Source organism: Salvelinus alpinus, chromosome 15 (genome assembly GCF_045679555.1).
Source record: "Salvelinus alpinus chromosome 15, SLU_Salpinus.1, whole genome shotgun sequence".
In the NCBI taxonomy this organism is placed as follows: domain Eukaryota; kingdom Metazoa; phylum Chordata; class Actinopteri; order Salmoniformes; family Salmonidae; genus Salvelinus; species Salvelinus alpinus.
Window position 1 is genome coordinate 20,532,571 of NC_092100.1, and position 144,179 is coordinate 20,676,749.

The 144,179-nt window shown below is 41.6% G+C and overlaps 7 protein-coding genes across 13 annotated transcripts; 5 read left to right on the forward strand and 2 right to left on the reverse strand.

The window, feature by feature from the left end:
• Positions 1–18,379: 18,379 nt before the first annotated feature.
• LOC139539677 (tax1-binding protein 3-like) lies at positions 18,380–23,979 on the forward strand. The gene is made up of 4 exons (XM_071342845.1): positions 18,380–18,622; positions 20,407–20,526; positions 20,856–20,933; positions 22,551–23,979. The coding sequence occupies exons 1-4, from the start codon at positions 18,584–18,586 to the stop codon at positions 22,683–22,685; spliced, it is 372 nt and encodes a 123-aa protein (XP_071198946.1). The 5' UTR covers positions 18,380–18,583; the 3' UTR covers positions 22,686–23,979.
• An 11,412-nt stretch (positions 23,980–35,391) lies between these two features.
• LOC139539678 (excitatory amino acid transporter 1-like) lies at positions 35,392–46,634 on the forward strand. 3 transcript variants are annotated; one of them, XM_071342847.1, is made up of 13 exons: positions 35,392–35,822; positions 36,035–36,114; positions 36,803–36,847; positions 40,266–40,529; positions 40,799–40,936; positions 41,186–41,393; positions 41,501–41,543; positions 41,692–41,820; positions 41,947–42,128; positions 42,290–42,523; positions 42,843–43,037; positions 43,943–44,077; positions 44,560–46,634. In XM_071342847.1, the coding sequence occupies exons 3-13, from the start codon at positions 36,841–36,843 to the stop codon at positions 44,756–44,758; spliced, it is 1,734 nt and encodes a 577-aa protein (XP_071198948.1). In that variant the 5' UTR covers positions 35,392–35,822; positions 36,035–36,114; positions 36,803–36,840; the 3' UTR covers positions 44,759–46,634. The 3 variants fall into 3 exon arrangements, with proteins under 3 accessions (XP_071198948.1, XP_071198947.1, XP_071198949.1); XM_071342846.1 differs by having other exon boundaries at positions 35,395–35,822; positions 41,944–42,128; XM_071342848.1 differs by lacking the exon at positions 36,803–36,847 and having other exon boundaries at positions 35,398–35,822; positions 41,944–42,128.
• Positions 46,635–54,824: 8,190 nt separating this feature from the next.
• LOC139539679 (DNA polymerase epsilon subunit 4-like) lies at positions 54,825–68,591 on the reverse strand. The gene is made up of 4 exons (XM_071342849.1): positions 68,065–68,591; positions 61,521–61,605; positions 60,773–60,814; positions 54,825–55,208 (listed from the first exon to the last, which is right to left on the reverse strand). Exons 1-4 carry the CDS (start codon positions 68,314–68,316, stop codon positions 55,192–55,194), a joined length of 396 nt encoding a protein of 131 aa, XP_071198950.1. The 5' UTR covers positions 68,317–68,591; the 3' UTR covers positions 54,825–55,191.
• A 2,318-nt stretch (positions 68,592–70,909) lies between these two features.
• Positions 70,910–78,959, forward strand: LOC139539680 (serine/threonine-protein kinase NIM1). Its single transcript, XM_071342851.1, has 3 exons — positions 70,910–73,039; positions 73,787–74,055; positions 74,316–78,959. The coding sequence occupies exons 1-3, from the start codon at positions 72,574–72,576 to the stop codon at positions 75,069–75,071; spliced, it is 1,491 nt and encodes a 496-aa protein (XP_071198952.1). The 5' UTR covers positions 70,910–72,573; the 3' UTR covers positions 75,072–78,959.
• A 2,192-nt stretch (positions 78,960–81,151) lies between these two features.
• Positions 81,152–83,842, reverse strand: LOC139539681 (C-C motif chemokine 25-like). Of its 3 annotated transcripts, none has more exons than XM_071342853.1 (5): positions 83,728–83,842; positions 83,188–83,274; positions 82,170–82,287; positions 81,780–81,876; positions 81,152–81,688 (listed from the first exon to the last, which is right to left on the reverse strand). In XM_071342853.1, exons 2-4 carry the CDS (start codon positions 83,249–83,251, stop codon positions 81,780–81,782), a joined length of 279 nt encoding a protein of 92 aa, XP_071198954.1. In that variant the 5' UTR covers positions 83,252–83,274; positions 83,728–83,842; the 3' UTR covers positions 81,152–81,688. The 3 variants fall into 3 exon arrangements, with proteins under 3 accessions (XP_071198954.1, XP_071198953.1, XP_071198955.1); XM_071342852.1 differs by having other exon boundaries at positions 83,665–83,826; XM_071342854.1 differs by having other exon boundaries at positions 83,413–83,735.
• Positions 83,843–87,642: 3,800 nt separating this feature from the next.
• On the forward strand, positions 87,643–92,639 carry LOC139539683 (cystinosin-like). 2 transcript variants are annotated; one of them, XM_071342857.1, is made up of 11 exons: positions 87,643–87,772; positions 87,983–88,069; positions 89,495–89,573; positions 89,687–89,774; positions 89,972–90,075; positions 90,197–90,334; positions 90,445–90,544; positions 90,742–90,861; positions 91,081–91,251; positions 91,395–91,512; positions 92,081–92,639. In XM_071342857.1, exons 2-11 carry the CDS (start codon positions 88,009–88,011, stop codon positions 92,221–92,223), a joined length of 1,122 nt encoding a protein of 373 aa, XP_071198958.1. In that variant the 5' UTR covers positions 87,643–87,772; positions 87,983–88,008; the 3' UTR covers positions 92,224–92,639. The 2 variants fall into 2 exon arrangements, with proteins under 2 accessions (XP_071198958.1, XP_071198959.1); XM_071342858.1 differs by having other exon boundaries at positions 87,744–87,887.
• A 182-nt stretch (positions 92,640–92,821) lies between these two features.
• LOC139539682 (ran-binding protein 3-like) lies at positions 92,822–110,320 on the forward strand. 2 transcript variants are annotated; one of them, XM_071342856.1, is made up of 16 exons: positions 92,822–92,873; positions 99,883–99,938; positions 100,119–100,155; positions 103,293–103,379; positions 103,469–103,546; positions 103,721–103,786; positions 104,178–104,273; positions 104,458–104,555; positions 106,167–106,252; positions 106,366–106,441; positions 106,578–106,674; positions 106,819–106,943; positions 107,139–107,259; positions 107,475–107,617; positions 107,952–108,138; positions 108,624–110,320. In XM_071342856.1, exons 1-16 carry the CDS (start codon positions 92,852–92,854, stop codon positions 108,674–108,676), a joined length of 1,428 nt encoding a protein of 475 aa, XP_071198957.1. In that variant the 5' UTR covers positions 92,822–92,851; the 3' UTR covers positions 108,677–110,320. The 2 variants fall into 2 exon arrangements, with proteins under 2 accessions (XP_071198957.1, XP_071198956.1); XM_071342855.1 differs by lacking the exon at positions 92,822–92,873 and adding an exon at positions 93,297–93,562.
• The last annotated feature ends 33,859 nt before the right edge of the window (positions 110,321–144,179 follow it).

Here is a 144,179-nt window from a genome sequence, read left to right on the forward strand (position 1 = left end):
AGTTTACTAAGTGACTGTTTCTCACACCGGAGACCCGAGTTCGTTACCGGGTCCTGACATGTTCTGCCATGGCCAGCGAAGAGCCTGGATCTCAATCCCATTGAGCACGTCTGGGACCTGTTGGATCGGAGGGTGAGGGCTAGGGCCATTCCCCCAGACATGTCCGGGAACTTACAGGTGCCTTGGTGGAAGAGTGGGGTACCATCTCACAGCAAGAACTGGCAAATCTGGTGCAGTCCATGAGGATGAGATGCACTGCAGTACTTAATGCAGCTGGTGGCCACACAAGATACTGACTGTTACTTTTGATTTTGACCCCCCCCCCTTTGTTCAGGGACACATTACTCCATTTCTGTTTGACACATGTCTGTGGAACTTGTTCAGTTTATGTCTCCGTTGTTGAATCTTGTTATGTTCATACAAATATTTACACATGTTAAGTTTGTTGAAAATAAATGCAGTTGACAGTGAAAGGACGTTTTTGCTGAGTTTAGTTATTTCCACCATGCTGTCCAATGGGAGTATGCTCAGTGTCAACGTGATTGTGTTTCATCCCGATTCAAAAATGTACCAATAATTTGTTAAGATTGAACACAATGAACCAACAGATGGTCATTTACAATGGTAATATAATAGTGCAAGGAAGTTTTTTAAATATATTTAAGTTAGAAGTTGTTTCATGTCTGATGTGTTTTTCTATTCATGTCTTTTTAAAACACATTTTCTTTGAAGTTGAGACAAGTCTTAAAATGGGGGATTATGGTAAAAAATTACAAGATTGTTTTAAAACTGTTTATACATTGAATAAGTTTTCTCAGTACAGTCTCATCTGTGTCTGTGGGACTGAGTTGGGTCTCTGGGGCTTGGGGTTGGCAATTTGATTTATGATGGCTAGGTGATAGAACCTACAGCCTGCATTCCATTGATTGAATAGTGTCTACGAAATAGTGGCCTTTCTGCCAGGGCCAGGTGAACCCTCCCTCCAGTTTCTCTCTCACATACAGATGAACACTGGACTTGTTGCATTAGTATATGTGTGTTAAGGAGGGTGAAACTGAAAAGATACCCCTGTATAAACAAGCAGTAAATGACCTAGAGACAGAAACCTGGCGTAATGTAAATCTTGCTGTTGCTTGATAGCACAATGTACTTTTGTATAATTCTACACATGTTTGTCATGAACATTCAGGAGGATGTACTATAAAGAGCTGTAACCCAAATCTGCTCATTGGGTTCTCAACGATTACCGATGGGTGGTTGTTGACCCGCTCCATTATTGCAATTCTTAAATCGGTAATAAAGATTGATTGTTTGAAAAAATAACAAAGTCTCTCTCACTTGGTTAGAATTTCCACTACAAGCCTTAGTTATTTTGTTGCTTTGGCAAAGTCATTTATGAAGATATTTGTGATTTGGTGCTTAATTTCGACTGTCCTTAGGGTAAACCCTATTATGTGAAGTGAACGCTAACTTTAATATGGTTAAACTATTCCTTTAAAAAAACAATTCAAAAGAAACATTGAACATCTCGTACTCAAACCAGAGTAATATCAGGTGAGGTGATTCTACTCTTACATTTTTCTGGTGTTTTGTGCTGGAAAACTGAACGGGTCAAGCATAACACAACCCTGCTAACCATAGATAGACAGGCTAGAAATGTTTTAACAATTGTATTTTATTTTTTGTGAAGCTTGCATTCAATTGCCACTCCCTGTTGCACACAACAAGCTTCCATTCCCCGTCTCAATTTATATCTGATTTAAGATTGTCAACCCGGTTACAGTCAACCTTCCCACTGGGTAAAAACTGTTGGAATCAATGTTTCCACATCATTTCAACCAAAATAAATAAATGTGATGTTGAATCAACCTGGATTGGATTTGCAAAAAGTCACCAACATAAGGGAATGGACGTTTTTTCACCCAACTTTTAACCTAAATCCAATGTCATGGTGAAATTGTTGTTGATTTCTTGTTGACAACTCAATCAAATGTACATCAGAAATAAGCATTAAACTGACATCTGTGCCCAGTGGGTTTTACTTTATTTGGCACAATTTTTATTTTATTTATTTTTTATTTAACTAGGAAAGTCAGTTAAGAACAAAATCTTATTTACAATGATGGCCTGGCAAAAGGCCTCCTGCAGGGACGGGGGCCTGGGATTAAAATAAATAAATAAATACAATATAAATATACGAGTCACCAACCCTGATCCGGGAGCACCCCCCACTCCCCCCCCACTGAGTAGCATAGCTAGCATAGCGTCACAAGTAAATTGTAGCATCTAAATATCATTAAATCACAAGTCCAAGACACCAGATGAAAGATACAGATCTTGTGAATAAAGCCACCATTTCAGATTTTTAAAATGTTTTACAGGGAAGACACAATATGTAAATCTATTAGCTAACCACGTTAGCAAAGGACACCATTTTTTTACTCCCAACAGTTTTTTCCTGCGTCAGTAGCTATCACTAATTCGACGAAATAAAAATATATATAGCCACTAACCAAGAAACAACTTCATAAGATGACAGTCTGATAAAATGTGCATTTTTCAGGTATAAATCACAGTTCTACATTGCAGCTGCAATCTGAAATAGTGCTGACCCAGCCAGAACAATTACAGAGACCAACGTCATATAACGAATTACTCATCTTAAAACATTTCAGAAAAATACACAGCGTACAGATATTGAAAGCCCAACATCTGGTGAATCCAAACAATATTTCAGATTTATTAAATGTTTTATAACGAAAACAAAATGTAGCGCTAAATTAGCATAGCTATACCAGGCAGATTCGGCTAGGCGCCCACGGCCAGTTCACATGCACAACAGATATGATATAACATCGTAAATTGGGTCTTACTATGGCTGATCTTTCATCAGAATGTTGATCAAAGTGTCCTTTGTCAAGATGAGTCGTTGGTTCCGTTCAGAATTGTTCCTTTCCCACTCCATTTAGCACAGGTACTGGTCGAGTGGCACGGATCTCTCAAACGTAAATAAAATCAGACAACGGAACACCACAAAACTCCCGAAAAAAATTCAAATAATCTGATTAAACTATATTGAAAAAACATACATTACGATGATATGGTCACATGTATCAAACAAAATTCGACACGGAGATAGTTTTCATCCATAACGCCAGCAAAACAGTACACAATCGCAGCTCCAACTCGTGCGAATCAGAAAACCGGAAGTTGTCGGTCACGCCAAAGAAATAGGTCTTATTTCACGTCAGTACCAGATAAACAAAGAATTTCTCCTCTGACGTCCTCTTGACACCCAGAGGAAGGCGAATGAAGTGTGTTTCTGGTCATAGGGGTCATGACCATATATAGGCAGAGCGTTGAAGCGAGCATAGACTTCTTGCATTCTACTTCTTGGTCAGGGAAAGTGCTGTCAAATGACTTGTGTATCACTCAGAGACAAAATTGAAACGGTTTTAGAAACTAGAGATTGTTTTCTTTCCAATGGTATTATTTATATGCATATAGTAAGAGCAATAATTGAATAAGAGGCAGTTTAATCTGTAGAGCAAATTATGCTAATGGGAAAATAGCACCCCCTGTATTCTCAAGAAGTTAAGAACAAAATCTTATTTACAATGATGGCCTGGCAAAAGGCCTCCTGCAGGGACGGGGGCCTGGGATTAAAATAAATAAATAAATACAATATAAATATAGGACAAAACACACATCACAAGGAGACAGCACAACACTACATAAAGAGAGACCTAAGACAACAACATAGCAAGGCAGCAACACATGACAACACAGCATGGTAGCAACACAACATGGTAGCAGCACAAAACATGGTACAAACATTATTGGGCACAGACAACAGCATAAAGAGCAAGAAGGTAAAGACAACAATACATCACACAAAGCAGCCACAACTGTCAGTAAGAGTCCATGATTGAGTCTTTGAATGAAGAGATTGAGATAAACCTGTCCAGTTTGAGTATTTGTTGCAGCTCGTTCCAGTCGCTAGCTGCAGCAAACTGAAAAGAGGAGTGACCAAGGGATGTGTGTGCTTTGGGGACCTTTAACAGAATGTGACTGGCAGAACGGGTCAAGTATGTGGAGGATGAGGGCTGCAGTAGATATCTCAGATAGGGGGAGTGAGGCCTAAGAGGGTTTTATAAACAAGCATCAACCAGTGGGTCTTGCGACGGGTATACAGAGATGACCAGTTTACAGAGGAGTATAGAGTGCAGTGATGTATCCTATAAGGAGCATTGGTGGCAAATCTGATGGCCGAATGGTAAAGAACATCTAGCCGCTCGAGAGCACCCTTACCTGCCGATCTATAAATTAGGTCTCCGTAATCTCGCATGGGTAGGATGGTCATCTGAATCAGGGTTAGTTTGGCGGCTGGGGTGAAAGAGGAGCGATTACGATAGAGGAAACCAAGTCTAGATTTAACTTTAGCCTGCAGCTTTGATATGTGTTGAGAGAAGGACAGTGCACCGTCTAGCCAAGGTTAAGGTTAGAGAAAGCTTGTTGGACACTAAGAAAGCTTTGTTGTAGAGAATTTAACACAGAATCCAGGGAGGGGCCAGCTGAGTACAAGACTGTATCATCTGCATATAAATGGATTAGAGAGCTTCCTACTGCCTGAGCTATGTTGTTGATGTAAATTGAGAAGAGCGTGGGGCCTAGAATTGAACCTTGGGGTACTCCCTTGGTGACAGGTAGTGATTGAGACAGCAGATTTTCTGACTTTATACACTGCACTCTTTGAGAGAGGTAGTTAGCAAACCAGGCCAAAGACCCCTCAGAGGCACCAATACTCCTTAGCCGGCCCACAAGAATGGAATGGTCTACTGTATCAAAAGCTTTGGCAAATTCAATAAAAATAGCAACACAATATTGCTTAGAATCAAGGGCAATGGTGACATCATTGAGGACCTTTAAGGTTGCAGTGACACATCCATAACATGAGCAGAAACCAGATTGCATACCAGAGAGAATATTATAGACATCAAGAAAGCCAGTCAGTTGATTATTGACAAGTTTTTCCAACACTTTTGATAAACAGGGCAAAATAGAAATAGGCCTATAACAATTAGGATCAGTTTGATCTCCCCCTTTAAATAAAGGACAAACTGTGACTGCCTTCCAAGCAATGGGAACCTCCCCAGAAAGGAAAGAGAGGTTAAAACGGTTGGAGATAGGCTTGGCGATGATAGGGGCAGCAACCTTAAAGAAGAAATGGTCTAAAATATCTGACTCAGATGTTTTTTGGGGGTAAAGTTTAAGGAGCTCATTTAGCACCTCGGACTCAGTGACTGCCTGCAGGGAGAAACTTTGTAGCTGGGGAAAAAGAGGGAGACGCATCGGGGATAGTCGCATTAGAAGGGGTGCGAGATGAGGAAATGTTGGACAGGCAGAGTCAAATAGGAATCCTGAATTAATGAAGTGGTGATTAAAGAGCTCAGCCATGTACCGCTTGTCAGTAACAACCACATCATCAACATTAAGGGACATGGGCAACTGTGAGGAGGAGGGTTTATTCTCTTGGTCTTTAACCGTTTTCCAGAACTTCTTGGGGTTAGACACACAGAGAGAGAACTGCTCCATAAAGTAACAAACTTTGGCCTTCCCGGATAGCCTGAGTGCACTTTTTACTCATTTGCCTGAACAATAACCAGTCAGCCTGAGTATGCGTGTGCTGAGCCTTTCGACAAATGCAGTAACTCTGCAAGATCACGGTTGAACCAGGGGCTGAACCTGTTTTTAATTCTCATTTTCTTTATGGGGGCATGTTTGTTAACAATCCCATTGAAAATATCAAAAAAGAAGGTCCAAGCGTCGTCGACAGAGGGGATCAAGCTGATTCTATACCATTTTACAGAGGCCAGTTCATGAAGGAAGGCTTGCTCAAGCGTCTATGACAAATCAGAACAGGTCGTTTCACTGAGCAGCCATTACGAACACAGGCTGTAAAACAGTGATCACTAAGGTCATTACAGAAAACACCAGACTGATACCTATCAGGATTATTTGTGAGGATAACATCGAGGAGAGTAGCCTTTTCTGGGTGTTTGGAGTCATACCGTGTGGGATTGGTGATAATCTGAGAAAGATTTAGGGAGTCCCATTGCTTTAGGACCTGGTCAGGTCGTTTAAGCATGTCCCAGTTTAGGTCACCTAGCAGGACAAATTCAGACTTAGTGTAAGGGGCCAGGAGAGAGCTTTGGGCAGGTAGGGTACAGGCCGGTGCTGATGGGGGACGATAGCAGCCAGCAACAGTCAACAAAGAGCTATATGAAAGTTTAATGCTTAAAACTAGCAAATCAAATTGTTTGCGGACAGACTTAGTGGAGACAACCGAGTACTGAAGGTGTTCCTTGGTAAAGATTGCCACTCCCCCACCTTTGGAATATCTGTCTTGCCGAAAAAGGTTATAACCAGAAAGGTTAACATCAGTATTCAAAACACTCTTCCTTCACCACGTCTCAGTAATGACCAACATCTGGATTGGACCTGTGAACCCACACTTTCAATTTATCCATTTTAGGTAATAAGCTTCTAGTGTTAACGTGCAGAAAACGCAGGCTTTTACGAGAACAGAAAACAGTGAAGCAGATATCAGAGCACAAGTCAGAATTGGGGCTAGCAACAATAGGTGGGCCAGGGTGTACATGCACATTTCCAGATATCATCAACAGTAATACAATCAAGGCACGGCATAGTACGGGGAGAACTCTTGTTATGATTTTTACGAATAATGACTAAATGATGTATACATTTAACGTGGAACTATAACTAACAGAATTCTACCCTGTCACTGTATGATTGTATGAAATTTATTAGAATCATAAATCTAAATCTGATGTGTGTAGTTTTAGTCAGAATTAGAATTAGAATCAGCTTGATCCCCTCTGTCGACGACGCTTGGACTTTTTGTTCCTTTTTAGTATGTAAGCAGGGTGCAAGTGTGAAACAAATGATAAGAGGAGCTATCGACAGACAAGCTGTACTACTGTGTTCCTTTCAGGACATTCTGTCCCCACCCAGGGAGGGGAGAGACCTTGGGCTTGTAGTAGATTGTATAACAGGTGGCAGACAATGTATGAGTAGGAGAAGACTTGTGAACTATATTGTTATTGTCTTAGAGGAGGAGGGACAGTTATGACGAAATGAGAGGTATATAAACCAATGTACATGTAAGGATGGGCAGAGCTCTCGTAAATAAACATGCTGACTATGGTAGACTGGCCTCTGTCTGTTTCATTTTAATAAGAACCTTACAAATTCTTAGTAACAGACAGAGTATTTTAATTGAAGTTCAGTTTATGAACATTGAGAACAAAATTCTCATGACAACTCTGCAGTGCTGAATTATGACATGTGAATGTGCATCAGATGGCAACAAGATCATATTGTACAGCAATATCATCAGGTAACATGAATACAAAGCCAACGAATGGTGGTTAGAAGAGGATGGGAGGCCAAAAGTCTGTGTAACCAATAGAGAGTCAGAGTCCCGAGTGTGGGAACAAACATAGTCTGTCCCACGGTTGGGTAAAGAAAGTTTGTAGTCAACAAAGTATGCAGGAGTCATGAGGCAAATAGCAAAATAGCAAAATGCACAAAAAATAAAATATACAACGACTTGGGGCTTGCCATTGTAAGATCAGAGTCACTCGCCCCAACAGTGCGTGAGTGCTTGAGGCGAGCGAAAGCTCGGGAGAGAGGGGTGGATGTACCTGAACCAGACAGGGGAGACAGGCCAGGGCAGACGGTGAACAGATCACCAGGTGTTATCCAAGCAGCAGTGCAGCAGGCAATGAGAGTAGGTGTCACACCCACTTAGGAGAAGCGTTTATTTATGGAGGCAGATTTCTTGTAGAAAATGCCCGTGAATGGTCTTTGAACAGCAGGAGGGGGCTTCAGAGGATGCTTCAAAGTCTCCTGACACTTGTTGGGCCCAAAGGCCTTGACACCGTTTACCTCACACCTTAGTGCTAATTGAATTTGTATCTGGTCTGTCCTTGCAAGCCTGGGAGCCTTAACTCAACATTCAGTCCCCATAAAATAAAATATATAATCGTAATTGTCACGTTCTGACCATAGTTCTTGTGTGTTTTACTTGTTTTAGTGTTGGTCAGGACGTGAGCTGGGTGGGCATTCTATGTTGTGTGTCTAGTTTGTCTGTTTCTATGTTTGGCCTAATATGGTTCTCAATCAGAGGCAGGTGTTTTGTGTTGTCTCTGATTGGGAATCATATTTAGGTGGCTTGTTTTGTGTTGGGGTTTGTGGGTGGTTGTTTCCTGTCTTTGTGTTCGTTTCACCAGAGAGGACTGTTTCGGTTTGCCACGTTTGTTATTTTTGTATTGTTGTAAGTGTTCACAGTTTTGTTTATTAAACATGTTGAGCACTGGCTACGCTGCGTGTTGGTCCGATCCCTGCTACACCTCCTCTTCTCGTGAAGAGGAGGAAGGCTGCCGTTACAGTAATGTACTTTATTTTTCCTTATTTCATTTTTCCTTTTCTATTTGGCTTACAAAATAGAATCGGACCAAACACTACTCCCTCAGTTCCAGGTTGGAATGGTGTCCTCAGGTCTCTGCTGTTAGAGCACCCTCCGTATAGCTTGGAAAAAGAACCTTGAAAGTAGTAATCTCTCCGGTTAACTTTGGTCAAAATTAGGTTGTAGGTTTGGAGTTCTGATCTGGAGCGAATGCCATGCTGTGGAGGGTAGCATTCTGCATATGCACCTGCCGAAAAAGTTGAGTTAACTTCAAATCTATCCTTTTGTAAAAAAACATGTTCTCTGAGGGGGGCGTGTTAATAGGCACTTAATCTATAGTACATTTTTTTGCATGTATTTACATTGTGTGCTCATGGTTCAGGTAATCGAAATCTGAATGCTTTTCCAGCATTTTGAAGTCTGTTTAAAAATGATTTCCTTTAGATATTTTGTAAAAAATGCCCAGCTGCATAAGTACCAACCACTGACAACCAGTAGAGTAAATTCCAATGTCATTTTATTCAGTATCTTGGCAGGTACATAACTGTTTAAAACAGTTATATTGCTATATTTCAGACGGTATGTGTTAGCCCAAGCTATCACCGGATGATGGATCAGGCTACCTGGATGCCTGCTTCTCTACAGCTTATGATGTGATGAAATGGTCCCCAACATAGACTGAGTGTACATAACATTAGGAACACCATCCTAATAGTTGCACCCCCTTTTGCCCTCAGAACAGCCTCAATTCGTCAGGGCATGGACTCTACAAGGTGTCAAAAGCGTTCCACAGGAATGCTGGCCCATGTTGACTCAAATGCTTCCCGCAGTGCAGTCAAGTTGGCCAGATGTCCTTTGGGTGGTGAACCATTCTTGATACACACTGTTGAGCATGAATCACCCTATGAATGGCACACACAAAATCCACGTCTCAAGGCTTAAAAATCCTTATTTAACCTGTCTCCTCCCCTTCATCTACACTAATTGAGGTGGATTTAACAGGTGACATCAATAAGGGATCATAGTGGCAGGTAGCCTAGTGGTTAGAGCGTTGGACTAGTAACCGAACGGTTGCAAGATCAAATCCCCGAGCTGACAAGGTAAAAGAAATCTGTCGTTCTGCCCCTGAACAAGGCAGTTAACCCGATGTTCCTAGGCCGCCATTGAAAATAAGAATTTGTTCTTAACTGACTTGCCTAGGTAAATCCAAGATGGCGTAGCAGTCAGATGTCCTTTGTCCTCGTCCTGTCCCGTGTATATATTTTTTTATATATTTTTCTTCGCATTTCTTTTTATATACAGTGGGGAGAACAAGTATTTGATACACTGCCGATTTTGCAGGTTTTCCTACTTACAAAGCATGTAGAGGTCTGTAATTTTTATCATAGGTACACTTCAACTATGAGAGACGGAATCTAAAACAAAAATCCAGAAAATCACATTGTATGATTTTTAAGTAATTAATTTGCATTTTATTGCATGACATAAGTATTTGATACATCAGAAAAGCAGAACTTAATATTTGGTACAGAAACCTTTGTTTGCAATTACAGAGATCATACGTTTCCTGTAGTTCTTGACTAGGTTTGCACACACTGCAGCAGGGATTTTGGCCCACTCCTCCCTACAGATCTTCTCCAGATCCTTCAGGTTTCGGGGCTGTCGCTGGGCAATACGGACTTTCAGCTCCCTCCAAAGATTTTCTATTGGGTTCAGGTCTGGAGACTGGCTAGGCCACTCCAGGACCTTGAGATGCTTCTTACGGAGCCACTCCTTAGTTGCCATGGCTGTGTGCTTCGTGTCGTTGTCATGCTGGAAGACCCAGCCACGACCCATCTTCAATGCTCTTACTGAGGGAAGGAGGTTGTTGGCCAAGATCTCGCGATACATGGCCAAATCCATCCTCCCCTCAATACGGTGCAGTCGTCCTGTCCCCTTTGCAGAAAAGCATCCCCAAAGAATGGTGTTTCCACCTCCATGCTTCACGGTTGGGATGGTGTTCTTGGGGTTGTACTCATACTTCTTCTTCCTCCAAACACGGCGAGTGGAGTTAGACCAAAAAGCTCTATTTTTGTCTCATCAGACCACATGACCTTCTCCCATTCCTCCTCTGGATCATCCAGATGGTCATTGGCAAACTTCAGACAGGCCTGGACATGCACTGGCTTAAGCAGGGGGACCTTGCGTGCGCTGCAGGATTTTAATCCATGACGGCGTAGTGTGTTACTAATGGTTTTCTTTGAGACTGTGGTCCCAGCTCTCTTCAGGTCATTGACCAGGTCCTGCCGTGTAGTTCTGGGCTGATCCCTCACCTTCCTCATGATCATTGATGCCCCACGAGGTGAAATCTTGCATGGAGCCCCAGACCGAGGGTGATTGACCGTCATCTTGAACTTCTTCCATTTTCTAATAATTGCGCCAACAGTTGTTTCCTTCTCACCAAGCTGCTTGCCTATTGTCCTGTAGCCCATCCCAGCCTTGTGCAGGTCTACAATTTTATCCCTGATGTCCTTACACAGCTCTCTGGTCTTGGCCATTGTGGAGAGGTTGGAATCTGTTTGATTGAGTGTGTGGACAGGTGTCTTTTATACAGGTAACGAGTTCAAACAGGTGCAGTTAATACAGGTAATGAGTGGAGAACAGGAGGGCTTCTTAAAGAAAAACTAACAGGTCTGTGAGAGCCGGAATTCTTACTGGTTGGTAGGTGATCAAATACTTATGTCATGCAATAAAATGCAAATTAATTATTTAAAAATCATACAATGTGATTTTCTGGATTTTTGTTTTAGATTCCGTCTCTCACAGTTGAAGTGTACCTATGATAAAAATTACAGACCTCTACATGCTTTGTAAGTAGGAAAACCTGCAAAATCGGCAGTGTATCAAATACTTGTTCTCCCCACTGTATATATTTTTTCTTCTTAAAAACTCAACTTCAAAACACTCTCCTGCAACCTACCTCACCAAATGTGGTGCGGATGTGTTTTTTTTCTCCTCAAAGGTATTATTCACCTCGTATCCGAAATCTACAACAGAAGCTAGCCAGAAGTTAGCCAGCTCACAAGCTAACGTGAGTAGTTCAGCTAACCACAGCTAGCGCTTATCAGCTATCCTTTAGCTCGGAAAACTATTGCCAGTTTTGTACAACGCGACTCAGACCAGAGCATACCAGACCTATTTTCTCTCCATATCCCCGGATTTTTACCGCAAGCTCTGGACATTTACACCTGGATCTTGCAGCTAACTAGCTGCTATCCGAGTGACTATTGGCTAACATCAATTCCGGAGCAAACACCAATTATCCCGGAGCTAGCCAGCTGAAGAGTTCCATCAGCCACTCCTGGGCTACAATCACCTATCCGGACCCGTTTTACTGCCGATGCGGAGCCCCACCGGGCCTTCACGACTGGGATACCGACGTTATCTGCCCGAGGGAGTTATTCAACTGGCCCCCCCATCGCGACGTAACCTGAACGCCCATATGCTAACTGCGGCCCGCTAATCGTTAGCTGTCTTGAGCATATCGGCTGCTATCTGAACAGGTCTATCGAACAATCTTACGCCGCGGGCTAGCTTAGTGGAGGCCTCACTGCTCCATCTACGGCTGCCCCCTGGACACTATGATCACTTGGCTACATAGCTGATGCTTTCTTGACTGTCCATTAATTCACGGTACTCCATTCCGTTTATTTGTGTTTTATCTGTCGGCTCTGTGCTTTAACTCAGGATCTGTGTGTAGTTAATCCGACCCTCTCTGCCTAGCCGTCGCCATTTTTACCTGCTGCTGCTGTGTTAACTGACTAGCTGCTGTTATCTCACCTGTTGTTTTAGCTAGCTCTCCCAATCAAGACCTGCAATCACTTTATGCCTTATTGTAAGTCTCCCTCAAATATCAATATGCCTTGCATACTGTTGTTCAGGCTAGTTATCATTGTTTTGGTTTGCAATGGACCCCGTAGTTCCACTCTCCGTACCTCCGATACCTCCTTTGTCCCACCCCCCACACATGCGGTGACCTCACCCATTGAGACCAGCATGTCCAGAGATACAACCTCTCTTATCATCACCCAGTGCCTGGGCTTGCCTCCGCTGTACCCACGCCCCACCATACCCCTGTCTGCACATTATGCCCAGAATCTATTCTACCACGCCCATAAATCTGCTCCTTTTATTCTTTGTCCCCAACGCTCTAGGCGACCAGTTTTGATAGCCTTTAGCCGCACCCTCATCCTACTACTCCTCTGTTCCTCGGGTAATGTGGAGGTAAACCCAGGCCCTGCATGTCCCCAGTCACCCTCATTTGTTGACTTCTGTGATCGAAAAAGCCTTGGCCTCATGCATGTCAACATCAGAAGCCTCCTCCCTAAGTTTGCCTTACTCACCGCTTTAGCACACTCTGCCAACCCTGATGTCCTTGCCGTGTCCGAATCCTGGCTTAGGAAGGCCACCAAAAATTCTGAGATTTGCATACCCAACTATAACACTTTCCGTCAAGATAGAACTGCCAAAGGGGGAGGAGTTGCAATCTACTGCAGAGATAGCCTGCAAAGTTCTGTCATACTTTCCAGGTCTATGCCCAAACAGTTCGAACTTCTAATTTTAAAAATTAATCTCTCCAGAAATAAGTCTCTCACTGTTGCCGCCTGCTACCGACCCCCCTCAGCTCCCAGCTGTGCCCTGGACACCATCTGTGAATTGATCGCTCCCCATCTAGCTTCAGAGTTTGTTCTGTTAGGTGACCTAAACTGGGATATGCTTAACACCCCGGCAGTCCTACAATCCAAGCTTGATGCCCTCAATCTCACACAAATCATCAAGGAACCCACCAGGTACAACCCTAAATCCGTAAACATGGGCACCCTAATAGACATTATCCTGACCAACCTGCCCTCCAAATACACCTCTGCTGTCTTCAATCAAGATCTCAGTGATCACTGCCTCATTGCCTGTATCCGCCACGGGTCCGCGGTCAAACGACCACCCCTCATCACTGTCAAACGCTCCCTAAAACACTTCTGCGAGCAGGCCTTTCTAATCGACCTGGCCCGGGTACCCTGGAAGGATATTGACCTCATCCCGTCAGTTGAGGATGCCTGGTCATTCTTTAAATGTTACTTCCTCACCATATTAGACAAGCATGCTCCGTTCAAAAAATGCAGAACCAAGAACAGATATAGCCCTTGGTTCACTCCAGACCTGACTGCCCTCGACCAGCACAAAAACATCCTGTGGCGAACTGCAATAGCATCGAAGAGCCCCCGCGATATGCAACTGTTCAGGGAAGTCAGGAACCAATACACGCAGTCAGTCAGGAAAGCAAAGGCCAGCTTTTTCAAGCAGAAATTTGCATCCTGTAGCTCTAACTCCAAAAAGTTCTGGGATACTGTAAAGTCCATGGAGAACAAGAGCACCTCCTCCCAGCTGCCCACTGCACTGAGGCTAGGTAACACGGTCACCACCGATAAATCCGTGATAATCGAAGACTTCAACAAGCATTTCTCAATGGCTGGCCATGCCTTCCTCCTGGCGACTCCAACCTTGGCCAACAGCCCCGCCCCCTCCGCTGCTACTCGCCCAAGCCTCCCCAGCTTCTCCTTTACCCAAATCCAGATAGCAGATGTTCTGAAAGAGCTGGAAAACCTGGACCCATACAAATCAGCTGGGCTTGACAATCTGGACCCCCTATTTCTGAAACTGTCCGCCGCCATTGTCGCACCCCCTATCACCAGCCTGTTCAACCTCTCCTTCGTATCATCTGAGATCCCCAAGGATTGGAAAGCTGCCGCGGTCATCCCCCTCTTCAAAGGGGGAGACACCCTGGACCCAAACTGTTACAGACCTATATCCATCCTGCCCTGCCTATCTAAGGTCTTCGAAAGCCAAGTCAACAAACAGATCACTGACCATCTCGAATCCCACCGTACCTTCTCCGCTGTGCAATCCGGTTTCCGAGCCGGTCATGGGTGCACCTCAGCCACGCTCAAGGTACTAAACGATATCATAACCGCCATCGATAAAAGACATTACTGTGCAGCCGTCTTCATCGACCTGGCCAAGGCTTTCGACTCTGTCAATCACCATATTCTTATCGGCAGACTCAGTAGCCTCGGTTTTTCTAATGACTGACTTGCCTGGTTCACCAACTACTTTGCAGACAGAGTTCAGTGTGTCAAATCGGAGGGCATGTTGTCCGGTCCTCTGGCAGTCTCTATGGGGGTACCACAGGGTTCAATTCTCGGGCCGACTCTTTTCTCTGTATACATCAATGATGTTGCTCTTGCTGCGGGCGATTCCCTGATCCACCTCTACGCAGACGACACCATTCTATATACTTCCGGCCCTTCCTTGGACACTGTGCTATCTAACCTCCAAACGAGCTTCAATGCCATACAACACTCCTTCCGTGGCCTCCAACTGCTCTTAAACGCTAGTAAAACCAAATGCATGCTTTTCAACCGTTCGCTGCCTGCACCCGCACGCCCGACTAGCATCACCACCCTGGACGGTTCCGACCTAGAATATGTGGACATCTATAAGTACCTAGGTGTCTGGCTAGACTGCAAACTCTCCTTCCAGACTCATATCAAACATCTCCAATCCAAAATCAAAGCAAGAATCGGCTTTCTATTCTGCAACAAAGCCTCCTTCACTCACGCCGCCAAACTTACCCTAGTAAAACTGACTATCCTACCGATCCTCGACTTCGGCGATGTCATCTACAAAATAGCTTCCAATACTCTACTCAGCAAACTGGATGCAGTTTATCACAGTGCCATTCGTTTTGTTACTAAAGCACCTTATACGACCCACCACTGCGACCTGTATGCCCTAGTCGGCTGGCCCTCGCTACATGTTCGTCGTCAGACCCACTGGCTCCAGGTCATCTACAAGGCTATGCTAGGTAAAGTGCCGCCTTATCTCAGTTCACTGGTCACGATGGCTACACCCACCCGCAACACGCGCTCCAGCAGGTGTATCTCACTGATCATCCCTAAAGCCAAAACCTCATTTGGACGCCTTTCCTTCCAGTTCTCTGCTGCCTGCGACTGGAACGAATTGCAAAAATCTCTGAAGTTGGAGACTTTTATCTCCCTCAACAACTTTAAAAATCTGCTATCCGAGCAGCTAACCGATCGCTGCAGCTGTACATAGTCCATCTGTAAACTACCCACCCAATTTACCTACCTCACCCCCCATACTGCTTTTATTTATTTACTTTTCTGCTCTTTTGCACACCAGTATCTCTTCTTGCACATGATCATCTGATGATTTATCACTCCAGTGTTAATCTGCTAAATTGTAATTATTCGATTTATTGCCTACCTCATGCCTTTTGCACACATTGTATATAGATTCTCTTTTTTTTCTTTTCTACCATGTTATTGACTTGTTTATTGTTTACTCCATGTGTAACTCTGTGTTGTCTGTTCACACTGCTATGCTTTATCTTGGCCAGGTCGCAGTTGCAAATGAGAACTTGTTCTCAACTAGCCTACCTGGTTAAATAAAGGTGAAATAAAATAAAAAATAAATAAAATTTAAAAATTTAAAAAAATAGGCAGTGATTGTGACTATCTGTATGGGTCCCTACTCTATAGAACAATAGGCCCATTGTTTTTATGTCTGCCACTGACAAACACTCCAACAGTCTGACCTTTTCCATTAGCCCTACTCCTCCTGATGTACTTACTTGCACTGCTGCGTCTCAACATCATCATGGTCTCCTTTTCTGATTTTCTCAGGTAATTTTACTTCCACCTGTGAAGGTTTTTCAGAGATCAGGAGAAAAGGCCAAGAGGCCAAGAGGCCATTGATTTTAGGCAGTTAACTTGAGATGCATCCCCAGTCAAACTCAAACACAAAGTATCATGTCCCTAAAAAGTAGTGGGCATTCAGTAAAGCTCTTGACAGAATTATTTTCTTCATTGGCAGGTACAGTAGTAGGCCTATCCTACAAACAAAGAGAAATACTGTAATGGCCTTAACCCTTTTCTGGGATACACCCAATGATTTATATAAACACTAGATTGAAAAGGGTGCTGTTTTGAAGCCACCACACCTCCATCTTGGCACTCCCCCACCATCGTAAAAAATATATTTTGGAAGGTATAGAAAAGCATTTATTAATGTCTACATTAGTTTTTTCCACGTTTATTATATTACAGATACCTTAATACATACTTTTAAATTATATTATGTGAGCTCAACATAAACATTTAAAATTAAAACGGTAGCTTCAAAGACTCTCACTTGCCAATACATAGCATCAGCAATCCTGAGGTGCATTCAGGTCACTTGAACGTTTGCTACGTTGCGGAACGGTTTGCACTGAACGACACGTTTCCCCTAAACGTTCTTGTACATTCTTGAACATTCTTGAACAGACTTTGAGGTATGTTGTTCCCGTTTGGTGGGTGTGGCTTGAAGCAATGAGTTAAGTATTTAAAGGACAGTGGCCATGCTGACAGCATTACCCAACTCACAACCTCCCTGTTTTTCAACTGGTCTTTCATTACAGCCCGGCTTCTGTTCAATTTAACGTAACATAAAAACGTACTGTACACATCCCAGGGTTTACGCCTCGATCACACAGACAGCGTTTGTGCGCAAAATGGTATGCAGCATCATCTGGATATTTGTGCAGCAAAAGTTAAACCTTCACCTTCTATTACCATTTCTGTCAAGCCGTCAACGCATATAATTTGTTGCATATGTTCTATAAATCCAATGTATGTACCACACAGAACGCGCTGCAACTGCCTCTGCAACACAATGCTGCAAGGCAAACACAGAGTTCCATTGGAAATGAATGTACTTCTGTACCAGAAGTGCAAATGCACTGTCGGTGTGATGAAGGCATTATACATCATTGATACGCCACAACTGAGGTGCATTCAGTTTGCTTGAACATTTGCTACATTGTGGAACAGTTTGTACTGAACAACATGTTTCCTCAAAACGTTATTGAACAACTTTGTGGTATGTTTGGTGGGTGTTGCTTGAATCAATGAGTGATGTATTTAAAGGGCAATTGGTGCTTTCAAGACAACTGGTGCTGCGTTCAAAATAACTGGGAACTTTGAAAAAAACAAGCTCCGACTGGGAAAAATCGATTTTAACTCAAGCCTCTTTCTAGAGCTCCGACTTTCCAGCCTGAAGATCACTGACGTCATGATTTGATCTCATATTTTTCAGAGTTCCCAGTTTTTTAAAACATGGCATTAGAACTCTCCAGGTCAGAAAGTCAGAGCTCTAGAAAGATGGCAGAGTTTCCGACTTGGAATTCCGAGTTGGATGACCGTTTTCCCAGTCGAAGCTTGTTTTTTTCCCGACTTGCCACTTGTTTTGAACACACTGAATTCGGAACTCAGAGATTTCCCGAGGTCCGAGTTCCCACTTATTTTGAACGTAGCAAGTGGCCAATCAATGCTGATGGCATTGCCCAACCCACAAATATTTTACAATTTATGCCACAACCAAACCCCGTATTTCAACTGATCGTTCAGTACAGCACCATTTCCGTTCAATTGAACGTTCCAGAACGTAAAAACGTACTGAACGCAGCCCTGGATACTACAGGGGTGTATTCACTATGAACCAAACGGAACAAAACGGGGAGGGACCTACCTGCATTTGTCCAACAGAAACTCTTGTTTTCCTTGCAAAACGCAACTGTTTGGATTTTGGACTAATGATTACACGTATTTACTCCAAACGGAAACGTTTTGAAACGAAAACGAGAGTTTCTATTGGACAAATGCATGTAGCCTACGCAAGTCCTTCTCTGTTTCGTTTGCTTCCGTTTGGTTCCTGGAGTAAACGGTTTCGGTTACGAAACGTTTTACAACGGAATCCGACTAATAAATACACCCCAGGATCCATGATGACGACTAACCACGGAAAGGCAGTATGACATCACCAACCCTGCCTTTACATGCTAGGAATCATTTGCTAGTTGTTACTCACACAAAGGGAAGCTGCTTCGAATACTGTACAATTTCTTCAAAGGAACAACAACTACTATAGATCGTTCAGTTATTTGCAACCGCGGAGAAACACAAAACAATTGTGTCCGAGTTACAGTCTGAAACAATGTCTTTCATCCCAGGACAACCAGTTACTGCTGTTGTGGTAAGTTTTGGAACAGGCTACTCTTCATTCAATAGCTACGGCATCCATTGTCCAGGTCTAAAATCCTGCAATTAGTGCCTAGATGCGAACTATAAATAGGTAAAGTATTTATTCCAAAAATGTAGACTAACATTACTGGTTACAAAAGTTAATTTAACATTGTGGTCATGCGTGTTGCTTACTCTTGGCTATGTAACTGTTCGAACTTACCCATGTCAAAATGGTTACATTGTAGTTAGCGGCAAAGTTCCTATGAAACATTGCTGTTCGATAGGTTCTGATCAAACCTACAGTATCTACGTTTTACTCCTTTCTGTTGTAACGTTAGCTGCTGTATCCAGCTGGATAACAGTTTAGGAGCACTTCATGTAATGGGTTATGAAGTTAGTTGTATTTAATTTTCACATGATGAGAAATCTTTTCCCCTAAAATACATGTATCTAGTTAGTTAATATTACACGGTGTGGACTTGCCAACATGTTTTTATCTTTATGAGTTGACTGTTATCTGTACATTATGGATAGCAGCTAGCATTATTAGTCAACTTGTTTGCTATGCTGCATGCATGAAAGTGAAGTGTTTCAGAGAAGGGTGTCACCTACCTACCTGAGACTGCTTGCATAACGTTAGCTTACTCTATTGACACAGCCATTGAAGTAACATGGTCAATACTCTGTAATTCATGAAATGCTATGCCTCCCAACACACTGTTCATTCCTAACATCCAGCTAGAAATATGAGTCATGAAGTAATTGCCTAGTGACAATGGGTTGATATTTCCATTAATACGGAGATCCTGGTGGTCAGCCTGCATTATACAATTCCATGAGTGTTTCCATGTTCTCATCACCAAGAACTTCAGATCCACTGAATGATGGTTAACCATATTGACCACTGAGTGCAGGGGTTTTAAGAACTTCTGACCACTGACACTGAGGCTCCTCTTATTCACCATCACACAGACTTGCTTTGTGCTGTAAAGAGCAGTGAGCTGGATGTGCCAGACTCCTCCATCTGTTTTATTGAGAGGGCAGCTGTCTGAGGACCATGAGGATAGCTAGACTGAGAAAAGATCTGTCTCCAGTCAGTTGGTGGCAGAGAGTTTCCCTTTAAGTCAGTCACTCAACATAACACACGACAGGGAGATTATCTTTGTCCCTTCAGGGAACTAGTCTATTCATAACCCTAGTGTTCTGGACAATTCCACAGTAACATAATGATGTTGAGACAATTCCACAGTAACATAATGATGTTGAGACAATTCCACAGTAACATAATGATGTTGAGACAATTCCACAGTAACATAATGATGTTGAGACAATTCCACAGTAACATAATGATGTTGAGACTCAGATTTTTCACATTAAAATGATTGGCAAACAAAAAACAATTCTCAATGACTACTTTTAACAATTTCCACAAACATTTAGAAAAACACATTTACTTGAAGAACAGTGCAGATGCAACGTTTGGTAACAGAATCATGGTTTGTGCTGTCATTCTGTTACCAAACTTTGGTTACCAAACCATGGAGATGCCCTTCTGCATTCTTGAAGGAAACACAGTGCATGATGTGGGGGACTCGGCACTAAATTTGACGTTCTATGTAAGTCATCACCTCATTCTAAATATTGTGGCTAGTTATGCTATTGGAACTATTGGTAGTCATTTACCACATTTTTATAACCTGGTGGAATGGGAATGCGAACAGATACTTGGTGGTTGTTGAAGTTATGAGTTCTTTCCTCTCCCAGCTCCACTTTCAACTTTCATGTGCTTTACAGCAACGAATTGAAATCTGCAAACTTCGCCAGGGTGAACATTTGATCCTGGGTTTCAGCATTGGAGGGGGAATAGACCAAGACCCTGGTCAGAACCCCTTCTCTGAAGATAAGTCCGACAAGGTACGAGTAAAACACATGGAAATACTCTCCCTGTCAGTTCTTAGTGAGCTCTGCTCTGGCAAAACTCTAACATCAACAGTAAACTAAGGTATTAGAGAGGCGGTCCTGAACACATCAACTCTAGACTCAGGTAGTAACACTACAGACCCAGATAGCTGATTGCATGGATGGATTACTCAAACAGTGACATTTTGTAGTTCGGATTTATCATCAAACTAGACTATAATGAATTGACGTTAGTTAATACGTTTTATATGTAGATGCACAGATGTTGGACTTTCATATGTATTTCTCTTTTGCTGTATTGATGTTTTTCTGCATGATCACAGGGCATCTATGTGACACGGGTGACACCAGGGGGACCAGCAGAAGTTGCGGGCTTGATGATGGGAGACAAAGTAATGCAGGTATGCCATTTGTTTACATTAATTGCTTCAGAAATGCATGTTTCAAACTTTTGACCCCGATAAACATTTAATTTTACCTTATTGATGCATTTCCACAAGGTGGCACCATTTACTCAATTTCACTAGGGTTGATATACACTACAAAAGTATGGACACTTGCTAGTCGAACATCTCATTCCAAAATCATAGGCATTAATATGGAGTTGGTCCTCCCTTTGCTGCTATAACAGCCTCCACTCTTCTGGTAAGGCTTTCCACTAGATGTTGGAACATTGCTGCGGGGACTTCTATTCAGCCACGAGCATTAGTTAAGTCAGGCGTTGATGTTGGGTGATTATGCCTGGCTTGCAGTCTGCGTTCCAATTCATCCCAAAGGCGTTCGATGGGGTTGAGTTCAGGGCTCTGTGCAGGCCAGTCAAATTCTTCCACACTGATCTCGACAAACCATTTCTGTATGGGCCTCGCTTTGTTCACGGGACCAATGTCATGCTGAAACAGGAAAGGGCCTTCCCCAAACTGTTGGCACAATGTTGGAAGCACAGAATAGTCTAGAATGTTGCTGTAGCATTAAGATTTCCCTTCGCCAAATTCAGATTCGTCCGTCGGCCTGCCAGATGTTGAAGCGTGATTATCACTCCAGAGAAGGCGTTTCACTGCTCCAGAGTCCAATGGCGGCGAGCTTTACACCACTCCAGCCGACGCTTGGCATTGCACATAATCTTAGGCTTGTGTGTGGCTGCTTGGCCGCGGAAACTCATTTCATGAAGCACCTAAAGGGAAAGCTTAAAGATCATGTATGTTTTCTGAGTGTGAGATGTTATTGGTCCCAGATTTCAGTCTGTTTCAAGAGGAGATTCAGTTTGATACTCTGTAGTGAGTGTTGCAACCGAGGACAGACTATTTTAATGGGCTACAGCACTAGGGGGTCCCGTTCTGTGAGTTTGTGTGGCCTGCCACTTCGCGGCTGAGCCATTGTTACTCCTAGACGTTTTCACTTCACAATAACAGCACTTACAGTTGACCGGGGCAGCTTTAGCAGGGCAGAAATTTGACAAACTGACTTATTGGAAAGGTGGCATCCTATGACGGTGCCACGTTGAAAGTTACTGAGCTCGCCAGTAAGGCCATTCTACTGCCAATGTTTGTTAATGGAGATGTGCTTGATTTTATACACTTGTCAGCAACGGGTATGGCTGAAATAGCCGAATCCACTAATTTGAAGGGGTGTCCACGTACTTTTCTATATATAGTGTATATGCCAATTAGCAGACGCTGTTATCCAAAGCAACTTTAGACATGCGTGCATACATTTCATGTATGGGTGGCCCTGGGATTCGAACCCACAATCATGGCGTTGCAAGCGCCATGTTCTACCAAAGCGAGTCTGCATGATGGTGAATAAGAGGAGTGTCAGTGGTCAGAAGTTCTTAAAAACACTGCACTCAGTGGTCAGTATTGGTAACCATAATAAAGTTCTTGGTGATGAGAACATGGAAACACTCATGAAACTATTCACTGTATACCAATATTCCACTTACATCGCAACAAGAATATATAATACTGTAATGACAAACTATTGTAGGAAGACTTAACAGTGTTGATATCTGTCTCCACCAGGTAAATGGATGGGATATGACCATGGTGACACACGACCAGGCACGCAAACGGCTGACGAAGAAGAATGAAGACATTGTGCGGCTACTGGTGACCAGGAAATCGCTGGAGCAGGTTGTCAGACATTCTATGATGTAATGACTCCAGCGCTAGTCCTTTAGTGCAGACAGAGTTTGCTATCGGACGTGAGACAATGCCAGTGACCGAGAGCATAGTATTTCAAATCCTTTATCACATACTGTAAGTTTGGAGTGAATTCCACATCAATTCTGTCAATTCAGGAGATGGAATGAAATTGAAAAGTGCAATTTATTTTCATGAACAATTCCTGAGTTTGAGTTGAAAAGAAATTGATTATGGCTGTACTCACATATTCCCAAACAGAGTACACTCCATTTATACCATGTCTCTACAATTCATCAGTATGGTTCTAGTTATTGGGATCATTAACGCCTTTAACAAGCTGACTTGTGTATTACTTTTTCAGTTATTAGTACATTTCATGATCTCAGTCATGATTTGATTTACTCTACATTTTATATCTATGTTTTCGAGTCAATGTCTGTACAAGCCAAAAGAAAACAATTCAAAGAAACTATGTCATGTGGTGTAACTTCCACATATTTTGCATGAGCAGTTTTATAGTGGGGATAGAGGTTGTTATGCAAACATATGCATACAAAGCACATATGGTACTTTCCAGCATTAATCTGCAACACTAATTTGTATGTCTTCCATAGAGGTGTCCTCTTTATATGACTTGTGTTTTTGAGTTTAATATATGGCTTTAATAACAATTTAACACTTAAGTACTTAACACCGCCATGTCGCCTGGAAAATTAATGAATATTCATCTTCGGGCTTGGATGATATATTTTGGAATCTTTATTTTGGTATCATCCATGTTGTGCATCCACCAAAGTAACAAGCACAGCTGAACTGCATACTTTATATTCCATTTTACAATATTGTACTTCATGTCTACCAAATACTGTAATATTCATTTGAGGATTTTAGTTTTGTATGTTGTGCAGGAAAACAGTTACTTCTCAACCATATAGTTAATCTGGTGTTGCATCCTTGACGTGAAATCAAGGCTAGGGCATAGTCAACCTTTTTATAAGTGCCTTCTTTCTCATGTTCATATAGAGAAAGTGGCATGTTGAATTCTTCATTAGGTCACTTGCTGGTTGATCTTAGACTGCTAGTTGCACCCTGAAATGGTTTTGTCCAAGGTTGAAGGATCTAATGAATTGAGAGAGATGTTTGAAACACAACAGCCTTAAATGAAAATCTAGTGGTTGTACCACTAAATCGTGATCGTGTGAAATAGTGTTTCTTTCTATTCAAGCCCTTTTCCATTCCTATTGTTCAATGATATGTAAACTTTATCACTGCCTTAGCCGTACAATAAACAGGAATGCCTCACTGATTTAATCTAATCTTCTCAGTTCCTATTAAAATGGATCAAAGATAAAGTAATGTTGTAATGCATATTCCAATGGTACCTAATATACATACACCCTAGTATGTTCTACTAATTTAGTATTTGATATGGCTTTGTTTTTGTTAGAATTTATTTTATTTGGAGATTATAATTATATATAAACTAGGTGGTTTGAGCCCTGAATGCTGATTGGCTGACCGCCGTGGTATATCAGACCATATTCCACAGGTATGACAAAACATGTATTTTTCATATTCTAATTATGTTGGTAGCCAGTTTATAATAGCAATAAGGCACCTTGGGGGTTTGTGGTATATCGGCAATATACCACGGCTAAGGGCTGTGTCCAGGCACTCCGTGTTGCGCATATTGTAAGTCGCTCTGGATAAGAGCGTCTGCTAAATGACTTAAATGTAAATGTAAATAAGATCTTTGGCCTTTATCACCACCATTGGCTTTAGATATCTTCATGTTACCAACTTGAAAGTAATCATATGACATTTCAAAGCAGTGAATCTATTACCTGACCTTTCCCTGTGTACTCAGGCATTTTATATGAGCAGTTTCTCCACTTTCATCTCTTAATATTGCCACTCGTCTAAAAACAAACACTCCTCTTTTAACTGCAGGTGTGGAGACAACACCCGATGCACCACCCAGAGAGCAACCTGGTCCATCCTCTCCCCTTTAAGAATAGCAGCACATTCCTGAATCAATTTATCACATCAGCTTTTATCCAATTCAGCATCTTTTTATTCATGGCTGTCATTATCAAAGAAATACATGGCACAGTTTTTAACTTACTAATAATATTGCTAATGACATACCCAAATGGGTTATGCTGTTCCCAGAATCAGGGGAAAGGGGGCTGATCGATTCAGTGTGAGGCTTAGCTAAATTCCCCTTTGAGAAATAATTGATGAAGTGTGTGTGTGTATCTGTGTGTGCTTTCTCAGTATGAGAGAGTGAGTCTGTTGACATGAAGACATCAGTAAGAGTTTTGTTTGTCTCATAGGGACTTAGCTACATACATTATTTTGGTTCCATTCCACTTGCCTAAACACTACCCAGGGAGATATGACGTGGGGCTACAGTGAATGTGGTTGAGCACACAAGAAATCACACCAGTAATCCATTAAAACTCTGTGTTCTCACTAATACGATCCAATCTTGCCATATTGTCCACAACATTATCACATTGCTTGTTGCTAGGTAACTGGATTTATAATGAGAGAACCACATCCATCTCAATAAATAACAATACTACAATACAGTACTACCCATCCTAATAATATGTAGAGTAGTTGTTGTTCATGTTGAGGTAATCAGTTCATTGAATTAGAAACTCAAACCAAAACGATGCCAAAACAATAACTTCCAAATATTACTATTACTATACACTTCAGTGTTGTGATGCCCAAATCCTAGCAAAATGCATAGTGCATAATATTGAAACGGTATTGTTGGATATTATTAATCCTAATCAGACAGGTTTTGAACATGGACAATACATTGGAGATAATATAAGACAAGTACTGTAAACAATAGAACACTATGAAAAATATGGGAAACCAGGCCTGGTATTCATAGCCGACTTTTGATAAAGTACAACTGGAATTTACAGTGAGGGAAAAAAGTATTTGATCCCCTGCTGATTTTGTACGTTTGCCCACTGACAAAGAAATGATCAGTCTATAATTTTAATGGTAGGTTTATTTGAACAGTGAGAGACAGAATAACAACAAACAAATCTGGAAAAACGCATGTCAAAAATGTTAGAAATTGATTTGCATTTTAATGAGGGAAATAAGCAAAACATGACTTAGTACTTGGTGGCAAAACCCTTGTTGGCAATCACAGAGGTCAGATGTTTCTTGTAGTTGGACACCAGGTTTGCACACATCTCAGGAGGGATTTTGTCCCACTCCTCTTTGCAGATCTTCTCCAAGTCATTAATAAGGTTTCGAGGCTGACGTTTGGCAACTCGAACCTTCAGCCCCCTCCACAGATTTTCTATGGGATTAAGGTCTGGAGACTGGCTAGGCCACTCCAGGACTTGGCCGTGTGTTTTGGGTCATTGTCATGCTGGAATACCCATCCACGACCCATTTTCAATGCCCTGGCTGAGGGAAGGAGGTTCTCACCCAAGATTTGACGGTACATGGCCCCGTCCATCGTCCCTTTGATGCGGTGAAGTTGTCCTGTCCCCTTAGCAGAAAAACACCCCCAAAGAATAATGTTTCCACCTCCATGTTTGACGGTGGGGATGGTGTTCTTGGGGTCATAGGCAGCATTCCTCCAAACACGGCGAGTTGAGTTGATGCCAAAGAGCTCCATTTTGGTCTCATCTGACCACAACACTTTCACCCAGTTGTCCTCTGGCAAACTTCAGACGGGCATGTATATGTGCTTTCTTGAGCAGGGGGACCTTGCGGGCGCTGCAGGATTTCAGTCCTTCACGGCGTAGTGTGTTACAAATAGTTTTCTTGGTGACTATGGTCCCAGCTGCCTTGAGATCATGGACAAGATCCTCCCGTGTAGTTCTGGGCTGATTCCTCACCGTTCTCATGATCATTGCAACTCCACGAGGTGAGATCTTGCATGGAGCCCCAGGCCGAGGGAGATTGACAGTTCTTTTGTGTTTCTTCCATTTGCGAATAATCACACCAACTGTTGTCACCTTCTCACCAAGCTGCTTGGCGATGGTCTTGTAGCCCATTCCAGCCTTGTGTAGGTCTACAATCTTGTCCCTGACATCCTTGGGGAGCTCTTTGGTCTTGGCCATGGTGGAGAGTTTGTAATCTGATTGATTGATTTCCTTCTGTGGACAGGTGTCTTTTATACAGGTAACAAACTGAGATTAGGAGCACTCCCTTTAAGAGTGTGCTCCCAATCTCAGCTCGTTACCTGTATAAAAGACACCTGGGAGCCAGAAATCTTTCTGATTGAGAGGGGGTCAAATACTTATTTCCCTCATTAAAATGCAAATCAATTTATTACATTTTTGACATGCGCTTTTCTGGATTTTTTTGTTGTTATTCTGTCTCTCACTGTTTAAATAAACCTACCATTAAAATTATATACTGATCATTTCTTTGTCAGTGGGCAAACGTACAAAATCATCAGGGTATCAAATACTTTTTTCCCTCACTGTATATATGCATGTCTGGATTATTACAATTTTGGAGAATCTCTTATACAATGGGTTAAAGTTATGTATATTAACCCCAGGTGTAAAATAATAAATAATGGCTACTTCTCAGAAAGTATTAAATTGTCAAGAGGAGTAAAACAAGGTTGTCCACTATCGGCATATCTATTTATTGTGGCCATCGAAATGTTAGCTATTAAAATCAAATCCAGCAATGATATCAAGGGGCTAGAAATCCAGCGCTTAAACACAAAGGTGTCATTATACGCTGACAATTTATGTTCTCTTTTAAAACCGCAATTTGGATCCCTGCACAGCCTCAGAGGATCTAGATACTTTTTCTAACCTCTCTGGATTAAAACCGAATTATGATAAGTGCACCATATTGGATAATTTAAAAAAACAACAACTTTACATTACTGTGTAGTTTACCAATAAAATGATCCGACTGTGAAGTGGACATACTCGGTATTACTATCCCGAAATAAATAAATAATCTCACTACAATACATTTAAATGGAAAATTAGGCAATTTAGATTAGACCTCGCTACATATGGAAAGGACAACACCTATCTATTTGTGGAAAAATCACACTGATTCATTCTTTAGTCATATCCCAGTTGACACATTTGTTTATGGCCCTGCCTATGCCTAACAACTTTTTTTAAATACAGTTAATTCGGAATGTACGCCTTGACTTTTTCCACAATTTGTTACGTTACAGGCTTATTCTAAAATGGATTTAAAAAATAACAAATCCTCATCTATCTACACACAATACCTCATAATGACAAAACAAAAAGTATTTTTTGCAAGTGTGTGTGTGTGTGTGTGTGTGTGTGTGTGTGTGTGTGTGTGTGTGTGTGTGTGTGTGTGTGTGTGTGTGTGTGTGTGTGTGTGTGTGTGTGTGTGTGTGTGTGTGTGTATATATATATAAACTTATTTACTTAAGTATTCAGACTCTTTGCTATGAGACTCTAAATTGAGCTCAGGTGCATCCGGTTTCCATTGATCATCCTTGATGTTTCTACCACTTGATTAGTTTCCACCTGTGGTAAATTCGATTGATTGGACATGATTTGGAAAGGCACACACTGTGTGTGTAAGGTCCCACAGTTGACAGTGCATGTCAGAGCAAAAACCAAGCCATGAGGTTGAAGGAATTGTCCATAGAGCTCAGAGACAGGATTGTGTCGAGGCACGGATCTGGGGAAGGACACCAAAACATCTCTGCAGCATTGAAGGTCCCCAGGAACACAGTGGCCTCCATAATTCTTAAATGTAAAAAGTTTGGTACCACCAAGACTCTTCTTAGAGCTTGCCGCTTGGCCAAACTGAGCAATCGGGGGAGAAGGGCCTTGGTCAGGCAGGTGACCAAGAACCCGATGGTCACTCTGACAGAGTTCCTCTGTGGAGATGGGAGAACCATCTCCCAGCACACCAATCAGGCCTTTGTGGTAGAGTGGCCAGATGGAAGCCACTCCTCGGCGGCAGGGACTGGGAGACTAGTCAGGATCAAGGGAAAGATGAACAGAGCAAAGTACAGAGAAATCCTTGATGAAAACCTGCTCCAGAGCACTCAGGACCTCAGAATGGAGCGAATATTCACCTTCCAACAGGACAATGACCCCAAGCACAAAGCCAAGACAACGCAGGAGTGGCTTTGGGAGAAGTATCTGAATGTCCTTGAGTGGCCCACTCCGAGCCCGGACTTGAACCCGATCGAACATCTCTGAAGAGCCCTGAAAATATCTGTGCAGCGACGCTCCCCATCCATTTTGACAAGAGTGTTGTAGGATCTGCAGAGAAGAATGGGAGAAACTCCCCAAATACAGGTGTGCCAAGCTTGTAGCATCATACCCAAAAAGACTCAAGGTTGTAATCACTGCCAAAGATGCTTCAACAAAGTACTGAGTAAAGGGTCTGAATACTTATGTAAATGTATTATTTCCCCCAAAATGTATTTTTATTTTTTACATTTCTAAAAAAACTTTATGTTTTGTCATTATGGGGCATTGTGTGTGTATTTATGAGGATGAAAAAAACAATTTCATCAATTTTTGAATAATGCTGTAACATAACAACGTGGGAAATAATCAAGGGGTCTGAACACATTCAGAATGTATGAGCAAAATATATTTTACACTTTATTTGGAACAGTAAGCCAGACAAAATTAAACGGGCCTATTTATATAATGAATATTAATTTCGAGGGCATAAATGATTAAATATTATAGCATTGGACCTCTAACTAAAGGCTTCAGTCATGCAGAAACTATACTTAAATCCGAACTGGTTGTCTAGCAGATTAGTAAGAATGGCTCACCCATGTTCAAGAATGGCCTTTTTCCTTTTATTCAGATTACAGCCTCTCACTTTCAGTTATTTGAAAATGAAATCTCCAAAATATCACTATTTTTAAGACAAGCCATAGAAAACTGGTTGCAATTTCAGTTTAATCCACCAGAAAAGACAAAACAAATATTACAACAAATATTACAGTTAAACAAAAACTTATTTTTGGAAGAAATGTTTAAAAACAGTATAATCTTTGTAAATTATATCATAAATAGGACTGGTGGAGTTATGTCAAACATGCAGCAAACATGCAGGAAACGTCTGCTCTATCCAAAATTACAACCAACTGATTGCAGCATTCCCGCAAAAATGGATGAGGCATGTGGAAAGGGGAGAAGGTAAGAAACTTGTCTGTCGACCCTGCAATAAAGACTAAAATTGGCTAAAGAAAATGTTGATAAATAAAAAAGTATACCAGTTTCATTTCAGGACAAAAACAATTACAGTTGCGCCATACAAGTTGCAAAATAGTTGGGAGGAGATTTTCAATGTACCGATTCCATGGCACATGGTTTATGAACTGATACACAAAACAACGCCGGATTCAAAACTTTATTTTTCAATAACAGTTCTTACAACCTTACAACCAATATAATGTTAAGTACAGTGCGTTCGGAAAGTATTCAGACCCTTTGACTTTTCCCAAATTTTGTTACATTACAGCCTTATTCTAAAATTGATTAAATTGTTTTCCGCCTCATCAATCTACACACAATTCCCCATAATGACAATACAAAAACAGCTAAAACCCTATCTATTAAAAATTAAAAATGGAAATACTACATTTACATAAGTATTCAGACCTTTTACTCAGTACTTTGTTGAAAAACCTTTGGCAGCGATAACAGCCTTGAGTGTTCTTGGGTATGCCGCTACAAGCTTGGCACAGTTTCCGTGCCAGTTCTTCCCATTCTTCTCTGCAGATCCTCTCAAGCTCTGCCAGGTTGGATGGGGAGCATCGCTACGTAGCTATTTTCAGGTCTCTCCAGAGTTGTTCGATAGGGTTCAAGTCTGGGCTCTGGCTGGGCCACTCAAGGACATTGAGACTTGTCCTGAAACCACTCCTGTGTTGTATTGGCTGCATGCTTAGGGTCATTGTCCTTTTGAATGGTGAACCTTCGCCCCAGTCTGAGGTCCTGGGCTCTCTGGAGCAAGTTTTCATTAAGGATCTCTCTGTACTTTGCTCTGTTCATCTTTCCCTTGATCCTGACTAGTATTCCAGTTCCTGCCACGGAAAAACATCCCCACAGCATGATGCTGCAACCATCATGCTTCACCGTAGGGATGGTGCCAGGTTTCCTCCAGATGTGACACTTGGCTTATAGGCTAAAGAGTCCAATCTGGGTTTCATCAGACCAGAGAATCTTGTTTCTCATGGTCTGAGAGTCTTTAGGTGACTTTGGCAAACTCCAAACGGGCTGTCATGTGCCTTTTACTGAGGAGTAGCTTCCGTCTGTCCACTCTACCATTGGTGGAGTGTTGCAGAGATGGTTCTCTAGATCTCTGTCAGAGTGACCATCGGGTTCTTGGTCTCCTCCCTGACCAAGGCCATTCTCCCCCGATTGCTCGGTTTGGCTGGGCGGCCAGCTCTAGGAACAGTTTTGGTCGTTCCAAACTTCTTCCATTTAGGAATGATGGGAGCCACTGTGTTCTTGGATGCTGCGGAAATGTTTTGGTACCCTTCTCCAGATCTGTGCTTTGACACAATATTGTCTCGGAGCTCTATGGACAATTCCTTCGACCTCATGGCTTGGTTTTTCTCAGACATGCACTGTCAACTGTGGGACCTTTTTATAGACAGGTGTGTGCCTTTCCAGATTATGTCCAATCAATTGAATTTACCACAGGTGGACTCCAATCAAGTTGTAGAAATTGTCCCAGCGTCATCTGGGTTTGGCCAGGGTAGGCCATCATTGTAAATAAGAATTTGTTCTTAACTGACTTGCCTAGTAAATAAAACATTTAATAAAATCATCAGTGGAAACAGGATGCATTGGTTATTGTGTGTAGATTGATGAGAAAAAATATTTAATCAATTTTAGAATAAGGTTGTAATGTAACAAAATGTGGAAAAAGTCAAGTGGTCTGTATACTTTCTGAAGGCACTGTATATGGGGGATACAACCATCCCAGCTCTGCAGATTTTGCCTCGAAGAGACAGAATCATTAGATCACTTGTTTTGGTACTGCCCATATGTTGCTTGTTTTTGGTTGCAGGTTCAGGAATGGCTGAAAATTTTAGACATTTACTTGGAGCTAACTCCACAAATAACACTGCTGGGTGATTTGAAAATTCATAGTCAATCGATCAATATTCTAATAATATTCTTAGAATTTTTTTAAATCTTTCATTTACAATCTGTAGAAACAATCAGAATAGAAAGAATCAGAACTTTTGTGAAACATCAGTGGAAAAATATATGGCAGCTAGAAATCAAAACAGGATGGTCTTCAGAGATAGATTGGAGGGGTTGAGGGTAGCTGAAGGCTGGGACTAAAAACAAACAAAAGATAACGAATGTTACATCTCATTCAAAATCACGGATATTAATATGGAGTTGGTTCCCCTTTGCTGCTATAACAGCCGCCACTCTTCTGGGAAGGCTTTTCACAAGATATTGGAACATTGCTGCGGGGACTTGCCCTCACCTTGCCACGAGCAGTAGTGAGGTTGGGCACTGATGTTGAGCGATTAGGCCTGGCTCGCAGTCGGCATTGCAATTCATCCCAAAGGTGTTCAATGTGGTTGAGGTCAGGGCTCTGTGCAGTCCAGTCAATTTCTTCTACACCGATCTCGACAAACCATTTCTGTATGAACCTTGCTTTGTGCACAGGGGCATTATCATGCGTAAACAGGAAAGGGCCTTCCCCCAAACTGTTGCCAAAAAGTTGGAAGCACAGAATCGTCTAGAATGCCATTGTATGCTGTAGTGTTAAGATTTCCCTTCACTGGAACTAAGGGCCTAGCCCAAACCATTAAAAACAGCACCAGTCCATTATTCCTCCTCCACCAAACTTTACAGTTGGCACTATGCATTGGGGCAGGTAGCATTCTCCTAGCATCAGCAAACCCAGATTCGTCTGTCCGACTGCCAGATGGTGAAGCGTAATTCATTACTCCAGAGAACACATTTCCACTGCTCCAGAGTCCAATGGCAGCGAGCTTTACACCACTCCAGCCAGCCGACGCTTGGCATTGCGCATGGTGATCTTAGGCTTGTGTGCGTTTGTTCGGCCATGGAAACCCATTTCATGAAGCTCCTGAAGCTCCTGACATCCTGTGCTGATGTTGCTTCCAGAGGCAGTTTGGAACTCGGTAGAGAGTGTTGCAACTGAGTACAGATGGTTTTTACTCGCTACGCGCTTCAGCACTTGGCGGTCCCGTTCTGTGAGCTTGTGTGGCCTACCACTTCGCGGCTGAGCCGTTGTTGCTCCTAGACGTTTCCACTTCACAATAACAGCACTTACAGTTGACTGAGGGAGCTCTAGCAGGGCAGAAACTGACTTGTTGGAAAGATGGCATCCTGTGACGGTGACACATTGAAAGTCACTGAGCTCTTCAGTATGGGCCATTCTACTGCCAATTGTTGTTTATGGAGCTTGCATGGCTGTGTGCTCAATTTTATACACTTGTCAGCAATCCACTAATTTAAAAGGGTGTCCACATACTTTTGTATATAGGGTATACTGTGTTTGTAAAATGTGTATACAGTAGTATGTATAAGCTGGAAGAGAGAGTCTAAGTATTGTTGTCAATTAGTTTACTCCAGTTAGGGGAGTTGTGGGGTTAGGGGAAAAAGAGAACAAAAATATATTTAAAAAAACATATATATATATATATATATAAAATTATATATTTAGAAAAATATATATATATGGGAAATTGGAAATGATGCAGACAATTACATTGATAGAAGCCACATCTATCTGCAATATTAAAGCTGATCTACCCCCTAAAGAATATATATTACTATTGTGAAAGTATTCATACAGATATTCTACTAATAATTCTACTACAATGCTAACTAATCAACTGGACTTTTGTCAATATCAATTTCCGTTGGCTTTTAGAAGGCAAAATACAGTTTTGAAGACCTTAAAGGGAAATTTCACAATGTGAATTTAACCAATTAGTAGGCAATGCCTACTCGTAATTGGTTGAAATCACATGAAGCACACCAGATGATGCGGTGGAAAAACATATCTTCCTCTATCTTTTTGACTACAAAACATAGAAACGTGCCATTTTCACATATGTTGATGTTGGGGTAGTACTGGAGATGAAGAATATGAAGTAGAACATATTTGACATTTCCCTTTAATTACTTTTTTGTTATCTGCATTCATTTTAATCAGATCAATCAACCATTTCACACTTGAGGAAAACACGTCAATTTAATTAAGAAATCAGATTTCATGCAAGACAATGAAGCCATCATCCATTACACATACTATCCTGCAAATGATGTGCTACTTTCTACAGGGACGTGCATAATTATCTGGCTAAATGTGGATCATACACGGGCCACACCTCCCACGCTGAGGCAGGGTAATTGTGTTTCCATAGTGATGCAATTTGCTTCCAACACTTTGGAGATACCAGATTGGAATCATGTGATCATGGAACCATAGCTTCCAATCTCTGCTTCTTCTGAGGGAAAAGGATTTTCAAGCCATTCCTTATGATGATGGTTTACCACTTAGTTAAGACAGTGAAATAATGCAGCGCACAATGTATTCATAGCTGTTGGTCAATTCCAGTCTTCACCATTTGAGTGGGAAAACCCCCCAGATTAAGAGCATTGCTCATACTCACTCAGTACTAGGGATTAGGAAATACATTACATTGTGACTAAACAGAAGCACACATTTGGAGGGTTTAAGTGGAAAATGTCCAAATATTGCCTTTAATAACTCTCTTGGCTTGAACTTTGTCTCTCATTAGGAAAAACATTGCATACTATTGGAGATCAGAAGGTATTCACGTGTCTACGCCTGATTTATTTCTGAGGCCACCTGGGACAGTTTAAAAACAATGTCAAATGCTCATGGTAGAATGCTTGAAGATGTTCAAGACACTTCCTCTTTACTCTTAAATCACCCTTTATCACAGTGGTCTAAATGTCGTCATGAATATAAGAAGGCATTTTTCACATAAATATGAGCGGAGTATATCGGAGTTATCAGAAATAACAATGGCAATGCTCACATGATTGAAGGATATTCACCTGTTTTCTACCTGGGGCGGCAGGTAGCCTAGTGGTTAGAGCGTTGGACTAGTAACCGCAAGATCGAATCCCCGAGCTGACAAGGTAAAAATCTGTCGTTCTGCCCCTGAACAAGGCAGTTAACCCACTGTTCCTAGGCCGTCATTGAAAATAAGAATTTGTTCATAACTGACTTGCCTAGTTAAATAAAGGTAAAAAATGTAATAAACAGGACTGAGTATTGCATGACCTCACCCACATTAGAGCTCCAATACTAAGCATTATTTTACTACTTTGGAGAATTTAATGGTGTTATATCAGTGAAAATACTTATGTCAATGGCATGGTGATGAGGAGCCAATGCATTCTGAACATGGAGTTCTTTGTAGCCCCCTGTAAAGTTCTAGAATATCCACATTGAAGTAATGATTGTATACAAAAACAATATGTGTGGGCAGGAGTGTGGGTAGTCAGGAGTTAAAGGTTATACATATACAATATGGTTCCCTTTAGCTGCTAAGGCCAGACCCTGAGCAAGTGTGGGAAGGCCGGTTGTCATGGAAATAAGAGCAGCGTTTATGTATGTATCTTCACCTCTCTCTCTCAAAGTTCACAATATCCAAGGAGAAAACAAAACGATTAAAACATTTGAGAACAAATGTCTCAATACAAAATCAAATTCTCAATCATGTCAACCTCACAATCATCCATATAATGACAGCAAATTGATTAAGCTTTTAACTGGTAGAGCATTTAGGATATTTTTAGGCAGCAAATGATCTCTCATCATTATTGCCATAACCACTCTACCACTCACAAATGTTGGGACTACGCGAGCTCCGCCGATTCGGATGGACAGCAGGTGGCTTTTCTTCACGCCAGAAGAATCCTTAAAACCTCTCTTAAAACCTCTTCCCTCCCACGCAGACCTCTGCTCGATATCGAAGCGTTTTTCTATCGTGCAGGAGGGCTAGAGAAAAGCTCAAGCTCATGTAATTGAGGGAAATTAACTGTAGATGTGAATGTGTGCTACTTTGGGCTACTTCAGTTATGTGAGTGGAAGGCAAGCAAAGGAATTAACCATACCGTGTAAGGACCGTCTTGAGAGAAGGTATGAAAATACAACTTTTTTGGATTGTATTCATTTTTAATTAACGGTTGATTATAACATGCAACACATGTACTTCTCCGATTTAGGTGAATTCACTCTCACTTAACAGCTAGATACATTATTTCATGTCTATCAAAGATACCAACTTTGATAACTTGTACACAAGTTATAATATTGTAATTTGTAAGCATATTCTATGATTATACCACCAGTTGAAGACGTTCCACCCAGACCAGAGGAGCTCTCCATGACTGTATCGTATTCTGTGAAGAGAAAAAACATCATAAACAGGGTATCTTTTTCTTTGCATATTTTTTTGTTGCAGTTATTAAAAAGGGTACACATTTAAAAGTGACAATGAACTTGCCAGTAATAACTGAAATATTGTCCTGATTTGCTGTCAGTGTTTGGAGAAAAAAAGAACAACAGCTAATATCCTCCAGCATTGAAAAGGAAGAAGGGAGCTCCCAGAGCTGACACTGATAGCTCACTTGTTGATGCTCAGTATGTCTCTTAACCATTTATTGGGATTAGGGCTAGTTGTAATGATTCTGCTCTGCTAGGTTTATCACAGCCCCATGGTAGAATAGTGGCAGTGGTGGTGATGTAATGTCCACCAACAAAAAGAGAATTGGTTTTATATGAATGGTACAAATAGAGGACCAATTTCAAAAACTGAAGTTGCATTGTCATGTATTGCTATTTCCAGCCCTGGAACTGCTGCGGAGACTAATGTTGGCTAGGACAGTGGGGCATGGGTGGAATAGGTGGGGGTTAGACTGTACCTGCGATTGTCCCAGGGCTTTGTAGTTGTGTGTGTGCTGGTGGGCGGGTGGGTAGGGCAGAGCATGATTAAGAAGGTTAGGTCAGACGAGATGACAGACCTTTTCATGTCTGCCCGCTTATGAAATCAGCGAACCGTCACCTCCAGTCAATTTGCCCCTGACAGTAAGGCTAGACTGCATCTGTTGTATCTCTAGGCTTTGGACTGTTTGGAAAAGAAGCCCTGAACTAAACCATGAGTGGTGAGTATGCTATGCTTAAAGAGTATCCCACTGGGCACAGATGTCAGTTCAACATCTAGTTTTGATTTACATTTGGTTGAGTTGTCAGCTAACGTGAATTCAACATGAAATCATAAACAAAAATCACCATGTTATTGGATTTAGGTGAAAAGTTGGATAAAAAAATACTAAAATCCCATACATTGACAACTTTTTGCAAATCCAGTCAGTTTTCCACGTATATTTTTTTCTGTGGAAATGATGTGGAAACAATCTTGCCCAGTGGGATATTAAAGGTAAGGCAGATTGAGTCAGTTTGAAAAAAAGTGGGAGTTTAAGGGACCAGTTGATATTTTCAGCAAATTTTCTTGATATCCATTGTGTTGTTTGATTTTTGCTTCTTTGTTTACAAAACTTGTTGCATATAAAAGCTGTGATTTGCTTCTGGCTTTTACGTGTTAGAATCATACTGTAGTGTTGGTACTCTGTGTTCCTGCATATTTTAGCAGGATAGTTTGAAGAGGCTCAAGGCTTTCTTGTAAGTTAGGCATGAAATACCATCACCTTTTTAAGCCAACTTCTCCATACATACCATGGCAAGGCTAATGTAGGTTACCTGTGCCCTGGGTGGTGACATCCAGGGACTCGTCCAGTAAGAAATGCATGCAACTTTAATTTCAACCTGCAGCTTGCCAGCCTGCCAGGGTGCACACAGGGCATGTTCATTTGGGTGAAACATTCAGAACATTGCAGATATAAATATAATGTTGCCTATAGAGCTGCCAACGTCTATCAACCCCTACAAAAATGTCCATTAATTATAACCCACATAATAATTTACATGTCCTGTTTTTGCAGGATAATTTTTCCTGCTGTAGCTAACTGGCTCAAATTAAGATTCTACATCTGTAGTTGAATCGTCATTAGTTTCAAAATAATGCTTGTTTGCTGCCTGTATGCACCCCTTTGGGAGTAAAATCAACATTAAATCAAATCAAATTGTATTTGTCACATGTGCCGAATATAACAATACAAGACCTTACCATGAAATGCTTACTTGAAAAAGCCCTTAACCAACAATGCAGTTCAAGAAATAGAGTTAATAAAATATTTACTAAATATACTAAAGTAAAAAAAAAAAAATCGAAACAATCAAATAGTAACACAAATGTACATAACAATACAGAGTCAATGTACGGGGGTACAGGTTAGTCAAGGTCATTTGTAAAGTGACAATGCATAGATAATAAACAGCGAGTAGCAGCGGTGTAAAATCAAAGGGGGGGTGTAAATAGTCCAGGTGGCCATTTGATTAGTTGTTCAGCAGTCTTATGGCTTGCGGAACGAAGCTGTTAAGGAGCCTTTTGGTCCTAGACTTGGCGCTCTGGTACCGCTTGCCATGCGGTAGCAGAGAGAACAGTCTATGACTTGGGTGACTGGAGTCTTTGACAATTCTTTGGGCCTTCCTCTGACACCGCCTAGTATATAGGTCTTGGATGTCAGGAAGCTTGGCCCCATTGATGTACTGGGCCGTACGCACTACCCTCTGTAGCCCCTTATGGTCAGATGCCGAGCAGTTGCCATACCAGGCGGTGATGCAACCAGTCAGGATGCTCTTGATGGTGCAGCTGAATAACTTTTTGAGGATCTGGGGACCCATGCCAAATCTTTTCAGTCTCCTGAGGGGGAAAAGGTATTGTTGTGCCCTCTTCACGACTGTCTTGGTGTGTTTGGACCATGATAGTTTGTTGGTGATGTGGACACCAAGGAACTTGAAACTCTCGACCCGGTCCACTTCAGTCCCATCAATGTTAATGGGGGCCTGTTCGGCCCTCCTTTTTCTATAGTCCACGATCATCTCCTTTGTCTTGCTCACATTGAGAGAGAGGTTGTTGTCCTGGCACCACACTGCCAGGTCTCTGACCTCTTCCCTATAGGCTGTTGTCGATGATCAGGCCTACCACTGTTGTGTCATCAGCAAACTTACACGCACCCCTGAGCACGCACCCCTGAGAGGCTCCAGTGTTGAGAATCAGTGTGGCAGATGTGTTGCTGCCTACCCTTACCACCTGGGGCGGCCCGTCAGGATACAGTTGCAGAGGGAGGTGTTTAGTCCCAGGGTCCTTAGCTTAGTGATGAGCTGTGTGGGCACTATTTTGTTTAACACTGAGCTGTATTCAATGAACAGCATTCTCACATAGGTGTTCCTTTTGTCCAGGTGTGAAAGGGCAGTGTGGAGTGCGATTGAGATTGAATCTGTGAATCTGTTGGGGCGGTATGCGAACTGGAGTGGGTCTCGGGTTTCTGGCATGATGGTGTTGATGTGAGCCATGACCAACCTTTCGAAGCACTTTATGACTCGCGTCACTGGGCAGCTCGCGGCTGGGTTTCCCTTTCTAGTCCATAATATTTTTCAAGCCCTGCCACATCCAATGAGCGTTGGAGACGGTTTAGTACTATTATATCTTAGTCCTGTATTGACGCTCCTTGAAAGCGGACGCTCTAGCCTTTAGCTCGGTGTGGATGTTGCCTGTATTCCATGGCTTCTGGATGGGAAATGTACGTATGGTCACTGTGGGGACAGCGTCGTCAATGCACTTATTGATGAGCCCGGTGACTGAGGTGGTACACTCCTCAATGCCATTGGATGAATCCCGGAAAATATTCCAGTCTGTGCTAGCAAAACAGTCTTGTGGCATAGCATCCGCGCCATCTGACCACTTCCATATTGAGCGAGTCACTGTACTTCCTGCTTTAGGTTTTGCTTGTAAGCAGGAATCAGGAGGATAGAATTATGGTCACATTTGCCAAATGGAGGGCAAGGGAGAGCTTTGTATGCATCTGTGTGGAGTAAAGGTGGTCTAGAGTTTTTTTTTTCCTCTGGTTGCACGTGACATGCTGGTAGAAATGATGTAAAACGGATTTAAGTTTGCCTGTATTAAAGTCCCTGGCCACTAGGAACGCCGCTTCTGGATGAGCATTTCTTGTTTTCTTGTTATAAGGACATATTAGGTGAATTTCCTGGGATTAGTTATATGATATGGCTTAGAACAGGCCCTTACCATACTGGAAGGAGCAGTGAGGGAATCAGATACACTACTTGTCTTATAGGATTGCCTTGGACCAGGTAGGATGATAGGATCATCACTCAGAAAATAACTCATATTTAAATGCAGAGCTGTGATACTGCACTGTATGTATTTGTCATGCATTTCATCAACGCTCATCCAGTACTGTTTGAGTATTAGCAACAACCATCAGGTTCTTGAGTGTTCTTTTGCAATCGATTTTAATAATTTTCTGACTTCAGTGTTGCTGAATTGATATTAATATGTCCAACCAACTCCTCTATCAAGCAGTCATGTACACTTCATATACATTTTTCCTTCACTGCATTATAACAGAATGCTTATGGTCTCCTCCATCTCCTCTCCTCCAGTTTCACAGGAAACCTGCCTCCTGGACCAGGTGCTGGAGCTGATTATGAATGAGAAGCCCACCAACACCACCAGCCTTTTCCTGAACGAGGACGCCGACAAGCCCTCCCTCCCTGAACAAGGCCTCTGGCGGTGGCTACATAGGGCCATGCAGAAGAGAGTGGCCAGTGCCAAGGACACGATGAGCTCCATCACTAAGGAGAGCGTCAATGGCTTCCTGAGACGCAACCTCTTTGTCCTCCTCACCATCGCAGCAGTGGCTCTGGGCAAGTGGACAAAATACTTTGTTACTGTCTTATTGGAGTTAGGGCTAAGGTGATGTTAAGAGCTAAGGTTATGGTTAGTTTGTTGGTTGTTTGTTAATAGTTAATACAATATTAATTTTTAAAAACTATAGTAATTGCAGTGTTATTACACAGGCATATGAGCTGCAGCCCCCAAGTGTAGACTCCTGTGTCAAGAAGACTTGAAATACATACAGTATTCTTCATCAATGATCCAGCCTTTATATCATGTCTCCTGTGTGTGTATCCAGGTGTCATGCTGGGTTTCGCCCTGCGGCCCCACAACCTGACCCTCAGGGAGATCAAGTACTTTGCCTTCCCTGGAGAGCTGCTGATGAGGATGCTGCAGATGCTGGTTCTGCCTCTCATCGTCTCCAGCCTGGTCACAGGTAGCTGGTCACAGGAGTACTGCTTCCTTAGCATCATTATAATTATTTGCAATTACAGTATGTATTGCTTTTGTCAAACTCAAAGTGATTTACATTTCATGGAGATCTCTCACCCCTTCTGCATGTTTTTATTTTACATTTTCCATACTTCTTGCTATTTTGAGTTCAAAGTTAGTTGGTACAGTAATAGTCTTGTGGTAGCAGCTAGAGTATTAATGAGAAAATTATGAACTTTGTCTTGTCTTGCAGGTATTTCCTCTCTGGACAGCAAAGCGTCTGGGAAGATGGGAATGCGGGCTGTGGTTTATTACATGGTGACCACCCTCATCGCGGTCTTCATTGGCATCGTCATTGTGATTGTCATAAAACCAGGGAAAGGCCATAGGGACAGTCCAGTGGCCTCTAGCGGTACCATAGAGCCGGTACAAGCAGCTGACGCCTTCCTGGATCTCATCAGGTAAGTAACTATTGTAGGATCCCAGTGACAATAAGTCAATAGAAGATATTAATAATTGGTTGTCCTTTATTCACTGTGATAATAGTTCTGCATTGTTTATCTTTCAGGAACATGTTCCCACCAAATTTGGTGGAAGCCTGTTTCAAGCAGGTAAGGGAATTCACTTGCCAATTGATCAAGCAGCTATTCTTCAATACACTGTGTTAAAATGCTTACTCACCAAATAAATTGTTAAGGACTGATACTCTTTACTTATACAATACATACATGTATTCAATGCCTGCACTGTTTCCACCAGTACAAAACAGTCTACAAGAAGACCATTTACACCAAGAAAGTGACCGTTACCCTCAACCTGACTGACTCCCTAAACGCTACAGAGGCTGCCTTGGCTGCTAACATGAGCAGAGTCCTGCAGACCATCCAGGTGGGTGACACATCGGTGGTGGGGTGACTTACCCCAATGTAAAGTCCTTTGGGGGAACAAGTGCTACAGTTACTTTGGATAAGTGTAAATGTGATGTGATGTGAAGGGGCTGTTCTGCTCCAGGAGACAGTGGTGGAGACGATCCCAGTGTCTGGTTCCTCTAACGGGGTGAACGCCCTGGGATTGGTGGTGTTCTCCATGTGCTTCGGCCTGGTCATCGGCAGCATGAAGCAGCAGGGACAGGCTCTCAGGGACTTCTTCGACTGCCTCAACGAAGCCATCATGCGCTTAGTGGCCATAATCATCTGGTTAGTAGTCAGATTAGTGGTTGCAAAGTAACGTGTTAATGTACTCGTAAATGCTTTTACCATTACTTCTCACATACAGTATATATCTCAAAACAGTTGCTTTCGGGGGAATTGTTGTGTTAGGTAGAGTGTGGGCTATCCTACAAATATCTCCCCATCAGGTACGCTCCAGTGGGCATCCTGTTCCTGATAGCAGGTAAGATCGTGGAGATGAAGAATCTGGCCGAGGTGGGAGGTCAGCTGGGGATGTACACGGTGTCTGTCATCGTGGGTCTGCTCATCCACGGCCTCTTCGTCCTGCCCCTGCTCTACTTCCTGGTCACCAGGAAGAACCCCTACACCTTCATCGCTGGCCTGCTGCAGGCCCTCATTACTGCCCTGGGGACGTCCTCTAGGTGGGTGTAGGAACAGATTCAGGGTCAGATGTAGCTAATTCATTGCCCTGGGGATATCCTCTAGTTCAGTGGTTATCCGGTCCTCCAGTAACCCAAACAGTGCACACTTTTGTTGTAGCCCCAGACAAACTCACCTGATTCAACTCATTGAGGGCTTGAAGATTGGTTGACAAGTGGAATCAGGTGTGCTTGTCCGGGGCTACAACAAAAATGTGTGCTGTTGGAGGTACTCGAGGATTGGAGTTGGGAAACACAGCTAGTTGTTGTTTGGAGCATTATGATCTCATAACGTCCTCTATTCTCTGCCACCCTGCCATAGCTCTGCCACCCTGCCCATCACCTTCCGCTGTCTGGAGGAGAACAACCGTGTGAACAAGAGAGTGACACGCTTCATCCTGCCCGTAGGTGCCACCATCAACATGGATGGCACTGCCCTCTACGAGGCTGTGGCAGCCATCTTTATTGCTCAGGTCAATGACATGGAACTCAACTTTGGCCAAATCCTCACCATCAGGTAAGTGTTAAGACCATTCATCTGATAAGCCACAATGCTATCAATGAGCTAGACCTTCAACTATGAAGTTATTTTTAAGAATAAAGTTAATTTTAACAATACATATTTGTTTAAATCTCAACTTGGAAAGGATATACGAAAGCATATTAGCTAATTTTGTAACTCCATTAAGAGGAGACTCATAACTCATAACAATGAGTTTTCGTGGTTTTGATGAGATGGATTTTGTGGTCTCTGCCGAACTTCTCCATGCTGTTGGCTTTCTTCTATTGACTTCACAACCCAAGATGGATTACCTCTACCATGGAGTGTTGATTTAGCTCAGGGATGGACAACTCCAGTCCTTGGGGGCCAGAGTGGTGTCACACTTTCCCCCCCATCCCTAGCAAACACAAATAAAAAAATCACATGCTTCATAATAAACAGGTATAGACTAACAGCGAAATTCTTACTTATAGGTCTTGTTCTAACAATGCAGTTAAAGATATACAAAAAAGTATTTTTATAGTCACAAAAGGAATAAATGCACAGTGAATAACAATAACGAGTAAAAATAACATGCTATATACACAGACTACCAGTACCGAATCGATGTGCAGGGGCACAAAGTAAATGAGGTAGCTATGTACATATACTATAGGATGGGTAAAGTGACTAGGCAACAGGATAGATAATAGACAGTAGCAGCAGCATATGTGCAAGAATATGCTAATTTAAGAGATGGCTAGTCATTATTAGCAGATACATTATGGGACACAGGTCAAGTTATTATCGGCGTGCAGCGGTTAGTCTATAACCATGTCCTCCCAGATCAGCATTAAGTATTTTTCACACATCACTCACCACCGATTCCCTAATGCAATGTGTGTTTCTCTTTCTTATTAAATGGTGCCATCCCTCCACAGTATCACAGCAACAGCTGCCAGCATTGGAGCAGCAGGCATCCCGCAGGCTGGTCTGGTTACCATGGTGATTGTATTGACATCGGTGGGACTGCCCACAGAGGACATAACGCTGATCATTGCTGTGGACTGGTTCCTGTAAGTCTGCCTAAATGTCACTGTAAGGCCGCCACCCCACTATAACAGAGAACAGATCCCCCTGAAAGGTTGGACATGCATTATGCGCATCAGATTATTGATGAACTGTTAACAACTAGCCCTCTCTAATGTTGTGGTGTGGTATACGCTTTTCTGCATGCCTCATAGTTGGATTTACACACAATGGTTATAATTTTTTTTATTTTTATAACTTGTGGATGGATTACTCCAAGGATTGCATTGTGTTTTTGTGTGGCTGTGCAGAGGTTGACACCCTGAGGGGGGTGGGGTGGTGTGGGGTGGGGTGGGGTGGGGTGTGGTGTGGTGTGTGTGTGTGTGTGTGTGTGTGTGTGTGTGTGTGTGTGTGTGTGTGTGTGTGTGTGTGTGTGTGTGTGTGTGTGTGTGTGTGTGTGTGTGTGTGTGTGTGTGTGTTTGTGTAAGTAAAATAATGTCTGTGCTTTATAATGTATGTACCTGTGCAGGGACCGACTGAGGACCACTACCAACGTGCTGGGGGACTCTCTGGGGGCGGGCATCGTGGAGCACCTGTCACGCCAGGAGTTGCAGAGCCATGATGTTGAGGTGGGCAACTCAGTGATCGAAGAGAACGAAAAGCCCTACCAGCTCATCTGCCAGGAGAACGACTCAGTGAAGCACCACAACAGTGAGACCCCCATGTAGGGGTCAGGATAGGGGAATTTATAGGCCCAGTCTGAAAACAACCACTAGCCTCTACTGTACTTCTTATTTTAGTCAATGCCACTCCAACATTGCTCAATCTAATATTTATATATTTCTTAATTCCATTATTTTACTTTTAGATTAGTGTGTATTTTTGTTAGATACTACTGCACTGTTGGAGCTAGGAACACAAGCACTTCGTCACACCCATAATAACATCTGCTAAATATGTGTATGTGACCAATACAATTTGATTTGATTTTCAGTGTTTGTGGATATGGAAGAACTGGATACAGTAGATGTAAACAATATGGGGAAAGATATTGGATTCCTAGGTTGAGCCATCACCAAATTGCTAACACCTATCTGGTTAACTTCAGATCTGCAAACACTCTAGGGATAGTGGTTTGGCATTGTTTTGACACTCTTAACCATATCACCAACTCTTTTGGTAATTTCAGTCCAAATCTGAGTCCATGGATACACTGTATACTCTACAGGACACTGATGAAAGAACTGGACAGGTGAAATCACATTTTCCATAGATATCTAGCTACCATATTGATTTCACTTATCCCATGTTTTCATATCAGTAGAGAACACTTTAGACTGTTATGTACTCAGTATCGGATTAATTTACATGAACAAGAAAATTATTGCCATTTTAAATATGTGAATAAATGGAAAATCCATTCCTATACTCACCATCACGTAGCTGGTTTTGTTGCATGGCTTGAATTTTTATTATATTTTGACACTTTTAGCATCATTGATGTAATCAATTTGAGTTTATAGCAGCCTCAGTTGCACTTCTGTAGTTGGTGGTTGTTGTTTTTATTGCGAATCTACCTCTAATATAATTCAAGTGTACATTATGCTTTCTCTTAAGCCATTTGATTTTCTGCCCCAAACATTACCTAGAGGAAATGTTGTAGGCCTATCATATTATCCATGCTACCAACTTTGATAACCAGTTTTTCAACAGTTTTGAAAACAAACACTGAAGTATTGTCATCAGTTTTGATATAATGTACATCAGTGTGAATGTATACTATATATTTGTATGGATATCTGTAATAATATTGTACACTTGGGTGATTTCTATGTTACTTATTGAGATAAATTGGGGTTGTTAGACTTAAATTTTTTGAAAACAATATTGGTAACAAAGATTTATTTTCAGTGTTTCTTAACTGAACATATGTTGGTACTAGTGCACTGTTATTTTAACACAAGTCACTCAAGACTGAAGTATGTGAAATGTTGATATCATTGGGGGTGTTGTACGTTGCTGTACATTGTAAAGATGGAGAAATATTGACAAAAGGATGTCGTATGGGCTACTGTATTAGTTTATATGTTTTCCCCCAATGTTCCTGGTTGTTTGAGTGTTTTCAGACCATGCGAGAATTGAATGTACATTTGGTCCATTTGTAGAATATGAGCAGGGAGATCTAAGTAGATTTCTTGACTAAAATAACTAAAATGCTCACTAGATATTCCCTTTCCTTGATGCTGTAATCTTACATGGTCATTTCAGTTAATTTCAATACAACATCCAGTGCTTTATGGATGCACGCACTTCCGTTCATTTATGATTATGGCTTTTCTCTTTTATTTGACTGTGGGAAAATAAGTGGAAAAATGTTATGCCTAAAGCAGTTACATGTATATACATAATTTAAATGCAATTAAGTTCAATGTTAAAGAGGCATTCCAGAGGATTTGAAAACAATCTAGTTATTATAAACCCTCTGCAGTCCTAACATTTTTACCTGGCATCATTTAGTGCACGAGATACGCGCTCATTCATGTCATGTAGCCTAATTTGTGCCTCTTGTTTTACGTATTAAATAGTTGATTTATGTTTTCGTGAGATGGTTTACATTTTGATGGCTTTAGTATTTTGATGGAAGAATATGAAAGTTGCAACAAATAAATGTCTCAGGAATTGACAACAATTGTGTGAGTCTGTAGGCTGTGATAAGTGTGGTCGAGAGAGACAGAAGCCTTGTTTGTACCTGGTGCTTTTGTGCTCACATTTGTAGACAGGTGTATACACTCAAAACACACATTCTGATCTGATTGTTTTCAGATCTTCCTGACCACCAACGGAGGTAGTCAGGCACGCACTGTGTCTGGATATCTCACAGGTGTAGACAGATCTGGACAGTAAAGCCATTTAAGCATCATTATCCTTCCTTCTAAAATCATTGACAGCTGGCACCATTGACTTATGACATCAATATGTGTCTTAAAATAAATAAATATTATTTTGGAAGAATATCTGTCAAATAATATGCATACAGGGAGGGACCAGGAACTCTGGTCACAATCCAAACACAGTGGAGGGATAAGAGACACATTTTACTACCATGTGTAGACGCATATCTGAAAATGTGGGCACAATCAGAATGTGGACAAGATCAGGACCAAGGATGCATGTTAGTGTCAGGTATTAATGAGTCTATTCAGACAGCGAGAGATTCTCCAGGAGATTCCTGTTCTTTTGGTTGATCTGAGGAGATCGTGTAATAGCATGGCTGTATTCTTAATGCACAGAAAATGGCTACCCCTGGTGGAGAATCTCCTGTTTTTGTCTCTGATTCACCATGGATTCTTCCTCCGACCAGTCTAAACTGCAGTACTGAACACCTGCGGTGCATTCCAGCTGGCTTCACACGTACAGTACTGCCTCTCATTGAGTAAAGCCTCCACATTTTTGCCAGTTATGTGGTCTAAACCTTTAGGTAGTGATATGGTGTCAAACTGTCTTTGTTGAAATTAACAAACTGTCAAATGGAGTGCCAGAGCAGCTTTGGGCGTCTCAAACAGTGTTGAGTCAGAAGCTCAATGCTATGGGAAGCATTAATCAACTTTTATCTGGGAGTGAAGATGCTTGGCACCTCAACATCAAACCGAGTGCATCCACCCAGACACAGTAAACAGAAGCAGCGTGTGGTTTCAGCCAGAGGGGAACCAACGCTGTCTCTCTGGGCGACTCAGTTTCGTTCCAAACTATTAATACAGCAGTTATTCTGCTTGTTTTATACCAGTACCTTTGAGAACTGTACCTATAAGAAAAATCATAGGGTAACCTACTTTAACCAATGTATACAAAACAATATCAATATTTAGGTGTTCCTAATGTTTGGTATACTCAGTGTATATAAGCACACGGATACTCTGAGTAACCCACTGTGTCCTGTGTAGTCCAGCAGTTAAAGCCTCTGACCCCGGCGCACATGTATGTCAGCATAGGTTAGAATCCGGCCCACTGCCCCTCGACTCCCCCTCCCCCAGTCTTTACTATCTCTTCAATAAAGCAAAAAAATTACAAAAATATACCTTAAAAAAGTAAAGAACCCACTGACCTATAATATAGACTTTTGAAGAAAGAGCCTATGTGGCAATAAGACGCAACGAGGAGGAAAATCTAACTCTTTCAGGTTAATTTATTTATAAAAGATCCACTGAAGATGTGTTTAAACATACAGTGCATTTTTCTAAATAACATTGTGTTTCAGGCGAGAACAAGCCGTCTATGAAGTTGAACAGCCATACATAGATGGTGAAGACCGTTTTCTCGGAATAAAGAGTAATCAGAAATACTTGGCAAATACTTTGGCATAGTTAGCGACAGTGTGTAAAAGACATTTAGCTATATATCAAAACCTCTCATGGACTCCGCAATGTATGGCGATGACAGCTCAGCCACTACACACTCCCAGCCAGATAGATAGTGACACGAGACGACTGGAGAGTCAGCAAGCTTGGCTGAGTTAGGATGAGAAGCCGCTGGAAGTTTACTTGGCCTGCAATGACGAGAGATAGTTCAGTTCAATACATCTTTATTGTCCCCAAAGGGCAATTTAAGTGCAGCATAAATTTCAGACACTAAGTTTATGCGGAGAAAATACAGTACAATATTGCTGGAGTAAAATGATAAACAGCTGTCACCTATGACAATAATTCTCCTTCTGTGGTAACAGCAACCTCACACTCATTCCACATGGAGGGCATCCCACCCATCCTTCTTATCCTGAGAGAGAAAAGTGTGGAAAATCATTGTCTATGGTGACATAATCAGGGAGAACAACTACAGCACACGTTTCAAGAATGCTAACATTACCACTCTCTCTAATAAAGCCATTTGGATGTACAGGATGGATTTAATCTCTCCCACCATAGGAATGTTTATGTAGTATTTTAAAGTAGTATACGTAACTGCAATGTGCGTTAGATTAAAATGAGCCCTATGTGTATAAACAAGGTGCATATTTCCCACCTCCGACATGACTGGCAGGTTGCCATGAGGGTGGAGCCACATGGTTCTATGTGCTTTGGTCCTCTGCCTCTGGAGCAGCTTCCTCAGTAACCTCTTGGCCCTTCTATCTCTGGGGTCAGCACACTTCACCGCCTTCTTGGTGTACAGTCTGCAGCCACAACAGATAAAGAACATTCACCAAGCCAACTTTTCAAATGAAACATACAGAACACACTATAGATATGGAGCATGGTTTCAAGAAAGCATTCTCTGAACCAAAGCTTCAACAAAGTTGGCTAGCGAGGCATCTTTTCTTTTTATGTCTTGTTATTCCCACATATTTCCTTCCTCACATCCCTGGCAATTATAGTAGAATCTGAGCCATAACAACATGACCTGGATAGATGACAATGCCTCACATCTCTGAGAGAAACATTTTCTATGTCTGCAGGTTGCTTGGAGATAGTTGGAATACTTGCATGATGGCTTGTATGCTGCAGTCTGGCCCCTCCGTCTGCACTTCAAACCTCAGCACGTCTTTGGTGCGCACGTTCCCCTGGGAGTACTGCATACAGCACTGAACGTCTCTCTGCATCTGTACCCCATCACCTGAGAGAAAGAGGGAGAGAGAGAGGAAGTGAGGGGGAGAGAGACATACCCTTATGTCAGACTCGTCAAAGCACACTTATAGTATATGAAGGCTGATTGCTATTGGCTCATAAGGAGGGTTGTTATGATAGATATGAGCTCAAATAGCAAATATTTTTGTAGGAATGCAAGGCATTTCATTGCACTGTTCTATACAGTATAGTTGGACTATGCAAGGTTAATATGTAATGGTTGCTCTTGTTGACAGGATATGTAATATTGTGTACAGACAGAGTCAGGAGTATTGCACACCCCCTATACACACAAGAATGCCAGAGGAATTAGCTAGATCATCCCATGATCCCCAACAATGTACTGTTATGCCAGTGGCACTGTGACTACATGACAAGCCTTTTCATCCAATCAGAGTGAGTAAACACAGTAACATTAGCCGAGATAACAGTTACCATATGCATGTCATATAAAAGCTGCTCTGAACCTTGTCATATATTATCATTGACATCATCTATCACTTTTTCCCATGAAAGTCTATGAGGTATTCAGTTAGCTTGTTATTAGCATTCAAGGTTTTGATGTGAAATCATTGTCTTCCTGCATTCTAGCCCTCTGTTTACATCCATGGCTCTCCCTGCTGCTGCTCCAGTATTGGCTCTATTCCCCTCCCCTCCCTCTCTCCTCTAGCTTCATCTCCTTCGCCATCACTTCCCTGCTAAACTGGCTCCCAGCAGGGTGCATACTGCTGACGGTCTAGTGTAGGTGTTATTGTGTCTTACCTTCCACTGCGTCCAGGAGAACGACAGTCAGAGAAATAACAGTCACAGTCTGCAGCAGAAACATGGTGAGCCTGACAGGGAAGTTATCCGCTGTATTACCTTCCCCTCTATTGCCGTGTCTCTTATATTTCTCCCTCCCTCCTTTTCACTCTCCCTCCCTCACACTCTCCCTCAAACACACACACTCTTCCCCTCCCTCTCCCTCATCCTCCAGTGCCCCACTCACTGTGTTCATTTCTGTCTTTCCCACTCTTCAAAAGGTGCTTTCCAAAATAAAGCTCTTAAAATAATTCAGATTTATGGCATTCTCTAATGCAGTCATGAAAAGTGATCTACCTTGTTGTAGGTGTGTCCCACTGCTATGTTATGACCCACTGCTTGAGCAAAATACATCAGTGGAAGCTGCTGAGGGGAGGACGGCTCATAATGGCTGGAACGGAGCAAATGGAATGGTATCAAACACATGGGAACCACGTGTTTGATACCATTCCAACTAATCCGTTCCAGTCATTACCACGAGCGAGTCCTCCCCAATTAAGGTGCCACCAACCTCCTGTGCAATACAGGGAACACCACAAAGCCTGTGATACACTACTTATAAGACAAATGTTACAGTGTACTGCACAGGAGGTTGGTGGCTCCTTAATTGGGGAAGGCTCGTGGTAGTGGCTGGAACAGAATCGTATCAAATACATCAAACACATGGTTTCCATGTGTTATCTGCCATTCCATTTGTGCCGTTCCAGCCATTATTATGAGCCGTCCTCCCCTCAGCAGCCTCCACTGGTGTACTGTAATACATTCATGTGGTTTTTATCCGTGCATATGACTAAGGCATCAATAATACCGACATGGTTCAAAATACAAGGAAGTTACACGCAGCCTGTTTCCAAAACCAACCACCACCGTACGCTTGAAGGCTTTAGCTTATCTGTGGTTCAAGCATCAACAATTCACATTATTAAAGAGTGAGTTGAACCAACAGCAGCAGGATGTGATTACCAGGAGAATACACAAGTATTAGGTGTGTCTGCTCCTGTTATGGTTTTCATTTAAACTAAATATGTTAAAAACAGATGTCAATAGTCAGACGATGACATAAAACGGCAACCAGCTCTCTACCATTAGACAGATCACAAGATTATGATAAATATTGAAAACAGGAGCTGATCTGCCAGACTAATGTACATTATAGCTTCCATAGTCTCAACTGTGACAGACTTTGCATAGAAGCTTAATTCTAACATTCTCAATACAACACCTCACAACCTTGTCAAGAGGTTTGGACCTCTCTTGGTGTAATGGCAAAGGTCTTGGACTGACAAATGCAAGTCCCAGAAGGCTACCCCATGAATTTACAACATTTGGTGTCAGAAATGGGATGCATCGTGCTGCCCACGAGAGCATCCAAAGTGTAATAGAAAAAGTTGGCAAGTGCATTACTTAATTGCCTTTAGGACCCGTGTGGGACAAGCCCCCAAATTCACGACTATAACTAAATAATAAAATGTAAAATGGCTTATGTTAGAGGAAATGGATAGAAAGTTAACGCTGGTTGGCGTTTGAGGATTGAATCACCCGGAGACCCAGAGTGGTGTCTTTGGGAAGAGACCGTTTGCTTTGGCAGGTTGGGTGTCATTAGAACCCAGCTGATGCTCCCTACGATGTCAGAAACCTCCCTTCTAACCAAGCAATGAAACTATTGCAGAATTACAGCACATTCTCTAATGCCTTTGGTATTCAATTAAATAAACAAGGTTGAAAAAGGAAGTGGAAGGAATGCTATAAAAATATTTGATACATAAAATATACACAAAGTTAAAACTGAACAAATGAAATAAAACCCTTGTCTGAAAAACAAACAAAAAACTGGAGAGAAAAAAACCTTTTGGACAAGAAAACCCAAATAACATTAGTCTTTTAATTTTGAGACTGAATACCCACTGTTTAATGTACCTTAGAATAAATGCTTCCAGTGAATACAAGGAAGTGTTAAGCTATTAACTACTGTAACGTTAAGACACTTCATATCTTGTTTTGTATTTTACAGCAGTAGCTACTGGAAATGTATTGTTCTATATAATTATGTAGTTGTACAAAGGCATAATACACACTTGGAGAGAATTCCAAATTCAATGAATAGTCAACGTGGTAAAACACACCGCCAATGAATACAGGAAAAATTATGCTTTAAATCCCTGCTGAACGATGGGATTTAGGTAGTGGCATTTATTAAGATGACAAGGCCACAGTGTAATCCCTACTGTGTGCATACCTGAGCCCTGGAAGTGAAACTATGCAGTCTGTTGAGGGGTGTGGAGGGGGCAAGAATTCAACCCTTAAGAAATCAGGTTTGGAATATTTCAGCTGCAAAAACATACCTTCCCCATTACTCCAGTCTGCTCCTGAGCCAAACACATTTCATGCATATCTTTGGGGCGATTAATAGATCATTGTAAAAGTATTTAAAAAAACAAGTGACTGTAAATCCACCTATGAAGTCATGGACTACACCAGTGTTCCTCTTTGAGGAGGTAGAGAGCCGGAGGAGGGATAAGTATGTCCTGGGGATGTTGTAGGGCAAGGATAACTATACCTGTGGTCCAGGCCAGAGCTGTTTAACCCAAAAGAGTGTTATTAACTAGGCAAGTCAGTTAAGAACAAATTCTTATTTACAATGACGGCCTAGGAACAGTGGGTTAACTGCCTTGTTCAGGGGCAGAACGACAGATTTTTACCTTGTCAGCTCAGGGACTCGATCTAGTGTTAAGTTAGGTTTCAGGGGGCACATCTTTGAGATATATAATTTATCAAGCACATAAAATTTGGTATGGAATGTCTGGAACTGTGTGAATGAATGGGTGATTATAGTCATTTTAGGACATGGTCTTCTCTACAACTTCCTGAAGATTGATCACTTTTAATCAGCTTTATGCCCTAATTTAAAAGTTGTTTCACAGTTCTTTATGTTCTGATCTTGTAAAAAGCATGAGTTGACACAATCCCCATAAAGTTGGGGATGTTTTGACTTAGGGAATAGTAAAGTTTAGAAAAAATAAATCAAGACATTCTATATATGCTCATGTGTCATTTAAAATGGGTGTAAAACACAAACACTTCTTCATGGTTACATAATGAATGATTCTAGGTGGAACCATCTTACTTTATATGATAATTTCCTTATTTACTGTGGCAAATAAAATAATGCAACATGTGATATTTTATTATAGCCAGGTCACTAGATGTTCTATGCTGCCTGGCATAGAACGGTGGGAGTAGACTGGTGGGAGTAGACTGGAACCCTTTGAGGCAGTCCTCAAACTAACATCTGTGGTTCACACAAGTTTGTATTTATATACTGTAACACTAAACCAGAACGTGTTTGGTTAAACATAGAAATAAATTATTTAAAATCATTGCAACACTCAATGATCTTGACAGTGCTCAATGTGGGGAAACAGAACACTTTTCCAAAACGGATGTGTTCATCAAACACTGCAAAAAGAAAAACATGTCAAATCGAGAAGGTAGGGGACCTTGTAATAAATAATCCCCCCAATTTTACTGGTGCTAGGAAATAAATTACAATGACATTAAATGATAGAAATTTCTCAGAAATACTGAAAAGTAACCAAGGGATGAGTTACACCCATCAGCTTTGATATATGTTTAATGAAGTGTGTAATTGTTCATTAGAAATAAATTTGGGAATGAAATATATTGTTCTGCAGCAATATAATTAATGGCAGGTGTGCTAAACTGCACTCAACCCACCATTCTGTTGATACACTAAAGCAGAATCTATTCAGGAATGCACAAGTAGTGCCTAAGATGTTGGGTATTTTTTGTCCAGTCTTGAATTCATTTGCCATAGCTCCAGACCACCAGCACAGCCACTTTCCCCGGCATGTGTGTCTGTCCTGGCGTGAGCCATCGTAATCTTCAGAAAAGCTCATATTATGCTTTTTTGATTATGGACCTGTCCTGCAGCTCAAGTCCCTCTCTCTGGCCCGATAGTTTATAGAAACAGCAAAACAAACAGGATATAATGGTATGATACGTAAATATAGTCTCTAAGCTTGGAACCTGCAGACAGAGTAATAGATATTAGGAAAGGAAATGCCCAACGTCTTACCCCTTAGTCCGCAAAATATAGACCTGGTCATTTGCTAGACCCCCTGTAAAGCATTGTGTCTGCTAGAGGTTTTAAATGATTTTGGCCGGATAGAATTTGATGTCTCGTACTTTCCATTTTATTAAAATGTTAAGTCTATATTTTCCTCACATTGGAAACTGGCACAGTGTAGTTGTTGCCTAAACAGCTGGACACTACGGAACACTAAATGAAGATGGATGTATTTCTTTTGAAAATAAATGACCGTTCCCAATAAAGCGTTCTTGATTAAAACGACAATTATTAGATTTACAAACATTTGTATGATTTATTTCAACATACCTCACATTATTTACAACAACAAAAAAGTCAGATTCCTTGCATACAAGACTAATTTGAATATGTATGAACTTTCCAATTTGTAGGTCGCTCTGGATAAGAGCGTCTGCTAAATGACTTAAATGTAAAATGTAAATGTAATTGAAGGAGGATCATCAATGATGTCAGTATTTACTGAACATGTTCAGGAAGGGAACTCCTTGCAACCAGTACCAAAATCTTCTCAAATATGCAATTACCAACTCAGTGATGTCACTTCAAAAGCAACACAGGTCAGTCTGGTTTCCAAATGCCTCTGATCTTTGAACTGCCTTCTTTCTTCTGAGAGTGTCTAGGCATCTAGAGTACCTTGAAAGAGAACATAGAAAAACAAAAAACAAAATTGTCAACCATACTATACAAATCTATTATTAATATATACTACCGTTCAAAAGTTTGGGGTCACTTAGAAATGTCCTTGTTTTTTAAACAAAAAGCAATTTTTTTGACCATTAAAATAACATCAAATTGATCAGAAATACAGTGTAGACATTGTTCATGTTGTAAATGTAAATGACTATTGTAGCTGGAAACGGCTGATTTTTGATAGAACATCTACATAGGCGTACAGAGGCCCATTATCAGCAACCATCACTCCTGTGTTCCAATGGCACGTTGTGTTAGCTAATCCATGTGTATCATTTTAAAATGCTAATTGATCATTAGAAAACCATTTTGCAATTATGTTAGCACAGCTGAAAACTGTTGTCCTGATTAAAGATGCAATAAAACTGGCCTTCTTTAGACTAGTTGAGTATCTGGAGCATCAGCATTTGTGGTTTCGATTACAGGCTCAAAACAGCCAGAAACAAAGAACTTCCTTCTGAAACTCATCAGTCTATTCTTGATCTGAGAAATGAAGGCTATTCCATGCGAGAAATTACCAAGAAACTGAAGATCTCGTACACTGCTCTGTACTAATCCCTTCACAGAACAGAGCAAACTGGCCCTAACCAGAATAAAAAAAGAGGAGTGAACAACTGAGCAAGAGGACAATAGATACATTAGAGTGTCTAGTTTGAGAAACAGATGCCTCACAAGTCCTCAACTGGCAGCTTCATTAAATAGTACCCACAAAACACCAGTCTCAACGTCAACAGTGAAGAGGCGACTCCGGGGTGTTGGCCTTCTAGGCAGAGTTGCAAAGAAAAAGCCATATCTCAGACTGGCCAATAAAAAGAAAAGATTAAGATGGGCAAAATAATACAGACACTGGACAGAGGAAGATTGGAAAAAGTGTTATGGACAGACAAATCTAAGTTTGAGGTGTTCAGATCACAAAGAAGAACATTCGTGAGATGCAGAAAAAATGAAAAGATGCTGGAGGAGTGCTTGATGCCATCTGTCAAGCATGGTGGAGGCAAAATGATGGTCTGGGGGTGCTTTGGTGGTGGTAAAGTGGGAGATTTGTACAGGGTAAATGGGATCCTGAAGAAGGCTGGCTATTACAAAATTTTGCCCTGTGGACGGCGCTTAATTGGAGCCAATTTCCTCCTACTTTACTTATTTTTTTATTTTCTTTCACCTTTATTTAACCCGGTGGGCCAGTTGAGAACAAGCTCTCATTTACAACTGCGACCTGGCCAAGATAAAGCAAAGCGACAAAAACAACACAGAGTTACAAACAAACGCACAGTCAATAACACAATATAAAATCTATGTACAGTGTGAACAAATGTAGAAGATTAGGGAGGTAAGGCAATAAATAGGCCATAGAGGCGATATAATTACAATTTAGCATTAACACCGGAGTGATAGATGTGCAGATGATGATGTGCAAGTAGAGATACTGGAGTGCAAAAGAGCAAAAAGATAAATAACAATATGGGGTTTATGAGGTAGTTGGGTGTGCTATTTACAGATTCACTGTACCTGTAAGCTGCTCTGACAGCTGATGCTTAAAGTTAGTGAGGGAGATAAGTCTCCAACTTCAGTGATTTTTGCAATTCGTTCCAGTCATTGGCAGCAGAGACCTGAAAGGAAAGGCGGCCAAAGGGAGTGTTGCTCTTTGGGGATGACCAGTGAAATATACATGCTGGAGCGCGTGCTACGGGTGGGTGTTGCTATGGTGACCAGTGAGCTGAGATAAGGCGGGGCTTTACCTAGCAAAGACTTATAGATGACCTGGATCCAGTGGGTTTGGCGACGAATATGTAGCGAGGGCCAGCCAACGAGAGCATACAGGTCGCAGTGGTGGGTAATATATGGGGCTTTGGTGACAAAACGGATGGCACTGTGCTAGACTACATCCAATTTGCTGAGTAGAGTGTTGGAGGCTATTTTGTAAATGACATCGCCGAAGTCAAGGATCGGTAGGATAGTCAGTTTTACGAGGGTATGTTTGGCAGCATGAGTGAAGGAGGCTTTGTTGCAAAATAGGAAGCTGATTCTAGATTTAATTTTGGATTGGAGATGCTTAATGTGAGTCTGGAAGGAGAGTTTACTGTCTAACCAGAAACCTAGGTATTTGTAGTTGTCCACATATTCTAAGTCAGAACCGTCCAGAGTAGTGATGCTAGTCGGGCAGGCGGTTGCAGGCAGCAATCGGTTGAAGAGCATGCATTTAGTTTTACTAGCATTTAAAAGCAGTTGGAGGCCATGGAAGGAGTGTTGTATGGCATTGAAGCTCATTTGGAGGTTTGTTAACACAGTGTCCAAAGGGCCAGATGTATACAGAATGGTGTCGTCTGCATAGAGGTGGATCAGAGAATCACCAGCAGCAAGAGAAACATCATTGATATATACAGAGAAAAGAGTCGGCCCGAGAATTGAACCCTGTGGCACCCCCATAGAGACTGCCAGAGGTCCGGACAACAGGCCCTCCGATTTGACACACTGAACTCTGAGAAGTAGTTGGTGAACCAGGCGAGGCAGTCATTTGAGAAACCAAGGCTATTGAGTCTGCCGATAAGAATGCAGTGATTGACAGAATCGAAAGCCTTGGCCAGGTCGATGAAGACGGCTGCATAGTACTGTCATTTATCAATGGCGGTTATGATATCGTTTAGGACCTTGAGTGTGGCTGAGGTGCACCCATGACCAGCTCGGAAACCAGATTGCATAGTGGAGAAGGTACGGTGGAATTTGAAATGGTCGGTGATCTGTTTGTTAACTTGGCTTTCGAAGATTTTAGAAAGGCAGGGCAGGATGGATATAGGTCTATAACAGTTTGGGTCTAGAGTGTCTCCCCTTTTAAAAAGGGCAGCTTTCCAATCTTTGGGGATATCGGATGATACGAAATAGGTTGAACAGGCTAGTAATAGGGGTTGCAACCATTTCGGCAGATAATTTTAGAAAGAGAGGGTCCAGATTATCTAGCCCAGCTGATTTGTTGGGATCCAGATTTTGCAGCAGGACAATGACCGCTCCAAACTATGCAAGAACTATTTATTTCATTGTTCTTTTCTCACCCATCTACACACAATACCCCATAATGTAACACAATATCAGGAAGGCATTCCTAATGTTTTATACAAAGTGTGATAGATACTGTCCGTGTGTGTGTCTATCACATTGTGTACAAAACATTAGGGAACACATGCTCTTTCCATGACAAAGACTGACCAGGTGAAACCTATGATCCCTTATTGTAGATGAAGAGGAGGAGACTGGTTAAAGAAGGATTTTTTTAGCCTTGAGACATGGATTGTGTATATGTGCCATTCAGAGGGTGAATGGGCAAGACAAAAGATTGCCTTTGAACAGGGTACGGTATTAGGTGCCAGGCACACTGGTTTGAGTGCTTCAAGAACTGCAATGCTGCTGGGTTTTTCACGCTCAACAGCTTCCCGTGTGTATCAAGAATGGTTCACCACCCAATGACATCCAGCCAACTTGACAACTGTGGGAAGCATTGGAGTCAACATGGGCCAGCATCCCTGTGGAATGCTTTCGACACCTTGTGGAGTCCATGCCCTGACGAATTGAGTTTGTTCTGAGGGCAAAGGGGGTGCAACTCAATATTAAGGTATTCCAAATGTTTTGTACACTCAGTGTAATATACACTGCTCAAAAAAATAAAGGGAACACTTAAACACAATGTAACTCCAAGTCAATCACACTTCTGTGAAATCAAACTGTCCACTTAGGAAGCAACACTGATTGACAATAAATTTCACATGCTGTTGTGCAAATGGAATAGACAACAGGTGGAAATTATAGGCAATTAGCAAGACACCCCCAATAAAGGAGTGGTTCTGCAGGTGGTGAAACAGACCACTTCTCACTTCCTATGCTTCCTGGCTGATGTTTTGGTCACTTTTGAATGCTCTAGTGGTAGCATGAGACGGAGTCTACAACCCACACAAGTGGCTCAGGTAGTGCAGCTCATCCAGGATGGCACATCAATGCGAGCTGTGGCAAGAAGGTTTGCTGTGTCTGTCAGCGTAGTGTCCAGAGCATGGAGGCGCTACCAGGAGACAGGCCAGTACATCAGGAGACATGGAGGAGGCCGTAGGAAGGCAACAACCCAGCAGCAGGACCGCTAGCTCCGCCTTTGTGCAAGGAGGAGCAGGAGGAGCACGGCCAGAGCCCTGCAAAATGACCTCCAGCAGGCCACAAATGTGCATGTGTCTGCTCAAACGGTCAGAAACAGACTCCATGAGGGTGGTATGAGGGCCCGACGTCCACAGGTGGGGGTTGTGCTTACAGCCCAACACCGTGCAGGACGTTTGGCATTTGCCAGAGAACACCAAGATTGGCAAATTCGCCACTGGCGCCCTGTGCTCTTCACAGATGAAAGCAGGTTCACACTGAGCACATGTGACAGACGTGACAGAGTCTGGAGACGCCGTGGAGAACGTTCTGCTGCCTGCAACATCCTCCAGCATGACCGGTTTGGCGGTGGGTCAGTCATGGTGTGGGGTGGCATTTCTTTGGGGGCCGCACAGCCCTCCATGTACTCGCCAGAGGTAGCCTGACTGCCATTAGGTACCGAGATGAGATCCTCAGACCCCTTGTGAGACCATATGCTGGTGCGGTTGCCCCTGGGTTCCTCCTAATGCAAGACAATGCTAGACCTCATGTGGCTGGAGTGTGTCAGCAGTTCCTGCAAGAGGAAGGCATTGATGCTACGGACTGGCCCGCCCATTCCCCAGACCTGAATCCAACTGAGCACATCTGGGACATCATGTCTCGCTCCATCCACCAACGCCACGTTGCACCACAGACTGTCCAGGAGTTGGCGGATGCTTTAGTCCAGGTCTGGGAGGAGATCCCTCAGGAGACCATCCGCCACCTCATCAGGAGCATGCCCAGGCGTTGTAGGGAGGTCATACAGGCACGTGGAGGCCACACACACTACTGAGCCTCATTTTGACTTGTTTTAAGGACATTACATCAAAGTTGGATCAGCCTGTAGTGTGGTTTTCCACTTTAATTTTGAGTGTGACTCCAAATCCAGACCTCCATGGGTTGATAAATTTGATTTCCATTAATAATTTTTGTGTGATTTTGTTGTCAGCACATTCAACTATGTAAAGAAAAAAGTATTTAATAAGAATATTTCATTCATTCAGATCTAGGATGTGTTATTTTAGTGTTCCCTTTATTTTTTTGAGCAGTGTATATAACTATATATTCACTTTGGATTGTTATTTCTTGATTTTATTATTTGTATTGTATTTGCAAGATATTCTACTGCACTGTTGGAGCTAGTAGCATAAGCATTTTGCTGCAACTGCTATAACACCTGCAAATATGTGTACGCAACCCATAAACTTTCATTTGAATCATTACCGATTCAGTACAGACAATGAAATCAGGCTAATGCATCACAGCATGATCATCCAATTACATAAAATCTATTAGCAATCTTATGAGGATAAAAACATGGTAGAGGTTTAGTAAAGAAGCATGCTTGGCAGAGAACTTACCTTCCAGAAAAGCAAACTCATCTATGGCCTCGATTGCATTGTCTGTTAGTGAAAAAAAAAACAATAGTTAGGAACAACTAGTCAAAGGCTAGCCCAGGGGTAGGCAACCCTGTTCCTGGAGTGCCGCTGGTACTTCAGGATTTTGTTCCAACTAGGCACCACACCTGACCAACTGAGCTAATCGATCAGTTCAGTGACTGCCTAAATTCAACACACCTGGTCTTCTAGGTCGGTTTAATCAAAAACCTGAAGTGCCTGCGGCACTCGAGGACTAGGGTTGCCTACCCCTGGTCTAGCCTAAGTGGCCACCAATCCTGATCCTGTAGAGTTAGGCCTATACCTGATTCAACTTACCAAGGTCTTAGTGGTAAGGTAGAACAAAAGCCTGCACACCAACTCCAATACACACTTTTGCTGTACACACTTTTGCTGTAGCCCCAGATCAACACCTGATTCCTCTTGTCAACGAATCATCAAGCCCTCAATGAGATGAATGAGGTGTGTGTGTCCTACAATGAAAGTGTTTACTGTTGGTGTGAGTTGGTGCGCAGGCTTTTGTTCTACCTCAACACTAAGACCTCGATCAGTTGAATCAGGTATAGGCCTAATACGTGTTTAGTACGAGGATGGAACTAAAGTCTGCAAACCCTGTGGCTCTCCAGAACCAGGGGTTGGTGACCATTACACTAAGCATATGGTATATAGGATCAATGTTTGGTCAACAACATGTCCACTTGACATTACTAACCTAAATCCTTCCTCTGCAAAGTTTTCCTCTTTCCTTGCTGGGCATACACCAGGGCATCTTTGGCAATCATCTCAACAAAGAGTTCCTGGAAGACATGAACTGAAGTTTAGTAAACAGTGAGTAACATCCAGGAGCGGCGCTCCCTCACTTTTCAATTTTAGAATACATGGAGCTGGTAAAACTACTTCTGGAAAACTCATTCTAATGATTTCTAAATCAAATGATATTTAATTACCACTAAAATTCCATGAAAAATTATAGAATGACAAACCAAATAAATATGTATAGCAGCCTAGAGGTAAATGGTGGTTTCTTCCCTGTCTTATCTCTGGCAGTGGCTAGAATGATTAACTATAGGCTGTGTGTGTGTGCACTGCGGAGACCCGTAGGAGGCTTGACCACTTGGCCAATTAGAACTGTGAAAAAAAAGTCCGGTCACTGTGCGTCTGCCTTGAAGTTGCTGAATAATTGCTTGGCTATTAGTTGAGACGTAGGGCCCGTTCTAGTTCGGTATGTCAGGATGGGCAATTGGAAATGTGAATTGGGCCAAGTTGGAGGAAATAATGCATTTACGGAAATACAGGGGGTGGAGAACGGGGTGCCTTGTGAGAATTGGGGGGTGTGAACAACATCTAGTATTAAGGAAGTCTCAAGATATTGCTCGCCTGAGGTAGAGTATCTCATGATTAGCTGTAGACCACACTTCTACCGAGAGTTTTCATCTATATTATTCATAGCTGTCTATTTACCACCTCAAACCAATGCTGGCACTAAGACTGCACTCAACGAGCTGTATAAGGCCATAAGCAAACAAGAAAATGCTCATCCAGAAGCGGCGCTCCTATTGGCCGGGGACTTTAATGCAGGGAAACTTAAATCTGTTTTAAGTCATTTCCATCAGCATGTCACATGTGCAACCAGAGGGGAGAAGAAAAAAAAAGATTCAAGACCACCTTTACTCCACACACACAGAGATGCATACAAGGCTCTCCCTCGCCCTCCATTTGGCAAACCTGACCATAATTCTATCCTCCCAATTCCTGCTTAGGAGCAAAAACTAAAGCAGGAAGTACCAGTGTCTCGCTCAATACGGAAGTGGTCAGATGACACGGGTGCTACACTACACGACTGTTTTGCTAGCACTGACTGGAATATGTTCCGGGATTCATCCAATGGTATTGAGGAGTATACCACCTCAGTCACCGGCTTCATCAATAAGTACATCGACGACGTCATCCCCACAGTGAATGTACGTACATATCCCAACCAGAAGCCATGGATGACAGGCAACATCCGCCCAAGTTAAAGGCTAGAGCTGCCGCTTTCAAAGAGTCGGACACTAATCCGGACGCTTATAAAAAAAATCCCGCTATGCCCTCTGACGAACCACCAAACAGGCAAAGCGTCAATATAGAACTCAGATCAAATTGTACTACACAGGCTCTGACGCTCGTCGAATGTGGCAGGGCTTGCAAACTATTACGGACTACAAAGGGAAACCCAGCCGCGAGCTGCTCAGTGACTCAACATTCACAAGGCCGCGGGCCAGACAGATTACCAGGACGTGTACTCAGAGCATGCGCGGACCAACTGGCAAGCATCTTCACTGACATTTTCAACCTCTCTCGAGTCTGTAATACCTACATGTTTTAAGCAGATCACCATAGTCCATGTGCCCAAGAAAGCGAAGGTAACCTGCCAAAATGACTACCGTCCCGTAGCACTCACGTCAGTAGCCATGAAGTGCTTTGAAAGGCTGGTTATGGCTCACATCAACACCATCATCCCGGAAACCCTAGACATCTCCAATTTGCATACTGCCTCAACAGATCCACAGATGACGCAATCTGAATCGCACTCCACACTGCCCTTTCCCACTTGGACAAAAAGAACACCTGCGTGAGAATGCTGTTCATTGACTACAACTCAGTGTTCAAGACCATAGTGCCCATAAAACTCAACACTAAGCTAAGGACCCTGGGACTAAACACCTCCCTCTGCAACTGGATCCTGGACTTCATGATGGGCCACCCCCAGGTGGTAAGGGTAGGCAACATCATCCACGATGATCCTCAAAATGGGGACCCCTAACGGGTGCGTGCTTAGTCCCCTCCTGTACTCCTTGTTCACCCACGACTTCGTGGCCAAGCACGACTCCAACACCATCATTAAGTTTGCTGATGACACAATGGTTGGCCTGATCACCAACAACGATGAGACAGCCTATAGGGAGGTCAGAGACCTGGCAGTGTGGTGTCAGGAAAACAACCTCTCCCTCAACGTGAGCAAGACAAAGGAGCTGATCATGGACTACAGGAAAAGGACGGCAGACCACGCCCCCATTCACATCGAGAGGGCAGTAGTGGAGCAGGTCGAGAGTTAAGTTCCTTGGTGTTCACATCACCAACAAAATATCATGGTCCAAAACACACCAAGAAAGTCGTGAAGAGGGCACAACAGTACCTTTTCCCCCCCAAGAGACTGAAAAGATTTGGCATGGGTCCCCAGATCTTCAAAAAGTTCTACAGCTGCACCATCAAGAGCATCCTGACCGGTTGCATCACCGCCTGGTATGGCAACTGCTCGGCATCCGACTGTAAGGCAATACAGGGGGTAGTGCATACTGCCCAGTACATCACTGGGGCAAAGCTGCTTGCCATCCAGGACCTATATACTAGGCAGTGTCAGAGGAAGGCTCAAACATGCATTTCACACTAAGGTCTCCACCTGTTATATTCAGCACGTGACAAATAAAATTTGATTTGAAGTAGACGAGGATGGGAAAAGAGTGAGGAATCCTGAGAGGATTCCAGTGAGTAGTAGATTTGTGCCAGCACAGAGCGATAGGCCAACAAGTAATTTATGCATTAGTAAGTTTGGCTTCTTAGCATTCATAGCAATGGTTATCAACTGTACCGCAGTTATTGAATGTAAATCACAGAAAATAGATGTTGTGGTGGCAGCTGGAGACATGTATTTGGGTATAAGAGATTTGACATCAAAATAGTTACAATGTTTGTTGAGAGGTGGTGTTCGATCCTCCCAGGACCTTAGCATGGTGCAGGAGCAGATGGGGTCAATGTAGTGGAATGGGATAGTGTATATTTAATGAGTAAAGGTGGTGTTGTCTAGGGCTATATTTCACATTCGTAGAGGAACAGGACTAATGAAGAGAATTTAATGTAGGTAGGTCGTGACAATAGGTGGCGGTGTATGCACCTAAAAGTTGAATGCGATCCACCATCCAAATCCCAAAGAAGGACTGACTTCAGCACCCAAAGACTAGCCCGCAATTACTGTCAGCTATAGAGCCCCACAGTGGAGAGGTTGGGTTAATGCAGAAGACACATTTCAGTTGAATGCATTCAGTTGTACAACTGACTAGTTGTCCCCTTTTCCCTTTCCATAATACCCATAAAACCTAGCAGTCCACCATTTTCCCCATAGGGGATTTTAGAAACACTTCAAATAAGGGCTGTGTTTCATGACCAGCTGGCTAGAGCGTTTACAGACATATTCAATCTCTCCCTATCCCAGTCTGCTGTCCCCACTTGCTTCAAGATGTCCACTATTGTTCCTGTACCCAAGAAAGCAAAGGTAAATGTAAGGGTGCTCTCGAGCGGCTAGATGTTCTTTACCATTCGGCCATCAGATTTGCCACCAATGCTCCTTATAGGACACATCACTGCACTCTATACTCCTCTGTAAACTGGTCATCTCTGTATACCCGTCACAAGACCCACTGGTTGATGCTTGTTTATAAAACCCTCTTAGGCCTCACTCCCACTATCTGAGATATCTACTGCAGCCCTCATCCTCCACATACTTGACCCGTTCTGCCAGTCACATTCTGTTAAAGGTCCCAAAAAGCACACACATCCCTGGGTCGCTCCAATTTTCAGTTCGCTGCAGCGAGTGACTGGAACAACCTGCAACAAATACTCAAATTGGACAGTATTCTCAATCTCTTCATTCAAAGACACTCTTACTGACAGTTGTGGCTGCTTTGCGTGATGTATTGTTGTCTCTACCTTCTTGCCCTTTGTGCTGTTGTCTGTGTCCAATAATGGCTGTACCATGTTTTGGGCTGCTACCATGTTGTGTTGCTACCATGTTGTTATGTTGTGTTGCTACCAAGCTGTGTTGTCATGTGTTGCTGCCTTGCTATGTTGTCGTCTTCGGTCTCTCTTTATGTAGTGTTGTCTCTCTTGTCATGATGTGTGTTTTCTCCTATATTTATCTTTTATTTTTAATCCCAGCCCCCGTAGGAGGCCTTTTGGTAGGCCGTCATTGTAAATAAGAATTTGTTCTTAACTGACTTGCCTAGTTAAATAAAAAAAAATGTAAAAAAGGAACTAAATTACTATCGCCACATAGCACTCACTTCTGTAATCATGAAGTGCTTTGAGAGGCTAGTTAAGGATAATATCACCTCCACCTTACACCTACTTGAATTTGCATACCGTCCCAATAGATCCAGACTACGCAATAGACATCGCACTGAACACTGCCCTAAGAGGAATGTCTATGTAAGAATAATGTTCATAGACTACAGCTCAGCCTTCAACACCATAGTACCCTCCAAACTCACCATTAAGCTTGGAAACCCTGGGTCTGAAATCCGCCCTGTGCAACTGGGTCCTGGACTTCCCGACGAGCCGCCCCCAGGTGGTGAAGGTAGGAAACAACACCTCTACTACGCTGATCCTCAACACAGGGGCCCCACAAGGGTGCATGCTCAGCCCCCTCCTGTACTCCCTGTTCACCCATGACTATGTGGCCATGCACGCCTCCAATTCAATCAAGTTTGCAGACGACAACAGTAGTAGGCCTGATTACCAACAATGACGAGACAGCCGACAGGGGGGAGGTGAAGGCCCTGGCGGAGTGGTGCCAGAAAAATTACCTCTCCCTCAACAAAACAAAGGAGCTGATGGTGGATTCAGGAGACCGCAGAGGGAGCACACTCCCATCCACGGGACCACAGTAAAGAAGGTGAAAAGCTTCAAGTTCCTCGGCCTATACGTCAATGACAATCTGAAATGGTCCACCCACACAGACAGTGTAGTGAAGAAATTTCGCTAGGTCCCTAAGACCCTCACAAACTTTCACCATTGAGCGCATCCGGTCAGGCTGTAGCACTGCCAGGTACAGCAGCTGCACAGCCTGCAACCGCTGGGCTCTCCAGATGGTGGTCTGCCCAACACATCACCAGGGGCACACTGCCTGCCATCCAGGACACCTGCAGCACCCGATGTCACAGGAAGGCCAAAAAGATCAAGGACATCAACCACCTGAGCCATGGCCTGTTCATCCCGCTATCATCCAGAAAGAGAGGTTAGTAAAGGTGCATCAAAGCTGGGACTGAGAGACTGAAAAACAGCTTCTATCTCAAGGCCATCAGACTGTTAAATAGCCATCACTAGCAGGCCTCCACCCAGTATCCTGCACTGAACTTAATCACTGTCACTAGCCGGCTACCACCCAGTTACTCAACCCTGCACCTTAGAGGCTGCTGCACTAAGTACATAGACATGGAATCACTGGTCACTTGAATAATGTTTACATACCGTTTTACTAATTTAATATGTATATACTGTATTCTAGTCAATGCCAATCCGACATTGCTCACCCTAATATTTATATATTTCTTAATTCCATACTTTTCCTTTAAATGTGTGTGTATTGTTGTGAATTGTTAGATACTACTACACTGTTGGAGCTATGCACAAAGAAGCATTTCGCTACACCCGCAATAACAACTGCTAAATATGTGTATGTGACCAATAAAATTTGATTTGATGTAGGCTTACCCTGGCGTGACATTATGATAACTATGTAAATCTCTCTCGGACAAGGTGACTTATCAATATATTCGGCTCTATTTACGCTCAGATTCAAAACTGCTAATTAGCATCAAAATAGACATCATGCAAAACTACAAATCCCTGCAAGTTCCACCACATCATCGCTAACTGATCCCTTTGCTAAAAGGTATTGTGTCAATTTAAAAAAATGTGCAGAAGACAGTTCACAGATTTGTCCATTTAAAGAAATTTAGCCTATCTATTCCTACATCTAGCTAAAATTATATAGTTAATCCATAGAATCTTAGTTTTACTTCAATTTGGCAGTCTTGTCCAGATTAACATAGCATTTGTAGTTCCTTATGATAGCCACATTAGCATTTCATTTTTGGGAGGGTAAATACATGCAAATATATTTGTTAGGAGAGATTTACACAGCTATGAAAACGTCGCGCCAGGGTAAGTCTACACGAAACACAGTCCTTATTGTAAGTGTTTCCAAAATCCCCTATGGGAAAAATGAAAGGTGGAAAACGATAGGAACCATTTCCCTGTTTGACCTCTAGGTTTTATGGGTATTGTGTCATCCTGTGGTACTCAATTAACTAACTACAACAAGGACCATAAATCAGCTGGCTAGCCAGTTACATGGTATTAGTCCATGTTGACTGTAGGCTACCAAATATGAAAACAAACTATCATACTGGTAGCTACTCCACGTAATAGTTTTAACTTACTGTGGCTTTAGCTATGATAAACACAGACTCTTGACTGGCGAGGGACACGTCTGGGTCGGCTTTCATCAATGCCTTGATGCGGGATAGCGGTAACTTCGCGAGACGGTTCTGGGGACCTCCTGCAACAGGCCCAGTTTGTTGGTTGTTCTCGCCAGCCTCGTTCCCCCGTACCTCTTCCTCGCCTTCACATCGCTCTGGGTCCGACTCTGTGGGTCCCAAGGGGGCGACAGAGACTGCAACACTTTCCGCCATTCTCTTGTAGCCACATACAGTTCGTAGCTAGCATGTGCTACTTTCCTAGCGTAGAAAATGTGCTCGAATTCGAGAATCACACATTCGAATGTCCCTCCCCTTTCACTCCCGCCATCTATTCCTTGTGTGTGATTGGATAAATTGCCGACTTCATGAGGCGACGATTGTCTCGAACGGAAGCCAAACAAAGTGTTCACAACTCCTCAGCGCTCCTCCTAAACGTTGTGAAACATTGACTACAGAACGCCCACGATGCTGAATAGGAAACATGACAGATCATGACACTAATTAAGAACTCTATCATATATCTGTTGCATTCAATTGCCATCTCCATTTCTGTATTGCTGTAGAAATGTGAGCAATTATTAATTGTTTGTAGCTAGACCTGTCATAAATATTGAATTTGATTGGCCTACCTTTCAATAAAATGTTTAATGTTTATCATTACATTAGAACATTGACTACAGAACGCCCACGATGCTGAATAGGAAACATGACAGATCATGACACTAATTAAGAACTCTATCATATATCTGTTGCATTCAATTACCATCTCCATTTCTGTATTGCTGTAGAAATGTGAGCAATTATTAATTGTTTGTAGCTAGACCTGTCATAAATATTGAATTTGATTGGCCTACCTTTCAATAAAATGTTCAATGTTTATCATTACATTAGAACATTGACTACAGAACGCCCACGATGCTGAATAGGAAACATGACAGATCATGACACTAATTAAGAACTCTATCATATATCTGTTGTATTCAATTGCCATCTCCATTTCTGTATTGCTGTAGAAATGTGAGCAATTATTAATTGTTTGTAGCTAGACCTGTCATAAATATTGAATTTGATTGGCCTACCTTTCAATAAAATGTTTAATGTTTATCATTACATTAGATTCACATGATATAGAAAAGTGCTCTAGCTGCGTGTCCAGAGATTTAGTGCTGCCTTGTCTATATCAGTCTAATGGATATTAATACACGGTGATAATAGGATTGGCAGGGTGATGCCCTGAGGTTTAGTGATGGTGAGCCACTCCATTCACACACACTGTATCTTCTCTACTGCTGGACTTGAAGGATGAGGGATCCGCAGATACCAGGTAACACTTAAAACTATTATTTTGTGAGTAGTTAGTTATATGCGAAAGAGCATATAAAGTGCATATAAATAACTTTTTTGCTATTTTGTTTATTTTAGATGCAGATGTGTTCATTACGCCAATATGGGTTGACATATAGTCTAATTGCATGTAGTCTACTTATTTAGGCCTTTAATTTGGTCCCAACAAATTTAGATAAAATACATAACATTTTCTATCAGATCAATAAGACAAAAGCAGTTATTTATTATGCCCCATAACAATGTGCTGCCATTTCTATAGGGCATTATGAAATGGTGTATGTTACTGCAATAGTAGAATAGAATCAAACAAATTAATCAAAATTGTGGTTTTAAATTGGAATTCTGTGCAAACCTCATTGCTTTTTACCTGGGAACTCCTGTTATTACATTCATTTCTGAATCAATGTACCGTATAAGGCAATTGCAAGCACAAAACAGACACCTAGGCAAAAATAATGGCATGAATTTGATATTAGTGTATGTTGAAAAACATTACAGGTTACAGAGAAACTATAAGGAATTGCATTGCATCAGAATATATTATCACATAAAGTTCAGGGGCACCGATCCAGTTGTAACTGATCATTGTGTTGTGTAACAGTTCAACCAGATAGCTTCTTGTAGCACAGCGAGAGAGTACAGTACTGTACCAGTGAGCAAAATTGGTTGAAAGACGTCTTTTCAACGTCTTTTAAACCAAAATAAGTAATTTCAACGTCTTGTGCTCTCCCTATACTGAGTGTTATCTATTGCATTTTCAGTTGTATTTTCAGAACAGAACTAACCTCCTAAACTGAGCTCTGTCTAATCCTGACCTGCATTGAGAGTGTTTCCAAAGGGGAGAGCAACATCTTTGATGTGTCAGCATCCATTAAATATAAACCAGATTGAGATGACAAATATAGAGAGATGAGCTAAACCTAAATGTATAAGTATATATACCCTTATCACTTTTAAAATGGTTCTGTGCTCATAAAGGGATAGTTCACTCAAATTACAAAATGACACATTGGTTTCCTTACCCTGTAAGCAGTCTATAGACAAGGTATGACAGCAATCCATGTTTTGGTTTTGTTTCCTTTTCACGGTGGCCTACCAATATCAGCATTTTTCGCGCATCATGTCCAAATAATCCGAAAGTATATGACATTGATTGTGAATGGGATTTGTGACAGGGAAATTAAACCAAAGCATGGATTGGTGTCATACCTTGTCCATAGACTGATTACAGGGTAAGAAAACCAATATGTAATTCAGTAATTTGGGTGAACATTTCCTTTAAGCCTGACTTGCCTAGTTAAATAAAGGTTAAATAAAATAAAAAAAGCCTGATGCACCTGTTGTCTTGGGCCGTCATGACTTTAATAGTCTTTTCCAGTCTATTGTTTGAAGGCTACATTGGTTCATACTGTAGGCTACATTACAGAACCATGGGATTCAGTCCCATCCTATTTTTACATTTAATTCACGTATTCATACTCTTTACAAGAGCAATGTCTAGGGATATCATGGATTTAACATTGTTAACAAAAAGTGCTTCAGTGCCCAATTATTACTTTTGATTCAGTTTATTTCTCAAAGCAGTGTAGGAATGCACAATACAGTTATACTGTACATAAGATTTTGTATAACGCTATAATGGCCTGCCCAGGCCCAAAATGAGATTCTCTGCTCTGACCTCATTAGACCAAGGCCTCATTGGCTAATCCTACCAACTATTATAGATGTTGGTTCTGACCTCACAGTCATATATCTCCATGACCCAACCTGACCTTATGTAACGGGTGTCGTCGTCGGATGAGGAATAATCGGACCAAAGCGCAGCGTGGTAAGTGTTCATGCTTTTTATTTAAACTGAACACTATAACAAAATAACAAAGAGAATGAACGAAACGGAAACAGTCCTGTCAGGTGCAGAAACACAAAACAGAAAATAACTACCCGCAAAGCATCGGTGGGGAAAAGCTACCTAAGTATGGTTCACAATCAGAGACAACGATAGTCAGCTGTCCCTGATTGAGAACCATACCCGGCCAAAACAAAGAAATACAAAACATAGAAAAAAGAACAGAATGCCCACCCAAATCACACCCTGACCAAACCAAAATAGAGACATAAAAAGCTCTCTACGGTCAGGGCGTAACACCTTATCTGTGCCCACAAAATAAATAATGTAGTGATGCTGTGTGTAAGGTCAATCCCCACCTCTTTTTATGCTTCGAGTTGATGATCTTCAGTTCAAGTACAAGGCCACATATAATTTAGGGGATAGTGCTTGATGTGCCATATATTGTAATCAGCAGTATGCACACATGCCAATCACTGCCTTTTCTCCTCTTACTAGACAGTTTAGTTTAGTTTATTAATACAACCATTTAAAAAAATAAGCACACATAAAACTTGAAAAGCCATACATGCACATGAGTAAAATCCTTGAGGATAACACAATAAAGTCTGGCACTTATTTCCATTGTTAAATGCATTGCTCTTTATGTAGTTTTCCTTTCGATTTGTAAATTGTTCATTATTGATTGATTTACTGTATCTGAGGGACTGAATGATTTGTTTCGTTGGGATAAAAAAAAACTAAACAGATCCATGTATTTGACCATAGGGAGTTCTTAGAGTCAATACTGCTGTGCTATTTCCAAGTGTCGCTGTCTCCAATATGCACTAGTAAGAATAGTCAATGTCACTTAAAGCTGTTAAGATGATTATTTAGCTGGCCGGACATTCCGTTCAAGTCAACAGGAGTCTCCTGCATGGAGATTAGTGTGAGCCAATCTCATTATGACAGTCCTGCATACTGCACATTTACCCAGAGGTAATGGTGGAGCTCCACGTCTGCAATTAAATCACCTTTTGTAACGATGACCTAAAAGACATTTTGACTGCTATTATGAATCCTTAAGGCCAGTCAGACCATCAGCAGAGCTGTGCCCCAAGCCTCTAACAAAGAATGTCAGATAGAGAGAGTTATAATATGTGACAGTTTGAATCAATGATCCTTTGTATCAATGCTCATTTGATCCAATAGGAGCTAACAGGAATAAGAAAGACAGGTAAGTCATTTGTATCAATGCATGATAGAAGGGAGCGGTAGGATATTTAAGAAGTTGTGTGATGTTATTTTATGTGAATAGAGCTAATTGGAGAGGCCAGAGAACATCTACCCCCAATAGTCCCAAATCGGAATCCCTGCCATTCAACACAGGGAACCTCACCCAAATTAAAATCTCACCTGTAATTCATTTTTTTTCTTTGTGCCTTTTAGGACTCAAATCCAGACTAGCGTGGCCGAAACGCAAGGACAAGGAGGATAAGAAAGCCAAGCCAAGTGAGACGAGTGTAACGCCATTGGATAAAACACCCAAAGTCCTTTCAACCCGTCCTATTATACCAGAACTGACCCCAGAACAGAGGATGAGGCAGACACCGTTTGAGAGGGTGCTTTATGACATGAACCATGACCAGAGGGTAGTCAACGACCTCATACTGGGCCGGAGGATCTCCTTCTACGAGCTCAGGGGGGAAATAGGGTGTGGGAACTTCTCCCACGTTAGATTGGGTATCCATGCCCTGACTAAAGGTAAGGAGAGATTTATTTGTTTGTCATCTTTTCAGTAGTTAGTTAAATTATTAATTGGTCAATTCATTAATCTAGTCAAGCCTGACTGGTACAGTAAACAGAGTGAGAGTTGAGCAATACACTGTACCTCTTCTCCAATGATATAATCATATGTTCCATTCAGTACACCAACTGATGCCACTTTGGAAAATGTAACAAAATGGACATTACAGTTCCTACTCAATGGTTGGGACCTGGCAGTATGAAGATATAGCTCTCTAACACATTCTTACTGATTGGTTCCCTCTGAGCTGACCCTGTCTCTAGCCTCCCATGCCTGCCACACAGACTCTGTCTCCAGGGGGGTATTGTAACAGGGTGAATACTGATGCCAGAGGACAAGGGGTGGTCACCTGAACTAAGCACCTCCTGATCGCCTCAGATCCCCCCCTCACCCCCTGTGGTGAATTCATGTTTTATACAGCTCTGTTTAATTTCTGTAGCAGGCAGTTAGAGATCCCTGCAGGGAAATAACACAGGAGAGATGGCGAGATGGGGGGTGGGGAAAAGGAGAGTTCTTCATTTACCCTCACATTCTCCTCTCAGGCACATGTTTCACTGGACGTTATATAATTTGGTGAAGCTTCAAATTAAATTACACCAGTTGCCATGTCTCATCACCCTTCCTGCTCTCCTATCATTTCTGTATTGGTTTCTCCCTCTCCCCCCTTCTCTCTGTGTCTTTCTCTCTCTCACTCCCGCCCTCAGAGAGGGTCGCAATCAAGATTTTGGATAAGCTTCGGCTGGACAAGAAGTCTCAGTCTCTGTTTGCCACAGAGATCAGCTGTATGGAGAAGCTGTCCCACCCTAACATTGTTCGTCTCTATGAGGTGATTGAGACCACCAAGCGCCTGTACCTGGTGATGGAGTACGGTAGTGGAGGAGACCTCTACTCACGTATCACCAACCGGGGGCGTCTGTCTGACCTGGAGACCAAGCTCATCTTTGCCCAGATCATCTCTGCCATCAAACACATGGTGAGCTCTAGCCAGTCAAAGCATTGAACAGTAGACGGGCACAGATGTCAATTCCACTCTGTGATTAAGGCAGCTTCCTAACTTGAGGATTGGATGCATAACTTTTGCATAAATCATGCATTGTCTATGGCCAGGATTTGCCAGAATGTATCCAATTATTGTAGGCTATTCTTGCTTGATTGATTCAGAGAGCACATCGTAATTTTGTAGCACATCCAACTAACGTACCCCCACCTTACCCCTTTTTGTTATAATTTCAGCAAGACAACAACATCGTCCACCGAGACCTGAAAGCAGAGAACATCTTTTACACCACCAGCTACTGCATCAAGGTGGGAGACCTTGGCTTCAGTATCGTGAGTGCTCCATCTGAAGTCCTCACCACGTTCTGTGGCTCCCCACCCTACGCCGCTCCAGAGCTCTTCAAAGACAAAGGCTACATAGGTCGTTACGTGGACATCTGGGCCTTGGGAATCCTGCTCTACTTCATGGTCACCGCCACCATGCCTTTCCACGCCGACAACCTTGGTCGTTTGAAGCGCTGTATCATGCAGGGAGCCTACGCCTTCCCTGACTATGTACCCAACCCCTGCCAACTGGCCATAAAGGGCATGCTGAGGTCCGTGCCCGCCGACCGTGACTCCATCTCCCTGATAATGACCAGCACGTGGCTGAAGAGCATTGAGTACCCTCGGGCGTACGCCCCCCTGCCCCAGACACCCTTTCACCTGGCTGATACCTCCCAGGCCCTGTGTGTGGAGGAGCAGGAGGTGAAGTCGGCCCTGTCTGATCTGGGCATCAAGGGAGTCCACCTGCAGAACAACACCTATACAGACAATCGCAGCCCCCTAACGGGGACGTACCGTATCCTCCTCCACCTCGTCCAGAAGAGGAGGTCTGTGGAGGCGGTGGGATACGCAGCCCTTTACCCTGAGGACTTTGGCAGTAAGAACGGCAGGACGACCACTGCTGTTATGGACAAGCACAACCCTACCAGTGTCTGTGTTATCCTATAGACCAGGGATTTTGCAACAGATTTTGAACCAGGGACTGGAAAATTATGGATCTTCTCTTTGGATTAAAACTAACAATTTTGGTGTGCCACTTATATTGAAATTGAACACTTGAGAAGTGAAGTTCTCCCATAACTATGAACTATCTGAGGGACCTGTCAGCAACATCTCAGGAACCAGTGCTGCTCCATGGACCTCCATGGAGGTTGAGAAATAATGCTACAGAGTCTGGCCTCCTGTATAGCCAGGCTCCACCAGAAGAGAATGTAACCGATGTGAAATGGCTAGCTAGGTAGCGGTGGTGCGCGCTAGCAGCCTTTCAGTCGGTGACGTCACTTGCTCTGAACCAGCCGCGGCTTTTGTGGAGCGATGGGTAACGATGCTTCGTGGGTGACTGTTGTTGATGTGTGCAGAGGATCCCTGGTTCGCGCCCGGGTCAGGGCGAGGGGACGGACTAGAGTTATACTGTTACACACGCATGCACACACACACCACAAATGCACACACACATACACAGACACACACGCACAGACACACACACACGCACACACCAAAAACACACATACACACACTACACTCACGGATCTGTTGTCGCTTATTCGTAGCAGTACAGATGATAGATAGATAAATAGCACCATCTTGTGCTCACATTAATCATTACATTTCAGTACTCCTAAGAAATCCGTGACAGAAAGATACAATGTTGAAAAGGTTAAGATTTCAGGGTTGTACTGTAAAGTACATTAATTATATTGCAGCTTTATGTACTAACAAGGCTACAGTAATTGACTTCAGCTTGTTGTGACGTTACATCACTCAATAGGCCTATGTTTTGTACAATTGGCTTACAGCGAGAGACAAAGGATTAATAATACTATCAGCATCAGCATCTTCCAAGCCTACTTAGTCCTGTGCTTCGTCAAAATACACTGCTCAAAAAAATAAAGGGAACACTAAAATAACACATCCTAGATCTGAATGAATGAAATATTCTTATTAAATACTTTTTTCTTTACATAGTTGAATGTGCTGACAACAAAATCACACAAAAATGATCAATGGAAATCAAATTTATCAACCCATGGAGGTCTGGATTTGGAGTCACACTCAAAATTAAAGTGGAAAACCACACTACAGGCTGATCCAACTTTGATGTAATGTCCTTAAAACAAGTCAAAATGAGGCTCAGTAGTGTGTGTGGCCTCCACGTGCCTGTATGACCTCCCTACAACGCCTGGGCATGCTCCTGATGAGGTGGCGGATGGTCTCCTGAGGGATCTCCTCCCAGACCTGGACTAAAGCATCCGCCAACTCCTGGACAGTCTGTGGTGCAACGTGGCGTTGGTGGATGGAGCGAGACATGATGTCCCAGATGTGCTCAATTGGATTCAGGTCTGGGGAACGGGCGGGCCAGTCCATAGCATCAATGCCTTCCTCTTGCAGGAACTGCTGACACACTCCAGCCACATGAGGTCTAGCATTGTCTTGCATTAGGAGGAACCCAGGGCCAACCGCACCAGCATATGGTCTCACAAGGGGTCTGAGGATCTCATCTCGGTACCTAATGGCAGTCAGGCTACCTCTGGCGAGCACATGGAGGGCTGTGCGGCCCCCCAAAGAAATGCCACCCCACACCATGACTGACCCACCGCCAAACCGGTCATGCTGGAAGATGTTGCAGGCAGCAGAACGTTCTCCACGGCGTCTCCAGACTCTGTCACGTCTGTCACATGTGCTCAGTGTGAACCTGCTTTCATCTGTGAAGAGCACAGGGCGCCAGTGGCGAATTTGCCAATCTTGGTGTTCTCTGGCAAATGCCAAACGTCCTGCACGGTGTTGGGCTGTAAGCACAACCCCCACCTGTGGACGTCGGGCCCTCATACCACCCTCATGGAGTCTGTTTCTGACCGTTTGAGCAGACACATGCACATTTGTGGCCTGCTGGAGGTCATTTTGCAGGGCTCTGGCAGTGCTCCACCTGCTCCTCCTTGCACAAAGGCGGAGGTAGCGGTCCTGCTGCTGGGTTGTTGCCCTCCTACGGCCTCCTCCACGTCTCCTGATGTACTGGCCTGTCTCCTGGTAGCGCCTCCATGCTCTGGACACTACGCTGACAGACACAGCAAACCTTCTTGCCACAGCTCGCATTGATGTGCCATCCTGGATGAGCTGCACTACCTGAGCCACTTGTGTGGGTTGTAGACTCATGCTACCACTAGAGTGAAAGCACCGCCAGCATTCAAAAGTGACCAAAACATCAGCCAGGAAGCATAGGAACTGAGAAGTGGTCTGTGGTCACCACCTGCAGAACCACTCCTTTATTGGGGGTATCTTGCTAATTGCCTATAATTTCCACCTGTTGTCTATTCCATTTGCACAACAGCATGTGAAATTTATTGTCAATCAGTGTTGCTTCCTAAGTGGACAGTTTGATTTCACAGAAGTGTGATTGACTTGGAGTTACATTGTGTTGTTTAAGTGTTCCCTTTATTTTTTTGAGCAGTGTATAACTGGGGTCGTGCTCGTGGAAGGACATGGCTAATTTGTCTTAGCTGTGATACAGGAAATGTGCTTTGTTCAGATATTAATTGTAAGGGAGTCAGGCACGAAGCACTGGCCAATGCCCTGATATTTGAATTACAATACTTAGGTTTATCCTCAAACACTTGTATGCCTTCAACATTAATGTAAATATAACAAACATATTCTTGAGGTAAATTCACAAGCTCTATTCACAGGTACATTGTACAATTTGTAAAACATAAATGTTTTGTGCACAGATCTTTATTTTGGCTATTCAGCGGCTTGGAAGTGAAATGTTTTGTCTGAAGATGAATATCTTTATTATGATATAATGTAATTAAACCGCAGTAACACATTGCTTATGTAGATATTTTTGTACAGTCATTTTATAAATGCTTTACTGATATACTTTATGTGGATTAAGTATATCAGTAAAGTATTTATAAAATGTTAATAAATATTATTTGCCTTTGTATGTGCCCATTAATGCTCAAGAGAAATGTCATTTGAATATGAGCCTGACATGAGTAAAAAAAAATATTGTATTGTGTATTGCTATACCATTTAAATAATTAAAAAAATTAAAAAACATACACATCAAGACAAATTCATTAAAAAACTTATAATAATCGATCACCTCTTGTGAGTTCAGGGGGCATCCCTGCTGCTAGTAACAGTTGAAAGGCCTTTAGGGAAGACTGACACGTATATATTGTGAGTATCCCCTGAATGGAAGTCTAATGAGTAGCATTTGAATATCATCTGTGTACTTGAAGCACATATTTGTTAATTTTTTACATCATGGACATCACAGAACCTCAACATCTTACAGAAAATAGATTCTAGAGAGTATGTTGTTCTATTATCAGTCAAAGTCAATAAAAGTATAAAACTTCCAAAGCCTTTTTAGAGGTTTTGCAGGTTCTTATGAGGTCACTCATAACGCAACCTACGCTCTCATAAAAATCAGGACGGTTGGATTGTATAAACATTAGCAGTTTCTCTAACTGCCCTCCCATCTTACTCAACATACATTTCCCCTGAAGCTATTACCACCTCTATGATCCAAGCAGTGATAAAAGCTGTCAGCACTTTTCCTTTTCTCTCATTATTGTGTGCCAGTTTCTTACAGTTTGTACATGTACCTGTTCTGTTCCTCTCCATTGATTGGCAGTCTGGCAGGGAAATATATTTTGCAATAATGAGATGAACCCCAGTCATGCCTTTGTTAATAAGGATCTGCCCCTTTAAAAAAATGTTTGCCTAAAATTACATACCCAAGTCTAACTGCCTGTAGCTCAGGACCTGAAGCAAGGATATGCATATTCTTGATACCATTTGAAAATAAATACTTTGATGTTTGTGGAAATGTTAAATTAATGTATGAGAATACAACACATTAGATCTGGTAAAAGATCATTCAAAGAAAAAAACATGTGTTTTTTTGTATTTTTTTGTACCATCATCTTTGAAATGCAAGATAAAGGCCATAATGTATTATTCCAGCCCAGGCAGAATTGAGATTTTAGCCACCAGATGACAGCAGTGTATTTGCAAAGTTTTAGACTGATGCAATGAACCATTGCATTTCTTTTCAAAATGTTGTATCAAGACTGCCCAAATGTACCTAATTGGTTTATTAATACATTTTCAAGTTCATAACTGTGCACTCTCCTCAAACAATAGCATGCTATTATTTCACTGTAATAGCTACTGTAAATTGGACAGTGCAGTTAGATTAACAAGAAGTTCAGCTTTCTGCCAATATCAGATATGTCTATGTCCTGGGAAGTGTTCTTGTTACTTACAACCTCATGCTAATCACATTAGCCTATGTTAGCTCAACCGTCACGTGGGTGACCCACCGATCCTGTAGGTTTTAAGAGAAGCATGTGAGTACAAAATGGAGAGACAAACTATCAAATTATCTCCAAGCTAGTGCCTAAGTGGAGTCCTGACTTAATCACTTTGAATGTATACTTTTTTTTAGGCTATTGCTAAATATGTCTGAAACATTGCTTTGACTCTTTTCCTTTTGCTAATTCTTTAAAATGATAGGACAATAATAAATCATGTTTCTGACTGGAGCATTTTGGTGATAAGGGGTAACTAATCACATCCATTATCCAGTGTGATGTTTGGAATGGTCTGTTTGTTGTGGTTCTGGGGAGCTTTATGTCTTAGCTGAGTCAATAACCTAAGGTCTACAGTTGAACAGTTCCCACCCCCTGAATATCATAATGTAGTGGTGAAAGCCTGTGCTGAAGGTTTGTGGAACTTTGTGTCTACTGTACACACTTAATTTCACAATTAGCCAATTCATTTCAGCTTTACCTCAACATTTCTGATTGGAATGAGAGTTCGGTATCTGCAAAAACATGTTGAGTGGATAATAATTTGAGCAAGAATGTAATAAGAAGCTAATTCTCTCTGTGCTTACACATAGATCATTTTCTCAGTATTTCATTCCCCCATGCACCTTTGAAAAAAAAAAAAAAGAACTTCTATGAACTGAGTACTGAGTCACTCGTGAATATCTGCTCAAATTCAAATGTTGACCTGTTTCCTTTTGGCATTGCAACAGCATCCTTTCAGATGAATCACTTGTTATTCTCTTCCTCTCAAGTGAGACTGTTGAGAAATATGAGGTGTGGGCCAAAAACAAGTTTATAGATAGTTTATAGTCTCACAGTGCTCCTGGCAAATACAAAGAAGTCAGTGTTCTGGAACATTGATCACAGTCCATGTTCATATTGCATTGTATTGACAGTTGTATGCCTTGTTCACTGGAAGTTGGTATGTGGTTTATAGTTCAGAAGCAGCCATTCAGATGTCTGAGATTGATTGAATACATTACTCTTGAACCCTGATAGAACATATTTTAGTGTAATTTCATTGTAGTAGTTCAGTGGCTGTATAGCAATAGTGTTAAATCAACATTAATAAGAGGAATAGGCCACTAGTAGCGATGAAAGAGATACTGTGTGTGTCCTTGGAAAGAAACAGAGGCAAACCAATTAGACAAGGTTGGATTTATGTCTCATTGTGTAGTCTCAGAAATCTTCTCATGGGAACCTTGTCCTCTGCAGCATATTGGAGCCTCCCTGTCACACTCCACTGAGGGCAGGGACAGGAGGTGATACATAGAGAGATTTCTCCTGGGGCATCACACTTGCCTTAAAATGGTGACTGTAGCAAGAATGAACATGTATAAACTGTTATTGATTCTCTGCCCATCATACTGTATCACATTTCAGGTAGATATGTAGCATTACAAGTGATAAGCTTCAGAGAGCTGAAGTTCTGTGTCTGTAAATGCTGAAGGCAATGAGAGGAGTGAAAGCTTTTTTTCAAATGAAACTTGTGCAGTATAAAGAGTTAATGTATAGATAGAGTGTAATGAGCTGTCCTTGGAGTCATACAATTAAAAAGGATGAATATGAAGACAACTGTGGGGAAGATGGTTATTATGGACATCATGAAAATATGTCTTTCTATTAATATATATTCTTAATTAGTTTTATGTATTCCCTATTGACATATCCATTGATATTTCTGAGATGTATCAACATTTTGTACTTTATTACATTTTATTACAAATGTGAACTTATACAAATAATGTTTTCACATAGTAGTGATTGAAATCAAAATAGAAATTGTAGCTTTATATAAAAGTTTAGTGGTCAGGGGCCCTACAGTCAGCATGTAGTCTGCATATAGGCAGAGGCAGCACAGCACACACACAATAATGCTAAGCTGCCAAGTGGCTCATTACTAGCAGGCACCATTCATGGTTAGTCATCTAATGCTAACAGTGAATACAGTAATACAGTATAGTTGTCTTGCTATGCTACTGGATTGCCACCTTAACAATGGAACCTCAGGTATTCTCCCAAAAGCATGTGATATAAACTCATTAAGCCAAACTGTAATATAATGAGTAATATAATGATGAAGCTCACATTCTACTTACAGGATGATATGTCATATATTTGCCCACACATTTCACTTGACATATGGAAATTGGCATACACTGGTTAAAAGACTCTCCAACGAAGCAGCAGCTCAACTACATCCCCTCATTCTCTTTTCTCAGGAAGCTATTGATACAAAAAGGCCATAATTAGATACTGTAAACTTGTCAAACGCAGAAGCATTTCTAAAATGATTAGTTAAGAGTGAGAGTTGTACCTAGTTGCTTTGCTGCTTATCGACAACAGTCATCAGATTCTGTACCCACTTCTGGCTGGGATTGGCACAAACAGTCTTCCGTTTCTTCAGCATGAACCTAGAGATATGAGACACGTGGTGGGATAAAAAGTGTTTGTTTTCCGTTAGACACTCAGACTCAGTATTGTTTTTTAGATTCACATTCTACGAGGAGAAAAAAAGGATATCAAAATATGTAGAAAAATACCAAATTTCTCTGTCAAAAAGCCTTCTTGGCATCCATTGCAGGCAACTGGAGGATTTGTTCTACCTTACCAGTGTCCCAATGATGGACTGACTGTGTAGCTTTGTTGTTGTTTGGGGAGTGAGGACTTAGGGACAGAAGGTGAGGAGGTGTTCTAACACACTCACACAACAGCCTTGATGTTGCAGTCACCATCTGTTTCCTGTATCCTGTAGCTCATCACGTTCCTCTTGGTGTTCTTCTTCAGGCCAGCAACGTGCTTCAGACAGCAGTTCCCATAAGAGCCTGACAACAACCAGGGGGAAAGGAAATGGTTACTATTATACTTTGTGCTTACATTTCAATTTAATAAATTATAATGTACTAACATCACAGGAGGTTGGTGGCACTTTAATTGGGGAGGACAGACTCCTGGTAGTGGCTGGTGCGGAATGAGTGGAATGGTATCAAATACATCAAACACATGGTTTGATGCCATTCCATTTGTTCCATTCCAGCTATTACAATGAGTTGTCCTCTCCTCAGCCGCCTCCACTGACTGATATTTCAGTTACACATGGTTTGAAATGTGCAGTTGAAGTTGCGAAATATTACAGTGTGATCATTTTCTAAGAATGTTTTTTTGAGTAAATGTATTGCAGATGTGTGCAAGAGAAGACATATCACCAGGACTATTCATATTCACAATTTCTAATAATGCAAATATGAGAACTGCTTGTAAGTGCAGCATAAGCCATGTATATAACTATTGAAATGGTTGTGAAATCTAGTGCCAGGTGATTTGAGACAATGTTTTGAAAGGATTGGATCACAGAGACAACCATCAGTCTGTGTAAAATTGTCTGGTAAGAAAAATATTTGGAGCCGACAAATCTTTCTCTTCTGGACATAGTATGGACCAGTTGAAGCTTGTAAAAAAAACCAACAACATTATATTGAAATAACTGACTTTGTGCAGAATAATGCTCTCCATTACGAGAGGTTACTACTCTATCTGCAACACGTTATTAGTGTACAGAATGTGGAGTGGCTATAAGTACAGTTGATTTTTCAACAATACCTTCATTACAAGAACAAATCAGGACAAACAATAGGCTTTAGACTGTTACACCAATTACAGGGAACATAAGCTTCATAATAATTAGTCTATAGAATGTACAGTACAGTAGATTTAATGGTGCCTACCTTGAGCCATGCTGAGGTACATGCATGCCAGGAGCAAGAGAAAGAACAAAGCCTGGAACTTCATGGTGTCACTGCTTCTATGGTCCACTGTAAGAACAGGACAGGATGTAAAGCCTGAGAAACGTTCTCTTTTTAATACCACCACACTGTCAACGGGATGTTTTCCTGATAGGGCCACCCCATTTACAATACTGGTATGTTTGTTTTCCAGACCCCAATGCTGACCTCTTGATTTCAAACACTTGGATGTGTGGAGCTGTTTTGTGCAGCAATGTTGGGTTTGGCAGAAGCTCTGACTATGTTCTAATAAAAGTTAGCATGCATTCATCAGATTAACCATAACCTCTGTCTCTTAAAACAGCTGCCTCAACTTGTTTCTTTTACCACAGCATAGGCTAAAAGTTAGTTAAATATGAATTAAGAATCAGACAAGCATATTAACAAGCAATAGGTCAGCATATAAACACACAAGCCTACCAACAAAGCAGAACATGTCGCAAATAAGCTTCTCAAAACACAAAATATCCTTGCAGAAATGACCTGTCTTCTCTGTCTTGTTGAGTTCCCTACTGCTTTATACAGTAGCTGCCATTTGATACCTTCTTCACCCCTCCACCAACCCTGTTCTCTTAATCAGCCACACCTCCTCTCGCATGACAACTAGTAGTACAGTATGTTTTACAATTGCTGGGAAGAGGTAGAATTTGAACAATTTGAGCATCACAATCAAATGCCACTGCAATGCTTTCCTTGGCTTAAGTCCAGTGAAATGATGAGTGACAAACTGTTGAAGACCCTCACAAAATTCTAAAGATGTACCATTGAGGGCATGCTGTCGGGCTGTATCACCGCCTGGTACGGTAATTGGACCGTCCGCAACTGTAGGGCTCTCCAGAGGGTGGTGCGGTCAGCACAATGATTCACCAGGCACACACTGCCTGGCCTCCAGGATATCTACAGCACCCAGTGTCACAGGAAGGCCAAGAAGATCATCAAGGACTTCAGCCACCCGAGCCACAGTCTGTTCACCCACTACCATCTAGATGGTGACGACAGTACAGATGCATCAAAGTTGGGACCAAAAGACTGATACACAGCTTCTATCTCCAGGCCAACAGAATGTTTAATTGTCACCACTAGCCGGCCTCCGCCTAGCATCCTGCCCTGAACCTTAGTCAGTATTACTAGCCAGCATCCCTGTGGAATGCTTTCGACACCTTGTAGAGTCCATGCCCCGACAAATTGAGGCTGTTCTGAGGGCAAAAGACCACTCAATATTAGGAAGGCGTTCCTAATGTTTGTACACTCAGTGTATATATTTACATTCCGGATTCTGACATTGCTCGTTCTAATATTTCTTGATGTCTGTCTTTTTATTTTTGGGATTTGTGTGTATTGTTTTGTATTGTTAGGTATTACTGCACTGTTGGAGCTAGAAACATAAGCATTTAGCTGCATCTGTGAGAACATCTGCAAAATATCTGTACTCAACCATCATTTTTTATTTTTTTTATGTTATTATGTTTTTCGGGAGGGCTTCCATTTCCCTGAGGCCCCTCATTGCTATTGGAGAAGGATCTAAGGTCCAAGGAGCCAGGCCAGCAATCAGTGTACAGGAACAGGGTTTGTTTTAGTCATTTATTAACTGTAAAAATCAACTACATCCTTAGAATTAAGAAAATGTGGACCACACGCAGACTCCTTAATATCTTTTGTATAACAGCAATGAAAACACTGTCTGGAAACCCACTGTCTGCAATTGATTGAATATCAGCCTGTGTGTTCATGTAAGATTCAATACCTGGTTTTGACACAAGCAATTATGTTAAAAGTAGCATCCATCATTGAAGTTATAAGAGGACGGGCTAATTTTAATGGCTGGAATAGAATAAATGTAATGGAATCAAACATGTGGTTTCCATATGTTTTATGTGTTCTATTCCAGCCATTACAATGAGCCCACCAGCCTCCTCTGATTTAACAATACATAAGGGCTGAGACAAGAAAATAATATTTAGGATGTCTTGGGTGGCAGTTGTTTTGTTGTGTTGGTCATTGCTTAGGAAGATTAATTTGCTAGGAACTTGCAAAGACTTGCATAATGTTCTGAAATGTAATTGTCCCGTCAGTCTGAATTTAAATGACTGCACCCTTTTTTTCCTTGTAAAAAGAAAACTCTTGCCATACTAGCCACTATGTGACATCCCTGAACTTGATTCATATCAGATTTGTATAGCATCCCCAAAGTCAATTGGGCAGTTGGGAAAATACTTGTACCTCCCATTTGGCAAAGTGTTATTGAGACCAGATGGTATCAGTCAACATAATACAAGTGTAAATATCTTCAAATCAACTTGAAAATTTGACTTGCTTTGATAGTTGTAAGATCTACTTATCCTCAACAATTTGATTCTTTGATCCATTTGCATCCATTGAATAGTTAACACTTTACATATTTTGAAAGTAGTGACAGATATCAAACAAACAATCCTCACACTGGGAAGGAAATATGTTGTCATCCAATAATGTTGTTGGCATCCTTTGGCCCAAAACATATGCCCTAATGGCCCTTGAAACTTTAAAAGTTATCGAGGCGAGTTGAACTGTTACATATGCAATATACAATTATGTAAAATGAGAGAAAAGAGATGCCCATAAATAATGAACTTCCATTTGACATATTACTCAACGTCTTATGAAGAACATTTCCAAAAGCATGGAACATGGTGTATTTTTTTTATACCCCATCTCAAACTGGCAGTAACTGGAGGCGTATGAGTTTCTGTTTATTGTGAAACCAAATGTTATGTAAAAAATTGCCAAATAAATTATGTTGAAAATGTTGAGATAAAACGTAACGTGATCTTGTTACGCTTTTACAATAAAATAGGAAATCTTCTTGTCAAAACTAAAGGGGTCACAATGAAGAAAAATGATTGATGATTGATAGAATTCCCTGTAAAATGTACTGTACTTTAGAAGCATAAGCATGCTTGGTGTTAATCCCAAAGGAAAATACCTAAGATGTATTCTGTTTCTTCTTTCACTGCAGGATAAGATATATTTAGAAAATTAAGCCTGCATAGGCTACTTTTCACTTACTTGGTTGTGACCATAGAAATAAGAATGACCTTGTTTTATTATAGGCTGTGTTCTATTTTAAACATGACAGCTGTACACAAAAATACATGTATTTGTTTTATGTTCATTGCTTGGATAAAAAGCACATAATCATCCTGTGAATGCTGATGAGGACTAGCCTGACTGACACGACTCGGTGCAGGAGGACTTCGAGTTAGGGCGAGGAGGACAGGCCTAGGTTAGAATAATATCCTTATAGCATAGCCTACTATTAGCCCAACCAGCCGAAAGATGGCGCTTTTGCTCCTTTTACGTCGATTCTCGTTATACGTCAGACTTTAATGTATTCAGCTGGTAATTTACTAGTGTCCCTAGTGGACCGTCTCGTAAATACAACATCCTCCATTCAAGCTGAAAAGGCGTCAGTTTCCTCCATAACTCGATCTAATGGCTCGTCGGTGGAAAAAAACGGGGGAAATGTTTACTACTGTTTTAATGAAACAAAAAAATGCACTATTATCAAGCACACTTGGCCCTTGTAATGATGTTTAGGCTACTGATGTTTTCGTCATTTGACCATGCATTTTGCTGACCGTGCGTCTTGGTTGGGTATTTATTTAAATGTTGTCGTTATAAAAAAGTATATTATACCGGGTTTCATGACCAATGCTTTCTGTTTTATAGTTATAACAAATGCACTCCACGAATACAATTTATTCAACACTTATATATGTTTTATTTTACACATATAACCAAATAAGAGGACCCGTGACCAAAACGTGCCCCACCCTATGGAAATCAAATGCCCGTGCAAACGGATTCATTCTGGGCGCCGGCTCTGAAGCAAATCAGCAATCTGTTCGCTAGCTAACCCGACCTGTGTTGATTTACTGTTTGCTGGTCCAAATCAGAGGCCCTAGTCTGCATTTGAACGCGGCACGTGTATAACTACAATCAGTTAGCAAGTCGGACGTTTCCTAGTTTCGACTAGCACATCAACTGTGCCACAAAATGAGTGACAAAACCTGGCCAGATATTTTCAAGTCATAAGTCAAAGTAGAGTCACGAGGCTCCAAGTCAATGTGCTAGTTGGAACTAGGAATCTCTGAAATGTTCGATTTACTAACTGGTTGTAGTTATAGTCTACACACGCCGTGTTCAACAATTCAGAAAGTTGCACATTTTCCAATGTCCTAGTTCCAACTATAATATGAACTCGGCACAAGTCAAAAAGTCCCTATATCACAGCCGGCCGTGATTGGGAATCCCATAGGGCAGAGCACAATTGGCTCAGCGTCGTCCGGATTTGGCCGATGTAGGCCGTCATTGTAAATAATAATGTGTTAACTGACTTGCCTAGTTAAATAAAGGTTCAATACATCCCACAACATTGAAAGTCTTGAACGCGTCCAAGACAGCGCGTCATACAAGTCAGATGAGCCAAGTCATATGACCTAGTGCCAGCTAACGGAAGCAGAGGAAAACAAAGCACCACGCAGCTGCGGTAGCGTATAATGTTAATCTGTTGATTTCACGATTAGTTAGTTGAACAAACTATTGTTAAGACTCAGCCATGTAGCAAGCTGATTTACCGTAAATGAATAGGGCACATTGCTGTTGTAAGTCTGACTTTATATGGCAGCATATGTTACCTAGCTAATGCAGATCATTTGGTCAGCAGTGCTCCTCATCTGTTCCTCTTTTGTACTTTTAGAATTCAGCAAGGCTCGTGCCCTGAAGATGGCAGATAATAACTTTCTTTCAGTCTTGTTCATAACACTCTGTACGGTCATTACATGTGGTGAGTTTGCCCTTGTTCAACCAACAAGCTATGATTTTAATAGCTGGTAATCTTGCCGCGTTCAAAATAACTGGGAAATCGGGAAAAATCGGTCATCAACTCGGGAACTCATGCTGCGTTCGCATGCTAGTCAGAACTAGGAAGCTCGGAAATGTAGTTGAACGCTGCAAGTGTATAACTACAACCAGTTAGCAAGTTGGACGTTTCCTAGTTCCGACTAGGCCGTGAGCGCTGTAAAACAACTTAACTCAAAGTCAAATCATGACGTCAGTGATCTTCAGGTCAGAAAGTCGAGTTGGAATTCTGATTTGTATGACCGTTCAAATAGTTTTTTCCCGAGTTCCTAGTTTTGAACACGGCATGAGGCTTCTTTCTACAGCTCCAACCTAAAGATCACTGACGTAATGATTTGACCTTGTATTTTTCAGAGTTCCCAGTTTTCTTGAAGGCACCATTTGAACCAGTATCTTGGCTTGAGAAGAAGAAAAATAGGACAAAATCTCCTCTGGCGCCCAGGATCCTGCAATTCAAAATCCCATTAACCAGCTCTGCAAACGTTATAGTCAAATTGTATTTCTCATGATCGCCGAATAGCTTACAACAGATGTTGACTTTACCGTGAAATTCTTACTTACGAGCCCTTCAACAACAATGCAGGGTTACAAAGTAAGAAAAGATGAGCAAATAACAAAAGGGAAACGGTAACAAAATAACCATAACAAGGCAATAAAAAGAGTACCGGTATTGAGTCAATATGCAGGGGTACGAGGTAATATGTACATGTATGTAGGTGTAAAAGTCACTAGGCAATCAGGAAAAGGTCTAAATAAAATCAATGATCTTTCGGGATACTGTGCTGCTGGATCAGCCAACCTGTGAGTGGCAGTAATGAGTGAATTTATTGGAGGTGCTGAAGGTGGATTTAGCGCATGCGCACTTGGTCAAAAACGTTTTATTTATACCTTTTTTGGAAGTGCATACTGTGTGTACTGTGTGTAACGGTAGTAATGACTATAGTTGTTCTGCGAAACTCGATATTTTGGTGAGTACCATTATGACGTTTGCAGAGCTTGTTAATGGGACTTTTGCCGCGTTCAAAACAACTGGGAACTTGGAACACTACAACTTCAAGACAACTTGGAAGTGGGAAAAATCGTTTTGAACAGTCATTCAACTCGGAATTCCAAGTCGGGAACTCGGCCCTCTTTCTAGAGCGCCAACCTGAAGATCACTGATGTCACGATTTGACCGTTTTTCCCCGAATTCCCAGTTGTCTTGAAAGCACCATCAGAATTGAAGGACCCTGGTTATCAGAGGAGATCTAGTCATATTCATCTTCTCCTCAAGCCCAAGTACTGTTTTAGGAATAATACATTTTGCTAAACAGCCCTATTTGAAAACTGCAATATCATATTCTTTCAACAGATGGGAGTGTATCCCTGTCTGCTCCAGCCACTGTAAATCTGGAGGTCAAAGGTTCAGCCAATATCACCATAACACCTAGGTAACTTTTCTTATATCTGGGCATCTATTGCCAGTTTGTATCAGTATTCCATATATGTCTATTTGTTGTGATGTGTTATAATGCAGTGTTTGGCGTTTTATTTCTTTTTGCAGCTCTCCTCTTAATGTGTCCGCACTTATTTCTTTTAACTTCACTGACTCCTCTGCAAATGTTACCTCGATACTTCAACTGCCTCAGCAGGTATGCTTTTTAAACCACTCAAACTTACTGAAAAGCATGACCAAAACACCATGTAATTGATTATTAATGCAATCTGAGATCTGAATCTGTCATATTTCAAAGAACTACAGTAGCCACAGTGTGTAAAACATCAATACTCTGTTGTAGGCATAACGGTTTTATATATTATTTATATGTGCTGTATTTCTGATTTCCAGGTACAATTGCCTGCAAACGCCATATCAAGCACATTTGAGGTTCATGCAGAGCATGTGGGTCAGGTGACCGCCTATTTATACAGTAACAACACTGACATTGCAAGGTGAGTTGTTCTCAGTTTCTGTCTTTTAGTGAATTTCAACTCTGAGAATTTCCCACATGTCACATTTCAGACAGATTTTAAACCAACACAATGTACTTAAGAGTCTCTTTATGTTTTCCAGCTTTAAGACCAGAATCCGTTTCTTGGTCATTAGAAGCAACATCATCGATATCATTAACCAATTAATTGGTTGGATTTACTTCCTTGCATGGTCTATCTCATTCTACCCTCAAGTATATGAGAACTGGAAAAGAAAAAGGTAGTGCCTCAAACTGTCATATTTATTTTTTAAACAATTTAATCTCAGCCTTAAATGATTTAGACTTAAAGTGCATCTGGATTTGATTTCTGACTTTGTCTATTTGACAGTGTGGTGGGGTTGAACTTTGATTTCCTGGCACTCAACTTGACAGGCTTCATTGCGTACAGTGTCTTCAATGTAGGCCTCTTCTGGGTTCCGTACATGAAGGTAAGAGCTCTGCATGCCCTCACTAACAGTGTAACAAATTGGGACGAATCCTAATTTGAGATCTACATGCACAACTCAGATTTTTGTGTCATTCATGCATTGACACCAATGGGGATTTGTTCAAATATTTTGGTCTTCTATGGACCTATTGACTTGTTTTTTACTCCATATAGTTATATTTTAAATATTTTTTTTAGGAAGAGTTTGTGAAGAAAAATCCAAACGGTGTGAACCCAGTGGATGCCAATGATGTGTTTTTCAGTCTCCATGCAGTTGTGCTGACACTTGTGTATATCTGTCAGTGTGCCATCTATGAGGTGAGTAACAGAAGACTAGTAAAATAACTTCCTAGATGTCCCTCTTTGGTTATAGGCCGGAGAAAAATAATGATCAGTTTATGTTTTGATTGTTGGCAAAAAGATACTGTATGTCTGATCCTTTGAAAGGAAAGCATTGTTGTCAAGGCCTCAAATGAACATTGACAGTTAAACGCTTGTTGAAAGTAATGACTGTGTTCCTGTATGTGTGTGGTAAAGAGAGGAGGGCAGAAGTTGTCCAAGATCGCTATTGGCCTTCTGGTGATTGGATGGACATTCGCCCTGGTCACCCTCTTTGTTGCTGTGGCCAATAAGATCACCTGGCTGGAATATCTCTATTATTTCTCCTACATTAAGTTAGGTATCACCCTCGTCAAATACATCCCACAGGTATGGATTTCACAATATTTGACTGCATATTGAATGGTTTTAGCTTATACACAATTATAATTTGTGTTACAGTAGATATTGTTGATTTTCATGATCACCACTACATTGTCTATCATCAATACACTGTCTGTGTGTGTTCTCAGGCCTACATGAACTACCAAAGACAAAGCACGGAAGGGTGGAGCATTGGCAATGTGTTGCTGGACTTCATAGGAGGCAGCTTCAGTCTCATTCAGATGATCCTTCAGTCGTATAACAACAGTAAGGCTGCTCACGCATACCATAGATCACCAATGTGCAGACACCTCAGTAAAACATAATTAGTCAAAGTGAAAACCACAGTCAAAGGACAGTCCCAAGAATTTAAAATGTGTCTTCAATTGCAGTCATTCATTGTTTATTTATATAGCTTCTATCTTCATGGGTTTTTCTTAACTTAAAAAAAAGATATATATTTTTTTACAATTATTCCTGCACGAGACAGTGGCACAATTATGTAGAATAATTTCCTTTTCATGCCCACCCACGCACAAGCCCGCCCACCAATTCACCATCTCTTTCCCTGTGTTTGGGAGAAGAGCAGACAAATCATAAGAAAAAGTCAAAAGCATAAAGAATAACAACAACAAAACCATAAAGAAAGTGGAAAATAAAATGGTTTAAATAATGGTATTAAACATGGTATAATAGTAAATTGAAATAGTGATACATTTTGATGTTGTTTTTCAGATTAGTTCCATCAGTCACACATTCTGCCTTAAACCATTAAATAATTCAGCATGTGATGTAGTATGTCAGGGTATCATATAATGTTTCTATTGTTTCCTAGATGAATGGAAGCTCATCTTTGGCGACCCCACAAAGGCTGGACTTGGTTTGTTGTCCATATTCTTCGATGTGGTGTTCATCATTCAGCACTACTGTCTATACAGGCATAGAACACATTACGAGCCTATGGGTGACCAGAAATAGGCTAATAACCTCTCACTCTCTACCTCTGCCAGTGAAACTGGGGCCAAATTACTTCTTATAGGGATTTATACTATGCAGTGTTCAAGGCCATTGAATGAGAAGCTATTTAAACACAGGGCATTTGCTTAAAAAGTACTTTTTTTCAAAATGATTGTTTAGGGTAATAGGGGTTTCTTTTTGTTACATAATTTGTGAAGAAATGATTAGTTATGGTTTGATACCACTAAGGGAGGAACTCTGTAATCTTTTTAAAAACTGACTGTACATTTACATCTGTCAAAGCAATAGTTCATTTTATACAATACAATTGTTTATTTTGAAATGTGTTCTATATTTGAAAGGTAATTTCTATTTTGAAATGTAAATAGAACATCATGCTTTATTGTCAAATTAGTAAAATGTTTTCCACGAATTAAGATTAGTGTGATGTTTCATTATGCTTAAATTGATTTTATGATGGACTAGTGCACAGCACAAAATTGGCGGTGGGGACTATTTCTGTTTTGTTTTGTTGCACAAATGTGTAAACATGACTCCCCCTAGAGGTAGTAACATTTATTTATTTATTTGTCGAGCCATAACGCGCATGTCTACCGCGGAGTATTGTGGGTGTCAGTAAGGAAGTAAAATGGCGGACCTGGCAAACGAAGGTAAGGATTCGCTCAGGGAGAAAGATAAACAAATCTAATGAATGAACCACAATAGCGAGTGAATGTTGCCCAGACAGCTTCGGGACTGTCAGCAGATGTGCAGGGAATGCGCCGTTGTGTTTGCAGCTCGATGTGGAGGCAGCAGTTTGACTAAACATTAGCATACGTTAGATCCCCGGCCTTTGCTGGCTATATTTTACAGGGATGTGGAGTGGGGGGCGGCGGTCCGGACTGTGTGGCACAACCAGGGGAGGGGCAGTTAACTTTTTTTAAATATCACATCTTTACAGAACTAGCTAACATAAACTACCTACCAATATATCAGCATGTTTTTGTAGTTAACTAGACAAGAAAAGCAAACAAATTAAATACTCACGAACAATAGAAATCACATCTGGGTCACATGTGGGGAAACACCGGGTGGAATTTGTCTCCCCGAATAGCCTTTTAAAACCTCCCACCATCTCCATGTAGCTTGATCTACTATGGTCAGAAACTAGCTAACGGCAACACGCAGACAACAATGGCTATGTCCGGCTATGTAGTGTTTTGCACCGCGGTGTTGCTTACAGACAGAAGTTCAGAACTAGGTCCTTCTTGTTCTTGCTCATTGCCGGAGGTTACAAGTCACAGGTGTTTGACCCATTGTAACGTTAGGCCCGACAGACTACATGTTCCAAATTCAAAGCGTAAGTAATTTACTGTACTAGCCAAGTGGCATAACAGGATTAGCAACGTGCTAAACTAGCTATATGGATTTGACTGACTTTGATATATACGATCAAGTCAATCCATTTTATGTAGCTAACAATGCAACCCTGTCTCAGAGCGTTTCGCATTATTCTGTACATAACTCAGAGCGTTTAGTATATGTTACGTTTTGCTTGGTATGTATTAATTTATGGATGTGTATCACCCATTCGTATGATATGAATTACAAATCGTGTTATGAAATACAAATCTTATATGTTAAGAATTTGCAAAACGTGAGTGCATACATTTTCATATTTGTTCGTACTAGGTGGCTAACGTTAGCTAGCTGGCTAACGTTATCTAAAAGTGTTACGGTTAGGGGAAGGGTTAGCTAACATGCTAAGTAGATGCTAAAAACTAGTTAAAGTTGCTAAAATGCTAATGTTGTCTGTGATGAGATTTGAACTCGCAACCTAGACATTCGCGCCATACGCCTGCTCCGACCAACCACCCGACTTTCGTTCTTGCCTTATGTAACCGTCTGTCTTATGTAACTGTACCAAACGTAACATATCATACTAATTTGAGCGTCTTTGATTTACATTTACTATGTTACGTCTAGTCTATGAGACCAGGCTGAGCAATGATGCCAATGCAAATAGGTATCTTGTTGAGCAGGGCCAGTATTGAACAGTATCTATCGCTGAAATGTGCAATCTACTCAGCTGCACATAATGCCTCGATCAGACGAACGGTGTCATTTGCGTTTTGGGACACCAGCAGTACATTAATTTCCAATGGAACGCTGCGTTTGCCTTGCAGCATTGTGTTGCAAAAGCAGTGCATTTTGTGTGTCGTTTGCATCAAACTGTATGTGTAGACTTGACAGAAATGGTAGCAAAAGGTGATTGTTGAATTTTGTTGCACACATATCCAGTAATAATTTTGGATTACATGGATGAGCTAGACACTGCAAAATGTATTACTCGGCATTGATGCCATGACGCTGTCGGTCTTTATTATACATTTTATCTTAATTGTTTTGCACTGACTGCCTTGCACTGGCTCTATGCACAGTCACACATACTACACTGACACTCCAACACACTACATACACTCACACACACAAACACACATGCGTATTGACCCCACTCACACATAGGGTGTTTCTCAAAATGCATACTACCATACTCTGAGCACGAGAGGGTTGATGTTGAGATATGTCTGTTATTTGAACTCTGAAGCATTTATTTAGGCTGCAAGCTGAGGCTGGTAACTCTAATGAACTTATCCTCTGCAGCAGAGGTAACTCTGGGTCTTCCTTTCATGTGGTGGTCCTCATGAGAGCCAGTTTCATCATAGCACTTGATGGTTTTTGCGACTGCACTTGAAGAAACTTTCGAAGTTCCTGAAATTGTCTGCATTGACTGACCTTCATGTCTTATAGTAATGATGGACTGTTGTTTCTCTTTGCTTATTTGAGCTGTTCTTGCCATAATATGGACTTACCCCTATTTGGTAAAAGACCATCTTCTGTATACCACCCATACCTTGTCACAACACAACTGATTGGCTCAAATGCATTAAGAAGGAAAGAAATTCCATAAATTAACATTCCAGGTCGCTACCTCATGAAGCTGGTTGAGAGAATGCCAAGAGTGTGCAAAGCTGTCATCAAGGCAAAGGTTGGCTACTTTGAAGAATCTCACATTTTAAATATATTTAGATTTAACACTTTTTTTGTGTTATTTCATAGTTTTGATGTCTTCACTATTATTCTACAATGTAGTAAACAGTAAAAATAAAGAAAAACCCTTGAATGAGTAGGTGTGTCCAAACTGTGACTGGTACTGTATATCTAGATGATAATTATGAAGTAAAACATTTGCTTTGTGTATATTTCGTTTTGTCTCTATTGTGGCATTGTCCTGGCTGGAAGAAGGTTCAGTGAATGTGGAGATACAGCATGAGGTAATACATTTGAGAAGCACTCCCACTACTGTAATGTTTTATGCGTTCTTCACACTCTCGTCCTCACAAAAACGTACTCGAGAATGTCCTCGAAGTATGCACTTGGAGCATGAGTGTGGAGTACGGTAGTATCATATTGAGAAACACCCATCGACACACTTTCACACTTCACATACGCTGCTGCTACTCTGTTTATTATATGTCCTGATTGCCTAGTGACTTGTACCCCTACCCACATGTACATACTGTACTACCTCTACTACCTCGTACCCCTGCACATTGACTTGGTACTGGTACTCCTTTTATATTGCCTCGTTATTGTTTTTGTGTCACAATTACATTTTTTATTTTTTAACCTTGCATTGTTGAGAAAAGGCTTGTAAGCATTGCACTGTAAAGTCTACACCTGTTGTATTTGGCGCATGTGACCAATAAAAATCTATTTTTATTTGATCTAGGCATAAGAGCACAGCCATCGGAAGTCCAAACTTTCAACTGGCTCTCTACTGGATTTTTTCTGATTTTACCATCAAAAAAATACTGGGACTTGTAACACTTCTCTTCAGTGCATGCTCGTTCATTCAAATGTGTGAGATTTAAGATGTGAAATTGAAGGTCGTATGGCTAGCTTCAAAATAAGAGGCTTAGACGGTAGGCCCTATGTGAATAGCTAGAAGACTAATGAGATTAATGCCTGTAGCCACTCTTTGCTCCAGAATGTCACTGTGTTTCTCTGGAGTTAGTCTATTTGACAGCTGCTCCATTGAAAGACACTGGAACTCCCATTCCATTTTGTGAAACCCTCTCACTTCTCTTCTGTGGCCTGGATTCCTTTCTCATTTCGTCAGATGCACGAGGTCATAGGAGACGTGTTTGCTATTTGAATCTGCGACAGTCATTGGACGAAGCCTATCACACACATCATTCATTTCTGTCCGTTTCTAATTTCAATCAAATGGGAAGAATAATCAGTTGTTTTGGTCTCGACAACTTGTTCCCCTTACTGAAACTCATCTGATTTTCCTTCTGTTCTTAGCAGGAAGAATGTGAAATGTTCAGTTTGTGATGGTTAGAGCCAGAGGTAGGGATCAAAATTGAAAGCATGGACAAGGACAAGGACAAGGGTGAGTGGAGATGGGTGAGGCCTTTATGCTGAGTGGGTATGGGACCCAGAAGCAAAACCAGGTTGCACTCGATCTTACTTTAATAAGATAATGTTTTGGTCCGAGGTGGATCTTTGAAAGTTTTTTCCAAATAAGTTTGCCTTGTTAAAGTTAGTTTGTGTGCAATATTGTACAGGCCTTTTATCTTGTCCAGCACCTGAGTTCCGATGATGTGAGCAAGTGTCACCTCACTGATTTCTTGATAAGTTATTCTCTCATGGTAAAGAGCTGAGGCTATATGCTGCATGAAGTAGAATAGGTTATACTGAACAAAAATATAAACGCAACAATTTAATTTATTTTATGAGGAATTCAGTCAATTGAAATAAATTCATTAGGCCACAATGTATGGATTTGACATGACTGGGAATACGGATATGCATCTGTTGGTCACAGATACCTTATTAAAAAAGATTGTCCTCACAATGGGCCTCAGGATCTCGTCACAGTATTTTTTTGGATTGGAATTTCCATCAATAAAATGCAATTGTGTTCGTTGTTCTTAGCTTATGCCTGCCCATACCATAACCCCACTGCCACCATGGGGCAGGTTGGCATCAGCAAACCCACACGACGCCATCCACGTGGTCTGCGGTTGTGATGCCGGTTGGGCATGCTGCAAAATTCTCTAAAACTATGTTGGAGGCGGCTTATGGTATTGAAATTAACATTCAATTCTCTGGCAACAGCTCTGGTGGACATTCCTGCAGTCAGCATGCCAACTGCACCCTCCCTCAAAACTTGAGACATCTGTTGCATTGTGTTGTGTGACAAAGCTGCACATTTTAGAGTGGCCTTTTATTGTCTCCAGCACAAGGTGCACCTGTGTAGTGATCTTGCAGTTTAATAAGCTTCTTTATATGCCACACCTGTCAGATGGATTGATTATCTTGGAAAAGGAGAAATGCTCACTAACAGGGATGTGCACAACATTTGAGAGAAATAAGCTTTTTGTGCGTAAGGAACATTACTGGGATCTTTTATTTCTGCTCATGAAACATGGGACCAACACTTTACACGTTGTGTTTATATTTTTGTTCAGTGTACAGTACGTTGTATCTTAACAACAGACATTCATCTTTCAGTGTGAACACACTGAAATAACTAGCCTAGTCAGAAAGGCTATAGAGTACATTTCAACAGGCTAAGTATAGACTAGAGTGTGAAGGATATATCGAGTTTAACCCAGCATTGTGACACATTTTTATTAAATCAAGGATGTGCAGTTTGTTTTATCCACTTCATTAATTTGATCAAGTAAAAATGCCATTGAGTTTATTTTGTGACAAAGCAAATCCATTCAGTGTCCTTTTGGTTTTCATAAAAAGGGGAATGTTTCATTGCCATATCGCAGATAATAGCACTAGTGTGGTTGGAAACCTCAGTAAAACAATGTAATTATGCAGAAGTTCTCGTCAAAGGCCTTGCAGTGTGCATCCACCATGCACGTTTCACACCTGGAGGGCAAATGAGCAATGCCAAGCCATCACAAAGCCTTTTGCCTCACCTGGGGACGACTGACCACATAAACCGGCAAGCTAAAACACACACACACACACACACACACACACACACACACACACACACACACACACACACACACACAAACATGCATATTGCTGCCACACACAGACACACTTTCACATTCTTCACACACGCAGTTGCTATTCTGTTTATTATCTATCCTAATTGCCTAGTCACTTTTACCCCTAACTACATGTACATATGACCTCAACTACCCCATACCCCTGCACATTGACTCGGTCGCAGTACTCCTTGTATATCCTCGTTTTTTAAATTGAATTGTGTTGCTAATTTTCTTAGTTTTGAACTCTGCATTGTTGAGGGAAGTGCTCATAAGTAAGCATTTCACAGTAAAGTTTACACCTGTTGTATTTGGCGCATATGACAAATAGAATTAGATTTGATTAACTAGGCCTACATATTGAAAAGCTATCTTTTTTTTTGGTTGGAACCAAAAATCTCAAATTTGGACTCAAATAAAGGACAGATTTCCACTGATCTAATGTCCATTGCTCGTGTTTCTTGGCCTAAGCAAGTCTCATCTTCTTATTGGTGGCCTTTAGTAGTGGTTTCTTTGCAGCAATTCGACCATGAAGGCCTTATTCATGCAGTCTCCTCTGAACAGTTGATGTTGAGATGTGTCTGTTACTTGAATTCTGTGAATCATTTATTTGGACTGCAATTTCTGAGGCTGGTAACTCTAATGAACTTATCCTCTACAACACAGGTAACTCTGGGTCTTCCTTTCCTGTGGCGGTCCTCATGAAAGCCAGTTTCATCAAAGCACTTAATGCGTTTTGCGACTGCACTTGAAGAAACTTTCAAAGTTCTTGAAATTTGCTGGATTGACTGACCTTCATGTCTTAAAGTAATGATGGACTGTTGTTTCTCTTTGCTTATTTGAGCTGTTCTTTCCATAAAATGTACGCAGCCCTGTTTGGTAAAATAGGACCATCTTCTGACTGGTACTGTATCTGCTTAATATCAGCTTTTACTGTTCAGTGTCAGTAGCTAGGCACATCAGCCTTCTAAATCGGGCTTTGCTGCCCTTTCTGTTCTGCATTTTTCATGTACCATGACCATCTCACCTTCACCATAGTTCAACATAGCTTTCTTTCTGTCATTTTATTGCCTTTAAAATGGGTGCTTTCCTCCTTTATACACATTACTGATTTATCATTTCAACAAAATGACGTTGAACGGCTGTGAAATAGACGTTGAATTGTCGTTTTCCCAGTGGGTAGAGCCTCCTCAATTAAGTTATGACTGGAGTTCTAATTATAGCGTGGGGAAAAGATTTACTAGGTCCTGGCTGAGGTTCTATCAAAGCTTTGTGGGCACTGACAGTGACAGGGGAGTCCACTTACACTGACTTGGATGCCTGAACCCTGAGGTGTATTGTGTTATGGGGAAGGTGAAGGTGAAGTAAGTGCACAGTTGTACAAAACTTGTCACGGTTTCACTTTGGCACAACCTGCGGGTCTTTGTCAGCTCTGTAGAATTCAACTGGTAATATTTGTAGTCTAGAAATGCAGACAAGGCTCATAGTAGGAGAGGGGGTTTTATAGACAAAGTGAAGAGACATCCATCATAAAGCTTTTGCCCAAAGATGTGTAAAGTGAGATCTCCAACAGTGACACATCTGATTTCTCTTGCAGAGAAGCATGCCATAGCCCCACCAGTGTTTGTGTTCCAGAAAGATAAAGCTCAGAAGGTGAGAAACACTCTTTTCATACCTCTTCTGAAAATGTAAACACTGTGACGGCATGCTATGGAGCAGACTTGGCTTCACACTGACTGGATAATTTCCTCGGTTTCCTCTGTCTGAATGTCTGTTATGTTCTTCCTCTCTTTCTTCCTCTATCTCCATCTTTCTCTGTCAAACCATTAACAGAGATCAGTAGAAGGGTCCAGTGCGGAGGATGGAGAAGGTAAGGATGAGGAGGGTAACCAAGCAGGTTCTAGTACTTTGGAAAATTGAAAATGTCTGTCTTATATTTTGCACTGAACAAAAATATAACCGCATCAATTTCAAACATTTTACTGCGTTACAGTTCATATAATGAAATCAGTCAATTGAAATTAATTCATTAGATCTAATCTATGGATTTCACATGACTAGGAATCTAGATATGCATCTGTTGGTCACAGATACCTTTAAAAAGGTAGGGGTGTGGATCAGAAAACCAGTCAGTATCTGGTGTGACCACCATTTGCCTTATGCAGCGTTACACATCTCATTCGCATAGAGTTGATCAGGCTGTTGATTGTGGCCTGTGGAATATTGTCCCACTCCTCTTCAATGGCTGTGTGAAGTTGCTGGACATCGGCGGGAATTGGAACACGCTGTCGTACACATTGATCCAGAGCATCTCTAACATGCTCAATGGGTGACATGTCTGGTGAGTATGCAGGCAATGGAAGAATTGGGAAATATTCATCTTCCAGGAATTGCGTACAGATCCTTGCGACATGGGGCCGTGCATTATCATGCGGTGATGGCGGCGGATGAATGGCACCGAAATGTGCCTCAGGATCTCATCACGGTGCATTCAAATTGCCATCGATTAAATGCAATTGTGTTCGTTGTCTGTTGCTCTTGCCTGCCCATACCATAACCCCACCGCCACCATGGGGCACTCTGTTCACAACGTTGACATCAGCAAACAGCTCGCCTACACGACGTCATACACGCTGCCTGCCATCTGCCCGGTATAGTTGAAACCGGGATTCATCTGTGAGGAGCGTACTTCTCCAGCGTGCCAGTAGCCATCAAAGGTGAACATTTGCTCACAGAAGTCGGTTACAATGCCGAAAGGCAGTCAGGTCAAGACCTTGGTGAGGATGACGAGCACGCAGATGAGCTTCGCTGAGATGGTTTCTGACAGTTTGTACAGAAATTCTTCAGTTGTGCAAACCAATAGTTTCATCAGCTGTTAGGGTAGCTGGTCTCAGATGATCCCTCAGTTGAAGAAGTCGGATGTGGAAGTCCTGGGCTGGCGGGGTTACACGTGGTCTGGGGTTCTGAAGCCAGTTGGACGTACTGCCAAATTCTCTAAAACGACATTGTGGTAGAGAATTGAACATTACATTTTCTGGCAACCGCTCTGGTGGACATTCATGCAGTCAGCATGCCAATTGCACGCTCCCTCAACTTTAGACATCTGTGGCAGTGTGGTGTGACGACTGCACATTTTGAGTGGCCTTTTTTCCCCAGTACAAGGTGCACCTGTTTAATGATCATGCTGTTTTACCAGCTTCTTGATATACCGCACCTGTCAGGTGGATGGATTATATTCGGTGACTAAAATGTGTATATATATTTGTGCACAAAATTTGAGATCAATATTTGCGTGCGTATGGAACATTTCTGGGATCTTTTATTTCAGCTCATAAAACAAGGGACCAACACTTTACAGTTGAAGTCGTAAGTTTACATACACTTAGGTTGGAGCCATTAAAACTCGTTTTTCAACCACTCCACAAATTTCTTGTTAACAAACTGTCGTTTTGGCAAGTCGGTTAGGACATCTACTTTGTGCATGACACAAGTCATTTTTCCAACAATTGTTTACAGACAGATTACTTCACTTATAATTCACTGTATCACAATTCCAGTGGGTCAGAAGTTTACATACACTAAGTTGACTGTGCCTTTAAACAGCTTGGAAAATTCCAGAAAATGATGTCATGGCTTTAGAAGCTTCTGATAGGCTAATTGACATCATTTGAGTCAATTGGAGGTGTACCTGTGGATGTATTTCAAGGCCTACCTTCAAACTCAGTGCCTCTTTGTTTGACATCATGGGAAAATCAAAAGAAATCAGCCAAGACCTCAGAAAATAAATTGTAGACCTCCACAAGTCTGGTTCATCCTTGGGAGCAATTTCCAAACATCTGAAGGTACCACGTTCATCAGTACAAACAATAGTACGCAAGTATTAACACCATGGGACCACGCAGCCATTATACCGCTCAGGAAGGAGATGCATTCTGTCTCCTAGAGATGAACGTACTTTGGTGTGAAAAGTGCAAATCAATTCCAGAACAATAACAAAGGACCTTATGAAGATGCTGGAGGAAACCGGTATCTATATCCACAGTAAAACGAGTCCTATATCGACATAACCAGAAAGGCCGCTCAGCAAGGAAGCCACTGCTCCAAAACCGCCATAAAAAAGCCAGACTACTGTTTGCAAATGCACATGGGGACAAAGATCATACTTTTTGAAGAAATGTCCTCTGGTCTGATGAAACAAAAATAGAACTGTTTGGTCAAAAGGACCATCGTTATGTTTGGAGGAAAAAGGGGGAGGCTTGCAAGCCAAAGAACACCATCCCAACCATGAAGCACAGGGGTGGGAGCATCATGTTGTGGGGGTGCTTTGCTGCAGGAGGGACTGGTGCACCTTACAAAATAGATGGTTCATGAGGGAAATTACGTGGATATATTGAAGCAACATCTCAAGACATCAGTCAGGAAGTTAAAGCTTGGTCTCAAATGGGTCTTCGAAATGGACAATGACCCCAAGCATACTTCCAAAGTTGTGGCAAAAGGGCTTAAAAGGACAACAAAGTCAAGGTATTGGAGTGGCCATCACAACGCCCTGACCTCAATCCCATAGGAAATTTGTGGGCAGAACTGAAAAAGCGTGTGCGAGCAAGGAGGCCTGTCAGGAGGAATGGGCCAAAATTCACCCAATTTATTGTGGAAGGCTAACAAAAACATTTGACCCAAGTTAAACCATTTAAAGGCAATGCTACCAAATACTAATTGAGTGTATGTAAGCTTCTGACCCACTGGGAATGTGATGAAAGAAATAAAAGCTGAAATAAATAATTCTCTGCTATTATTCTGACATTTCACATTCTTAAAATAAAGTGGTGATCCTAACTGACCAAAGACAGGAAATTTTTACTAGGATTAAATGTCAGGAATTGTGAAAAAGTGAGTTTAAATGTATTTGGCTATGGTGTATGTAATCTTCCGACTTCAACTGTACATGTTGAGTATATTTTTGTTCAGTATAGTTACTTTGCTAATCTTTGCTCATTCTGTCTCCTCCAGACTCTGATAAAGATGAGAGTAGTTACTGTCCCCCGGCCAAGAGGGAAAGGACATCGTCACTAACACAGTTCCCACCCGCACATTCAGGTAATTGTACATTTTGTTTAATTAAAATACTTTCCTTAGTGTTTGGAGAAAGGGTGTGTACTCATGTTATTTATCTTTGTCTTATGCAGTTTCTAAGAACAATGTGTTCATGCCATCCAGTTTCTGTCAGTCCCCGACAGGAAATAATAATTCAGATTCAGAACCTGGTGAGTTCATGAACTCATCTTAAGATCTCCTTTTCAATCTATTTGATTTTTGCATGATAAGGAAAACTACCCTTGAAGAATCACATTTTTTTATAAACAAAGTTCTGGCTTAGCTTCCAGCTATCTCACGTTCCCTCTCTCTTTCTCCTTCTTTCTCTGTTCTCATGTCAACAGAGGAGAAAACGGTTGGGTTTCGCTTGAAGCCTCCCACCCTGATCCATGGACAGGCTCCTAGTGCAGGTGGGTGCTCTCTCTCTCTCTCTTTCTCTCTCTCTTTCTCTCTCTCTTTCTCTTTCTCTCTTTCTCTCTCTCTTTCTCTTTCTCTCTTTCTCTCTCTTTCTCTCTTTCTCTCACTCTCTCAGGGAATTTTTACTAGGATTAAATGTCAGTAATTGTGGAAAAGTGAGTTTAAGTGAGTTCTCTCTCTCTCTCGTCATGTTAGTTCTTAAGGCTTTATTGTCCATTTAAGGGACAAAGGAAATGGGTTTTGGGGGTCTAGTATACAGGCTCCGTAACAGGCATAAACACAATGTACAAAACATCACAATAAGAGTGCAAAAAGATGTCCCTTCTTTATCTGGCTTTGGTCTGTCCAGAGCCTTATATTTAGGTCAAGTATAATGTGTTGCAGGTGTCCCGAGCCAGAAACCCAAGGAGCAGCAGCGCAGTGTACTACGACCCGCAGTACTGCAGGCCCCTCTGGCCACCAAATCACTAACCCAGACCGGTAAGCACACTTTCAGGACGGATGCACCTTAGTCTTCAGATCCTCTCAAACAAACAGCTGTATTGCTTTGTTCTGTTCTGCGATGGCCATTCTCCTTCAGCTTTCTTTCATCTCAATGTGCTTCGACAAAACATTTGTTGAAGGTGAAAGGAATCCAACCATTCTCTTCTTGTGGTCCTGATAGGGTTGAACAGTGGTACAAATGGAGTGAATAGGTCATCTGAGGGTCTACCAGTCACCCAGAACAACACAGAGAAGTGTGATGACACGACCACGTCACAGGTAGGCTGAGAGGTGAAAGGGCGTCAAAAGTTTGGACACCTACTCATCCAAGGGTTTTTCTTCATTTTTACTATTTTCTACATTGTAGAATAATAGTGAAGACATGAACACTATGAAATAACACATATGGAATCATGTAGTAACCAAAAAAGTGTTAAACAAATTTTAGATTCTTCAAAGTAGCCACCCTTTGCCTAGATGACAGCTTTGCACACTCTTGGCATCTCTCTCACCTGGAATGCTTTTCCAACAGTCTTGGGACTTTGCGGTCCAAATCATCCCAAACCATCTCATTTAGGTTGAGGTCAGGTGATTGTGGAGGCCAGGTAATCTGATGCAGCACTCCATCACTCACTTTCTTGGTGAAATAGCCCTTACACAGCCATGAAAAACAAATGATAGTCCCACCAAGCACAAACCAGATGGCATGGCATATCGCTGCAGTATGCTGTGGTGGCCATGCTGGTTAAGTGTGTCTTGAAAGCTAAATAAATCACTGATAGTGTCACCATTGCTCGTGTTTCTTGGCCCAAGCACGTCTCTTCTTCTTATTGGTGTCCTTTAGTGGTGGTTTCTTTGCAGCAAATCGACCATGAAGGCCTGATTTCAAGCAGTCTCATCTGAACAGTTGATGTTGAGATGTCTGTTACTTGCGACTGCACTTGAATAAACTTTAAAAGTTCTTGAAATTTGCTGGATTGACTGACCTTCATGTCTTAAAGTAATGATGGACTGTCATTTCTCTTTGCTTATTTGAGCTTGCCATAACATGGAATTGGTCTTTTACCAAATAGGGCTATCTTCTGTATACCACGCCTACCTTGTCACAAAACAACTGATTGGCTCAAATGCATTAAGAAGGAAATAAATCCCACAAATTCACTTTTAACAAGGCACACCTGTTAATTGTAATGCATTCCAGGTGACTGCTTATGAAGCTGGTTGAGAGAATGCCAAGAGTGTGCAAAGCTTTCATCAAGGCAAAGGGTGGCTACTTTGAAGAATCTATAGCATATATTTTGATTTGTTTAACACCTTTTTGGTTACTACATAATTCCATATGTGTTATTTCATAGTTTTGACTCTACAATGTAGAAAATAGTAAAAAATAAAGAAAAACCTTTGAGTAGATCTGTCCAAACTTTTGACAAGTACTGTATATAGTTATCAAGCGAGTTCATAACAACAACAAAAAACACAACAGGACAAGACACAAAGGCAGGTTTTATGCTTGAACATTCATTATGGAATTTCCATGAATGTCTCTCGCTGCTTTAATCTTCTTTCAAGGAGAAGAAAAGCGAGAGGGATGAGAGCAGGACAGGAGGAGGGAAAACTGATCCTCCTGTGGAATACACATTTGTATTTGGCCAGAATGTCTGAGCCAAGCTGACCTTGAATAGTTAACTCAAGTGCATGTCATATGGAATACTTTTCAAAGATGTTGTGAAGTGCTCTGGGCTTTGCCTCATACCTGACAACAGCCCACTGGGTGTGTGGGTAAATCACAATATAGCAGCCTCTTGTGGCCTTGCATGCTTTGTTACATTCTTTTGATCTGTTCCTTTTTTGTTATTTGTCTGATCCTTACCTTTTTCTCCATTGGTCTAGATTGAGCAAAGCAGTGAACAGAAAGGCTCTACATCAGCAGAATCAGGGGAAACCAATTATTTCCTACAATACAGAAGCACTCCCAGGTTAGCCGTTTATGGATTCTGTCTACAATGGATATGATCAGTCATCTGTTTTATTAGGCTACTCTTTCATCTCCCCTATCTAACATCCTTTCTCCTGTATGTTTCCCACCCAGCTTACAGAAGGCTGAGAACAAGGCTGATGACGGGGATAAGTTTGTGTTTGGACAGAACATGTCGGATCGTGTCCTGGTAAGACTTGCTCTTTGTGAGACTAATCTAGTCATCTTTTATCACTGTTTTTTTCTACCATTTGTCCCTCTTCCAACTAATGATGGCATCCACAAAGTTGTGTTAAAGCATGTTGTATAACATTCTTGTTTTGCAGAGTCCGTTGAAATGTGAACAAGCAGCCGAGGGCAGCAGAGATCCCCCCACCGCCCCGCCCTGTGAGCTCCCGTCAAAAGACAGCAGCCCTGATAAAGGTGGGTAAATAAAGACCATACTGGATATGAAATTAATGTTAAGAGGCTTATGTAATGGCAATGCAATGAAGGAAACACCTGGCTTTTTTCAGGCCCCTACTATGTGACAGTGTTTGAATGTGGTTTTGGTTCTCTTGATTGCAGATAACAATGTGACAGAGTCTTTGGAGGAGTCGGCGGCGGCCTACACCAAAGCCACAGCCAAGAGGTGTTTGTTAGAGAAAGTAGAGGTCAGAACTGGAGAGGAGTCAGAGAGTAACGTTCTTCAGGTATGCAAGAGGTTTCCTACGTATTTGGTGTTTAATTGCTTGATTTCAATGTCAGAGAATGTTTGTAGTTTACCATGAAATTGAGCAATTGATGATTGATAGTTTTGTGTTTACATGTCTCCTCAGACAGTTGGAAATAGGCTGAAATGGTCCATGGTCATTCTCTGACAGTGGCATGTTTTTTTGTCTCCTTAGGTCCAGTGCAAGTTATTTGTGTTTGACAAAGCTTCACAGTCTTGGGTTGAGAGAGGCAGAGGACTGCTAAGGCTCAATGATATGGCTTCCACAGAGGAGGGATCGTTACAGTCCAGGCTGGGTACAGTCATTAATCATGAATTAATCATTAGTCATGAATCAAATCATATCAACAATTTAGTTAATTTAAAAATCTCAATACACTTTACTGTCATGCCACACTGCCCTGGATTGTATCATATGATTCTATGGAGTTGTTTTTGTACATCTGTCAAAATGCAACTCCCATTTTGAAGGTATTATTGGTTATTCTATACATTGTTTTCTGTGCTGTAGTGATGAGGACCCAGGGTAGTTTGCGTCTGATCCTCAACACCAAACTGTGGCCTCAAATGCAGACGGACAAGGCCAGCGAGAAGAGCGTCCGCATCACAGCCATGGACACTGAGGACCAGGGGGTCAAGGTCTTCCTCATATCGGTATGAGAAATACCACATTAGTTATTACTAGAGATATATATTTAAGAGTGTTTGACCAACTTTTAGAATGTTTAATATTGTTATAATGCTTTCAGTTACATAGAATAGTTTAAATATTCCCCATGTAATGTTAATGGGGAACTAACATGGCTGCCATAGAATGTTGAAGTGTCACGTAAATGCATCAAAACGCAGAAACCGCATTGGCCCAACTCTCTAAATACATGGCTCTGGTTATTACATAGTAATGACACTGACAGTGGTAATAGATGTTGAGTATATCTAACACTTCCAGAACATCCAGTTTAGTGCTGATGTGTCATGTCTGTTCCAGGCAAGCTCTAAGGACACAGGGCAGCTGTATGCAGCGCTGCACCATCGTATTCTGGCCCTGCGGAGCCGCTCAGACCAAGAGCCAGAGCCCAGGGTCCCCATCCCAGATGGCCACATCCCTCATCCCCAGTCTAACGGAGAGGATAGTGATGAGGACGAACCGCTCACACCCACTGCCAACACCACAGGTAAACTATATAACCCCTTAGCCTAGCTGTTACCCTAACTTTTCCAATCACCACAAACTGATCTGAAGACCTCTTACAGTGATTGTTCAAAAAGTGATCTAATGATATCCTGGACACAAACTAATGGTCCAAAACTGTTATCTGGAAGTGATCTGGGAAAAGTTGTCTGGTGGTCCAAGAAAGTTATCTGGACATTCCCCCTAACGGTCCAACAAACATTTGAAAGTTCAAGTAAGTGACCTTCGACACCCTCGCTGATGGGAAGTGGAAGTGATCTGGGGGGTTCAAGGAAGTGATCTGTGTGTCTTTGAATAGGACCCTTGCACTGTTTCCTTGGATGTTGTGAAGTGTCTTGGATTTTCCCTTATTTCATGCAAACAAAAAATATCTGTCCCATTCAAAAAGCCCAAGAATGTGATTTAAAACACTATTTGATTGGACTGCCCTAGTCTATCACTCACCAGGCCTGTCTTTCCTCTCCCCAGAGGGTCCAGAGGCCCAGTCCTGCGGGACTGGCAGTGGGAGTGGGTCCTCATAGCACCTGCCCCCCTTCATCGGCTCACGCACTGTAGTCAGGACCACCTTACAGACCCCTCCATGGACACCTCAGGCCAGCATCTCCCCAGTGGTCCGAGGTCACAGTGGAGCGCCAGGAAGGATCCTATGCAGGTGTTACTAAGTTAACTCTGCAGTTCACACTCTGGATTCACAGTATATCCAGGTCTTTTTTGTTTAGTATTTGTCTTTTTTAACCTCTAGTACTGGATTTTGGGGGGAGTGGGGGGTGTTGTGAATTGGATGCTCATCATATTGATGAGTCTGAGGGAACGAGAAAGCAGTTTTCTTTTCTAGCTGATATAAGTACATTCTAAATAGTTTGCTGTTAGAAGTGGGACTTCTTTAGCCACCTTGCAAGAGAACAGACCTCAGGCACTTCAGTGGGGCTTGTATTTTGTTCAGCGAGGTAAAGATTGAGTTGCATAGCAAATATTTGTTTATAAAGTCTTTTTTTATTTCACTGAATTTTGTCATTGAAGTGTCTGAACTCTTACTTCAAGTTGTATTTTTCTAAGGCAAAATGCTTGCACACACTAGCTAGGATTAGTCCGTCAATACCTCCTCTGGCCGCTGTTAGTTTTTAGTCTGTAGTCCACATTGTCATTTATGTTTTTACCACAAATCGGTTGAATTTAATCCCTTGTGCAAACACCTGCTTTGATGTTCGTAGCCATAAAATATTTAATTAAATAGTGGAATTTACCTGTGTTCATGATTATTATTATTACTGATACATTACGTTTTTATTGATAGTTAATATTATCGACTTTGTTTTTGAAATTCACGCGAAAATTAACTAATTCTGTAAATAAGAAAGCTTGTTGGATTTGATTATTTTACAACAGGTTTGCACCATGACCCCAAAGTTTACCCTGAATATAGCCGTTAGATTTGTTTGTTTCAATTTATTTTTTATTTTTTAGATAGATCAGAAAAATATACATGTTCTCAAATATATATATGGAAGAAACCCTTTTTATGTTTCAGTTGTTTAAAATTATGTAATTAGTTTGCTTTAAATAAGTTCCAATCACAAGGCTTTGTTTATAACAACCACGATCTCAGAATCATATAAGACCATTGCAACAAAAAAAATCACTATTTTTTCATGTGATCAGAAAGGCCAATATAATAACTTTTAGGTTAGGGTGTTGGCATTTGGTGTATCTAGCATGTCATTATTTTCATCTGTCCTAAACTTGTTTGACATCAAAACCCTACAAAATGCACATATACTCTCAGAACAGCGAATGCTGCCATTTTATTCAAAGAGCTATAGACATTGGAACAGGTGGTACTACGCACACAGGGTACAGTATTTTTCACCAATAGTCTGGTGCTGAGCCCTCTATTTATTCCTTTGTTAAATAGATTGCCCTGGGTTGGTGTATTTAAAACAAACAGCCCTTAAAGAGAAGTAGATGACTAATGTAATATTTTCTTCAGTGAAGTGTAGTTCCTCTTGTTTTAAGCCTTTTTCTTCCTCATCGGTGGAATGAGTAATATTTCTAAGTTGTATTATAGCGTTCTACTTTTTCATTTACTACAAGCCTTTGATGTGAATTTTTTTTATTTTAACAAAAAAAAAGTATACTAAGAAAAGTTTGAAACAAAAAAAAAACAGGCAAGTAGACATATTATTGGTTAAAATGTATAAATCCTGTAATGTATATTATTGAATAAGCAGCCTTTAAAGGAATAATCCACTCAAACTTTATTTAGGTAATTGTCATTTCACTGTTGATAATGAAACAAATTCCAAAATATAGTTTTTGAGTGGATTACTCCTTTTAAGTGTAAAAAAAGGACAACTCCTTATTTAGTACTCTTCTTCACCACAGTCTATAGAAACCTCACCGTGTAATGTGCTCTGTAAAATTGTGTTCTCTCCATTTTTCACATTCTGCTTGTGCAGCTACAAACAGGACTATTCCTAATGGCCCAGTTTTTAAAAAGTCATCTGGGTTTCGCCAATCAGATAAGAATAGAATAGAATGAATGGAACGGAAGTCCCCATTCAAGTCAATGTTTTGTCCATTCTATTCATTCTATTTCTATGCATTTAATCCTATCTGATAGGTAAAATCTAGATAACTTAAAAAGAAACTGGGCCCTGGACATGAATGTATGGCAACTTGTCTCTATATAAAGGGCCAGGGGCCGACGTTCTTCAGCACTTTTCCTTCTCTGTGATATTTCTCCCATCAATATGAATTGTTTTAATGTTCGTAAATGCACATGAACTGGGGCTGTCCATTGATGAATTGGCAAAGGTGGTTGATAATGAAGTCTTGAATGTTGTTTACATTGGGGTCGTTGATGGTTATTTGTTGGGGAGTGACTGTAAGACAGATATACACTTTTGTTCATGTTATATTTTTGTTGCTGAAATTTCTGTCATGTCTGCTATAGTTCCCTTAAAACATCTACCTGTTTTTATTTATTTTTTTATGCCTAGCTGTTGTTGTTCCATAACCTGGTGCTTTTTTGTTGCATTTCCTATCACTATACAAGTCAATGTTGATGTTCTGTTAGATCGAGATCAAAACAGTACATCTTTGAATGGAAGTTGAGTGAAGAGGATGTTATGAAACCTAGTTGACGCGCCCTTGCTGCTATTGTACAAGGGCACCTATCTCATACTGTATCTGTGACTGGAATATGTTTTCATAGGAACATGTCATCTGCGTTGGCCTCTTAACATGCCATTAACTTCAATATATTAGGTGATAGTTTACAGTAGTGGCATTGCTGCTTGTTGTGATTGATCCAATACAACGCAGGTGTGTTCATAGAGTAGGTATGCCAGAGATACGCAAGGGATCGGAAGTGTTGCATTAATAGTCATTGGAATTGTCCGAAAAAGCAGATTAATTTCAAACAGGCCCACTTATGAGGGACAGGCTTGCTTACCACCTATCCTCTCTTTCCAATGGAGACATCTAGAGAGGAACCACACCTATCAGGATAAAGATGTTTGTCATTGAGGAGCACTAGAATAGCTACATGTCTCCTTTCAACAATGCCCACCTTAACCAGTCATTTTGATATCAATCGCCCAATATGTGTGAAATAATTACAAAGATAGGCTACAAAGTCATAGCAAATGTCCATTCAGGCAACTCACAGGAGGAGATACTGTACTGTACCATTCACCCCTGTTGATGTGTGTATCACAGAAAGACTACTTTGAATCTCCTCCTGTCTGAGATCTTGTACGACTGTCAGCATCTACTAGCTGTAGAATATTATTTACCAATCTCTAATGCGTTCACTCGATGGAACGCCTCCTCTTTCTAATAACCCTAGTAGAGTGCCGTCAAATTGTTGACAAATTTGAGTCTTTTGGTCTAGGTTTTTCTTAGTTTTTTTCCCTTAAAAGGTTTTGAGGATATTAAAGAAGGCAGTAAATGTCCCCCTCCCCTCCACCACCCTATAGATGTATAAGAGATGAGGGACCATGATGTGACTATGCTTAGATTGCTGATGGATTGAGCTGTAAACATTGGGCTGGAGAACCACAGCATTGCAGTGAGTCATTCTAGCGGTCTGGGCCTACTCAAGGGAGGCAAGGGAGCATGTGGCATGGATTTCTGTTTATAACGCTGCTGTCTGTCAGCAAACCATAGAGGTCTGTCCATCCGTCCAAACAAACCACAGGGATACTTGGAGATCTGGTTCAGTACTCTCTTCCCCCAGTCCTAGGGGTGGGCATCTTGGGACCTGGAGCGCTGCAGGGAGTGCAGGCTTTAGTGCCGTTTAGTTAATTCGCGCATAATGATTTACAATAAAATAGAAGAAAGATTAGAATAAGCCCTGAAGGCTGGTGAAACAAAGGCCTGCACAGCTCTCCATGAACAGAGTTGCCCACCCCTGTTTCAGTCCCTTCATCTGAAATTCATTGTTGAGTCTACTGTTTTGACAGGTGAAACAATCATGTTATTTTTTGCTTTGAGCTTTGATATAAAATGACTACAAAAAAGGCAAAAATATAAACAAAAAAAACTAATATAAAAAAAAATCACTTGTGTTATAAAAAAATGTTTATGTAAAATTGTCATATCAAATGTATTTCAAAATTACATTAAAACTTTTAACAGAAAGCAAAGCTTGTTTTGTTGTTTTCATGGTTTAATCAAATAGCTTTGATTGTATGGTTTCACTTGTTAGGTGAACTAGAGTAACTCGTTTAGAAGTACAATAGCTAATCCTGCAAACTCAGACTGTCTCAGTGTAGTGAGTGTTGCTCTCTCGCCACAGGAGGGTGCTCTTGGTCTGAAGATGGTTCACTATCAACAGGAGGGTGCTCTTGGTCTGAAGATGGTTCACTATCAACAGGAGGGTGCTCTTGGCCTGAAGATGGTTCACTATCAACAGGAGGGTGCTCTTGGTCTGAAGATGGTTCACTATCAACAGGAGGGTGCTCTTGGCCTGAAGATGGTTCACTATCAACAGGAGGGTGCTCTTGGCCTGAAGATGGTTCACTATCAACAGGAGGGTGCTCTTGGTCTAAAGATGGTTCACTATCAACAGGAGGGTGCTCTTGGTCTAAAGATGGTTCACTATCAACAGGAAGGTGCTCTTGGCCTGAAGATGGTTCACTATCAACAGGAGGGTGCTCTTGGTCTAAAGATGGTTCACTATCAACAGGAGGGTGCTCTTGGCCTGAAGATGGTTCACTATCAACAGGAAGGTGCTCTTGGCCTGAAGATGGTTCACTATCAACAGGAAGGTGCTCTTGGGCTGAAGATAATGAACTGTCTCTGTTGATAGTGAACTATTTATTTATCTTGTTAGCAGTACCAAATTGGCGTGAAAAATGTGAAATGGGCGCTAATCATATTTTTCCGTCATTATTATAATTTTAAGATAATACCTCTGAAACCACAAGCGGTGCCCTTTAATGGTTGTAAACTGCTTATTACAGTGGGCTCCAAAATTATTGACACCACTGACTGGCAATGCACAAACAATACTTAAAAAAAATATAAACAATATAATTACAGAGATGATCTCAAAATACCAACGTGAGAAATGCTGTACTTGTTTCAATGGAACACACCAAAATCATTTATTGATTTAATTAAAAATCAATGTCCTCTAAATCAAGGTTTCACAATTAATGGCACCCTTAAAGATTATTGTAAATAACATCTACCAAAATTAAACCAGGAATTAAATTCCACTTATTTAAGTTTATCTAAGTCTTAAGGAACTACAGTGGGGCAAAAGAGTATTTAGTCAGCCACCAATTGTGCAAGTTCTCCCACTTAAAAAGATGAGAGAGGCCTGTACATTTCATCATAGGTACACTTCAACCATGACAGACAAACTGAGAAAAAAAATCCAGAAAATCACATTGTAGGATTTTTAATGAATTTATTTGCAAATTATGGTGGAAAATAAGTATTTGGTCACCTACAAACAAGCAAGATTTCTGGCTCTCACAGACCTGTAACTTCTTCTTTAATAGGCTCCTCTGTCCTCCACTCGTTACCTGTATTAATGGCACCTGTTTGAACTTGTTATCAGTATAAAAGACACCTGTCCACAACCTCAAACAGTCACACTCCAAACTCCACTATGGCCAAGACCAAAGAGCTGTCAAAGGACACCAGAAACAAAATTGTAGACCTGCACCAGGCTGGGAAGACTGAATCTGCAATAGGTAAGCAGCTTGGTTTGAAGAAATCAACTGTGGGAGCAATTATTAGGAAATGGAAGACATACAAGACCACTGATAATCTCCCTCGATCTGGGGCTCCACGCAAGATCTCACCCCGTGGGGTCAAAAATGATCACAAGAACGGTGAGCAAAAATCCCAGAACCACACGGGGGGACCTAGTGAATGACCTGCAGAGAGCTGGGACCAAAGTAACAAAGCCTACCATCAGCAAGGGCATTGAAGATGAAATGTGGCTGGGTCTTTCAGCATGACAATGATCCCAAACACACCGCCCGGGCAACGAAGGAGTGGCTTCGTAAGAAGCATTTCAAGGTCCTGGAGTGGCCTAGCCAGTCTCCAGATCTCAACCCCATAGAAAATCTTTGGAGGGAGTTGAAAGTCCGTGTTGCCCAGCAACAGCCCCAAAACATCACTGCTCTAGAGGAGATCTGCATGGAGGAATGGGCCAAAATACCAGCAACAGTGTGTGAAAACCTTGTGAAGACTTACAGAAAACGTTTGACCTCTGTCATTGCCAACAAAGGGTATATAACAAAGTATTGAGATAAACTTTTGTTATTGACCAAATACTTATTTTCCACCATAATTTGCAAATTAATTAATTAAAAATCCTACAATGTGATTTTCTGGATTTTTTTTTCTCATTTTGTCTGTCATAGTTGAAGTGTACCTATGATGAATATTACAGGCCTCTCTCATCTTTTTAAGTGGGAGAACTTGCACAATTGGTGGCTGACTAAATACCTTTTTGCCCCACTGTATATTGAGCCTTTACATCACTTCCGTTTTCACTACGGTATAAAAATGAGGTAACACGCATGCAATATCCCTTTGTCATCCAACACCATGAAGAAAACAAAAGAATTGGCAGTTCAAAAGAGACAGATGGTCGTAGACCTTTATGAATCTGGTAATGGCTACAAGAAGATCCGCAAACGATTGAATATACCACTGAGCACTGTCAGAGCAATTGTAAAAAAAAATAATCAAAAGATATTGAAAGGTTGAAAGCCTCATGGGTAGAGGACGCAAATGCATTTTGCCTCCCAGGATAGGGAGGAGGATGGTGAGAGAAGCAACAAAAACCGCAAGAATCCCCGTGAAATAATTGCAGGCCTTGGGGACGTCTTGGGGTCACCAGGTTTCAAAAAGCACCTCCACAACCACAGGCTCTTTGGAAGGGCTGCCAGAAGAAATCCCTTTCTGACCCCAAGACACAGACGCAAGCACATCGAGTTTGCTAAACGTCATTTAAATTATGACTGGAAGAAGGTGCTCTGGTCAGATGAGACCAAAATTGAACGTTTTTGTCAGATACAGCATCGGCATGTTTGGCAGCGAAACAGAGATGCATACAAGGAGAGGCATCTCATACTCACGGTGAAATATGGTGGTGGGTCAGTGATGTTTTGGGGCTGTTTTAATTCCAGAGGTCCAGGGGCACTGGTTAAGATTGATGGCATAATGAACTCCAAGTATCAGGCAATTTTGGCTGACAATCTGCTTGCCTCTGCCAGAAGGCTGGGACTTGGCCGTAGGTGGACTTTCCAACAAGACAATGACCCGAAACATACCTCAAGATCCATACAGAAATGGTTCTGTGACAACAAAATCAGTGTTCTGCCATGGCCATCTCAGTCGCCGGACCTCAATCCAATTGAAAACCTGTGGGCTGAGTTGAAAAGGGCAGTTGATAAGCGCAAACCCAAGAATGTGAAGGATTTTGAAAGGATCTGCATAGAGGAATGGTCCAAAATCCCTCCAAATTTGTTCGTTAACCTTGTCAAACACTACAGGAAAAGACTCCATGCTGTTATCCTTGCCAGAGTTGGCTGCGCTAAGTACTGAATGAGGAGTGCCATTACTTATGCAACCCTGGCAAAATGTATTTTCTATTAAATCATTTTATGATTTTGGTTGGTTCCATTGAAACATTAATAAAGTACAGTATTTCTCACATGTTGTTATTTTGAGTTTCTCTATAATTATATTGTTTATATTTTTTAAGTATTGTTTGTGCATTGTCAGTCAGGGGTGCCAGTAATATTGGAGCCCACTGTATATGTATTTATCTAATTTGGCTATTTCTGCAGCTCCTGCTGAATAAATAGCTTGCAGTATACACTCAGTGGACAGTTTATTAGGTGCAACTGTCTAGTACTGGGTCGGACATCCCTTTGCCTCCAGAACAGCCTGAATTTTCCGGGGAATGGAAACGTAGCTAAATTGGTATCAACATGCGCCAGGAAAACATTCCCCACACCAGTACACCACCACCACCAGCCTGTACTGTTGACACCAGGCAGGATGGGGCCATGGACTCATGCTGCTTACGCCAAATACTGACTCTGCCATCAGCATGAAGCAACAGGAACCGGGATTCGTCGGACGAGGCAACATTTTTCCACTCAATTGTCCAGTATTGGTGATCGTGTGCCAACTGGAGCGGCTGCTTCTTGTTTTTAGCTGATTGGAGTGGAACCTGGTGTGGTCGTCTGCTGCAACAGCCCATCCATGACACGGACTTACAAGTTGTGCGTTCTGAGATGCCATTCTGCACACCACTGTTGTACTGCGCCATTGTTTAGCTGTTTGTGGCCTGCCTTGTCGCTTGCATGATTCTTGCCATTCTTCTTTGACCGCTCATCAAGGAGCTATTTTCGCCTACAGGACTTACGCTGACTGGATGTCTTTTGTTTATCGCACCATTCTCTGTAAACCCTAGACACGTGAAAAGCCAAGGAGGCTGGCTGGCCGTTTCTGAGATACTTGAACCTGCGCGCCTGGTACCAACGGTCATACCTAGGGCTGTTGTGGTGACCGTATTACCGCCATACCAGTGGTCACGAGTCATGAAGGCAGTCAAATTCCACGTGACCGTTGAGATACGGTAATTAGGTGTCTCCAAGCGCCGATGCTGCTGATGGTCATTAGTAGCCCACCAAACTTGCTAACTGCCTAGTACTCAGCACTCTATTGTCCCTCTAATCACTCAGACATCAGTGCAACTGTAATCAGAAATCTAATCAAACACTTCATGAGATCCCATTAGCTCATGTTGCACAACATTTCTATAGGCTATGCAATTGAGCAAGAAAACAGAGTGATGACCTCTAATAAAAAGAGGAGGATCCCATCAGCTTTCTAAGGCTAGGCCTACTATATTTATTTATCCACTTTCCTAATATTAAGTACATTGTTTATCTTCACAAACAGGAGTATAGCCTACCTGCTTGGCATGAAAATTAACCATGGAAAAAGCGTCCTCCATTCACTATTTAAGTGCGTAGATGACATGTATTTTTCCCCCTGCCCTTGTTTTGAGACAGGTGCATGATAATGTTCCATTCTAAATCAATACAGCACCAGTCAAATGTTTGGACACACCTACTCATTCAAGGGTTTTTCTTAATCTTTTACTATTTTCTACATTGTAGAATCAAAACTATGAAATAATACATATGTAGTAACCAAATCAAAATATATTTAATATTTGAGATTCTATAAAAGTAGCCACCCTTTGCCTTGATGACAGCTTTGCACTCTCTTGGCATTCTCTCAACAAGCTTCATGAGGTAGGCACCTGGAATGCATTTCAATTAACAGGTGTGCAATTCAATTAACAGGTGTGCCTTGTTAAAAGTTAATTTGGGGAATTTCTTTCCTTCTGAATGCGTTTGAGCCAATCAGTTGTGTTGTGACCAGGTAGGGGTGGCATACAAAAGATAGCCCTGTTTGGTAAAAGACCAAGTCCAAATTATGGCAAGAACAGCTCAAATAAGCAAAGAGAAGCGACAGTTCATCATTACTTTAAGACATGAAGGTAAGTCAATCTGGAAAATATCAAGAACTTTGAAAGTTTCTTCAAGTGCAGTCGCAAAACCCATCAAGCGCTATGATGAAACTGGCTCTCATGGTGACCGCCACAGGAAAGGAAGACCCAGAGTTACTTCTGCTGCAGAGGATAAGTTCATTAGAGTTATCAGGCTCAGAAATTGCAGCCCAAATAAATGCTTCACAGAGTAACAGACACATCTCAACATAAACTGTTAAGAGGAGACTGCGTGAATCAGGCCTTCATGGTCGAATTGCTGCAAAGAAACCACTACTAAAGGACACCAATAAGAAGAAGAGACTTGCTTGGGCCAAGAAACATGAGCAATGGAAATCTGTATTTTGGTCTGAGTCAAAATGTGAGATTTTTGGTTCCAACCACCATGTCTTTGTGAGATGCAGAGTAGGTGAACGGATGATCTCTGCATGTGTGGTTCCCACCGTGAAGCATGGAGGAGGAGGTGTGATGGTGTGGGGGTGGTTTGCTGGTGACACTGTCAGTGATTTATTTAGAATTCAGGCACACTACAACAGCATTCTGCAACGATACGCCATCCCATCTGGTTTGGGCTTAATGGGACTATCATTTGTTTTTCAACAGGACACTGACCCAAAACACACCTCCAGGCTGTGTAAGGGCTATTTGACTAAGGAGAGTGATGGAGTGCTGCATCAGATGACCTGGCCTCCACAATCACCTGACGTCAACCCAATTGAGATGGTTTGGGATGAGTTGGACTGCAGAGTGAAGGAAAAGCAGCCAACAAGTGCTCAGCACATGTGGGAACTCCTTCAAGACTGTTGGAAAAGCATTCCAGGTGAAGCTGGTTGAGAGAATGCCAAGAGTGTGCAAAGCTGTCATCAAGGCAAAGGGTGGCTACTTTTTTGGGTTACGACATGATTCCATATGTGTTCTGATGTCTTATTCTACAATGTAGAAAATAGAAAGAAAGAAGAAAGAAAAGTGTCCAAGCTTTTGACTGGTACTGTGTATGTCAAGACAAGATTTTATCAAGAATAGTCTGATGGCTGACAATATTAGCTTGTCACATGTGAATGATATATTATCACTTGTGAATGATGCCTAGCGTAAGGCAAGAAACAATGCCTTTTTCGACTCATAGTCGCTCACCTCATGTAGCCTAGCCCATAGGCCTATATGTTTTGATAAGGTTTGTATCACAACTAAAGTGGCCAAATAACTTCTTAAAATTAAGCACATAAATATGCGTTACAAGGACTGTAGAGCCTAACTGGCATACATAAGCAGCGCGTGAGTTTCAAGTTTGGGGAAGATAATTTTCACAATAAAAATGCACCTTTATAATAAAAGCATAACATGCATAATCACATTTGCGGGTATTTTGATAATGGGGTTTTCCCACTAATGGAACATTATATTATATATTGTGAAGAAATAGCCTAAAAGTTTATCAACATTTTAAGCTAAATGTTCTGATCTGTTGCGTCAGCCACATTACGTAAAAAAGTTTTTTTGATGCTAGTGGTTATATTAATTTGGGATATATCGCGTCCCACAACCGTCCCAGACTTTGTTTGGACTATGTTTCTTGCACAGAATATAATAGGTTAACTTTTGTACTAAGAGGGATAGTAGATTGACATAGGCTAGTGCTTTTGCTGTTCGTTAGGCCTACTCATCTTGTTGGCTGACGAAAGGTAAATGTGGACAGTTCTTCCAATGTCTTCATTATGCACCTCGGAATTGGATAAGGTCCCTCACAGTCGCGGCACTTCGGGGCAAGGGAACAACGACCACTGGTCGCAAAAGGCATGGAATTTTTTAGGGTGCATTCGGCCACACAACGGGGAAGCCGCAGTGAAATTCGAGGCATTATCAAGTGCTTGTCAAATTGTGAATGAGAGATTGATGAAGTGTATACAGCCTGTGCAAAAAACAAAGCAGAGCTCATGTCTATCAAGCATAATTTCGAATCATATTTAGAGTCACATCATGCAGCCTTACAATGTATTAAAAATCAAAACATTTAGCCCAACGTTTGTAGAACGTGCTTATTTAGACCGGTCTACAAACATTTTTATTGTGAAGGTGTAGGTTATATTACATGGATGCATAAACTTTTTCAAATGTAGATATTCCAAAGGTCTGCATCAGTGGATTGAACCAGCTTTTTTGTTGCTTTAAGATAATTTATTGAATTGTGTCTTCTATGCAGAATGATGATAATATAGGCTTAAACAGTCTCTCGCTCTTTCTCTCTCTCTCTCTCTCTCTCTCTCTCTCTCTCTCTCTCTCTCTCTCTCTCTCTCTCTCTCTCTCTCTCTCTCTCTCTCTCTCTCTCTCTCTCTCTCTCTCTCTCTCTCTCTCTCTCTCTCTCTCTCTCATAATAACAATACCACTGAGTGCTGATATTTGGCCAGTGATCCGGGTGTGTCTGTAATAAAGGCTTGTAATTGGTTACACCTGCAGAGTGTTGGATGGCAGTGAGGCTTCAGGGTTCATCAGAGACATCTTAATCCCTGTAATAAGTCAGAGGGGTTTGGCTACTTCTCTACCACAGCCATGGTTCACCTAACACTCCTCTGTAGCGCTGCCCAATATATATATACAGTATCCAGCTGCAGCACGGAATAGGCACGCTCAAGTCTCACAAATACAGACTACGTCCCAGACACTGGTGACCATGTTATGTTGGCATCCCAGTGCCTGGGAGTGAGAGTGACTGGGTTAGCTGAATCCTATACCTTTGTCAACTAGCTGTTCCTGTTGGGGTTTTGTCAGCTAAAGAAGTCACTGAAACCCTTAATAAGGAGTTTAGTTTTGGAATGGGTGGCTAGTAATAAACTGGTCCTGAACATCTCTAAAACTAAGAGCATTGTATTTTCTACAAATCATTCCCTAAGCTCTAGACCTCAGCTGAATCTGGTAATGAATGATGTGGCTGTTGAACAAGTTGAGGAGACTACATTACTTGGCGTTACCTTAGATTTTAAACTGTCATGGTCAAAACATATAGATTCAATGGTTGTAAAGATGGGGAGAGGTCTGTCCGTAATAAAGAGATGCTCTGCTTTTTTGACACCACATTCCAAAAAGCAAGTCTTGCAAGCTCTAGTTTTGTCTTATCTTGATTATTGTCCAGTCGTGGTCAAGTGCTGCAAATAAAGACCTAGTTAAGCTGCAACTGGCCCAGAACAGAGCGGCACATCTTGCTTTTCATTGTAATCAGAGGGCTAATATAAATACTATGCATGCCAGTCTCTCTTAGCTAAATATTGAAGAGAGACTGACTGCCTCATTTCTTATTTTTAAAAGAAAGATTGTGTTGTAAATTCGTATATTGTTTGCATTGTCAACTTACACAAAGCTCTGACACACATACACACTTTGTCACGTTCCTGACCTTATTTCCTTTGTTTAGTCTTTGTTTAGTTGGTCAGGACGTGAGCTGGGTGGGCATTCTATGTTTTGTGTTTCTATGTTGGGTTTGTTGTTTGGCCTAATATGGTTCTCAATCAGAGGCAGGTGTTTGTCATTGTCTCTGATTGGGAACCATATTAAGGTAGCCTGTTTGCATTGTTGGTTTGTGGGTGATTGTTTCCTGTCTTTGTGTTCTGCACCAGATAGGACTGTTTTCGGTTTTCACATTTATTGTTTTGTTGCTTGTAGTGTTCACGTTATTATCTTTATTAAATCATGTTGAACACTAGCCGCGCTGCGTTTTGGTCCTCTCCTTCATCCCAGGAAGAAAGCCGTTACAGACTTACCCCACCAGACCTGCCACCAGGGGTCTTTTCACAGTCCCCAAATCCAGAACAAATTCAAGAAAGCGTACAGTATTACATAGTTGTACTGCGCCGTTGTTTGCATGTTTGTCCCACCTTTTAGCTTGAACGATTCTTGCCATTCTCCTTCGACCTCTCATCAAGGAGCTGTTTTCGCCCATAGGACTGCCGCTGACTGGATGTTTTTTTTGTCGCACTACCCTTGTTGCACCATCCTCGGTAAACCCTAGACACTTTTGATTGTGAACTCTCTTCCATCTCATATTGCTCAAATGAACAGCAAACCTGGTTTAAAAAATACAGATATATATTTTGTCATGTTTCATGTTTTGTGTGGACCCCAGTTGCTTTCGCAACAGCTAATAGGGATCGTAATAAAATACCAAATACCAAACCGTGTGATACATAAATTATGTTCACGTCTTATTGGTACTGTGCATTATGTCTATTTGTCTACTATATTCAATGATCCAAAAATACCCCCTGAGAAGTATAATAAAGCATTTCTTTATGCACAATAAAATTGTATGTTAATTAAGATAAGCACTAACTTTCTAAAACATTTTCCGCTGTAACATGTTGTGTAACAGCTGTCATAAGGATGTTGAAATATAAACGCAGTCTCCCTACTGTTTGTTTAGTAAACCACAACCACACTGATCAGAATCCGACATGCCTCTAACCACTTTAATTTCACTTGTGACTAAATCTAAACAAATATTGTGTGTGAATGGAGAGCATTTGTTCCTTGTTTGCCATATTAAATCAATCTCATAGTGATATGGTTACTGTTAAAATGTTTACAAAACATTCATTCACTTTCAATTTTATATCATGAAAATTGGCAAAGAAAAAGATATTAATATATATTTAAATAAACACATAAACATGTCCAATTAGTCTATGTGAAAAGCTTTAAGAAATGCCAGTCACGTCTTATGCCAATAGGGAAATTAATGTGGCAGAAAAATTGTTAAATTCTAACTCCAACTGTGTCAATGCAACTCACAATTATTAAGACCATATTTCTTTGGGGAAAATATGTTAAGTGTTACAAGATATTAATCATAAAACTTCTGAAAGTTGTCTTGATATACATTTTCACAGCTTAGCTTAGTGTGTCTCTGCATCATAAAAGCAAGTATTAGCTTCTATATTTTTCTGCAAGACAGTTTTATTTCTTGGGCAAATTCTTAAATGCTTCACTTATTATCAGAAGCATTAGACTATTTATACCCTACTGTCTTACCCTGCCAGCCAGGTAGTCATTTCATCAGTGCTCCCTTGGGAGAGGTTTGTCAGTCAATTTATTGTAATTCTTTGTACTGTGTATTTAATCCTGACATTAAGGTCAGACAAATCATTAATTAAAACAAGGATCATGATGTTTTAAGGTCCAATGCAGCCATTTTTATCTCGATATCAAATAATATCTGGGTAACAATTATTAAGTACCTTACTGTGAATGTTTTCAATTAATATGATCTAAAAGAAACAAAAATAGCTTCTTTGCAAAGATCAATTTCTCAAGCAAGAATATTGCTAGGAATGTCTGGGAGTGGTCTGAGTGGGGAGGGGAAAACTGTTATTGGCAGAGAGGTTTGGAACTCTCTTATTGGTCTATTAACTCATTCACGGCCTGGTGATGTCACCAGGCAGGCCAAAACTCCATCCCACCAAAACAGGCTGAAATTTGAGGCGGTCTTGTCAAACAACTCTTACACTATCATAATTTTCACAATTTCACAGTATTATTCCAATCTCATAGTGTGAAAGTATATATAAAACGTAGGAAAATCACGTTTTTGACTGTACTGGGTCTTTACAGAAAAGAGAGCAATGAAAGTTGGCAACAACATAGAAAATGTTAATGTTTCTCTACCATTTGTTTTTCTACCCTTCCACCTGCTTTCATTTGTTCTTTCTGTCTTCTCCTTTTTACTGACCCTTTTTGTGAGGGTCAGTAAACATTTTACATGGTACAACCTTGTTTGTTTAAACAAGAAATCCAAGTAATGTGCCTTTCAGTTGCCAGGCTTAGAGACAATTAACTCAGGCAAACCATGTGCTCAGTCTGGCATTTTGACTGGTATTAACAGTGACTGGAGTGTGTGTTTGTGGCAGGGCCAGATGTGTTATTTTCAGGAAGAGATCAGGGAGGAGTTTGAAGCGAGCGAAAGGTTCAACCTCACTTGATCTTGAAGGCTGCATGATCTCTGTAAGGTCCTAAATTCCCAGCTTGATAAGGAGGAGGTGGTGTACCTCCAGGAACTCCACAGATCTTCTCTCCCAGACTCTGTTTACACCAAGGGGGAGTCTAGTACCAGATTTTACATGAGATGGGACGCCTCCATAACAAAACATTCTCCACCACACCATGTATTCCGTTTCCCTACCTACGGGGTGTGTAGGCTTTTCTAAATGGAGTGTCATTTGTGACATGTCATTTGCATACTTGGTTGTTTGTGGCACTCTATTTGTTGTTTTGTATTGGTGACATTGACACAGTAAGAGATTCCCCCACATTCTGGTAAAACCATTTAAATCTGTGTTATTAACCCATTTCTCAGTTGCTCCCATATTCATGTCCAAAATTGTAACATTTAATGGGACATTTGTTTTTAGAAAATCAACATATGGGTTTGTGTGAGAGTTGTCCAATTAGCTGTTTGAGAGTAATTCTGATTAATTTAATTGAACTGCATAATATAGTACAAATTATTGTTGTCATGGCATGGGTCCTCAAATCCTCAAAAGGTTCTACAGCTGCACCATCGAGAGCATCCTGACTGGTTGCATTACTACCTGGTATGGCAACTGCTCGGCCTCTGACCGCAAGGCACTACAGACGGTAGTGGGTACGGCCCAGTACATCACTGGGGCCAAGCTTCCTGCCATCCAGGACCTCTATACCAGGCGGTGTCAGAGGAAGGCCCGAAAAATGGTCAAAGTCTCCAGCTACCCTAGTCATAGACTGTTCTCTCTGCTATCGCACCGCAAGCGGTGCTGGAGTGCCATTTCTAGGTCCAAGAGGCTTCTAAACAGCTTCTACCGCCAAGCCATAAGACTCCTGAACATCTAATCAAATGGCTACCCAGACTATTTGCATTGCCCCCCCTTTTACGCCGCTGCTACTCTCTGTTATTATCGATGCATAGTCACTTTAATAACTCTACCTACATGTACATATTACTTCAATTACCTCGACTAACTGGTGCCCCCGCACATTGACTCTGTACTGGTACCCCCTGTATATAGTCTTGCTATTGTTATTTTACTGCTGCTCTTTAATTACTTGTTCCTTTTATTTCTAATTCTTGTTCGTATTTTTTTAACTGCATTGTTGGTTATGGGCTTGTAAGTAATAATTTCACTGTAAGGTGAAATACCTGTTGTATTCTGGGCATGTGACTAAGAACATTTGATTTGATATTTAAAAAAAATATTCCATTGTGACCTGCCGCGCCCTACGATCAATGGAGACCAGGTGTAGAAGAGCCTGGCTTGGGTTAGAACAGGATAGAGGGACCATCATAAGCACCCAATATAATCCATATTACTTCAATCAAAGCTGACCCAATGGGTCTGTGAGAGGAACATCCATGTAGCCTAGACATGGTCATTATCTCTCTGCTAGGTAGCTATTAGAAACAGGTACAGCGGTTATTAAAGAGATTTTACTTTGAATGAAAAACAGTGATTGATCACTTAGCACTGTCATGACTGTGTCATGTATTACACTTACACATGAACTTACACTGTTATTGCACAGCAATAGACACTGAGCAATAATGTAGGAAACATTGACTGAGGGCTGGGGGCTGCAGAGAATTCCTAATCCAGTCTTGAAAGATAGTATGCACCTTCAGTTAAAAAAAGATGTAGGTTGATTCACTAGAACTATATACAGACCTTGATTTTTACTACGAGTCATAATTGCGGGGGGAATGTTCCAGGACACCAAAGCAGCGCTTTCATAAACGGAAAGTCCATCGTGTTGAAACCCAACTTGTCCAATCAATTCATGTCATTTCTCAGAACGGTGCTAATAACATGTCTAAAAATGAATTATTTGGCCAAGAGAGGTACAAAATCCCAAATCCTGTAAAGATCTTTTCCATGCGTCTCCAGTCCTCCAGCTCTCTGATTGGCCTAAGTCGTAAACACAGGGGTGTTATAGGAGTGTGCATGGAAAGCTCTGAACTCTTATGGGCACCTTCGCCCGAAAAGGCAGGAATCTAGAAAGTTCCACTTAGTTGTTGATCATCACCCCACATAAGTCCACACTCATGGGCGAGTGAATAGCAAGAAGCAAAGCAGAAATCACTTTTTAGTAAAGGAATTATTTTTCTTTGTCTAGGCCTCAAAAGTCTGCCATTATAGCTGTAGCTAGAGCGGTTTCAAGTGGCCATGGCTGTGTTTAGAAAACGTACCTTTTCCCAGAGAAACTGACACAGCGCAGAGTTGATCTCAGTGTAAATACTCTCCATCTTTTTTCCGTTGCAGATGTAAATATAGAGCATATTTTGGGAATGGTGTTCAGTGCGTAGGTCACATTTTCCCCCTTTAGTAAACCCAGCATTGTGTAGCATTACGAGTGTGAAATCCTATTACAGGGAGTCTCACCCTAGGGCTCTCTAATTGAACCCATGTCTGAATACCAGTGGTTAATTTGAACACTCCACCAGGACAGTGGCAATACTAGGTCCTCAATCAGTGGAACTGATTCTGACAGGAAGGTACCAAACCCGCACTTAAAGTCAAATCAAATCAAATTTATTTATATAGCCCTTCTTACATCAGCTGATATCTCAAAGTGCTGTACAGAAACCCAGCCTAAAACCCCAAACAGCAAGCAATGCAGGTGTAGAAGCACGGTGGCTAGGAAAAACTCCCTAGAAAGGCCAAAACCTAGGAAGAAACCTAGAGAGGAACCAGGCTATGAGGGGTGGCCAGTCCTCTTCTGGCAGTGCCGGGTGGAGATTATAACAGAACATGGCCAAGATGTTCAAATGTTCATAAATGACCAGCATGGTCAAATAATAATAATCACAGTAGTTGTCGAGGGTGCAACAAGTCAGCACCTCAGGAGTAAATGTCAGTTGGCTTTTCATAGCCAATCATGAAGAGTATCTCTACCGCTCCTGCTGTCTCTAGAGAGTTGAAAACAGCAGGTCTGGCACAGGTAGCACGTCCGGTGAACAGGTCAGGGTTCCATAGCCGCAGGCAGAACAGTTGAAACTGGAGCAGCAGCACGGCCAGGTGGACTGGGGACAGCAAGGAGTCATCATGCCAGGTAGTCCTGAGGCATGGTCCTAGGGCTCAGGTCCTCCGAGAGAGCATACTTAAATTCAAACAGGACACCGGATAAGACAGGATAAATACTTCAGATATAACAGACTGACCCTAGCCCCCCGACACATAAACTACTGCAGCATAAATACTGGAGGCTGAGACAGGAGGGGTCAGGAGACACTGTGGCCCCATCCGATGATACCCCTGGACAGGACCAAACAGGCAGGATATAACCCCACCCACTTTGCCAAAGCACAGCCCCCACACCACTAGAGGGATATTTTCAACCACCAACTTACCATCCTGAGACAAGGTCGAGTATAGCCCACAAAGATCTCCGCCACGGCACAACCCAAGGGGGGGCGCCAACCCAGACAGGAAGATCACGTCAGTGACTCAACCCACTCAAGTGACGCACCCCTCCTAGGGACGGCATGGAAGAGCACCAGTAAGCCAGTGACTCAGCCCCTGTAATAGGGTTAGAGGCAGAGAATCCCAGTGGAGAGAGGGGAACCGGCCAGGCAGAGACAGCAAGGGCGGTTCGTTGCTCCAGAGCTTTTCCGTTCACCTTCACACTCCTGGGCCAGACTACACTCAATCATATGACCTACTGAATAGATGAGTCTTCAGTAAAGACTTAACCTCACTAGGGTATGTGGGACGGTAGCGTCCCAGCTCGTCAACAGCCAGTGAAACTGCAGGGCGCCAAATTCAAAACAACAGAAATCCCATCATTTAAATTCCTCAAACATACAAGTATTTTACACCATTTTAAAGATACACTTGTTGTAAATCCAGCCAAAGTGTCCGATTCCAAAAAGGTTTTACGACGAAAGCACACCAAACGATTATGTTAGGTTAGAGCCAAGTCACAGAAAAAGACAGCCATTTTTCCAGCCAAAGAGAGGAGTAACAAAAAGCAGAAGTAGAGATAAAATTAATCACTAACCTTTCATGATCTTCATCAGATGACACTCATAGGAATTCATGTTACACAATACATGTATGTTTTGTTCGGTAAAGTTCATATTTATATCCAAAAATCTGAGTTTAGGCGGGACGCTACTGTCTCACTTGGCAAAAAGACAGAGAAAATGCAGAGCGCCAAATTCAAATTAATTACTATAAAAATTACTATAAAAATCTAACTTTCATTAAATCACACATGAAAGATACCAAATTAAAGCTACACTGGTTGTGAATCCAGCCAACATGTCAGAATTCAAATAGGCTTTTCGGCGAAAGCAAACGATGCTATTTTCTGATGTTATCACCATTGTAAACAAAGAGAGAGAAGCATATTTTAATTAACCCTGCAGGCGCGACACAAAACGCAGAAATAAAAATATAATTCATGCCTTACCTTTGGTGAGCTTCTGTTGTTGGCACTCCAATATGTCCCATAAACATCACAAATGGTCCTTTTGTTCGATTAATTCCGTCAATATATATCCAAAATGTCCATTTATTTGGCGTGTTTGATCCAGAAAGACACCGGTTCCAAATTGTGAAACGTGACTACAAAATATCTCAAAGGTTACCTGTAAACTTGCCAAAAAATGTCAAACTATTTTTGTAATACAACTTCAGGTATTTTTTAACGTAAATAATCGATAAAATTGAAGACGGGATGATCTGTGTTCAATACAGGATTAAAACCAACTGTAGCTAGCTTTCTGGTCACGGCTTCTAACAAACAGGACACTTCGAGTGACCCTCCTTCAAGATGGCCGTACTTCTTCATTACACAAAGGAATAACCTCAACCAATTTCTAAAGACTGTTGACATCCAGTAGAAGTGGTAGGAACTGCAAGAAGGTCCCTTAGAAATCTGGTTTCCTAATGAAACCTCATTGAAAAGAGAGTGACCTCAAAAATCTGAATGGTTTGTCCTCGGGGTTTCGCCTGCTAAATAAGTTCTGTTATACTCACAGACATGATTCAAACAGTTTTAGAAACTTCAGAGTGTTTTCTATCCGAATCTACTAATAATATGCATATCTCATCTTCTGGGGATGAGTAGCTGGCAGTTTAATTTGGGCATGCTTTTCATCCAAAATTCAGGGTGATCAGGGTCCAGAGTAACGCCGAGGTCCTTCACAGTTTTATTTGCGACGACTGTACAACCATCAAGATTAATTGTCAGGTTCAACAGAAGATCTCTTTGTTTCTTTGGACCTAGAACAAGCATCTCTGTTTTTTCCAAGTTTAAAAGTAGAACGTTTGCAGCCATCCACTTCCTTATGTCTGAAACACAGGCTTCTAGCGAGGGCAATTTTGTGGCTTCACCATGTTTCATTGAAATGTACAGCTGTGTGTCATCCGCATAGCAGTGAAAGTTAACATTATGTTTTCGAATGACATCCCCAAGAGGTAAAATATATAGTGAAAACAATAGTGGTCCTAAAACGGAACCTTGAGGAACACCGAAATGTACATTTTATTTGTCAGAGGACAAACCATTCACAGAGACATACTGATATCTTTCCGACAGATAAGATCTAAACCAGGCCAGAACTTGTCCGTGTAGGCCAATTTGGGTTTCCAATCTCTCCAGAAGAATGTGGTGATCGATGGTATCAAAAGCAGCACTAAGGTCTAGGAGCACGAGGACAGATGCAGAGCCTCGGTTTGACGCCATTAAAAGGTAATTTACCACCTTCACAAGTGCAGTCTCAGTGCTATGATGGGGTCTAAAACCAGACTGAAGCATTTCGTATACATTGTTTGTCTTCAGGAAGGCAGTGAGTTGCTCCACAACAGCTTTTTCAAATTCTTTTGAGAGGAATGGGAGATTCGATATAGGCCAATAGTTTTTAATATTTTCTGGGTCAAGGTTTGGCTTTTTCAAGAGAGGCTTTATTACTGCCACTTTTAGTGAGTTTGGTACACATCCGGTGGATAGAGAGCAGTTTATTATGTTCAACATAGGAGGGCCAAGCACAGGAAGCAGCTCTTTCAGTAGTTTAGTTGGAATAGGGTCCAGTATGCAGCTTGAAGGTTTAGAGGCCATGATTATTTTCATAATTGTGTCAAGAGATATAGTACTAAAACACTTGAGTGTCTCTCTTGATCCTAGGTCCTGGCAGAGTTGTGCAGACTCAGGACAACTGAGCTTTGGAAGAATAAGCAGATTTAAAGAGGAGTCCGTAATTTGCTTTCTAATGATCATGATCTTTTCCTCAAAGAAGTTCATGAATTTATTACTGCTGTAGTGAAAGCCATCCTCTCTTGGGGAATGCTGCTTTTTAGTTAGCTTTGCGACAGTATCAAAAATACATTTCGGATTGTTCTTATTTTCCTCAATTAAGTTGGAAAAATAGGATGATCGAGCAGCAGTGAGGGCTCTTCAATACTGCACAGTACTGTCTTTCCAAGCTAGTCGGAAGACTTCCAGTTTGGTGTGGCGCCATATCCGTTCCAATTTTCTGGAAGCTTGCTTCAGAGCTCGGGTATTTTCTGTATACCAGGGAGCCAGTTTCTTATGACAAATGTTTTTAGTTTTTAGGGGTGCAACTGCATCTAGGGTATTGCGCAAGGTTAAATTGAGTTCCTCAGTTAGGTGGTTAACTGATTTGTATCCTCTGACGTCCTTGGGTAGGCAGAGGGAGTCTGGAAGGGCATGAAGGAATCTTTGGGTTGTCTGAGAATTTATAGCACGACTTTTGATGCTCCTTGGTTGGGGTCTGAGCAGATTATTTGTTGCGATTGCAAACGTAATAAATTGGTGGTCCGATAGTCCAGGATTATGAGGAAAAACATTAAGATCCACAATATTTATTCCATGGGACAAAACTAGGTCCAGAGTATGACTGTGACAGTGAGTAGGTCCAGAGACATGTTGGACAAAACCCACTGAGTCGATGATGGCTCCGAAAGCCTTTTGGAGTGGGTCTGTGGACTTTTCCATGTGAATATTAAAATCTCAAAAAATTTGAATGTTATCTGCTATGACTACAAGGTCCGATAGGAATTCAGGGAACTCAATGAGGAACGCTGTATTTGGCCCAGGAGGCCTGTAAACAGTAGCTATAAAAAGTGATTGAGTAGGCTGCATAGATTTCATGACTAGAAGCTCAAAAGACGAAAACGTCATTTTTTTTTGGTAAATTGAAATTTGCTATCGTAAATGTTAGCAACACCTCCGCCTTTGCGGGATGCACGGGGGATATGGTCACTAGTGTAACCAGGGGGTGAGGCCTCATTTAACACAGTAAATTCATCAGGCTTAAGCCATGTTTCAGTCAGGCCAATCACATCAAAATTATGATCAGTGATAAGTTCATTGACTATAACTGCCTTTGAAGTGAGGGATCTAACATTAAGTAGCCCTATTTTGAGATGAGAGGTATCACAATCACTTTCAATAATGGCAGGAATGGAGGAGGTCTTTATTCTAGTGAGATTGCTAAGGCGAACACCGCCATGTTCAGTTTTGCCCAACCTAGGTCAAGGCACAGACACGGTCTCAATGGGGATAGCTGAGCTGACTACACTGACTGTGCTAGTGGCAGACTCCACTAAGCTGGCAGGATGGCTAACAGCCTGCTGCCTGGCCTGCACCCTATTTAATTTGTGGAGCTAGAGGAGTTAGAGCCCTGTCTATGTTGGTAGATAAGATGAGAGCACCCCTCCAGGTAGGATGGACTCCGTCACTCCTCAGCAGGCCAGGCTTGGTCCTGTTTGTGGGTGAGTCCCAGAAAGAGGGCCAATTATCTACAAATTCTATATTTTGGGAGGGGCATCTTCATGTCTTAAAGTAATGATGGACTGTCATTTCTCTTTGCTTATTTGAGCTTATTTGAGCTTGCCATAACATGGAATTGGTATTTTACCAAATAGGCCTATCTTCTGTACACTCCCCTACCTTGTCACAACACAACTGATTGGCTCAAACCCATTAAGAAGGAAAGAAATTCCACAAATTAACTTTTAACGAGGCACACTTGTTAATTGTAATGCATTCCAGGTGACTGCTTATGAAGCTGGTCGAGAGAATGCCAAGAGTGTGCAAAGCTGTCATCAAGGCAAAGGGTGGTTACTTTGAAGAATCTAAAATATATTTAGATTTTTTTAACACTTTTTTGGTTACTTCATGATTCCATATGTGTTATTTCATAGTTTTGATGTCTTTACTATTATTCTACAATGTAGAAAATAGTCAAAATAAAGTAAAACCCTTGAATGAGTAGGTGTTCTAAAACTTTTGACTGGTAGTGTATGTCTCTATCATGTCCATTCTATAACTGTTGTTTGTTGACACCACAATGTTATGAATGAATCCCTCATACAGTCTGAGGGGCTGAGAGCTCTTGTCTGAACATGTATAGTATACAGTACTGTACTTGTACATAGTGTGCTGATTGGTTGGCCCCGGCTCAGAACGAACTCATGCTTTAACAAACATGGGCAACAGCTAGAGTTGAAAAAAATCTGGGAATTTCAATAAATTCCCTGTCAGTCCAACAGTCCTGGTTGGATTATTTCAGATTTCCTGTTTATTCCCTCCTGATTCCGGGAATCCTCCAACAGGGATTTTGGGAAAACCAGGAGCCGGTGTATGTTGTATTTTTTTCTGACCTAAGAGAATATGAAAAACTGTTGTTCCTCCTGGAATTAAAGCCCCTTGGATGGTGTACCTTTGTTACAGACAGTACAGTAAAATGTGTGGGATTATTACTGTGCTTGAAGTTATGTGGAAAGACACTTCCCTATTGGTGACCGTAAACTGTTTTCTGAGAAATGCTCTTTTCTTCTCTCCCCGGAAAAGGTCCTGCTCTGCACCTGCTAGATAACTATTATTATTATTCTCTGGAATAGAGACAGCATGTTTTACACTGAGGAGAAGAGAGGAGAGGAGAGGCAAGGGCCGTATTCAACATTTGTTCGTTTTTTATATTCCCGGTGAACTTTCCGTGGAACTCTTTACTGTACTTTGATCAGGGTTAAGATACTGACATATTTTGTACATTACTCAAGTCCAGCCTTTCAACAGATTAGTATCTGATATCTATGCAGACAGGCATCTTCTCTAGAATGATTGCCCCAGGAGTATTTTGTCTGTGTGTGTGTCTATGATTGATTCTGATGCAGTGACACACACAAACACACACACACACCTCTCTGGACCCAATGATATTCATACCTCATCCACATATTGAGTACACAGGAAAAACAAACATGGCTGGGGTACGATGATTGATGATGCTTCTGGCTAAAGAAAACATGATACAGACGCACATCAAATCCCCTTGGATCCATGCTCCATAGAGCGTTGTCTGACTGTCATGAGGACAAAGGGCCTGTTTAGCCAAACAGGAGATTCGGTGTAAGGGCAGGGCTTCAGATCTCAGTACAAACGGAAGTCTGCGATGTTGGATCTCCTCCTATTTTCTAAAATGGAGGTATGTCATCCTGTGAACCCCATTAATTGCTGCTCGCAGATATATTTTTAAGTCTTTTCCAGAAATGAGAATTACACAAAAAATTCAAGCAATTATCTGGGGATGGTGCTGGACCATCTGACATGAAAAGAAAATGAGACAGTTTGATGAAAAAGCTTAAGATAACAGTTAAAATCCAGGTCATGTTATATCATAGCTCGGGAAGTGGGGGTGGAGTTGCTGTGATTTTTTCACCTGCAAGATACTGTTCTTAATTATACAACTACCTTTTTTGCCAAAAAGGAGATGCTGAAAAAAATGTTTTGCCCACGCTACACATGTCAATATCGGTCTGCTAATACAGGACTAGTAAAGGCCCAGTGCACTACTTTTGTGAAAAAAGTATACTTTTATATATATACACTGCTCAAAAAAATAAAGGGAACACTTAAACAACACAATGTAACTCCAAGTCAATCACACTTCTGTGAAATCAAACTGTCCACTTAGGAAGCAACACTGATTGACAATAAATTTCACATGCTGTTGTGCAAATGGAATAGACAAAAGGTGGAAATTATAGGCAATTAGCAAGACACCCCCAATAAAGGAGTGATTCTGCAGGTGGTGACCACAGACCACTTCTCAGTTCCTATGCTTCCTGGCTGAGGTTTTGGTCACTTTTGATTGCTGGCGGTGCTCTCACTCTAGTGGTAGCATGAGACGGAGTCTACAACCCACACAAGTGGCTCAGGTAGTGCAGCTCATCCAGGATGGCACATCAATGCGAGCTGTGGCAAGAAGGTTTGCTGTGTCTGTCAGCGTAGTGTCCAGAGCATGGAGGCGCTACCAGGAGACAGGCCAGTACATCAGGAGATGTGGAGGAGGCCGTAGGAGGGCAACAACCCAGCAGCAGGACCGCTACCTCCGCCTTTGAGCAGGAGGAGCACTGCCAGAGCCCTGCAAAATGACCTCTAGCAGGCCACGTGGCATGTATTTATGGATGCCAAGAAAACCCAGGCTTCCCAAAAAAAATTACCAAGATATAAGAAAAGAAAAACATACAAAATAATGTATCTTTTGTATCTTCCTAATTTTCCTTCAATTCGCAAGAGGCTGAATGTTTCTCAATGGAAAAGGTATCAGAGCGAGCGAAACCGCACGTTTGTCTAACCAGGGGCAGCAGTTAGCCTAGTGGTTAGAGCGTTGGGCCAGTAACCGAAAGGTTGCTAGATCGAATCCCCGAGCTGACAAGGTAAAAAATCTGTTGTTCTGCCCGTGAACAAGGCAGTTAACCCACTGTTCCTAGGCTGTCATTGTAAATAAGAATTTGTTCTTAACTGACTTGCCTAAATAAATAAATAAAAATAGCCCATCTGGTAAAAAATAGTATGCTTTTGTTGCCACCGTAGCATTGAATGCAAGGGAAGCCAGTGAGCATGTGGTCTCCCTTGATAAAAAAAGTATAAAATATTAGCCAATCAGCGTTGTTTCTTCTACTTGTTGCTAAACTGAGCTCAACTGTGACTGGTCCTGGCTCACCCCAAAAAAAGTGTCAAGAGAAGACAGTTTGGATTTGGCTTCACTCCAATCACATCACGTAGAGAGCAATACGACATTGACAGAAACAACTTGAATTGTTGCATCTCGCTGTGTGGTTCCATCTCGTTGTGATGTAGAAGGCTAATGTTAACTACCTAACGTTGCCCATGAGCAAGTATTTTAGCTAGGAACAAAATTATATAAGTAGTGGACTTTATAACAGTCATAAACTGTTTCGTCAACATGAAAGACAGGATGATGGCATTGGCGTTTCTCTACAAGTAGGGTGATTCAACATGTTTCTTCTACTTGCACGAGCGCGCGCGCACACACACAGCACACACACACACACACACACACACACACACACACACACACACACACACACACACACACACACACACACACACACACACACACACACACACACACACACACACACACACACACACACACACACACACACACACACACACACACACACACACACACACACACACACACACACACACACACACACACACACACACACACACACACACACACACACACACACACACACACACACACACACACACACACACACACACACACACACACACACACACACACACACACACACACACACACACACACACACACAGAGAAATCAGAACCATGAGCAGACAGTCACATCATACTTAGCTTACGTTGACTGGACTAAATAGTTTTCGGTATCTTTTAGTTGTCACTGTATTAGACTAAACATAGGTGAATTGATGATGTTGAAATGGTGTTGTAATAGTGGAGGCAGCTCCTGTTTTCTTTTGCGACTTGCGGTAACTCTCTGGTTCTAAATCAATAGTTGTTTAATAGTTCGAAAATGTCGGACACATTAACTTGCTTGAACATGCTGTAAGTCATGTACAGTCGAAGTCGGAAGCTTACATACACCTTAGCCAAATACATTTTGGCTAAATTCCATTTAATTCCCTGTCTTAGGTCAGTTGGGATCACCACTTTATTTTAAGAATGTGAAATGTCAGAATAATAGTAAAGAGAATGATTTATTTCAGCTTTTATTTCTTTCATCACATTCCCAGTGGGTGAGAAGTTTACATACACTCAATTAGTATTTGGTAGCATTGGCTTTAAATTGTTTAACTTGGGTCAAACGTTTCGGGTAGCCTTCCACAAGCTTCCCACAATAAGTTGGGTGAATTTTGGCCAATTCCTCCTGACAGAGCTGGTGTAACTAAGTCAGGTTTGTAGGCCTCCTTGCTCGCACATGCTTTTTCAGTTCTGCCCACAAATTTTCTATAGGATTGAGGTCAGAGCTTTGTGATGGCCACTCCAATACCTTGACTTTGTTGTCCTTAAGCCATTTTGCCACAACTTTGGAAGTATGCTTGGGGTCATTGTCCATTTCGAAGTCCCATTTGCGACCAAGCTTTAACTTCCTGAATGATGTCTTGAGATGTTGCTTCAATATATCCACATAATTTTCCTTCCTCATGACGCCATCTATTTTGTGAAGTGTACCAGTCCCTCCTGCAGCAAAGCACCCCCACAACATGATGCTGCCACCCCCATGCTTCACGGTTGGGATGGTGTTCTTCGACTTGCAAGCCTCCCGCTTTTTCCTCCAAACATAACGATGGTCATTATGGCCAAACCGTTCTATTTGTGTTTAATCAGACCAGAGGAAATTTCTCCAAAAAGCACAATCTTTGTCCCCATGTGCAGTTGCAAACCGTAGTCTGGCTTTTTATGGCGGTTTTGGAGCAGTGGCTTCTTCCTTGCTGAGCGGCCTTTCAGGTTATGTCGATATAGGACTCGTTTTACTGTGGATATAGATACTTTTGTACCTGTTTCCTCCAGCATCTTCACATGGTCCTTTGCTGTTGTTTTTGCACTTTTCGCACCAAAGTAAGTTCATCTCTGGGAGACAGAACGCGTCTCCTTCCTGAGCGGTATGACGGCTGTGTGGTCCCATGGTGTTTATGCTTGCGTACTATTGATTGTACAGATGAACGTGGTACGTTCAGACGTTTGGAAATTGCTCCCAAGGATGAACCAGACTTGTGGAATTCTACAATGTTTTTCTGAGGTCTTGGCTGATTTATTTAGATTTTTCCATGATGTCAAGCAAAGAGGCACTGAGTTTGAAGGTATGGCCTTGAAATACATCCACAGGTACACCTCCAATTGACTCAAATGATGTCAATTAGCCTATCAGAAGCTTATAAAGCCATGAAATCATTTCTGGAATTTTCCAAGCTGTTTCAAGTCACAGTCAACTTAGTGTATGTAAACTTCTGACCCACTGGAACTGTGATACAGTGAATTATAAGTGAAATAATCTCTCTGTAAACAATTGTTGGAAAATTGACATGTTGTATGCACAAAGTAGATGTTCGAACCGACTTGCCAAAACTATAGTTTGTTGACAAGAACATTTTGGTGTGGTTGAAAAACTAGTTTTAATGACTCCAACCTAAGTGTATGTAAACTTCCGACTTCAACTGTAACTGTTTGTTACATGCAATATGCTTTGTGGACTTCACCGGACAGAGGTTGCTCTCTGGTTTGTGATAAAACAAAGGTGCGGTTGAATTTATTCTGCCACTGTGCCTTTTTTTGTCTTGTCCTGAGGCCTATATATCACGGGTGCAAGGCATATGAACTAACAGGCTATAGAGCAAACAACGCAATTATCACAACACATAGGTTGTAATATGGCTTGTTTTTCTGGCTTGGTTTCCCCAGTGATTTTACCCACGCTACTGCTGCGGTTTCCAGAGAATTGACTGCCAAGTAAAGGTTCTGGCATTGGTTGTAGATACCATCTCTCTATCAGCTTCTTCCAGTAAAAACCACACACACATCGATAAGGGGCAGGACAGAAAAGACAAAACAACTCAAATAGAAATCAATGTTGATGCAAAGCTGGACAGGTTGAATGCGTGAAGAATGTGAAACCTATTACACTTTCATTTTTTTAAATAATTTTCTTGAGAAATTTGTAAAAGCATATCTAAGTTAACAGGTAAACATGTCTGCTTGCATTCCCTATGTGTATGTATAGCAGTGGAGGCTCCTCAGAGGAGGAAGGGGAGGACCATCTTCCTCATTGAATTTCAGAAAAATAGAAATATTTGAAAAGTTATCCTTTTTAGATAAAACTATACTAAATATGTGACTGACTGCCTTGATTCAGTCTTATGTAGCAACATTTGAAGTGATGTTTTTACGTTGGATGAAAGCAGAGACACATAGCTACAAAATGGTATATCATACACTGCATTTGAGGTACAATTGGAAAGTAATTCTGCTTCAGAAGTTGATAAACTTGTAACCTCACTTTTGAGAAAATGGCCATTGAATGTTTTGGTATCTACTGGAGGGCTCTGCTTTGTCTCCACCCATTCAGCATTGTTGACAGCTTTAGCTCCACCAACATCTTAAAGGGTTGATCTGAGCGTTCTGTGCTAACAACAGCAGTCAAGCACCCAAGCTAACTGGCTAACATTTGTCGCAGTGACATTCTATTAAAATGGACACTTGCATAGTGGAGTCGATTGTTAACTTCTCTAGGATAGGTGGGACGGTAGCGTCCCACTTGGCCAAAATCCAGAAAAAATGTAGCACGCCAAATTCCAATATATTACTATAAAAATCAATAATATTCCCTTACCTTGGATTATCTTCATCAGAATGCAGTGCCAGGAATCCTAGTTCCACAATAAATCGTTGTTTTGTTCGATAATGTCCATTACTTATGTCCAATTAGCTAATTTTGCTAGCATGTGTAGTACACGTGTCCAAACGCTCGCGCAGATGCGGGCAAATGTCGGACGAAAACTTCAAAAAGTTATATTACAAGTCGAATAAACTGGTCAAACTTAGTAGAGAATCAATCTTCAGGATGTTGTTATCATTTATATCCAATAAGGTTCCAACCGGAGAATTATTTTCAGTCTCTATAAGTAATGGAACGCAAGACGATATAATGAGGAAAGCGCGTGACCAAGAACTGGCAATCTGCCAGACCACTGACTCATTCCCCTCCCATCCGGTCCCACAACACAGCATAAGCTTCATTCCACGTTCTACTGACTGTTGACATCTAGTGGAAGGCGTATGAAGTGCAAACAGATCCATATATTACAGGGAATTGAATAGGCGATGACTTTAACAACGACCACTCTCAGAATTTTCACTTCCTGTTTGGATTTTTTCTCAGGTTTTTGCCTGCCATATGAGTTCTGTTATACTCACAGACATCATTCAAACAGTTTTAGAAACTTCAGAGTGTTTTCTATCCAATAGTAATAATAATATGCATATATTAGCATGCGGGACAGAGTAGGAGGCAGTTCACTATGGGCACGAAATTCATCCAAAAGTGAAAATGCTGCCCCCTATACCAAACAAGTTAAGACATGCAAGTAGCTAGCTACTTGCTAAACAATTAACCATAATCACAACTCATGACGTTACTACCCTGCATGAATCTGCAGGTAGCTAACCAACCAGGTTCAATGTTAGCTAGCTAACATTAGCCTATAACAAGCAAAGCAAATGGCTCTGAGATATGAATAATAAGATCATACACATAACGTTAGCTAGCGAGCCAGCCAGCTAACGTTAGCTAGCTAGCTAACAGTACACTTTAACTTGAAATGAAAATACTTTGTCAAAATTAGAAATGTGTAATATCTGAACATGTAGCTTGCTCGACTATCTTACCCATATACATCATGGTTAGACACTTCTCCCTGTCACAGATGCCATGGTTGCCCTTAGTTTGAAGATGTACTGTATTCCAGAGACAGGTGTTTTCTCCATCTCCTTAGCTATCCTACTTACACTGATTTCAAAACACGGTCAACCAGAAAGTGGAGAGCAACACTTATGCAGTTCTACTAAGCAAAATATTTGTAAAAAATGTAGCGTTAGACAGGATTACCTACACATACTAACCAACTCAAATAGACAGAAGCATGTTATATGGCAGACCAATCCAAACTCATTTCTCGGCATGTCTAGCACACTCATTATCTCAGGCAATCATGGTTAGCGGGAAGGTTGCTGGCTTTTTCTGTGGCTAAACCAACTAGGCTCGTAATTTAACAATTTGATTTGTATTTACAGATGGCATACAAGTTTGTTATTAACCTTTTCACACGTACCAACACACGGGTGTGATCATTCTACAGTGGTCCGTGTAGCATACGATCATCTGCATGAACGTGCCTTAGGCATGCTGCAAGGAGGCATGAGGACTGCAGATGTGGCCAGGGCAATAAATTGCAATGTCTGTACTGTGAGACGCCTAAGACAGCGCTACAGGGAGACAGGACGGACAGCTGATCGTCCTCGCAGTGGCAGACCACGTGTAACAACACCTGCACAGGATCGGTACATCCGAACATCACACTTGCGGGACAGGTACAGGACGGCAACAACAACTTCCCGAGTTACACCAGGAACGCACAATCCCTCCATCAGTGCTCAGACTGTCCGCAATAGGCTGAGAGAGGCTGGACTGAGGGCTTGTAGGCCTGTTGTAAGGCAGGTCCTCACCAGACATCACCGGCAAAAACGTCACCTATGGGCACAAACTCACCATCGCTGGACCAGACAGGACTGGCACAAAGTGCTATTCACTGACGAGTCGCAGTTTTGTCTCACCAGGGGTGATGGTCGGATTCGTATTTATCGTCGAAGGAATGAGCGTTACACTGAGGCCTGTACTCTGGAGCGGGATTGATTTGGAAGTGGAGGGTCCGTCATGGTCTGGGGCGGTGTGTCATAGCATCATCGGACTGACCTTGTTGTCATTGCAGGCAATCTCAACGCTGTGCATTATTGGGAAGACATCCTCCTCCCTCATTGTGGTACCCTTCCTGCAGGCTCATCCTGACATGACCCTCCTGCATGACGATGCCACCAGCCATACTGCTCGTTCTGTGCACAATTTCCTGCAAGACAGGAATGTCAGTGTTCTGCCATGGCCAGCGAAGAGCCCGGATCTCAATCCCATTGAGCATGTCTGGGACCTGTTGGATCGGAGGGTGAGGGCCATTCCCCCCAGAAATGTCCGGGAACTTGCAGGTGCCTTGGTGGAAGAGTGGGGTAACATCTCACAGCAAGAACTGGCAAATCTGGTGCAGTCCATGAGAAGGAGATGCACTGCAGTACTTAATGCAGCTGGTGACCACACCAGATACTGACTGTTACTTTTGATTTTGACCCCCCTTTGTTCAGGGACACATTATTCCATTTCTGTTAGTCACATGTCTGTGGAACTTGTTCAGTTTATGTCTCAGTTGAATCTTGTTATCTTCATAAAAATATTTACACATGTTAAGTTTGCTGACAATTAACGCAGTTGAGTGAGAGGACGTTTCTTTTCTGCTGAGTTTCTGTAGGCTACATTTGTCCTAGCGCTAACTGAGAAAAGATTGACGTAACAGTGGTCATATTTTTATAACTCTCGGCTGACATAAACTACAATATGAATTAGCTAATAGCAATTACTATTATAATTAATCAAATCACGGGTGAGCTCACCACAGATCAAAATAATTGAGTAAAACACTTTCCAGAAATTGAAAGTAATCCGAAGATGGGTAGGTTCTGCGCGCCGCCATGCTTTTTTCTCTCACAGAAACCAAAGATAATACGAGAAGACAAGATGAGTTTGGTCTGTTTATAGTATGCATGCTGAAGGGGGTGTGTCGTCTACCATCGTTCACATCCCACCATTCACTTCTGGAAGTTGAGTGAACCCTTACTCACCTCATTTTGTTATAGCATCTTTGGTCCGACAGACGATTACGTGACACCCAGAATGCATTGTATGTCAACAAACATGGCTCCACACATAGCTGGAATTAGCTTAGCTCATCATAGTCAGTACAACCTTCAAAAAAATATTACACACATAATTTGTGCCCATTACAATCTATGCAAGAATTGTAATGCATGATGTGTCAATAGTACTTGAAAATGTGACTAAAACAGTAAGTATATAAATTATTACCACACAAAACATTTTCTGATAGTGATTTATTGATAAAAGTGGCTCGTGCAGGCAGTCAATCACATAACCTCTCACTCCCACTCTGAGCCGTTCAGTGTTGTTGTTTATGTATGTAGCTAGTGAGCTAAGCTGTAGCATTAGCTATGTCTTTCAAAAGGAGACAACTCACAAATGCGGACATTTTTTAAATGCTGACAATGAGTCTGAGTATGAAAGTCAGGAATCGGATTCTGATAGTGAGGAGCTGCCCCCAACCTTGCAGCCATTGAATTTGAGGACTCCTTGTCCACTGACGAAGTCCCAGGTCCCTTTGAAGATGCTGGTGGTGATGGAGGCAGACCGACACTGGATGAAGTACAGGAGTTCTGTGGTAGCCGGAAGGCCGCCAGCCATTTCACCCCTCCTGGCCCTGCTGTTTGCTTTGATGAGTCCCAGTCTGGAGTGCAACGCCCCTTGCCATTTCCATCTGAGGCAGAGTGCTTCAAGTTGTTTCTGACAGAGGAGCTGGTGGGAGACATGGTAGAGGAGACCAATCGCTATGCCTTGGAGCTACAGCAGAAGAGAGAGCCAAGAGTGAGGGGGAAACTCTAAATGGGTGACAACAACAATTAGTGAAATGTATACCTGGTGACAGTCCTTCGCATGGGGATAGTAAAGAAGAACTCCCTAAGAGAATACTGGAGCACAGATCCTATGTTTGCAACTCCCTTCTTTTCCACCCTCTTTTCCCAAGACCGCTTCCTAGTTCTGCTGCAATACCTGCATTTTGCCAACAATGCTACTGCCATCCTAAATGACCCGTTATGCAAAATAAGAAATGTTCTTACCAGCCTGACATCAGCATTTGGTCAGGTCTTTGTGCCATACAAGGACCTATGCATTGATGAGTCACTGATGTTATGGAAAGGTAGGCTGGCGTTCCGTCAATATATTCCCTCCAAAAGACACAGGTTTGGGGTCAAGTTCTTTGTCATGTGCGACGTGAAGACAGGATTTGTCCAGGACATTATAGTTTACACAGAGTCCACCACTGACATCCAACATTATGAGGGGCTTGGGGTGTCCGGGTCCGTGGTGATGACCATGCTGGCTCCTCATCTCAGCAAGGGACAAACTTTGTATGTGGACAATTGTTACAGCAGTTCCACACTCTTCCAGCATCTGCTCTCCAACATCACTGGGGCCTGTGGCACAGTCAGGTCGAACAGGAAGGGGATGCCAGCATTCGGATGCAGAGATGGGAGGTGGAGTTCAAGGAGAACGGTCAACAGCTGGCAGTAAAGTGGCATGACAAACGAGAAGTCTTTGTCCTCTCCACTGTCCATACAGCAACCATGTCCGCCACAGGGAAGGTGGACCACCTGACGGGAGAGAGAAACATCAAACCAGACTGCGTGCTTGACTATAACCTCAAAATGGGGGCAGTGGATAAGGCGGACATGATAAACAGCTTTGTGGAATGCACTCGGAAAACGACCAAGTGGTATAAGAAGATATTTTTCCATCTGATCAACACTGCTGCCCTCAATGGCCACATAGTTCACTGCCAAATAACAGGTGAGATGATTACTGAACAAGGTATTTTTTATAACTGGATGTACAGTTCACATACAGAAACTATTATAACGTAATAAGGCACTTACTTTGATAGAAATGCAGCCTGGATTTGAACCAGGGGGTCTGTAGGGACACCTCTAGCACTGAGATGCAGTGTCTTAGACCGCTGCGCCATTTGAGAGTCATAAGGCCAGGATAGCTGCAAAATACAACACAAGCTAATACTTCTGACGCAAGTAGCATTGTTGTACAGAGCTAATAGAAGAATATAGCTAGCTACATAAACACGATTAAATATAACACCATAAAGGTTTAGGAAATGACGTTACCTCACGTGTCCGCAGTTATAAGGAATATACACAAATATATTATGCTCCATACATACAG

Bases quoted from the DNA above. Each gene is read 5' to 3' on its own strand.
- LOC139539677 (XM_071342845.1), top strand. From the start codon at position 18,584: ATGTCTTTCATCCCAGGACAACCAGTTACTGCTGTTGTG. The intron at 18,623-20,406 runs GTAAGTTTTGGA...TGTGCTTTACAG, and splicing joins AACCAGTTACTGCTGTTGTG to CAACGAATTGAAATCTGCAA. The intron at 20,527-20,855 runs GTACGAGTAAAA...GCATGATCACAG, and splicing joins CTGAAGATAAGTCCGACAAG to GGCATCTATGTGACACGGGT.
- LOC139539678 (XM_071342846.1), top strand. The intron at 40,937-41,185 runs GTAGCTGGTCAC...CTTGTCTTGCAG, and splicing joins CGTCTCCAGCCTGGTCACAG to GTATTTCCTCTCTGGACAGC. The intron at 42,129-42,289 runs GTTAGTAGTCAG...TCTCCCCATCAG, and splicing joins TTAGTGGCCATAATCATCTG to GTACGCTCCAGTGGGCATCC.
- LOC139539679 (XM_071342849.1), bottom strand. From the start codon at position 68,316: ATGGCGGAAAGTGTTGCAGTCTCTGTCGCCCCCTTGGGACCCACAGAG. The intron at 61,606-68,064 runs GTAAGTTAAAAC...CATGTCTTCCAG, and splicing joins TTATCATAGCTAAAGCCACA to GAACTCTTTGTTGAGATGAT. The intron at 60,815-61,520 runs GTTAGTAATGTC...TTTCACTAACAG, and splicing joins TTTGCAGAGGAAGGATTTAG to ACAATGCAATCGAGGCCATA.
- LOC139539680 (XM_071342851.1), top strand. From the start codon at position 72,574: ATGTTATTTTATGTGAATAGAGCTAATTGGAGAGGCCAGAGAACATCT. The intron at 73,040-73,786 runs GTAAGGAGAGAT...TCCCGCCCTCAG, and splicing joins TATCCATGCCCTGACTAAAG to AGAGGGTCGCAATCAAGATT. The intron at 74,056-74,315 runs GTGAGCTCTAGC...TTATAATTTCAG, and splicing joins TCTCTGCCATCAAACACATG to CAAGACAACAACATCGTCCA.
- LOC139539681 (XM_071342852.1), bottom strand. The intron at 82,288-83,187 runs GTAGGCACCATT...GGTTGTTGTCAG, and splicing joins GTACCTCAGCATGGCTCAAG to GCTCTTATGGGAACTGCTGT. The intron at 81,877-82,169 runs GTGAGTGTGTTA...TCATATCTCTAG, and splicing joins TGCAACATCAAGGCTGTTGT to GTTCATGCTGAAGAAACGGA.
- LOC139539683 (XM_071342857.1), top strand. From the start codon at position 88,009: ATGGCAGATAATAACTTTCTTTCAGTCTTGTTCATAACACTCTGTACG. The intron at 90,862-91,080 runs GTGAGTAACAGA...TGTGTGGTAAAG, and splicing joins GTCAGTGTGCCATCTATGAG to AGAGGAGGGCAGAAGTTGTC. The intron at 91,513-92,080 runs GTAAGGCTGCTC...ATTGTTTCCTAG, and splicing joins CCTTCAGTCGTATAACAACA to ATGAATGGAAGCTCATCTTT.
- LOC139539682 (XM_071342855.1), top strand. From the start codon at position 93,397: ATGGCTATGTCCGGCTATGTAGTGTTTTGCACCGCGGTGTTGCTTACA. The intron at 107,260-107,474 runs GTACAGTCATTA...TCTGTGCTGTAG, and splicing joins ATCGTTACAGTCCAGGCTGG to TGATGAGGACCCAGGGTAGT. The intron at 108,139-108,623 runs GTAAACTATATA...TCCTCTCCCCAG, and splicing joins ACCCACTGCCAACACCACAG to AGGGTCCAGAGGCCCAGTCC.